Source organism: Podarcis muralis, chromosome 3, assembly GCF_964188315.1.
Source record: "Podarcis muralis chromosome 3, rPodMur119.hap1.1, whole genome shotgun sequence".
Classification (NCBI taxonomy): Eukaryota; Metazoa; Chordata; class Lepidosauria; order Squamata; family Lacertidae; genus Podarcis; species Podarcis muralis.
The window spans coordinates 119,779,700-119,923,878 of record NC_135657.1 but is presented as its reverse complement, the minus strand read 5'-3'; the positions used below and the strand labels follow the sequence as shown (position 1 = coordinate 119,923,878).

At 43.8% G+C, this 144,179-nt stretch overlaps 1 protein-coding gene across 2 annotated transcripts; it reads left to right on the top strand.

The window, feature by feature from the left end:
• Window positions 1-73,976: 73,976 nt before the first annotated feature.
• Window positions 73,977-132,863, top strand: PELI1 (pellino E3 ubiquitin protein ligase 1). Of its 2 annotated transcripts, none has more exons than XM_028721880.2 (7): window positions 73,977-74,240; window positions 116,595-116,739; window positions 118,572-118,701; window positions 126,175-126,276; window positions 129,323-129,520; window positions 129,637-129,825; window positions 131,365-132,863. In XM_028721880.2, exons 2-7 carry the CDS (start codon window positions 116,669-116,671, stop codon window positions 131,929-131,931), a joined length of 1,257 nt encoding a protein of 418 aa, XP_028577713.1. In that variant the 5' UTR covers window positions 73,977-74,240; window positions 116,595-116,668; the 3' UTR covers window positions 131,932-132,863. The 2 variants fall into 2 exon arrangements, with proteins under 2 accessions (XP_028577713.1, XP_028577712.1); XM_028721879.2 differs by lacking the exon at window positions 73,977-74,240 and adding an exon at window positions 99,376-99,590.
• Window positions 132,864-144,179: the final 11,316 nt, after the last annotated feature.

Here is a 144,179-nt window from a genome sequence, read left to right as displayed (position 1 = left end):
CCTGTCCACATCCTCGGAGGTAACAGATTGGAATTGATCCCATGTAACAGGACCAGACAGAACTCTAGCACTCTCCCGCCCTGGCCCTGCTCCCACGGTGGAGTCTACCTCCTTCTGAATCTGAGCGATTTTATCTGCAAAAAACTTTGCAAAAGCATTGCAGGAGATCTTGGGGTCCCTACCAGGCCCCGGTGGTACAGGTGGTTCCGATAGATTGCGAACCACCTGAAAAAGTCTCCTGCTGCTGTTTTCTGCAGATGCAATGGAGGCGGCGAAGAAGGCCCTCTTCGCCGTCGCCATTGCCACTTGGTAGGCTCGACGTTGAGCTCTAGCCCGTGTCCAGTCTGATTCAGAATGAGTTTTCCGCCACCGGCGCTCTAGCCGTCTCAACGATTGTTTCATCACCCTCAGCTCCGGGGAAAACCACGGGGCTGTCCGGGCTCCATGCAATCGGAGAGGGCGCTTCGGAGCCAGACAGTCGATAGCCCTGGTTAACTCCGCATTCCAGCATGCCACCAGGGAATCAGCTGAAAGGCCATCAACTTGGGATAAAGCATCCCCTACCACTCTCTGGAAGCCAATTGGATCCATTAAGTGGCGGGAGCGGACCATCCGAATCGGTCCCACCTCCCTGCAGAGGGGAAGGGTTGCGGAGAAGTCCAGTTGCATCAGGAAGTGATCTGACCATGGCACTTCTTTTGTTTCGCTTTTAGTTAGTGTCAGATCACCAACATCCATAGAGGTGAACACCAAGTCTAAGGCATGTCCATGGCTATGAGTTGGGCCAAACTTATTCAGGGACAGCCCCATGGAGGCCATGCTTTCCACGAAGTCCCGAGCGGCCCCTTGTAAGGTCGTGTCGGAAGTAATAGTGCCACTGTATTCTGCTCTGGTCAGACCTCACCTGGAGTACTGTGTTCAGTTCTGGGCACCACAGTTCAAGAAGGACACTGACAAACTGGAACGTGTCCAGAGGAGGGCAACCAAAATGGTCAAAGGCCTGGAAACGATGCCTTATGAGGAACGGCTAAGGGAGCTGGGCATGTTTAGCCTGGAGAAGAGGAGGTTAAGGGGTGATATGATAGCCATGTTCAAATATATACAGTGGTGCCCCGCAAGACAAATGCCTCGCAAGACGGAAAACCCGCTAGACGAAAGGGTTTTCCGTTTCGGAGGCGCTTCGCAAGACAAATTTCCCTATGGGCTTGCTTCGCAAGACGAAAAAGTCTTGCGAGTCTCGCCATTTCCCCCCCCCCGCTCCCCCCCCTTTTTCAAAGCCACTAAGCCACTAATAGCCTTTTAGCAGCTTAGCCACTAATCCTTTAATAGCCGCTAAGCCGCTAAATCGCTAATAGCGCTAATCCTCTTAGCCGCTAATGGGGTTGCTTCGCAAGACGAAAAAACCGCAAGACGAAGAGAATCGCGGAACGGATTCTTTTCGTCTTGCGAGGCACCACTGTAAACCTCAAACCCATGAACTGAAAACCTATGGTCCTATTAGACATTTACAAGACTGTAGAGGAAACAACCAATACCTTTTTTTTTTTACAAATATTCTTATCAAAATCAGTATTTTTTTCTGAAATAAATGAAGGGTGATATGCAATGAAGTCACACTCATGAGGACCTAATGAAACCTGGCTTGAGAGCAGTACATGTGAAAAGGATCTAGGAGTCTTGGTTGACCACAAACTTGACATGAGCCAACAGTGTGCCCAGGCCAGGAGAGGCGAGTCACCGAGGACTTCCGGGACGCCGTGGCCGCAGGAAGGAGCGCGAGGCAACCCTCCGGGGAGGTCTCGAACAATACGGAGTTTTGGAGGGGTCACGAGGGCTCCGTGAACCCCGAAACCACGGGTGGAATATCCTGTGGGACGAGGTACCCAGCGTGGCTGCGTGTGCTCGCCCGTGTTGCCGGCGTTTAACAGGGCTGGAGCCGCAGCGTGAAGGGGAAACAACACTCCATATTGTGAAGCCTCAGGCTCCGAGGGAAAGCGGCGGACCTCCAACAACAGCAGAAAAGCTGGGAAATAGCTGCTGGTCACTGCGGAGAAGCAGTGGGAAATAATTGGACAATATCGAGAAATAAAGGAGCCAAGGTTAGAAAGATATTCTATGATAAGAACCCAGCGGAGACCAGATATAAGATGAAAGGAGGAGGAATTCACCACCGGCGGTAAGGGGGTAAAGAGAGTACAACAGAAGGCTGGTAGAGAAGAAAAGATTTGGAATTTCAACGCTAAGTGAGAGTGGAGGAGAGACCTCAGACGCGAAGTACAAGGAGTCGGAGGTAAAGTAACAACGAGATTTCTTGACGGACTAAATTAAAGAGAAAAGGAAGGAACCTTCCTAACATACTGGGACGGAGAGTACTACAACAGGTTGGGGGGTTCCACAGATAACCTTTTGTTCTCAACTGCTCTTAGCTGGATACAAACTTTCTTAAGGCGGAGTGTAAGAGGGGAGCGCCTTATCGGGTGAGCGGAACCTAGGCTTTCATTCTAAATCCTATTATTAAGCACGCAGGGGCAAAGGACAGAGACTGTGTAAGGAAAATTTGTGTTTGGAACCTCTACGTGAGCGCTCTGCTGGAAGAGGCAGGGGAGGAAACAAACGGCTTGGGACTTAGTTTTAGTACTCTGTTCTACAGCGTCCCTGAAGCAAACTGAGTAATGCCTTTGTTCCTTATCTCTATGATTTAAAGAGACATACTAAACATCCGCTTATAGCGTTGGCACTGGAAATTGAATAAGGCTTCTGACCCCCACTGGTATGATTCAGTACTCTGTTTTCCAGCGTCCTTGAATCAAACTGAGTAATGCCTTTGTTCTTTATCTCTATGATTTAAAGAGACATACTAAACATCCGCTTTACAGCGTCGGCATTGGAAATTGAATAATGCCTCTGTCCTTCACTGGTATGATTTAAAGAGACATATCTAACCTCTGAATAAGGGAAAACTGGGAGGACTGAACCCAGCTTCCAACTTAAACAGAACACGTTTTTGCAGGACTCTATTGTTTTGTTTGAACGTATCATTTTGCCTTTGTGGTTTGAGGCCCTCATTACATTCCCACTCTTAAGATATTAAGGGCAAAACTACGGGTCATTATTTAGTTGTAGTTCTACTCTAACACCACTCCCTCCACTTTATTGACTAAGCAGGTAAATCGGGGGTACAGACTGTTTGTTATCTGGTCAAATAATCTTTTTGGAGTTAAAGGAGAAATAACCTCAAGTATACAAGATGCCAAACGGATCGAAAAAGGGGCTGGCAACACCAGTGGAAAGGAGGCCATCAAGACAAGAAGAAGGCAAAGATGCAAGAGAAATTAGAGACTATGATAGCTTGATGGCAGAAATAAGAAAAGAATTTAAAAATAATGAACAATACATTGAAAAAAAGTTAATAGAGGTACAAAATACCATAGATAAGAAACTGGAGGGGGTGGTGGGGGAATTGACAGGAAAGGTTAAGGACTTATCGGTAAGAACAAAAGTCCTTGAGGACTCAATGAAAAGGGTGCAAAAAGATACGAAAGATAGTAAGAAGGAAGTGGACAGGATTAGAGTAGAAGTTAAGGAATTAGAAAGGATACAGGAAGAATTGTTGGACAACATGGCTATGACACAGATGAGACAGAATAAGGCCAATCTGAAATTTAGAGGAATACCGGAAAAGGTAAATGAGAATATCAGGGTCAAAATGGTGAAAGAATTGGCAACTTGGTTAGACAGGAAGGAAGAAGAGATAAATCACCATCTGGTAAATACTTTCCGAATAAGAGCAAAATCGGCTAAAGCTAAAGAAAAAAAATTGCCAGGAGATGTAATAGCCATGTTCAATTCTTTTGAGATAAGAAATGAAATACTGAAACAGAACTACACCAAAAGGCTATATATTGAGGGAAACCTAATTATTATTTTTAAAGAGATCCCTTCGAGATTTCTTCGAAGGAGAGAGCCTTATAAAAAATTAACAAACCAATTGAAAAAAAAACGGGATATTGTATAGATGGGAGTTCCCGGAAGGTATTTCATTTTATTTTAAGGAAAAAAGGTTCAAACTGTCCACTATTTTAGAACTGCAAAAATTTGCAAGGAGATATGAGAAGGATTTGGGAAAGATGATGGGGGGGGGGAAGAGGTAGAGGAACAGCAAGGGCAGGAGGGGGAGGGTGAAAGGAGTGAAGAAGAAGAAAGAAGGGAGAGCTCAGAAGAGGAAAAGGAAGAAGCAGAAGACAGAGAACAGTAGATTTTAGCCAGATTTGAGAAGCCAAAACTAGTCAATAGATGACGTTAAAAATATTAAATTGGAACGTGAATGGGATGAACAATAAAAATAAAAGGAATCAGATTGCACACATATTATTAAAAAAGAACTGTGACCTAATTTGCCTACAAGAGACTCATGTAACAAATAAACATAAGAGGGTATTGAAGAACAAGAAATTAGGAATGGATTTTGTAGCTTCAGATAAGGTTAAAAAAAGAGGGGTGGTTATATATATAAAGGAAAAACTCAATCCACAGCTATTGTATAAAGACGAACAAGGGAGACTGATAGTAGTTCAGATGGTGTTCCATGGAGAAAAAATAATAGTAGTCGGAATATATGCACCAAACGATAAAAAGTCAGCTTTTTATTCAGAATTAGATAATAAGTTGATGGAGTGGGTGGACCAAAAAATGATATTGATGGGAGATTTTAATGGGGTGGTTTCCCCAAATTTAGATAGACTAACAAAATCCCAGGAGAAGAACCAAGGTAAGCTACCTCGATCCTTTTTTGATATGGTAAATAACCTGGGACTAAATGATGCATGGAGATATAAAAACCCCTTGACAAAACAATATACCTTTTTCTCAAACCCAAACCAGAGTTGGGGGAGAATAGATAGTATTTGGATATCGAAGGAATTGATATTGAATTTAGTTAAGTCTGAGATTCTCCCACGAACTATCTCCGATCATAATGCGGTTTTCATGGAATTAAAGGGTAAAGACTTCAAATTAGGAAGATGGAGAATGAATGAATTTTTATTTAATGATCAGAAGATTGTAAACAAGGCTATAGAAACTATAAAAGATTACTTTAGATGGAACCTAAACGGAGAAACTGAAATAGGGACGGTATGGGATGCAGGAAAGGCAGTGATGAGGGGGTTCTTGATTCAGAAAAATAGCCAATTAAGGAAAGAAAAGGAGTCAAAGAAAGAACAGGTCTTAACACAAATTATGGAAAATGAAAGAAAATTAATTAACAACCCTAGTGATGAGACCGCAAAACAGAATCTAAAGATACTACAAGCCAAATTTTCCATGATAATTAATCAAGAAATAGAATGGAAAATTAAAAGGATGAACCAGAAAAATTTTGAGTCGGCAAACAAGATAGGCAAGTATTTGGCGTGGCAAATAAGAGAAAGGAGGAAACAAAATACTATTAATAAGATAAGAGAAGGAGAAAGAATTGTGGAAGAACCAAAAGAAATAAAAAGGATATTCCAAAAATTTTATAAGGATTTATATAAAAAAGGAAAAGAAACAGAACAAGAAATAGACAGCTTCTTGCAAAAATATCATTTAAAACCAATTCTAAACGAAGAAAAAGAGATATTGGATCAGGCAATTACACAAGAGGAGATAGAGAAAGCTATAAGAAAGATGAAAAGTGGGAAAGCGCCGGGGCCGGATGGCCTTCCGGCAAAATATTATAAAATACTAAGCAACCAACTATCCCCAGTGTTAGAAGAGGTGATGAATAACATACTAAAAGAAGGAAGGATCCCCAATACCTGGAAGGAAGCATATATTACGCTAATTCCAAAAAAAGATGTTGATACTTTGGATGTCAAGAACTATAGGCCAATTTCATTATTAAATAATGATTATAAAATATTTGCAGATGTAATGGCAGAAAGATTAAAAAAGGTATTAAACAAGAGAATACATAAAGACCAAACAGGCTTCCTCCCAGGGAGGCAACTAAGGGAAAATGTGAGGAATTTGATAAATATCATTGAATACTTGGATATGAAAATAGACAGACAGGCAGCCTTAATATTTGTAGACGCCGAAAAGGCATTTGACAACATCTCGTGGGATTTCCTAAGTAAAAGCCTGGAAGGAATGGGAATGGGAGAAAAAATTAGGAGAGGCATAGAAGCAATATATAAGGAACAAAAGGCAAAATTGTTAATAAATAACACCACAACAGATTACTTTAGCATATATAAAGGAACAAGACAAGGTTGCCCCCTGTCTCCTTTACTATTTATAACAGTATTGGAAATACTTAATGAAAGATTAAGGGAGGCCACAGAAGTTAAAGGGGTCAGGGTAGGAAAGAGGGAATTCAAAATAAAAGCTTTCGCAGATGATATCATATTAACCCTAGAGGATCCACAGAATAGCACTAAAGAAGCCTTACAAATAATTGAAGAATTTGGAGCGGTGGCGGGGCTTAAGGTAAATAAAACAAAAACCAAAATGTTGGTTAAAAACTTAACAAAGGAGGAAACGATTGATTTAGAACAGAGGGTAGGAATCACGGCAGTTAAGAAAGTGAAATATTTAGGAATTTGGATTACGGCTAAAAACTTAAATCTGTACAAGGATAATTATGAGGCTACCTGGAAGAACATAAAGAAAGATATGGAAATCTGGGGAAGGTTGAACCTCTCCTTTTTGGGGAGGATAGCAGTAGTAAAGATGAATATTTTGCCCAGAATGCTGTTCCTGTTTCAAACTATCCCAATACTTAAAGGTATAAAACAGTGTAAAGAGTGGCAAAGAGCCTTAGCGAAATACATCTGGCAAGGGAAAAAACCACGGATAAAAATGAAAATATTAATAGACAAAAAAGAAAGAGGGGGCTTTTCCCTTCCAGATCTGAGCTTATATTATGAATCAGCGTGCCTACTTTGGATAAAGGATTGGATAAAATTAGAGAACAAAGATATATTGGATTTGGAAGGCTATGACAATAGGTACGGCTGGCACGCGTACCTGTGGTATGGGAAGGTGAAGGTACACAGGAACTTTTTAAACCATATTTTCAGGGGACCAATCTACCAGGTGTGGGAAAGGAATAAAAACCTCCTTGAAAGGAAAACCCCCTGGTGGATCTCACCAATAGAGGTTCTAACGGTTAAGAAACTAAATATGGAAGGGCACAGTGCTACATATGAAGATCTTCTAAGAAAAACAGATCAAGGGCCCAAACTTAAACCCTACGAAGAGATACAAAGCCTACTCACGGGTTGGTTGCAATATCACCAAGTACACGATTTGTTAAAAGAAGACAAAAAGAGTTTAGGCTTTGAAGATAAAAAATCAAAGTTTAACATAGAGGTGATAGATAGTAAGAACAAAACATTGTCTAGAATATATGAGATCTTATTGGAGTGGCAAACAAAAGATGAGGAGGTCAAGGAGGCAATGATCAAATGGGCTATCGACTTTGGGTATAATATTGATTTTGTAAGGTGGTCGGAACTGTGGAATAGTACCATAAAATTCACGGCTTGCACGGCATTGAGAGAGAATATTTGGAAGATGGTATATAGATGGTATCTTACACTGGTGAAGTTGGCCAAAATGTATAGGTTACAGAACAACAAATGCTGGAAATGTGGTGAGGTGGAGGGGGATCTTTATCACATGTGGTGGCGGTGCAACAAGGTGAAAGGCTTTTGGGAAACAATATATAATGAGCTTAAAAAAATATTTAAATATACCTTTCCCAAAAGGCCTGAAGCCTTTTTGTTGGGACTGACGGGCAAAGAAATTAAAAAAGAAGATAAGACCATATTTCTTTATGCCACCACCGCAGCAAGAGTTATGTTGGCGCAAAATTGGAAAGTGGAAAACTTGCCCAGTTTAGGTGATTGGCAGGCCAAAATGATAAATTATGCCGAGTTGGATAGGTTAACAGTTAAAATTCGAGATCAAGATGAACAGAAATTTCAGAAAAATTGGAGTAAATATTGGAACTATATAGGAACAAATCTATAAAGCACTGGCGGGGATAGGAAAAATTTACTAGCGATTAAATTTGAGCAGTGGAAAAATAAGTACGTGAGTATGGAATATTTTTGATACTTACCAAAAGGGTGGAGGGGAGTCTCAGGTTTGAGAGAGTCGAGTATAATATGATTCGTTAAGAATATTTGGTAAACCGGTGTTTTTTTTTTGTATAGTTGAGAGAAGGGAAACAACAATTTATGTAAATAAAGTATACTCTTTATACTAATGTATTATAAGATATATTCAGGTTGGATTTTGAGTGCTTACATGTAATCTTATTGTTACCTTCTCTCTCTTTTTTTTTCTTTGTCTTTTTTCTTTTCTTTTTGTATAATTTCAATAAAAATGTACGATGCAAAAAAAAAAAAAAGACATGAGCCAACAGTGTGACACGGCAGCTAAAAAAGCCAGTGCAATTCTGGGCTGCATCATTAGGAGTATAGCATCTAGATCAAGGGAAGTAATAGTGCCACTGTATTCTGCTCTGGTCAGACCTCACCTGGAGTACTGTGTCCAGTTCTGGGCACCACAGTTCAAGAAGGACACTGACAAACTGGAACGTGTCCAGAGGAGGGCAACCAAAATGGTCAAAGGCCTGGAAACGATGCCTTATGAGGAACGGCTAAGGGAGCTGGGCATGTTTAGCCTGGAGAAGAGGAGGTTAAGGGGTGATATGATAGCCATGTTCAAATATATAAAAGGATGTCACATAGAGGAGGGAGAAAGGCTGTTTTCTGCTGCTCCAGAGAAGCGGACACGGAGCAATGGATCCAAACTACAAGAAAGAAGATTCCACCTAAACATTAGGAAGAACTTCCTGACAGTAAGAGCTGTTCGACAGTGGAATTTGCTGCCAAGGAGTGTGGTGGAGTCTCCTTCTTTGGAGGTCTTTAAGCAGAGGCTTGACAACCATATGTCAGGAGTGCTCTGATGGTGTTTCCTGCTTGGCAGGGGGTTGGACTCGATGGCCCTTGTGGTCTATTCCAACTCTATGATTCTATGATTCTATTCTAACTCCAATCCTTAAAAAAGGTTAAGGACTTTGGTTGTCCCTCACAGCCCTTCACTTCATTAAACCTGTCCCTCTTTGAAAAAAGTTTGGACACCACTAGGAGTTCACTGCTCAAAAAGATATAGTGACTGCCATTAACTTAAATGGTTTTAAAAGTGGATTCGATAATTGCCAGCTATGGGGGGGAACGGACCAACAACAGGACTACCGCCCAGTCAGTCTGACATCAATACCAGGGAAGATTCTGGAGCAGATCATTAAGCAAACAGTCTGTGAGCACCTAGAAAGGAATGCTGTGATCACCAATAGTCAGCATGGATTTCTGAAAAATAAGTCATGTCAGACTAACCTGATCTCGTTTTTTGACAGAATTACAAGCCTGGTAGATGAAGGGAACGCAGTGGATGTAGTCTACCTTGATTTCAGCAAGGCATATGACAAGGTGCCCCATGATATTCTTGTAAAGAAGCTGGTAAAATGCGGTCTTGACTATGCTACCACTCAGTGGATTTGTAACTGGCTGACTGACCGAACCCAAAGGGTGCTCATCAATGGTTCCTCTTCATCCTGGAGAAGAGTGACTAGTGGGGTGCCACAGGGTTCTGTCTTGGGCCCGGTCTTATTCAACATCTTTATCAACGACTTGGATGATGGACTCAAGGGCATCCTGATCAAATTTGCAGATGACACCAAACTGGGAGGGGTGGCTAACACCCCAGAGGACAGGATCACACTTCAAAACGACCTTGACAGATTAGAGAACTGGGCCAAAACAAACAAGATGAATTTTAACAGGGAGAAATGTAAAGTATTGCACTTGGGCAAAAAAAAATGAGAGGCACAAATACAAGATGGGTGACACCTGGCTTGAGAGCAGTACATGTGAAAAGGATCTAGGAGTCTTGGTTGACCACAAACTTGAAATGAGCCAACAGTGTGACGCGGCAGCTAAAAAAGCCAATGCAATTCTGGGCCTCATCAATAGGAGTATAGCATCTAGATCAAGGGAAGTAATAGTGCCACTGTATTCTGCTCTGGTCAGACCTCACCTAGAGTACTGTGTCCAGTTCTGGGCACCACAGTTCAAGAAGTACACTGACAAACTGGAACGTGTCCAGAGGAGGGCAACCAAAATGGTCAAAGGCCTGGAGACGATGCCTTATGAGGAACGGCTAAGGGAGCTGGGCATGTTTAGCCTGGAGAAGAGGAGGTTAAGGGGTGATATGATAGCCATGTTCAAATATATAAAAGGATGTCACATAGAGGAGGGAGAAAGGTTGTTTTCTGCTGCTCCAGAGAAGCGGACACGGAGCAATGGATCCAAACTACAAGAAAGAAGATTCCACCTAAACATTAGGAAGAACTTCCTGACAGTAAGAGCTGTTCGACAGTGGAATTTGCTGCCAAGGAGTGTGGTGGAGTCTCCTTCTTTGGAGGTCTTTAAGCAGAGGCTTGACAACCATATGTCAGGAGTGCTCTGATGGTGTTTCCTGCTTGGCAGGGGGTTGGACTCGATGGCCCTTGTGGTCTCTTCCAACTCTATGATTCTATGATTCTATGATTCTAGGAAACAGCTATTGCATTCATGTTGGAACTAGATTGGTCTTTGGTCTCATCCACAGTGCTCTACTTACACGATCCCAGAAAAAGCTGGGCACCTCTGTGTTTTGTCTCATGGGCAAAACATGAATCTACAGCACCATGTCTAGTTTGGCCCTGATGCCTTCCAGAAGAGTTGGAAGTTTTTTTCCTGTAACATTTTATCTGTGTTGGCTCCAGCGGCAGCATGTCCTGTTTCGCCACCTGAAGCAAAACAAGAATTGCCACAGCCTCCCCACTGCTCCACCCACCCACTGCCACCATCGCCCGCTCACCCTGCCCTCCGCTTCTTCCGCCACTGGAATGCTCTGGCTCCCACTGAACTTGGCAGGAGCCGGGCATTCTGTGTATGCCATTGCCATTCATCTTCTCTGCCACAGGAGCAGTGAGAGGAGGGCTTTCTGGCAGCAGTGAAAGCAGTGTGGTGGGTGGAATGCCACCTCTTGCACTTCGGTCACCTGAGGTAGATGCCTCACCCTGCCTCATGGGTAGGGCAGCTCTGGTTCGCTCATTCACACATGCAATTCTCTCCTTGAGAAATGTAAACAACTGAATAGCACACATGTGTACATCAGTCCTAATGAACTGCCTTCTTGCAAAAATGTTAATGTTTCCAACATTGCCAGGGGGTCTGTTTTCTGCTGAGATAACACTCTTCAATGTGTTTTGAGACCTTGGTTTGTTACCACATTCAAGGGGTGAATCACAGGGTTGAAGTGAAAGGGAAGAATGTCAACAACCTTGACAAAATGAGAGGACTCGCTTCACATTCATCTCATGATAAGTGATCATGTGAACAGTAGTTTAGGTTGCGGGTCTAGGCATCTTTCTACCCCGTCCCCAACCTGCAGACAAATAAAGGACAAAATAGACTGGTTTGGATAAAAACAGGCCACAGATGAAAGAGGTTTGACTTGGGCATGGGGCAATCAAAATACTTTGGCCCGCCCCCCAGAAGTGACGCGTGAGTCAATCCAGGCAGGGGGTTCCTAAGACTTGCATCAAATAGGGACTGCCATTTGGGGGAGTGCCTTCGGCCCTGGCCCCCCCTGGGCATGCGGACATGACCACTCCCCCCGATCCCGATACCCCAGCGTTTGGAGGGGCAGGCAGAGACTACAACCTACCCTCCATCCAAGACAAAGGATTACCCCAATGCCCAACCACTTGTGACAATTGCTATGAGGTAGACAAAACCACCGGGTTGGAGCCAATTAGCCCAGTGGACAAATTCCTACCCAGCCCCATGAAACGGTGACCATTGTAGCCACAGCAAAGTCCTTAACCCTCAGCTTGAACCAAGGGAGGGAGGGTGGGAAACCCGACGAGGGAAAAGTAGGTAGGGCTCAGGTGAGGGCTGCTTAAAAGGCCAGGAAGTGGACCCAAGGGAAGCCTTCCTGCTCTGTCAGCTCCGCCCCATGGCCCAGCCTGTGCCCTAGCCTGCATCCCCATGCCTCTGCACAGTACATGCTGGTGCTCAAGAGTGGGAGTGGACGATTGCACCCACAACCTGGGGTCACCTGTGTGGAAGCACTTGGTTCATACCCCCCCTCAAAAATTGTGTGCCTGGGGCTCCAGCCCCCCCGGCACCCCCACGCTACACCCCTGCCCAGCCAGCATGGCTCAGAAGCATGGAAGGTTGGAGCTGTAGTCATTTGGAGTACCACAGCTTAGCCCTACATTACACTGAGTCTCCTGTGTGAAGAATCATGGTCATTGTGTGTAAAAAGGCCTTGGAGAATTAATATAGCAGGACAGTTCTAACCAGAGATTCCCCATATGGACTCCTGCCTGCTTCCTCTTCCAGGCATTGCAGCCTTGCGTGTCCTGCTGCTTCTCACTCCGACCAGTTCTGAGGCTCTCCTCATGTCACACCGAGCTTTGTACCCTCACATACTTTGGTTAGTTCCAGTTACAGATGGGTAGCCGTGTTGGTCTGCCATGGTCAAAACAAAAAAAATTCCTTCCAGTAGCACCTTAAAGACCAACTAAGTTAGTTCTAGGTATGAGCTTTCGTGTGCATGCACACTTGGTATCTGAAGAAGTGTGCATGCACACGAAAGCTCATACCTAGAACTAACTTAGTTGGTCTTTAAGGTGCTACTGGAAGGAATTTTTTTTATACTTTGGTTACTGAAGTATAGCAAAGCAGACCTCTGGCTTATCCGGATTTTGGTATGATTTTTTTAAAAACATATATATTCATTATGAAAGTTTGAATCTAGGGAGACAGAAATGAGATGTAATATGACATGCCCAATAATGAACAAAGTTATTAAGTCATAATTGACATTTATTTCACTTCTACATTTAGGCAGATTTTCAGCTGCCTGGGCAGTCAATGGACTTGCAAACTAATTTTCCTTAAGAAGAAAATGCTTGACTTGGGCTTTAATCAATGTGCTATGGTTGCTTCTCTTCACTTTCATTTTCCACATTAACTTCTATGTATGGCAGGTGCAAAATGGAATCACAGTTTATGCCGCATGGACTACAATAGCCGCCCTCCTGAACTTTACATTTGTGTTGATCTACAGTATGAATACGGGACGCGGGTGGCGCTGTGGGTAAAAGCCTCAGCGCCTAGGGCTTGCCGATCGAAAGGTCGGCGGTTCGAATCCCCGCAGCGGGGTGCGCTCCCGTTGCTCGGTCCCAGCGCCTGCCAACCTAGCAGTTCAATAGCACTCCCGGGTGCAAGTAGATAAATAGGGACCGCTTACTAGCGGGAAGGTAAACGGTGTTTCCGTGTGCGGCTCTGGCTCGCCAGAGCAGCGATGTCACGCTGGCCACGTGACCCGGAAGTGTCTCCGGACAGCGCTGGCTCCCGGCCTCTTGAGTGAGATGGGCGCACAACCCTAGAGTCTGTCAAGACTGGCCCGTACGGGCAGGGGTACCTTTACCTTTACCTTACAGTATGAATGTGCCCAATATGACGGCAACAGTGACCTCTCTATGCATCCTTTTCTTTGAGCTAATAGTATAGTGAGTAGCACTGCCAGGCTAGGCCCATGTGATCCATTATATTCCAATTCCTAATGAACTGATATCATGTAACAACCCGGAAAATTAATCCGTCCTGCATTTTGCTCCTGCCTTGCAACAAGAACAACAAAAATAGTGACTGCACTGACACAATTGTCAGATATTAACATATCTCCGGATATAACAACAGTTAGAGCACTAGGATCCTAAAGCACAAACAGCACTGAGGTTGTCAGGGACCAAAACATGAAGGCAAGGCTTAGCTTAGTGAGATACCATGAATGGTGTAGGTTTCAAGGCCTTATTCAGGTTCAGGAAACAGCCGTGTGCAACTTGCTTCCACGCAGGTGAGAGGGTGTCTCTGTTTTTGACATATTCTGTAATGGTTTCCTATTAGTGGCTCAGTGGCTCTTCATAATAAATGGGCACTGTCAAGGGATATCTTTTTCTTTAACCCATGCTAAATACAAATCTGTATTTCTGGGTAGTATTTTTATATAGAGATAGAGCCCTCAGCCTCTCCCAGTTAGTCTGTGGCCCATTCATGACAAAAGGAAGTGATCCACAGATTTGAATGGAATGAAGCCAAAACTCGGAGCCTCTTTTGATGGCACTTCTGCTCAGATACAGGGCTGAGACATTTGAGTAGCACAGAAGCTCCGGGGAACTTTGCCAGAGTCATGTCTCGGACTCACCCATTAGGAAGATGTCTGTGCCTGTAGCCAATTTTTTCTCTCTTTCCTTAAACTGGGCTTCCAGGAAGCAAAATTAGAAATGTGATTTCATAAGTTGCCATTATTCAGAGTTTATAGCTTGGTGGTCTTATAGAAGTTTTGATTGCACACTAAACTCACCCTTTTCTCTAGAATGCCATTTTTGTTCACTCCCTTTTTAACAGAGAAACTAGCTGATGGCGTTGTTAAATCACTAGATCTCCTAGGATCTTAGATACAATTGCTCACAAGTGAAAACAAAGACCATAACCCTGTTTTCCACAGTGCCCCATCAATTGCCTGTGGGAAGCCCCAAAACAGCCCCATTAGACTTGCTGCCTTGGGGGGGGGGGGGAGAGCTTGCATAGTTTTTATGACCTTCTAGTGAGTTGCTAGAAAATCAAATGAAAAAGTCCATCACTGTCCTCCCCCGCAAAATATCTCTATAGGTAACTAGGTTGTTTATTAATAAATCTTCAGGCACAACAAGGAATCCATGATGGCAGGGCAAGGGATCCTGTGATGAGGATGAGGTTCTGAGGCCCAGACCAAGCACTTTAGAACATGGTGTACCAGGTGGCCATAGCTGACTTAACCTACCTGCATATATAACATAACATACCTGTTTATTAACATACCAGCAGAAACAAGACTGCTTCAGCTTAACATGAATCAGAAGAAAAACAACACTTTGCAAATGACTGGAAACAAGCACACCCACTTTACCTAATTGATATAAGTAATGCATGTAGCAGCTTACACAAGATAGCATCTAGCTTTCATAAACAAGAATGTCTTGTTTAACAGCATACAAAGTAAGTCTCCAACAAAACTCTCAAAATGATGACGGAATGTAGTTGACAAGGCTGAGAAAATATCTGGAGAAAACAGAAGAGGAACAAATAAATGCTAGAGTTACACACTGGATGATTGCCAGCACCATAAATATCTTCAATTCAAATTGTGTTTCAGTAGTTTCTCCCCCCACAATGTGCTGTTCATTCAATGTGTAACATCTTCTTTGTGAACTGACGATAAATGTATAGGTTTTTGGGGGTTTTTACAGTGGCCACTCTGCTTCTTGGCACCAGGTGCTGAGAGAAGGAAAATCCACTTCCAAGATGCTAAGAGATCAAGTAGTCTGTTCCAGTGACCTGACCCAAACCAGAAACCTGACCAAGGTTCCCATGGCTTGCAATGGGAGAGGATGTCAGGGGGCTGTCAGGAAGGCAGGGTCATCCACGGGTCAAAAGGAAGACTCGAGACTCAAAGTACAATCAGCCTGTCCTGGGTGAAGATGTTGCTAGGACTAGCATCTGGCCCCTCCCTGTCTAGCCCTATTCCTCTGGACTCTTCCCAAGCAGACGTAAGTTACAGCGAGAAGGAGTAACACCCTCTCTGGGACTGTCTGGCCCATTGCTCAGCAATGTGCAAGGATCTTCGTGATCTTGGTGTGAGGAGGGCAGTAGAGCTCACTCTAATAATAATAATTATTATTATTATTTATTATTTATACCCCGCCCATCTGGCTGGGCTTCCCCAGCCACTCTGGGCGGCTTCCAAAAAAATATTAAAATACTGTAATACATCAAACATTAAAAGCTTCCCTAAACAGGGCTGCCTTCAGATGTCTTCTAAAAGTCTGGTAGTTGTTGTTCTCTTTGACAATTGGTGGGAGGGCGTTCCACAGGGAGGGCACCACTACCGAGAAGGCCCGCTGCTGTGAAACTGAAGCAGTGTCCAGCTCCCCCTGTCCTTTCTTTCAGATTCTGTGCTCAAACTGAGACCCTTAGCACCCAGCCCTGTCCTGGAGTGGCTGCTCACCGGGTCCAGCGGTGGGTGGCATTTGCAGCAGGGTGCGCAGCTTCCCCGTCCTCCTGAAGCCACACTGTTCCACCAGCCATTGCTCCGCCTGTCCACGGCAGCCGGGGGGGGGGGGTAGGGCAAGAGAAGCGGACTGTGTTGGAGCAGACTTCACTCCAGTCCACTCCAGAAGCATTAAAAAGAGGCCAGGGCTGATGCTGGTAGCGCAGTCAGCCCCAGAGCCAACATCAAGGGGCATCAGAAGAAGAAGACCCAGAGAAAGGTTCTTTGCTGGATCATTAGCCTTTTTCCATCCGGCTTTTCCAAGCAGAACACGCAGTCTGCCTGAGCAGTGCGCCAGAGCCAGTTCTAGAAGAGCTGAAGGCACTGAGTTGGCTTAGCCTTTCAAGCTCCTACCGCAGCTGTAGCCAAAAGCTCTGATAGATAGGGCTCCCACCTCAGGCCTTAACTTGAAAATCAGCTGTTGCTTTTTGGAGGAGTGCCCAGACAGGCAACCAAGATCGCTGGATCTTGGTTGAGGGGGTAAGTATAGCACCTTTAATGGAAACAATCTGTGTTCAGCACCATAATTTGGCAATTGGGTCTGCCTTAATTGTCAAAACGGTTCTGACAATCCATAACTTTTTATTAGTACCGGAAAAGTCATATTAATGGGCTAACTGCCCCATGTTTGAACTAGCATTCAGTCCTCAGAGAGGGCAAAGACTTTTAGGTGGGGCATTTAAGGTGGATGGTGGAAATGGTTATTCGGTTTGAGCATGTTGCTGATAATACCAAGGTTGCAGGTTTTGGTCCCCATACAGGACTGGTGCACATCCCTGCATGCCGGGGGGTTGGGCTAGATGACCCAGGCTCTTTCCCAGCTCTGATGCTGGACTCCTTTTGTACGTCAGTTCGTATTGTCATGGTTTATTATATACGCTTACGTGCGTGGTGGGCATGTGGTTTGCATATATGCATACATGTGTGCGTGCATGTGTATGCATGTGCTATGTATGTGTATGCAGTATGCACATTCATAGCTGTGTGAGAGAGTGTGTGTGTGATCATAAATACAAGAAATAATAATAATAATACCTTTTAAAAATCCTTTGCATATATATTCTGAATGAATTGAGTAATGTAAGTTAAACTTAGGGTTTGCGCACAATGAATTGATCAGAGCTTGTAGGGCAGCAGTTGAAGAAGGAGCAAAAAGGGTTTTCTTGTGTGTGTTACTTGTGGCTGATTAGCTGCTCTCCCTGTGCAAAGGTCAGAGGGGGCAGGGCTTCTGTTGAGGTAGGTGATTAGCTGTGGGAGGAGCTTATCAGAGCTTGTAGGGCAGCGGCGCGCGCCTAGTGGCGCGCACAGTTTAATCCCTCTTTCAGATTTAGGGGAGCTAGTCTCAAACGTTTGTTGGGTGAGACCTAGGGGTTTTTTTTAGGGGGGGTTATTTGTCCTGTCTTCACGCTTTTTAAGATGGAGGACCACTGTAGCCACCCCCAACAACACGTTTTCAAGATGGAGGGTGACGGAACAGCTGCAGTCGCCTGCGGTTCCTGCACAATGTTTGCCATCTTGCCAAAGGTTGCAGGCAGCTTTACCTGCAGCAATTGTATGTTGATTGCCCTCTTAAAAGACAAAGTCCATCAACTGGAGGAACGTGTAGCTACGCTCCAAAGAATTAGAGAGCTGGAGCTCTTCTTGGAAGCAACAGAGAACACCGTCTCCACCAAGGAGGAGACAGGGGACACCCCTGAGAAGGAGGCTAGTTCACCAACACAGGTGCCAGATATATGGAGAAACGTGACTCAAAGAAGTAGGAGGCACAGGGTTCGCTCTGATTGTTTAGAAATACACAATCGCTTTGAAGTCCTCTCCCCTAGCATGGAAGACGAAGAACGGACTCCATTTGAGGATCTCTTCCTCATTACAGTTGATCAGGTATATGAAGACGAGCAGCAAAGTCAGTCCTCAGGGAATGTGCAGGCGATCTTGGAACGGACAGCTCACGGAAGAACCCCAACCAAACCTAAGAGGAGGCGTGTAGTGGTGATAGGGGATTCCCTACTGAGGGGAACAGAAGCAGTGATCTGTGGGCCTGACAAGATGTCTCGGGAAGTGTGCTGTCTCCCCGGGGCTAAGATTCAAGATGTAACTGAACGACTGCAAGGAATCATAAAACCCACTGACAAATACCCCTTCCTCTTGGTTCATGTGGGAACCAATGACACTGCAAGCAATAGCCTCCAGAAGATCAAAAGAGACTACGAGGCTCTGGGCAGGAAAATGAAGCAATTAAATGCACAAATTGTCATCTCATCTGTCCTCCCAGTTGAACGACGTGGCCCAGGGAGAGAGGGAAAAATATTGGAAGTGAACAGCTGGCTTCGCAAATGGTGTAAACAGGAACGGTTTGGATTCTTAGATCACGGACTGCAGTTTCTTGAAGATGGACTTCTGGCAAGCGATGGGCTGCACCTCACAGCGGTTGGGAGGAATGTTTTTGCCAAAAATCTCAGAAACCTCATCAGGAGGGCTTTAAACTGACTAATGTGGGGGAGGGAGACAGTGCTCCTGAAGGTAGGAGTCTATCAATTGATGAAGATGATCATCCAAATGTTATAGACCAAATGGAGCAAACAGCACACAGACCTAGTGGTGGGAGGAAAAAATCCTTAAATAAGAGACACGGGGGAATGATTAATGGACTTCAATGTCTGTACACTAATGCGCAAAGCATGGGAAATAAACAAGATGAGCTTGAGCTCTTGGTACAGCAAACTAAATATGACATAATAGGCATCACTGAAACCTGGTGGGATAAGTCCCACGATTGGAATGTAATAATGGAGGGATACAATCTATTTCAGAGAAACAGACCAGACAAGAAAGGAGGAGGAGTGGCGTTATATGCCAGGGATGTGTATACCTGTGAAGAGATCCAAGATTTAGAACCTCAAAGCCAAAGTGAGAGCATTTGGGTCAAAATTAAGGGAGAGAAGAATAACAGTGACCTCATTGTGGGAGTTTACTATAGATCCCCAAGCCAAATGGAGGACATAGATGATGCCTTCCTGGAACAGATGGCCAAGCATGCAAAAGGAAGGGAGATGGTAGTAATGGGGGACTTCATTTACCCGGATATTTGTTGGATGTCAAACTCAGCCAAGAGCATAAGGTCAAACAGATTCCTCACTGCCCTTGCAGACAACTTCATTGTCCAGAAAGTGGGAGAAGCAACAAGAGGAACAGCCATTTTAGATCTGGTCCTAACCAATGTTGAGGACCTGGTTAGTGGGGTAGAAGTGGAAGGATCATTAGGCGCGAGTGATCATGCTCTTCTGAAGTTTACTATACAACGGAAAGGAGCAGCCAAGCATACTAGGACTCAATTTCTTGACTTTAAGAAAGCCGACTTCATAAAACTTAGGGAAGTGCTGGGTGAGATCCCATGGACAGTAATACTAAAAGGAAAGAGAGTTCATGATGGCTGGGAGTTTGTTAAGAGGGAGATAGTAAAAGCACAACTTCAGGCAATACCAATGAGACGGAAACATGGAAGGTGCCTAAAGAAGCCAGGGTGGCTATCTAAAGAACTTTTAACTGAGTTAAGATTAAAAAAGGATGTGTACAAAAAATGGAAAAGGGGGGAAACCACCAAAGAGGAATTCAAACAAATAGCCAGCACGTGTAGACACAAAGTCAGAAAAGCTAAAGCACAGAATGAACTCAGGCTTGCTAGAGAGGTTAAAAGCAACAAAAAAAGCTTTTATGGGTATGTTCGTAGCAAAAGGAAGAACAAAGAAACAGTGGGGTCACTCAGAGGAGAAGATGGTGAAATGCAAACAGGGGACACAGAAAGGGCTGAACTCCTCAATGCCTTCTTTGCCTCAGTCTTCTCTGATAAAGAAAACAATGCCCGACCTGAAGAATTTGGAGCAAATGATTCAGCAGAGGAAACACAGCCCAGAATAACTAAGGAGATAGTACAAGAATACTTGGCTAGTCTAGATGTATTCAAGTCTCCAGGGCCAGATGAACTGCATCCAAGAGTATTAAAAAAACTGGCAGATGTGATCTCAGAACCACTGGCAGTCATCTTTGAGAATTCCTGGAGAACAGGCGAAGTCCCGGCAGACTGGAGGAGGGCAAATGTTGTCCCTATTTTCAAAAAGGGGGAAAGAGAGGACCCAAATAATTACCGCCCAGTCAGTCTGACATCAATACCAGGGAAGATTCTGGAGCAGATCATTAAGCAAACAGTCTGTGAGCACCTAGAAAGGAATGCTGTGATCACCAATAGTCAGCATGGATTTCTGAAAAATAAGTCATGTCAGACTAACCTGATCTCGTTTTTTGACAGAATTACAAGCCTGGTAGATGAAGGGAATGCAGTGGATGTAGCCTACCTTGATTTCAGCAAGGCATTTGACAAGGTGCCCCATGATATTCTTGTAAAGAAGCTGGTAAAATGCGGTCTTGACTATGCTACCACTCAGTGGATTTGTAACTGGCTGACTGACCGAACCCAAAGGGTGCTCATCAATGGTTCCTCTTCATCCTGGAGAAGAGTGACTAGTGGGGTGCCACAGGGTTCTGTCTTGGGCCCGGTCTTATTCAACATCTTTATCAACGACTTGGATGATGGACTCAAGGGCATCCTGATCAAATTTGCAGATGACACCAAACTGGGAGGGGTGGCTAACACCCCAGAGGACAGGATCACACTTCAAAACAACCTTGACAGATTAGAGAACTGGGCCAAAACAAACAAGATGAACTTTAACAGGGAGAAATGTAAAGTATTGCACTTGGGCAAAAAAAATGAGAGGCACAAATACAAGATGGGGGACACCTGGCTTGAGAGCAGTACATGTGAAAAGGATCTAGGAGTCTTGGTTGACCACAAACTTGACATGAGCCAACAGTGTGACGCGGCAGCTAAAAAAGCCAATGCAATTCTGGGCTGCATCAATAGGAGTATAGCATCTAGATCAAGGGAAGTAATAGTGCCACTGTATTCTGCTCTGGTCAGACCTCACCTGGAGTACTGTGTCCAGTTCTGGGCACCACAGTTCAAGAAGGACACTGACAAACTGGAACATGTCCAGAGGAGGGCAACCAAAATGGTCAAAGGCCTGGAAACGAGGCCTTATGAGGAACGGCTAAGGGAGCTGGGCATGTTTAGCCTGGAGAAGAGGAGGTTAAGGGGTGATATGATAGCCATGTTCAAATATATAAAAGGATGTCACATAGAGGAGGGAGAAAGGTTGTTTTCTGCTGCTCCAGAGAAGCGGACACGGAGCAATGGATCCAAACTACAAGAAAGAAGATTCCACCTAAACATTAGGAAGAACTTCCTGACAGTAAGAGCTGTTCGACAGTGGAATTTGCTGCCAAGGAGTGTGGTGGAGTCTCCTTCTTTGGAGGTCTTTAAGCAGAGGCTTGACAACCATATGTCAGGAGTGCTCTGATGGTGTTTCCTGCTTGGCAGGGGGTTGGACTCGATGGCCCTTGTGGTCTCTTCCAACTCTATGATTCTATGATTCTGTGATTCTATGATTCTAATTCTGAGCTATTTAATTGTTCATGGGATTAATTAGCCAAAGAGGGCTCTTGGGCACGGCCTCGGTACTGTATATCCTGACAGCGTTTCTCCCCATGCGGGGCCAGGTTGGCTACCGAAGGTGCCTCAAACTCCCTTGGCAACCTGATTGTGGGATAATCCATGTGGTAACAGCATTCTGTTTTATTTTGCAGCTTTCCTTAAGTGCATGCTTATCCTTTGTGTCTCTGTGGTTTCTCCTTGTAACTCTTTGCTATATCACTCCCTAGTTCTGTACACTTCTGTCCAGTAATAGTATAATTAGCCAATAATAATAATAATAATAAAAGGAAACAAACCAAGAAAAACCCAATGTCAACCTCACACGCTCCCTAAAGTGGCAGCATGCCACCTGCCAGCACAACTGAACCCAGGAAATTGTTTTCTCCACCCCACACGAGTAAGGGCACAGCAAGGGGAGCTCCCAGCCAAGCTGTGCAGGTGGCAAAAAAGATCAAGAATGGGGCACTATCGGTGGGGAGGAAGCACATCACACACACCCCCAAGTAGCTGGAGGCAAGAACTCGGCAGTGGGGCATCTCCTCACTTCTAGGAGCCTGACGGCCGCCAAGCATTGCACAACCAAGCGACCTGCACTTTCTTCCAGGCGCTGGGTGAGTCCTCCCCCTGCCTTTCCCCTGATTACTCTTCTTCAAGTGAATATTGATCCTGCTCAGTCTCTAGGGACAGTAGGGACAGAACTGTCGCCCGCCTGCAGCAGCATCTGAAATGGGCCAAGGCTTGCATGGCGAGATCACGTTCTCCCTACCGCCATTCATGGATGGCTAGGCACAATAGTAGGTCTCCTTTCCCCTGTAACCTATCAGGCTATTCATAGGTCACAGCGCAAGAGAAAAAGATCCCGCAGAACCAGGAGAAGAGGACCTAAGTCCAGACGGGACTCTTTGGATTCACTGGATTCCTCAGGTAGGTCTGACTCCTCAGATAATGACTATGAGGACCAGATTTGTGGGATATGTTACACCAGTACAGTCAATTACAACATGCTTTACTTCCTGTAGTGGACAGAGACAGGGGTGTGTAACTTACTGTTCCTGCTGTAAGTGTCTCAGCAGGTGAGTGTGACTCTATAAAAGCAGAGTCACACAGCCATTTTGGCTCTGTTCGATTCAACTCTCAATTAAGTCTCATCCATTTTGTTGTCTGCTGGCTCTCAGGCCCATCCTCACAAAGGATGTAAGCCACGTTATATGTTTGTAACCTGAAGAGTAAAGCCTGCCTTCTAGGATGTGTACTGTGATCAACTTGTAAGCAAACTTATTGTTGTACTTTTAAAGACAGACTCATGAGTCTTTATTGTATTTTAAGAGGCAGAAAAGGGGGCACCAGAGATAATCCATCTGGGCAAGCCAGATTGGATTAGTCACTTTGTAGAGATTCATTGGGACGCGGGTGGTGCTGTGGGTAAAAGCCTCAGCGCCTAGGGCTTGCCGATCGAAAGGTTGGCGGTTCGAATCCCTGTGGCGGGGTGCACTCCCGCTGCTCGGTCCCAGTGCCTGCCAACCTAGCAGTTCGAAAGCACCCCCGGGTGCAAGAAGATAAATAGGGACCGTTTACTGGCGGGAAGGTAAACGGCGTTTCCGTGTGCTGCGCTGGCTCGCCAGATGCAGCTTTGTCACGCTGGCCACATGACCCGGAAGTGTCTCCGGACAGCGCTGGCCCCCGGCCTCTTGAGTGAGATGGGCGCACAACCCCAGAGTCTGTCAAGACTGGCCCGTACGGGCAGGGGTACCTTTACCTTACCTTAGAGATTCAAACAAATCTGTCAACTAGCTTCCATGAATATAGAGGGGATTTGCTCTGCTACATCACTCACTAGCGTGAGTGAAGGATGAATAATACTTACCAAATATTTCCTTGCCTATTATCCCGAACATCCCCACAAGATTAATGGGTCACAACAGCTAAATCTCCTGGACTCCGAAAATGGGTCTGGAGAAGGAAGAAGAAGAAGAAGAGTTTGGAGAAGAGAAGGAGAAAGAAGAGGCACAGGAGTGGCAATGGTACCCTAGCCCCTTGCATTGAGGAGGGCTTAGACTCCAGGGGACGCATTGGAAAGTCTAATTTCAAATGTACGGATCAGCCTCCTGGGATTTGCTTGCACGAAAAAATATTTGAGCGCATCCTCAATGGGCAGTTTATAGACATGTTTTCCTTGCTGTCCCTGGCCTCATCTTGTAGTATAAAATCAAAACCTGCCAAGCAGCAAAAGAAGGAAAAGAAGATAACTATGAGACGCAACTTCCACAATTGGATGACTGGGTTCTCCATCTTTGTGGGAGTCGTATCTTCTGCTTACCCAGATAGGGGATGGCACCTGTTTAACTATCAGCATCTCATCCTCAAGGCTGATGAGCATTGCAGCAGTTCTCACTCCCGTTCAAAATGTTTTCATGCCAGGACCTTTTTTTTGCAGCTCCAGGAATTCAGGACCCACATATGGAAAGAAGGGTTTTATAGGGACAGCCGGAACTTTGGGCTCCCAGACAGCAGAAGGAGCCACCCGAAAATAACCTGCTTTTCTCTCTAGCCCTCTCTCCGGTCTCTCTTGCAGCTACGATACCATTCTTGTGCACATACCCCAACAGGGAGGCAGCAAGATACCTGGAGGAGGGATTTTGTGATGGTTTTTGTATCCCTGCTGAAAGTACTCCGATTCCGACTAACCCACCCAACCAGAAGTCAGTGAGGGAAATGCCACACATTGCCCAGAAGAAGATTCAAAAGGACCACGACCTTGACGGGGTTTCGGGTCCTTTCCCATGCCTGTCCTTTAAGAAATTTATACTGTCACCTCTAGGAATAGTCCCCCAAAAGGTCCCGGGCGAATTCCACATGATTCACAACTTGTCTTACCCCAAAGGTGGCTCAGTAAACAATGCCATCTCGCAGGAGAAGTGTTCAGTTAAATATGCATCACTGGATCATGCAATTAAAATGATTAAGGAGTGTGGCCCTGGTGTCCTCCTGGAAAAGTGTGACATTGAATCTGCATTCTGCCTACTTCCAGATCACCTGGATGACTTCTGCTTGGTGGGTTTCAAGTTCCAGGATCATTGGTACTTCAATAAAGCCATGCCCATAGGATGCTCCATAGGTTGTGCCACTTTTGAGACCTTTAGCACATTCATGGAGTGGCGATATCAGGGTACCCCATTAGAAGGGTCTTGAGGGGAGTCTCTGTCCACAAGAGCACAACAAGTGGGCCATAAAACTCCCCCCAGCAACATGGGAGGGAGCCAGTTGCGTAAACACACGTTTTGCAGTGGTCCCATCTTCCTGTTCGACCCTGACTTGCCTCAGACCCCCCAGCGGGGGGCTGAGTGGGATACACACCCAATGCCTATGGCAAGGTTTTTCTACATCTGAAATTCAATAAAGTTGTGGCCATTTTAATCCCAAAGATGTTGTTGTGTCTCCCATTTGATCCCGAGGTCTGACTCCTAGAGGCGGGGGGGGGACTGCGCCTGGGCACGCAATGGCTTTCTTCTGAATCCCCATGTTCACTTCCTGCTTCAACCACCTCCCAGCTGGTTCCCTCTTTCAACCTGTCTCCAGTGTCCTGGGTCTAAATCTTCTTCTTCTGAGTGGGGTGGTTCTTGGGCGGGGAGCAGCCACCAGTCTTCCTAATCCTGCCAGTCCCTAACAAAGGATAAGCTGTGTGGTCTCTTTGGGGGTGGTTTCCCATGCTCATGGTGCACAATTGTCTGTGAGAAGGGGAAGTCTCCTGCTTTTCCCTGAGATACTCCATATAGGCCTTGACAGATTTCATAGAACAGAAACTGCCAGTGGTGAAATGGAAAACTTAATTGAATTTTTTTTGCCAAATCTGTCTCCTGTATCCCAGACCAGAAGAATGAGACTGAGTAGGGGGGAGGAGGAGCAAGTAATGTTTAAAAAGGAATCACTCTGTTTGGTCAATATTTAATTGAAAACCTCAATAAACATTTTTTTTAAAGAAGAAGCTGCTGCTGCTGCTGCTGCATTGGGCACCCTTAGATTCAGTGTGTTGGAAGTATATCTACGCTTAGCTTTTTGGGTCAAGATCTGGGCAAATGGGGAAGTGTCTTTTTTACAGTAGTGTGATGGCAATTAAAGTATGAAAGGTCTAACCTTGGTACCATATAATGCACATGAACTAAAGCAAGGCAGAATTCCAGATTAAGCCCCCAAGTGCTTGAAAGCACACTGTGTGTGTATTTAGCTGTGCTCTAAGCCAAACTAGGTGGCAAAACACCAAGTGCTCTAAGGAAGAGCAAAGGCAGTGTGCTACTTAATGTGACTGAAACGTCCCTTTATGCTACCGAGGGAGCCTCTCAGAGATGCATTGGGAAGGCTTAGGCATAGGATAGAGAATTCAGCAAGGAAACCGTCTTGTTGACCTACTTGAGCCACACTACAGAAAAAGAACAAGGGAAATCCTATTAATGCCTCATGTCAAGAAAAGGTGCGCAGGGTCCTCTTGTCAAGAAAGACAAGGTCAACGCAGAGGGAGGTGTATTAAAATGAGCAGGGGGTGCACTGCCAGAGCATGGGAAACCATTTAAAGTTATTAATAGAGGTACCTAAAAATACACACAGAGTCGCAATGCTCTCTGTGCACACATATGTAAATAATTCATATGAGCATTTTTTAAAAGGTTAAAACCACAAAGTTATTAAAAGCCATTGCAGTTAAACTCCCAGTAGACCAGCAGAAGCAAGTCTGAACTGATGCATCTTCCATCCATTCCTAAAGATCACCAACTCAAGGCTGACTAAAGCATGCAATTTTCCCAAGACAGAACTCCTAAGCGCAGAATGCTGTGCCTCAGGCTTCCCAGCAATGACATTTTAGAACAGTTGACACCAGCACTTGGGATGCTCTTAATTCCCACAAAGCTGCACAGGGGGAATGATCTCTGCTATAGTCAACTCTACCTCCACCTGGAGAAAAAGAGGAAATCAAGGAATACCAGAAAAAGGTCTAATTTGGCATTAAACAGTCTTGCTCTGCACCCATGGCTTTGCTGTTTCAGCAACTCTTTCAGTTTATCTATTTGTATTTCAGCTGCCTCACATCTTGGGTTCTCACCTTGCTAAGCCGTGCACTGATACTCGCCCCCCCTTAAACTGAGATCATTAAACTCAGTGGTACTTAATCCTGAGCAAATGTGATTCAGATTTCATTAAAACACCTTGAACCTCCAAGGTACAGAATAGCACAGAAGGAGAGAAGCTCTTTTGGCTTTGAGGAATCATAGTAAAGTTGTTAGAGATGCAGATAAGTAAAGTAAAGGGACCTCTGACCATTAGGTCCAGTCGTGACCGACTCTGGGGTTGCGGTGCTCATCTCGCTTTATTGGCTGAGGGAGCTGGCGTACAGCTTCCAGGTCATGCGGCCAGCATGACTAAGCCGCTTCTGGCGAACCAGAGCAGCGCACGGAAACACCGTTGACCTTCCCGCCGGAGCGGTACCTATTTATCTACTTGCACTTTGACATGCCTTCGAACTGCTAGGTGGGCAGGAGCAGGGACCGAGCAACGGGAGCTCACCCCATCGCGGGGATTCGAACCGCCGACCTTCTGATCGGCAAGTCCTAGGCTCTGTGGTTTAATTCACAGCGCCACCCGTGTCCCTTCTAGAGATGCAGATAGAAGAGAGTTAATTCCCAGGCAAGCAATTCCTGCTCTATTAAAGATGACCTTTTTCAAGAAACTAAATTTTACTCCTGGACTTGAAATTTGAATATCAAACATAAACTGGAAACTATGTTCAGAAATCCTAGCGTGGGCTTCCCTACTTGCCAGCATGAACATTGGGGTGGGGGGGGGAGTGGTGAAGAACTGTCTGCCTCCAGGCACTGGAAATCCCCCCCATGGTATCCAGGATTGACCATGGAGACTGACCCTCAGGTGAGACATCCATAGCAGTGACCAGAGGAGAAATCACTGCTGGGAGAAGCACAGAGAGAAGAAGTGCCATGGTGCATCTGCAGCAGTACAGCCAGACGCCTTCATCTGCCCCAGCTGCAACAAAACATCTCTCTCCCCTTTTCACCTCTGCAGCCACAGCAGGTGCTGTGATACCTCTACTTACGTGCCCCTCTGGTTACGTATCCTTTGGGATACGCATGCAGCAAACCCGGAAGTATATTTCCAGGTTTCGTTGCACGAGCATGCGCAGTAGCACTGTATCACGCCACGCGCATGCACAGGACAGGCACCTCTGGTTATGGAAACCTCGGGATCTGACCGGAGCTTCGGAACGGATTCCACCCGCAACCCGACGTACCACTGTACTGTAACTCTCCAAAACAGAGCGTTCCAAACTTTTAATGCTGTGACACACTTTTTAGACATGCATCATTTCACAACACAGTAATTCAATTTAACAAGCAAACTGGAGATTAAAAGTTACCCCTTTCCAGCCCCAGGAAGAGTGCAGGGAGTGTTCGTGTGACACACATGCACTACGCTGCTGACACACTAATGTGTCACAACACAGTTTGGAAAGCTCTGCTCCAAAGGTTTGACCTCCCATCCAAAGGCACACTCCTCCATTGCTTCTGAGAAAGACAGATGCCAATCAAACAGGAGATCTGTTCCATGTGATGCTGTGGCACCGACTGTTTGGAGAGCTCTCCTGTCACACATCAGTAGCGCGCCATCCACAAGTCTTCTGGCCCCATCTACATCTGTATTGGGTTTGAAATCATTTTCATATATGCAATTACTTCAATTGCTTTTATAGAATTTGCTAAAATAGAACAGATGAATGAAGCTCTTGTAGTTAAACCAAGATGTATCAAAGGATGTGGCCCATAAATGGATTTTTAAAAAGAAAAGAAAAGAAAAGCTGTCCATGTCGCTGCTTTTCCTGTCTTCCATCTTCCCCCTTCCCCCTCTGCTGCCTCCCTTGTAAAATACACAAAATTCCATACCTTTTAATAACAAAATTTGTACAATAACCTGTAAAAGTTGAAATCAGAGCATTTTCAAAGTCTAAGTTGATTGAAGTTTTGAGTAATAAAAATGTTTACTCAGAAAGAAGAACCACTATGAGTAAATGTGCATAAAATTGCAGACAGGCACCGCAATCTAAACTGCTTGATGCCACTGCCGCCTAGAGCATGGTGGCGTTAACACTGTGTCCCCAGTCTGGCTGCTCATGGCGGCAGCAGCAGAAGGTGGGGCACACAGCTTGAGCTTCAGGCTGGGGCAGCAGTTAGGCCTGGATCAGACCCAGTGCTGCTCAGTGCCAGCTGGGAGAGCAGGCAATTCAGAATGGTTTGTCATTAGAGGATGGGAACAGATTTAGCCTCTACCCTGATAATGTCATTCCATACTTATGTGGAATTGATCTTTCAGCATGACGGCACCTGCCCTGTGGAACTCCCTGCCCCTTGATATGAGGCAGGCACCTCCACTGTATTGTTTTCCGCTCCTGATAAAAACTTGCTACTTTAGGCAAGCTTGTCCCGGTATGTAGCATGGGCATATATTTTAATATGTAATTTTATTTCATAATATATATATTTTTAACTGCTGGTTTTATTTATATGGGAGGGAATCAGACCAACTTGTTTCTAACTTCTGGCTTTTATTGATACATTCAAATTATTTAAACCACATGGAGGTTTGTACAATTAAACAGTATACAAATTATGTTAAATAAAATATATAATATTCCTGGATCCCTTGAATTGGCAAGAGGTGTGGAGGTCTCCTTCCATGCTTATTATTGGTCCCACAAGCAGGGGCAAACTTTGGTCTTTCAAATTTCAGCAGTGCCTTGTGCGAGGCCAAATTTTGGTGCCTCCCCCCCCCCCCCACCGCCTTCCACTTTGTGCATGCACTGTGTCATAGTTGTGACGCCCTGTGATGCCCCCCCTCAACTCAGCACCCAGTGAAGTGCTGCCCTAAATCCGCTTCTGCCATACCAGCCATAATGGTGAACAGTTGATTAATAATCACATGACACATGTACAGTTAATAGTGTTTCACACTTCTTACAACAATTTGGGAAAGTGGTCTAGTTTGCCATTTTGATTAAAAGAGAATTAATATGATCATTGGTACAAAGTCTCTGTTTGAAGATGCCTTCGTCAAGTGTCCTTTGCTTGATGGCGTCATTTACTTAATGGTGTGATTTAAAGGACCATTTACTGCTTGTGAGGAGTGAAAACTGATGCTACAATTCTCAGACTTCTTTGTGACATTTCAGAGATGGGGGAGCAGGTTTTCAGGAGAAATAAAATGTGACTTTAGCACCACCTAGTGAATATTGTGATATATGAACACAAAAAATGGAACTTTTTCTTACCGTGAATTTCACTTTCCAGATTTTTTGGGGTGGGGGTGATATTACTGATAGGGATGACTCCCCCTACTGGAGACAGGCAGGGTCTTCAACTTGCAACGTCCTCTCCAGAGTCATCCTGTCTCTCCAGACTGAGTAGCAGCGTGGAATAACACCTCAGCCCTTAAACAGGTGCCTGTACACCAGCCAAATCACTAGAGTCCTAGAAAGGAAGGACACGCGTACACAAAGCATATGGTTAGACAGCAACACCAGCGGTAATTACAACAACAACAACAACAACAACAACAACAACAACAATCTATTATTTGTACCCTGCCCATCTGACTGGGTTTCCCCAGCCACTCTGGGCGGCTTCCAACAAAGATTAAAAATACATTAAAATGTCACACATAAAAAACTTCCCTAAACAGGGCTGCCTTCAGGTTCATTCCCTTATCAGTCTATAAACCCAGAGCCGCCACTAGAGGCAACAAATGCTGCAATGCATTGAACCAGAGGAAGATAGAAGAGGGTGGAATGTCACCCCCCCAATCTGTAAACTGAAATTCACAGTAAGAAGAAATTCTGTTTTTACCAGATGAATCGGGATGCCATTCCTGACAGGGAAATACCCGAGCAGAATCCCAGCCCTGGGGAGGGCTTCCTCTGCCTCCAGATCACTGTGGAACTACTCTCTGCAGCACCTGGCAACCAAAGGCTGCATCAGAAGAAGCAATGGGCTCAGTTTTGCAATTTTGGAATGGGAGAGGCCCATGTAGCAGCCCTACAAACACCTGTTGTTGGAAAACCTCCCTTACATACCACTGAGGCTGCTGCCCATGCAAGGAATGAGCAGTAATCCCTAAAGGGGGGATTTGTCAATTGCTTGATCAGCATGGGAAATGGTCTGATGGCGATGGAGAGGTGAAGACTTTACTATCCTACGATGCACCATCAAAGGAAACAAGCAGCACCTCTGCTGGGGAGGGGCTTTCATAGTTTTGGGGTTTCTATCAGTTTTAGTTCTTATATGTTAGTTTTAGTTTTTGTGTTTCTCGTGGTTTTGCTTCATTTCAGTGTGTGTGTGTGTGTGTGTGTGTGTGTGTGTGTTCTTTTTTGTGTTGCTGGTGGTTTTGCTTCCTTTATATTCGTTTTGATTGGTTTTTGCATTTCTGGTGATTTTGCTTCTTTTCAGGTGAAGGTTTTTTAGTTTCTGGTGGTTTCAAAAATAATAGAAAAGAAGCCATTTGTGGGGCTTCTTAAAATGCAGGGTTTTCACTGCAAAACTTTTGCCAAACTTTGACATCAGTTTCGATGGGATCCCAGATTTGGGTTTTGTGGTTATTGAAGCTCCAATAATGGATAAGTGATGACTTACTCCAGACCAACCTGGCATTCATCAAGGATACTTCCAGCCTGGAGGGCTGGCTAGCCTGGCAGCTCTGATCCTGAAGGCAGGGAGCTGATGCAGAAATGAAAATTATTGTTCGCTCTTAGTGGTCTCTTAACCATGTTTGTTGTTTAGTCGTTTAGTCGTGTCCGACTCTTCGTGACCCCATGGACCAGAGCACGCCAGGCACTCCTGTCTTCCACCGCCTCCCGCAGTTTGGTCAGGCTCATGTTTGTAGCTTCCAGAACACTATCCAACCATCTCATCCTCTGTCGTCCCCTTCTCCTTGTGCCCTCCATCTTTCCCAACATCAGTGTCTTCTCCAGGGAGTCTTCTCTTCTCATGAGGTGGCCAAAGTGCTGGAGCCTCAGCTTCAGGATTTGTCCTTCCAGTGAGCACTCAGGGCTGATTAACCATAGCTGACCCAAATGCTGCTTGTTCTGCCAATAGTTTCCTGTATGCAAATCTACTGTATGTTTTTGCTTCAGAGGACAGCATTTGAACTTCAGAGGGTGCTCTTCAGCAAAAGCTCTTCAGGTCCCACTTGACCCCGTCTCTGGGTGAAATGATACCCATGTAACACGGCTGGCTCACTGATTGCTCTGGAAGGTAACACAAATGATGAAGCCTTTAATCAGAGAGGAAAGGAGCCAGAGCAAGCATTTGCTGACCTTTTAATACTCAACTGTCATCTATTTTCACTGCTGCACCACATCTTTTAAAAGATAATGTAATCATGAAGTACTGCCAGCTCCTTCTATGTGCCAAATTAATTTAGGTACTCGGGGGATGAATCTAAGTTTTGTTAGAAACCCTGCTGCTTTTTTCTACCATTTCAGCAGCATCCATGGATGACTCATTCAAAACATATACCTCACATTATGCATTTATAAATGACTAAGCAATCTGGGAAATTATCACTGTGTCTCCGATTGTTAATCGAATGGTGTCCTCTCATCTCAGCATCGCCCACCTCCATGTTATGTGTGGGGGAGATTGAGAGAGGATGCTAATCTTGAAAAGCAGACAGCCACCATTTTGTTCTCACCCTTTGTCATATGTGCAATCCTGCTCTATTCATTCTTTGCATTTAAATAAAGAGAATGATAATAGAATCAGTTGCAAGAAAGTGAAGATCTTCTGGTAGTCCTAACTCATGTGCAAGGGCATAAAATATCACAGAGCAGTTAAAATATTTCTATGCAAAGGTACAACTGTAAAAACCCTGGTGCAAAGTGCAATTTAACATCTTGGCCAGGACAGGATAGGCAAAAAACAGTGCAACAAAGTGTTATCTCCACTGCAGACTCAAAGGTCCAGTTCAAACTATATAGTGGCTTATTAAGCCAAGATATTCACTAGCCTTTTGCTCTCCTCCCTTTGCTGTGAAGAGCGATCAGCCCTAGAAATATCCAACTATAGTTTCCTGTTACATTCAAATAGGAAAATTGGGGTTACCAGCTCTCTTATAATCAAGGATCTAAAACCATAGAAAGCCAATAATTTTATTTTTGTATATTTAAGTAACATGTGATGTCATTAGTATGTATAAATTAAGGATGGGAAATCTACTTCAAACTCCTCCCATCTAATCTGATTAGTTGATGGATTTATATTGACTAATGGGGCATATATTTTCACTGATAATGCCATCCTAAAGGACCAATCCTCCCACCCCTGCTCTGTGTTCAGGCCACCAATAACAGAAAGCGGGGCCTTCTGAGTGGCAGCTCCCCTCTTGTGGAGCTGATTCCAGCAGCAGACAACGAGATGGAAGAAGGGCAGGGAAACCCACAGCACATATTTCCATACCAGGGAAAATGTGTGCCACTTATGAACTATGGTGCTAGTTTCACGGCTGAAATTGGGAACTATCACTGTTAAGCTCTTGCCAAAGCCAACCAAGGCAGGGCTCACTTTGCCATGCTTTGCATTGTCTCTGCCTAGTCAATTGATCCCTCTTCTTCCTCTGACCACTCCTGGCTCTGAGCCTTCTTCTCCTGGGGGTCCCCAGCTGGTGCCGCCCATCATTCCTTTGCATCCAGCCAGTCCATGACGCAGTGTCAGGAGAACAGTGCCTCTGAATACCAGTCACTGGGAATCACAAGTGGCAGAAGCAGTGGCGTAGCGTGGGGGGTGCAGGGGGGGCCGGCCGCACCGGGCGCAACATCTGGGGTTAGGGCAAATCCATTGGTTAGGGGGCGCAAATCCACGGGTTAGGGGGCGCAAATTACTTGCCTTGCCCCGGGTGCTGACAACCCATGCTACGCCACTGGGCAGAAGTACTTATGAGCTTCCTGTAGGTGAACAGGATGCTGAGCTAAATGGACCTTTGGTAGGGCTCTCCTTTTCTTAATGATCCGCTGTCAGCATCCTCCTCTAGTCACCATTGCAGTCTGGAGGTGGGAAGGTCTGGTCTTTTTATATCAAAATATGGACTTTGTTAGGAATTCAGCCTGGGTTTTGTGGTTTGATTAATTAGAATGTGTTTTCTCTCTCAAGCATTAAGGAGACGTACCTGCCTTGTCCTTAACAGATGCAGAGAGAACTTCAGATGTCAGCATCATAAAAGGGAGTTCTTTGGAAAATGTGTGGGAGGACTTGCATCCAATATGCAAATTGGAGTGTGGCACGACAAACTGGAGGTGGCAGGGAAAGCTGAGTGGTGCGATCTCTAGCACTTAATCTGAAGTAACAATTACAGCACATTTCCATCAGTTCCGCCTGCAGCTGAGTGATACCACTCCCCCCCCCCCCATGTACCTTGTGAGAATCCAACCCACCTGCAGAATCATGCGATCCTCTGTTTTGTCTAGCAGACTATTAATAAACTGGTGTTTTCTACAACTCGGGATTACTGAACAGGAAAGGCAACTTTAGGCTGCAAGGGCTGCTACCTGGGTGTGTTCAAACTGCTGACTTGTCAGGTATTTGCCTTGATTATGGTGGGAATTTAAGGTGAATAATCCACCCGGCATCTGCAGTAGGCACAGATGTGTAGTCATGCACTTTGAACAAAAACTGGAGTGAATAGGTTTGCATCTTTTCAACATACACAACAAGGTACATATGTGCAGATGGAAGTCTCTCATCAGCTTCAGGACTAGCTCACAGGGAATAGTTTGCAGAAGATACTTTATTCATGCAAGCGTAGCCCCAGATATCCTCATGCACACATTCATGTGGACAAATATATTGTGTAGAACCACGTGTTGAGATTCCTGCATTGCAGAGGGCAAGGACCCTCAGGGACCCAAATTCTACAGTTCTGTGGTTCTCTTATTCTAAGTGTCCATGGAGATGGCTGACTGACTGCAATTCTCAGGACAGTGCAGATGGAAGACATCTCCAAGGTTTTCTGGGGCCCCAGGCAATGAATCCCTGTTAGCTTCCTCTTTCCAGAGAAAAGAATCCATTACAGCAGTGGCTCCCAATTAGCTAATTACTGAGGACCACTGTGGCGTTCGTACAGAGCCCCCGGTCATTTCACGGACTATTGACCTGTACACCACTGCTTTATTCTTCTGCTGCCACCAACCAGGTTTCTTCTGGTGAAATACTCAGTCAGGTTGTAAAGTCAACAACGAAGATTAAAGTTTATTGAAGAACAAACTAGTTTTAACTATATTCAGAACGGTTTCTCAAGTGCACGCCCTTAACTAGAAGTGGCACTATCTCACACTGTCACACTCTTCTATCTCAGTTCTATCCCTATCTCTCACTCTATCTGTCACAACCGCTCTATTCAACTTTCACTGGCTCTGTCTGACTCTGACTCCTCTCTCTCCCCATGATAAAACCCCTGGGCTGAGCTTCAACACCAGGTAGGCTCCGCCTCTGAGCTTTCTCATTGGTCAATCTACATTAACCATTTCCACCCCCTGTACAAACAAAATCACAAGGAATGGGCAAATGCCGCAATCACTTATTTTTCAAAAGCCAATCCAGAACTCTTGAAAATTTTGATAACTCCGTGGTAGCTACCAGTGCAAAGCAATATTTGAAGAAAATATTAGGTAATCCCTAATAAGCAAATGATTTTAGGTATACTAAAAAAAACCCCAGATATTTGTGATATTATCATGCAAAAATGACAAAGATTTAGTTGGAGGGAAGACAGATTTAATTTTATTAATGCATATTGTACAAGTGAACAAATTATGACATGTCTAGCAGCTCCTAAACCACAACCACCACCACAATTTATTTATATATGCCACCCTTCTGGCTCTGTTGCCTCAGGCACTCTGGGTGGCTCCCAACAAAATGTTAAAAGCACATGAAACCTAAATGTGATGGGAGGAATCATGCCTCTTTTTGTCCTTCACAATCTCTTACGCATCTGGTTCAATATTTCCTACATTTATTCTCAAAACTGGTTCATCAAGCTGATTTCTATGCTAGTTCTTCATATAACAAAATGTTGAAAATATTTGTTCACAAATATTCCACAAATGTGGAACAAAAGGGAATTAGACATTTCAAAGCTTTTACACCTAACTTCTTATAATCCGCAAAAACCCAAAATTGGTCCAGTCTACATTCTCTGAAAAAGGATTTCAGTGATTCATCACAAGTCACGTCAACAAGTGCATCTTGCTCTTCCACAGATAGAGAATCAAAAGGATTCCTTATCCTTGAGTTTTCAGGATTTGGTGCAGGGAAGTAATCTCTGAAGCTAGTTGCTAAATCACACAGGAGCTCAGTGATGTAATGTTTTACTTCTGGTGTCAATTCTATGCCAGTGTTGTGATGATAGTGAGGCAACCACCTTCTACGCAGCTTGCCCATAATTTTTTAATCACTGCCTCAATTTTATCTTCAACGTAAAAAGTACTCACATCACTACCTTGAAGGCTTGTGTTGAGAGTGATCAAGTACGTGAAAATGTCTGCTAAGTAGGTTAATATACACAGCCACGCAAAGTTGTTCAACTGATCACATGGAAATTTTGAATCTGTCAGAAAAAGTTGTACTTCATCACATAACGCAAAGAATTGCTTGACAGCCAATGCACTTCTGTCTCCAAGTTTTAGTAGTAGTAGTAGTAATGTATTTTAGAAATTGTATTTAGGAATTAATATATTATTATTATTATTATTATTATTATTATTATTATTATTATTATTATTATTATTATTTCCTTCTGTGCCAAAGTTTCATCACTGGCTTAAATATATTAATTAGTTAAATACAGTACTTATTTGGAGTGAGGTTTTTATTCTTGCTGATTACCCAATAGGAACAACCAGCTTTTTAATTTATTAGGTTTCTGTTTCCTCCCACCCCCATGTGTAGCCACATAACTTCCCATAGAAAACAATAAAACAAAATGCACCCAGGCTGCCTTTTGCACTGAATTAAATAATCAGAGGGTGAACTGCGGCTATTTGCTTAGCTATTTTCCCTGCTAGAAACGAGACATGAATCCTAAACTCATAAGGCAAGATTCACTTAAAACCCTGCCTACAAGCTGTGGGAGAGTCCTCTAAACTTGACAGTCATTGAAAGCAATTACTGTAGAGGTTATTTTCAGCTAAAATCAGAAAATAAGGGGAAGGAATCCCTTACATTTAAAAAAAAATGATGGAGCAAACAGTTTGTGCTCTGTCTCTGTCTCTCTCCCTCCCCTTCACTCCTAAGAGACCTAAGAAACTGTCTCAGAGGTTTGTGCCCAATCCCAGCTCCTTGCCATCCAGCAACCCTTGCGCAGGCACTGGTCGCAAGCAGAGACTGGATGATCTGTGGAAGGCTTTCACTGAGCAATTAACAAGATAAGTGAGTCCCCCAGCAAGAGATGGTGCTGCAGACCCTCTGTGTGTATCCTGTGGCCCCCAGGGGTCCCTGGACCCCTAACTGGGAACCACTGCACTACAGTGTTTGCAGGTGGCACTTGCTTCAGTGCATCCTTCCTGTCCTTTCTCTCTCTTTTTTTTCCATTTTAAAATTTTATTAGGTTCCAACAAATCATACAAACAAATCATAAACAAATCATAAACATTTTGGACTTCCTTCAACGTCATAGGCCTCATTCGTAGTAATATCTTTAGTTCACATTCCATTCTTTCCTATTGCCATTTGTTCTTCCATTCCTCAAGATTTCAAATAAGCAATATTTACTAGTTGTTTACAGTGCCTCTTTAAACCCCACTAGCGTTGTATTTACATCACAGTTGTTTTCCAGATACCCCACAAATTTCTTCCAATCCTCAATAAATTTTTGATCTTTAGTATATCTAATTTTCCCGGTTAATTTATCCAGTTCCGCGTATTCTATCAACTTTGTTCTCCACTCTTCTACCCTTGGGATCTCTTCCTGCTTCCATTTCTGAGCTATTACTATTCTAGCTGCCGTTGCCGCATACTGAAAAAGCTTACAATCCTTTTTCCTGATATCTTTTCCTACAATGCCCAGTAAAAAGGCTTCTGGTCTTTTCACAAAAGTGTATCTTAGCATCTTTTTCATTTCGGTATAGACCTCTTCCCAGAACCCTTTTACTTTCTTACAGACCCACCACTGATGGTACAATGTCCCTTCTTTATGTTTACATTTCCAGCATTTGTTGTCTACCTTGTACATCTTTGCCAATTTTACGGGTGTTATGTACCACCTATAGAGCATCTTCATCATATTTTCCTTCAGTAACGTGCACGCCGTAAATTTTATGTTCACTCTCCACAACCTTTCCCAATCCTCGGGCTGGATATTGTATCCAAAATCCCTTTCCCACTGTACCATCACCGATTTCACTTCCTCTCCCTTCATAGTCCCAGCCAGCAGCATTTTATACATCCTTGATAAATTTTTATAATCATTGTCAATTATTTCATTTTGGAAGGCTGGTTTTTTTTTCCTCATAGCCCCTTTCCTTCACTTCTTTTTTAAACATTTCGTTTATCCTAAAATAGTGCAGCCAATCGTATGTAAGCATTTTAACCTGGTCGTATGGTTTTATTTTCCACTTCCCACCTTCCTTGGTAACCATCTCTCCGTACTTTCCCCACTTTTCTCTCATATTAATCTTCTTTACACCCATTATCTCTAACGGGGAAAGCCAATGTGGAGTTTTTGGTTCCAATAAGTTCTTGTATCTTTCCCAAACCTCAATTAGTGGACCTTTAAAGATGTGATTGCTAAATCCCCTATGCACCCTCTTTTTATCGCACCATAGGTACGCGTGCCACCCGAATCTGTTGCTAACTCCTTCCAAATCTAACAGTTCTTTATCCTCTAATTTTATCCAATCTTTTATCCAGCATATACATGCTGCCTCATAGTATAATCTAATGTCTGGTAGGGCGAAGCCACCTTCTTCTTTTATCTCGGTTAATAACTTATACTTAATTCTGGGCTTCTTCCCTTCCCAAACATATCTTGTAATCACCTTCTTCCATTCATTAAAGTCTTTCGTACCTTTTATTATGGGTATTGTTTGGAATAAGAATAGCAACTTGGGTAGCACCATCATTTTCACCATCGATATTCTTCCCCAGAATGATAGTTTCAGTCTAGCCCAGCCCTCCATGTCTTTTTTTAATCCTTTCCACACTGGGGTGTAATTATTTTAGTATAAGTCGATGTTCTTATTGGACAGCCAGATTCCCAAGTATTTAACCTTTTTTGCTACCTCGATTTCCGTTTGCTGCTGTAGGCATTCAATCTTGTCTTGATCCATATTTTTAACAATCATTTTGGTCTTTCTCTTATTCAATTTAAATCCTGCTAGGCTTCCGAATTTCTCCATCTCATCTAGAATCTCCTTTATACTTTCCCTTGGGTCTTCTACAGTCAAAACCACATCATCTGCATAGGCCTTGACTTTATATTCATTTGATCCTACAGTTACCCCTTTAATTTGCTTGTTCTGCCTTATTGCATTTAACAGAACTTCCAAAACCACTATAAATAACAGAGGCGACAGCGGGCATCCCTGTCTTGTTCCTTTAGATATTTTTATATCTTCGGTAATGACATTATTGACTATCAATCTCGCTTTTTGTTCTGTGTATATTGCCTTTATACCATTAAGAAATTCCTGGCCCACCTCCATAAACTCTAAGTTTTTCAACATAAATTCCCAGGCTACATTATCGAAAGCTTTCTCTGCGTCTACAAAGATTAAACTTGCTGGTTTATCACACCTTTCAGACAGGTATTCGATAATGTTAACTATGTTTCTTGTGTTATTTCTTATATGTCTGCCCGGTAGGAATCCGGTTTGGTCTTTATGTATAATTTTAATTAATATTTTTTTAAGTCTTTTAGCCAGGATTCCCGCAAAGATCTTATAGTCCGTGTTTAATAAGGAGATAGGTCTGTAATTTCTCACTTGCGTTAGATCCGAGTCTTGTTTAGGAATGATTGTTATAAAAGCCTCTTGCCATGTCTTTGGGATGTCTCTTTCTTTTAGGATACCATTCATTACTTCTGTCAGTGGTGTTATCAGCTTATCTTTCATTTCTTTGTAATAACTTGATGTGAAACCATCTGGGCCCGGTGCTTTCCCTCTTTTTAATTCTCTTATCCCTTCTTCTACCTCTTCTCTCTGTATTGGGGCATTTAGTTGTTCTTTTTGGTCCGTCGGTATCTTCCTCACCATTTTTTCTTTTAAATATCTCTCTATTTTTTTCCTGTTATTCCTTTCTTTGTTCCTGTACAATTGCCTATAAAAATCCACAAATCCTCTCCTAATTTCTTTTGGACATGTTGTTTCTTTCCCGTTTAATTGAATCTTACCAATTGTGATTTCTTCTTTCCTCTTTTTTACTAGCCATGCAAGCCATTTTCCTGACTTGTTGGCAAACTCAAAGTTTTTCTGTCGTAGTCTTTTTATGTTCCATTCAACCTCTTTGTCTATTATCATCGCAAACTGCGTTTGGAGAGTCTTTATTTCTTGCCTTATCTTCTCATTGTTGGGGTTTTTAATCAGCTTTTGTTCGTTGTCCATAATCTGTCTCAATATCTCTTTAGTCTTCTTTTCTCTGTTATTTCTTTTCCACACATTTTGCTGTACAGTGGTGCCTCGCAAGACGAAATTAATTCATTCCGCAAGTTTTTTCTTCTTGCGAGTTTTTCGTCTTGCGATGCACGGTTTCCCATAGGAATGCATTGAAAATCAATTAATGCGTTCCTATGGAAACCGACTTCAGACCAGGTCCGGGGACAATCTGTCCCCCGACCTCTTCTGAAGGCTGGGGGGGCGAAAGTCTTTGCTCCCCCCCCCACGGCAGCATTTTAAAATCGCCCCGGACAGCGGAGGACTTCCGCTGTCCGGGGCGATTTAAAAGCCCCTGGGAAGGCAGGCAGGGGGGACAAAGACTTTTGCCCCCCGCCAGCCTTCAGAAGAGGTCCTGGACCTCTTCTGAAGGCTGGCGGGGGGCGAAAATCTTTGTCCCCCCCTGCCTGCCTGCCTGCCTTTAAAAGCCCTCTCCCGGGCTTTTTTCTCACTTAAAAGCCTTTAAAAGCCGCTCTCCCGGGAGGGCTTTTAAAGGCAGGCAGGCAGGCAGGGGGGACAAAGACTTTTGCCCCCCGCCAGCCTTCAGAAGAGGTCCAGGACCTCTTCTGAAGGCTGGCGGGGGGCAAAAGTCTTTGTCCCCCCTGGCTGCCTTCCCAGGGGCTTTTAAATCACCCCGGACAGCGGAGAAGTCCTCCGCTGTCCGGGGCGATTTTAAAATGCTGCCGTCCTGGGGGAGCAAAGACTTTCGCCCCCCTGGGAAGGCAGGCGGGGGGGGAGCAAAGACTTTCGCCCCCCGCCCGCCTTCAGAAGAGGTCCTGGACCTCTTCTGAAGGCGGGCGGGGGGCGAAAGTCTTTGCTCCCCCCCCCACCTGCCTTCAAAAGCCGTCGGGGAGAGCGGAGCGTTCTCCGCTCTCCCGGGAAGGCAGGCAGGCGGGAGCAAAGTCTTTCGCCCCCCCGCCCGCCTTTAGAAGAGGTCCAGGACCTCTTCTGAAGGCGGGCGGGGGGCGAAAGTCTTTGCTCCCCCCCCGCCTGCCTTCAAAAGCCGTCGGGGAGAGCTGAGCGTTCTCTGCTCTCCTGGGAAGGCAGGCAGGCGGGAGCAAAGTCTTTCGCCCCCCGCCCGCCTTCAGAAGAGGTCCAGGACCTCTTCTGAAGGCGGGCGAGGGGCGAAAGACTTTGCTCCCCCGGGATGGCAGCGTTTTAAAATCGCCCCGGACAGCGGAGAAGTCCCCCGCTGTCCCGGGGTTTTTTAAAAACCTCTCCGCCCCCCTGCCAGGCTTCGGAGCAGCCTTCCGAAGCCTGGCGGCGGGAGGAGGTCCGAGGACAGTGGGGAAGACGCGCTTCCCCGCTGTCCCGGAGATTTCCCTATGGGCTGTCGTCTTGCGAAGCAAGCCCATAGGGAAATTCGTTTTGCGAAGCGCCTCCAAAACGGAAAACCCTTTCGTCTAGCGGGTTTTCCGTCTTGCGAGGCGTTCGTCTTGCGGGGTACCACTGTATAAGTAGTCCCCTCATTACCGCCTTACTTACATCCCATACCATACTTATCTTTGTCCCTTTATCTAAGTTGTCTTGGAAGTATTCCGATAGATTATTCCGCATCTTTTCAACAAATTTTTGATCATTCCAAAGATTATCATTTAGCCTCCATCTAAAAGTTCGCTCTTCAAACCCTTTTAACTCCATTTCTATTGGATTATGGTCTGAGATGACCTTAGCCTGTATTTCAATTTTTTGGATTCTTGGTGTCAATTCATTCGATACCCATATTTGGTCTATTCTTGACATTGATTGATTCGGCTCCGAGTGGTATGTAAATTGTTTCTCCAGGGGGTGTCTCAATCTCCATATGTCCATTAGATTACAGTTTTTAATCATCATGAAAAATGTCTTTGGTAGCTTCCCTTCTTTATTCTTTGATTTCCTTAATCTGTCCATTTCTGTCGAGACTACCCCGTTCATATCACCCATTATTATAATCTTTTGGTCCATATATTCTAATAGTTTCTCTTCTAAAACTCTGAAAAATTCTGTCTTATTCCCATTTGGCGCATAGACCCCGACTATTATCAATTCTTCCCCTTGCCATTTAATTTTAACCGCTATTAGTCTTCCTTCATCATCCTTAAACAGTTGGCAGGATTCAATTCTGTCTTTAATATATAGTACAACTCCTCTTTTCTTCTCTTTATCCGACGATATAAATTCATTGCCTAACCTTTTATTAATTAGAATTTTTCTGTGCTTTCTTGCCACATGTGTTTCTTGGAGACATATGATGTCCAAGTTCTTCTTTTTTAGAATGCGTTCAATGCCATTCCTTTTTTTCTTATCGTTCATCCCATTAATGTTCCAGTTCCATAATTTTAACGCCATTCTTCTTCTCGTTGTTTAGATTTTAGTTTACCTTAAAGTCTTTCTGTCTCTCCTTCTTCTTCTTCTTCTTGTTCTCCTTCTGACTCCCTTCCCGTCTGTTCTTCTTCTTCTCCAGATTCAGATTTTTCCCTTGATCTTGGTCTTCCTTCTGCTCCTTTAACTTCTTCCTCTCCTTGTTGTAACTCTTTGTATCTTCTTGTGAATTTCCCTATTTCCTCTGGGCTTATCAATCTTCTTTTGACTCCTTTATAGAAGAACGAGACACCTTCCGGGAATTCCCATTTAAAGTCAATCCTATTTTTCTTAAGCAGTTGCACCAGTGGTTTGTAAGCCTCTCTGCGTTTCAACAGCCTTATCGGAATATCTTTGAATAAAATTATGTAATTTCCATCGATATATAGTCTCTTCTCTCTATTTCTTTGCAGAATCCGGTTCCTCATCTCTCTATCTTTAAATACTACTAGGCAGTCTCCCGGAAATTTCTTTGACCTACTTGACTTCATTTTCATTCTCTATGCATTTTGTATTGTCATTGCCACATCTTCCTCCGGCATTTCTAACCACTGTGCAATTTCCTTTATCAGCCTTTCTTTTATATTTTCATTCTGTATTTCTGGAACTTGTCTCAGTCTTAAATTAGTCTCTCTCTGTTTCAGATCGTTCATTGCAATCGAATCTTTTATTTCTTCCTGCATTTTGTTTAATTCTGTAATCTCATTTCTCATCTTCTCTTCTTCCCGCTTCATCTCTTTCATTTCCTGTTTTGTCTTCTTAAATCCCTCATCCACTCTCTTTGAAACCTCTTTAATCTGTCCTCTCAGTTCACTGACTGTCTCCTCAATCCTTTTATCCATTTTCCCAATTTTGTTATCCACCTGTTCTAATTTTATCTCTAAATTTTTCTCACTTTGTTTTATTTCTGCGAACATCTTTAATATTTCTGTTCTAAATTCCGTGTCTTGCTTTAAGGCTCTCCTTTCTGTTGGGGTACCCCCCTCTGCCCCCTTTTTTTGTGAATGCGACATTTCCCTAAAGAGCTATATCTAATGTTTGTACCTATTAAATCCCGTACACTTATCCTCACAGTTACTGTTATTGTTAAGTCTCCCACCAGGGTTAAGAGATACCGCCTGAAAGAAAAATTGTTAACAGAGCGTATAACAGATTAACAGGACGTATAACAAATTGTTAACAGAGCATATAAAACCCAATTTTTCTAACCCCTCACCCGGCAGGTCAAATCCTACAATTGTCCTTACCCCCCTTAGGTTAGGGGGGGATGATTATATGTCAGCTCTGTCTGTCGTTTTCTTATCCTTATTCGGACTATTTCCCCCACAACGATGGGAAGCAGCGTTTTAGTTTATAATTCCAAATATAGTCCAAAGTACAGTCCCAAAAGCAGTCCTTGGATTAATAACTCTAAGTATAGTCCACGATTTCCTGACAAAAGTTAGAGAAGAAGTCAGATTTTAGTTCCAAATAGTTTCAAAGATTTGGGTTCTGAATTACCTGGATTGCCTATGTTATCTTATTTTCCCCTTCTGGAAAGGCAAACGAAAATACGGGGGATTGTTCAGTGGCTGGCAATTTCTACAGGTCTTATAGGAAGTTTCATATAATCAGTCCGGTGGGTGGGAAGGTCTTTCTAATCCTCCGTTAAGTGCCACCTTAGTTATCAGTTTTCAATTTATAAAGTTCTCAAACCAAAGTAGGATCGGTGGCTATCATTCAGAAACCCCCAGAAGTCAGCCAAGAAGCCAGCCAAGAAGACTTCAAATCAGCTTTAGCTCTCTGTTTAAACGCTTTTTTTTTTTTTTAAGGGAGTGAGTATCACGTCGGGATTTTCCCTTTGCTCCGCGTTAACATGGCGTCGGAAGTTTCTCTTTGTAAATTGGCTTCTTTACCGGAATGTTATCCAATAGTCCCACTGTACTCCTATTACCACAACGACTGGAATCTTTATTTTTTTCAAAAGACCCCTCTGCTTCCCTTCAACATTTTTTCCTTTTGAAAAATATTTCTTAGAGCTTAACTCGACACAGGGAAGACGGCAACTGTATCCGCTAGCAGCAACTTACTTTCACTTTAGCTCTGCAACCATGCTGCGTCTTTTTAACGATGCCAAAGGATCGCTGAACTCGGGCTCCTTTCTTTATTCTTCGGACTTCCTTGTTGTTAATGCCAAACTGTTCAGGTTCTGAGTTATGAATCCGAATTTCTATGTGTTGAGAGCGGAGCGCTATTCCTAGCAGGTTCGGGGCTTCGCTAATTGACCGCTGTAATGGCTACCCGTCTGCCGGCTGCTCGTTCCGTCGTTCTCTTCACCTCCTTCCAGAGGCTGAAAGGGGGCTACCTGACGACCGAACGGGCTGCTCTCTGGCACCGCCGGGTACCTGGATCTCTGAACACCCTCCAGAGACTCAACAAGAGGTTTTTCTTGCCCTAAAACCTCCTTTTTCGGCCAAAAAAGCTTGGGCTTTCTCTCCCGAAAAAACCCTCGCCTGCAAACAGGTCCCGCGCTCCGCCGGAAGTCCTCCACACCAGCCTGGATCTAAGGCCAAACTGTCTTCCTTCCTGTCCTTTCTCACCCAGGCCCTAGTCCATAATGCAAACTCTGTCTCTCCACTGCTTCCTCGGATCCAGGCAAACTAGCAAGAAGCAGCATTAGGATTCATACTGACCAGCTAGGGAGCATCTGGGGTGCTGACTTGGGTCCCAGATTATGGGTGCCCAATGGCACCCATGACGTAATGTAAAGTCAAGTTACCTCTGCGGTGCTTCCAGGGCCTTGGAGGCTCGTCTGAGGCCTCGCAAGACCTCCAACACGACTTCCACTTTGTACCTGAAGTAGTTTCCCAGGCTTCGCAGGCCTTGGACTTTGACTCTGATGTTGCATCGGGCCTCCAGCATGACGTTCGGTAGAAACCAGGTGGATAGCCGTGTTGATCTGTCATAGTCATAATAAATAACAAGATGAAAGATGAAAAAATTCCAGTGGCACCTTAAAGATCAACTACATATAAGCTTTCAAGGCATGAGCTTTCGTGTGTAATATACACTTTGTCAGATAATCTGTTTTGTATCTGACTATAAGGCCACTCTATGTCAATGTATCTGCTGTGTAATTTTGACAGCACAACTCCTAGCCATTATTCTGTAGGATTAAACTTTTTGTCATAAAGTGCTTGAAACTCTCTTTTGGGACACTGGCATTTTTCTTCGTCATTCTTGAACACCATTACCTCCAGTTGGGATCCTGCTGCTCAGCTTCAACCAATCAAGCTGGAATTCTGTTATGACTCACCCTGGTAACTTTGCAGTAAGTTAACAGCACAGGAATAGCAGTCTCTGTCTCTGTCTCTCTCTGCCAATTGCATTCTTGCACACTTGAAAAATCCCATAGCAACACATGGCAATGGCAAAGCACCATCTATCACGTTTCTAAAGCAATCAGAAAGCTGTTCTTATACAATACCTCCTCCTCATTAAATGTTTTTAAAGTCACAGTAAGTGACAAAATTTCAAAAGCATAATAGGATCCTGCAATTGAGCAATATCTGTTCAGAAAACCCTAAATAGCTATTCACCATAATGGCATACACACTCCAATCTCCAAGCAGTGAGAGACTTCAGGGTGGCCAAAACATACCTCACATCTGGTTTTCTTGGAATATAGGTCACTGGAGAGTGTGGTTATCTCCATGGTAAATGGTTTATTTACGCACCCACACATATATATCCAGACTGTGCACAAGATGGAAAGGTTCATAGCATTGGCACTCCAACAGAGTCCTACCCCATTAGGTTGGGGGGGGGGGTTCCCCAAAGTAATAGCTTTGGTTTCAAGAACAGAGAGCAAGTAAAACCTCTAGCTCCTCGCCTATTCTTTTCCAATCCCTGGGATGACGTGCCCTCCTGCAAAGGGGGGGGGGGTCTGCCCCATCCTTCTGGATACATCTCTAGCTAATATGGCAACATACCTGCAGTTGGTCACCTCTTTAGTCATGTGTAAAGTTACGTTAAACATGACCTAGCTAGGGTACGCAATCCTACAATTCCTCTTCTTAGTCCTGTAATGTACAGTTTGTGATAATATACTGGTGTATGTGTGTCAGGCAAAATATGACCCCAAATTGCATCAGTTTTAAAAGCTTAAGGGCCTTTTGCTCTTATACTGTGTACCTCATAAAATAGTAACATTCTGAAATAATTATGAAATAAACATATTTAGTAATAGGGAAGGAGCTTAATGCTTATGGCTAATCAATGCTAATCACTGCCTTTTATTTAATAAAGTCACATTTAAATTAATGGAACTGATGCATATATGTGCAATCAATGCCTTTAGTAAGGTTAAGTACTACATTTGTTAGAAAGCTTCTTGATCAAGGAAGCAGACTTTGAAATGTGGATTAGAATCAAGATGAGACATCAGGCTAACATGCTTTGAATGTCTAAAACAACTCATTGCTATAGGCAATTGCCATTCCCTTGTTAATTCAGATAGCCTCCGCAAATTATGGGGGCGTACGGGGCGGACAGACAGACAGACAACAAATAAATAATGAAAGTTGGCATAATACTTGCAAGTGTTTTCATGTGATTTATTGGATTGCTTTCCCAAGGCAAGACTGAAGCTACTCCATAGCTTCAACTTACATTAAAATGCATTTTCAAGAACTACAACAACCACAATAACATGTAAGCTCAGCCTCTGAAGCTCTTCTTAGTGTCTCGGCTCCATGTGCACATCAAAGTTCCCTTAGTAAAAAAAAATTGAGCCAAGTTCATGACTTGTAGTATGTTGACCATGTGTACCCAACACTTCAGCCTAAAAGACTCCCAGGGCAATTTATATACAATCAAAACAAGACCGTTCCTATCTACAGCTTACCATCCCGAAAAAGAAAACCCCAAAAGACCATGACACATGGGGAAATGGACAGGAAGAGAAGAGGAAAATCAAAATCAAGCAGTGCCAGTTTCTAACCAGATGTTCCCGTAATGAGCAGCTGGGACAGTTCAGGGCCACGAGGTGTTGGATGGAGCTGGACCTCTATCAGAACTGATGAAATGTGACCTGGCTGCTTCCTGTCTTGCCCATTGAGGCAGCCGGGTGGAATGGCAGCTGGGCTGAGATCAGTTTGGGTCCAATCACTGTTTCAGCTGTCAGAATACTCTCTGTCTTATTTGGAAACCAGATCGGACACAGTGAATTTTGAAATTCCCAAGCTGACAAAAAGGTGTGCGTGTCAAAATAGTACAAAGTTAATATATTAATACCACACGTGCCGCCATCCTTCATGGAAGTGGCAATCGGCTCACTCACTGCAGTGTGCCTGTTTTATTGAATCATCAAGGTATGCATATTACAACTGAAGTAAGACAGGAAGGCAATGGCTTCTTTTTACCTTATAATCTTTTTACCTTATAGTCAGAGATATAAAAATAAAATAAAATAAAAGTGCCTCCAAATGTGGAGGCGCAATTCAGCTTCCATGGCCAACAGCTGCTGTGAGGCCTAGTCTAAGTGAATTTGTCTAAGTGAATTTGTCTCATTCTTTTAAAAGCCATCTAACAAAAAAGGAACATTCACTGCATCATTGTTTCACTGAATTCCATAACCATATGTTGTGTGTAACAGGATAAAGGATAACGCCTCTGCAGATAGACATTGCACAACCACTTCCATTGTAATCACACACTATGGGGTATCATGGTATATTATGCCTTCTATACCCATAAAGGATAACATTATTGCTTTTAACCTGTTTTTTACCTTAAGGTATCAGAGTGGGTTACAATGATTTAAAATATGTTCAAAACAGTTCTAAACAGATTACAATGGCAAAAATCAGATTGGTCCTAAAACTACACACCTCAAAGGCCAGGGTAAAGAGGCGCATTTTAGCAAACAGCATAGAGAAGATGCCAGACACACCTCTGTGGAGATGGACTTCCGCAACGTAGATGCTGCCACGCAGAATGCCTCTCCAAGAGCTTCTGGGGGCGCAGAAACTACCAAGAGGGGCCACCAAGCTGATCTCACCACCACATAAGTTATGCAGGAAAGAAGGTGGACTTCCAGATATTTGGGTACAAGCTCAATAACTGCTGAGTGTCTTCTAAAAGTATTTTTTAAAATAAACTACATGTTCTGATTCTCTGTCCCTTTTACACTGAAAAAGATTCTGAATCATTTTTGAACACGCGAAAGGAATTGGAAAGGGGGGAATAGGGAGAGATGGACCCCCAATATATATCTGAGGATTGTGTAAAACGCCAAATTGTTATTCTGAGTCCAAATCTTAATTTTAAGCAAGTCTGTTCCCCTTTTTTTTTTGACATGCATAGTAAAAGGAAGAAATAACTTGCTAGGGAGAACTGACCTATCTTGAGGCAAAGATATATCTACTTTTAGAAAGTGTTGCCTGAAACTCAAGTCAGGTTCAACCCTATAAAGCATATGCAAGCAAGGCACGCAGTTCTGGAATAGCAGGCTGGATGCAAGAAGCTATTGCTGAAACTGTTAGATGGTCCAGTAACTGCACCCTTATGTCTAAAGTAATGCATATGAGTCTCTGTTGACTTCATGAATTGCTAAATGGGCCTTCACGCAAATCAATGAACTCAAATAACTTGTATTTAGGGAGCTGAGCCTCTGATGTTGGGGGGGGGGGGTATTTATTTTGGACATGCCATTCAGTCAGTTACCTAATAGCAAAGTCCTCAAATCACCAAAAGTCAAAGACCATATGAAGCTCAGGAGCAAATAAACATTGTAATAATAGTTTTTCAAGCAGCATTAAAACAATGCTGCTGCTTGACTTTGCCCTTGAAAGTGTTTAAAACGATTATAAACATATCAGTGCACATGGATACAGTCTCCATGGCAGCATGGCAACAGTTAAGGGCTCTTTCTAAACATATCCAAAAGGAAACTAAAAATAGTGTGATGGTGTCAAAATATGTATATATATTTGGATACCAGTACACAAAAAGAGGAGTTTGTCTGCCTACCTCAGGATGGTGTAATTTATTTTTATGGCAGTCACTGAATTTAGCAATTAATAAACTCTGTTGTTTTGCTTCTCATAAATGGCATAGTCAATTTGTTAACACAGAGGTTTTCAACCTTTTTGAGTCTATAGCTCCCTTGACCAACTGCATTCTTCCTGAGGCTCCCCTGTGGGGCTCAGGAGCCCAGTTATGTCCCCCCTTGCCTGCAGAGCTGGCAGCCTCTCACGCCTTTTTCAAAGACCCTCCCCTGTGGAGGGTTCCCTCAGCCGCCTTTCCTCTCTCTGGGCAGCCGCTGCTGCCAGCCCTGGTCTTTGAGCTGCCCCCCCCCCTATAGAGAGTTGCCTCCTCACACTGCCCCACAGGGGCCTGGGAAGCACATCCTGGCCAGCCCCAGAGGCACCATTTCCCTGAGGAGCTTGTAGCCAAGGCTGCTGCAGCAAAATGCTGTGCAAGCCTTTGGGAGGCAGAGACACAAGAGGGCATCAGAGGAGGGAGGAGAGGAAAGAGGGACAAAGGCCAGTGTTGCCCATGGCACCCCTGCCCCAGGGTGCCATGGCACAGTGGTTGAAAACCACTGTGTTAACTCCTAGGGGCCCCAACTCCTAGGAGCTTAAATATTTTAAATATTTTAAATATTTGTGGGGGCTTAAATATTTGAGGGGGCTGGGCCCCCACAAAGTTGATGGATATTCCTATTCAAATACAGTGGTACCTCGGGTTAAGTACTTAATTCGTTCTGGAGGTCGGTTCTTAACCTGAAACTGTTCTTAACCTGAAGCACCACTTTAGCTAATGGGGCCTCCCGCTGTTGCCAGAGCACGATTTCTGTTCTCATCCTGAAGCAAAGTTCTTAACCCGAGGTACTACTTCTGAGTTAGCGGAGTCTGTAACCTTAAGCGTCTGTAACCTGAAGCCTATGTAACCCGAGGTACTACTGTAGAGTGTGTGCACTGTGTCATGTGATTGATTATGCAGGTAGGGCCTTACATGGGCCCCCACAAAATGTTTTACTCAGGTTGGCACCCCTGGAAAGGAAGGACATTCTACAGCAAGCTGTAACTTTAGTCAACATAAACTATCACCTTTTGCACATACCTCCTGTTTCTCTGAACTTCTGCTTTGAGCTTTCTGAACTTAAGAATGGAAGATCTGTGTGAAGTGAAACAAGTCTTTGCGCTCTTTCACATGTTAGTTGGTTGTTTGATTGTGTGTCTGCTTCTTGTTTAGTAATCCAGTTTGACTGCAGTAGCAGTCCAGTTGGAAGTAACCCTTATATGGAAAACATACCTAAGATTTCTAGTTCAGCTCTAAAACTCTCCCCTGCCTTCCAGATCCAGTGCTGGCCTGCGGACAACTCTCCTTCAAATGATGCACCACTTGCCTCAAGAGCAGAAAATTTGCTTTATTTATTTATTGCACTTTTATCCACCTTTTCCTCCAAGGACCTCAAAGTAGTGTACATTGGTCTTCTCCCCCAGTGACTAGCCCAAGGTTACCTAGTGAGCTACCTGGCTGAGTGGGAATTTGAACCCTGGTTTCCCAGGTCCTAGTCCAACACTCTAACCACTATGCCACGCTGGCTCTCAGCACCCCTTTCTGCATCACCCTGGCCTAAGCACATGGCTTTTCAATCACATTCAAAGTGATTCTGCTGTGGCTTCTCCTGCCCCACCAACACACAAGAGCATGCAGCTGCAGACGAGGCTGAAGGACTTTAAAATATTGCAAGCAGCTCTTGGGGGGGGGGGGAGAGACTGGAAGGGCTTGAACTTTTTAAGACTTCGGATGACCCTAATCCTGTGCTGATGCACACTCAGCCAGCGGAGTGCAGCGGGAACTGCTCAGAATCTGGTCCTGACATGACCTCTTCTGAACTTTCTGCCTTGCCTTGCCCTGCTGCTGGACCAGACTGGTAAAGGCTCTGGTATTCATTACCACTTTCCCTGAGGGCTCTAAGCCCCAGAAAGGCAGGGTTTCTGTCTCTCAGCCTAACATTCCAGAACTTGTTGCTTCTTTGAGCTCCTTGAAGATTCCACCTAAACATTAGGAAGAACTTCCTGACAGTAAGAGCTGTTCGACAGTGGAATTTGCTGCCAAGGAGTGTGGTGGAGTCTCCTTCTTTGGAGGTCTTTAAGCAGAGGCTTGACAACCATATGTCAGGAGTGCTCTGATGGTGTTTCCTGCTTGGCAGGGGGTTGGACTCGATGGCCCTTGTGGTCTCTTCCAACTCTATGATTCTATGAAACAGAGCAATATATGGGCTAGCTCAGTATATTGACAGTGCCCTATTATCAGAGGGGCAAGCATTCAAAGCAGTGGCTTGCATCATCTTCTCCAGGCCATGTAATTATTTCATTCATTTGGAGAGCTTGGGTCCAAAGGAGAGAGAGAGCGTGTATATCTCCCTCCCTCCCACCCACCCATCCAATATTAGTCAAACCAATGTCAATGGTTCTGATTCCTAGAAAATTCAGCTAGCGCAGTTTCTTGCTTCTATACTTACCGGTAGCTTAGAATACCATAATATAAGAGCCCTGCTAGATCAGACCAAAGCCTGCCTAGTCTTAACAAGCTGCTTCCCATAGTTGTCAGAGCCTTCTGGACAGCTCCCAAGCAGGACATATGAGGACAGTCTCTACCGCTGTTGCTCCCAAGTGACTGGCATTCATAGCCATGGTGCCTTTGATTTTGGAGGTAGTGTACTGTTGGCATCTGTCTGTCTTGAGAGACAAGGACATGTGTGGGAGTAAAACCACAGCATAACAGGACCAAAATGACTTCCCCGGGGTGCAACCCTGGACAGTGTGTATGGGGGTCATGGGCTGCCCAGACAACAAGACCCCTCTCTTGGCCACGCTGATGTGTACACACCATACATTTAAAACACATGTCTTTACCCTAAGAATCCTGGGAACCGTAGTTTACCCCTCACAGAGCTGCAATTCTCAGCAGCCTTATCAAACTACAGTTCCCAAAATTCTTTGGGTGAAGCACAACAATACCTGTTGGTGCAGTGGGACTTCCTCCCTCCCCTCCTCCCACATGTCCCCCCCCCCCCCCCCCGTCTGCTCTGGAGGGTCAGGAGATGATTTTGCTGAGAAAGCAATAATGCTTGGGCTGACAGAAAGACATTCTTAGTGCCTCTTTTGATGTGCATATGCAACCAAAGCTAGTGGCCATCTCTACATCTTGTGGGAGAGATTTCAATAGTTTGACTGTGCATGAAGTGAAAAAGTGTTTACCTTCCTTTGTACTGAATTTCCCATAGTTTAGCTTCATTCTTCTCTTGTAATTAATATGAAACAACTTAACATTTTGCCTGGGGTGGCTGTTATGAGAACTAATGAATTACCTCTCGACTGGTTTGACTATGCAGTAAAGCCCTATCCATAGGTACACCAGAGAAACCCACAAGCAATAGCTCACATCTCTGTCATAAGCTCCTGAATACCAGAACTACGCTGGCAGTTAAATTTTGCGGTTCTCCCCACCCAAATGCTTTGCCTTCCCTCCCAGGAGACAATCAGGGGGAAAGGACCAAATGCAACTCTGTCCCCCATTGGTCCTTAGGCTGATAACAGAGTTCTCAAGATGGAGAATGGTTCTCACAATGCCACCAATCAATGAGAATGATTGGCATATACTCCATGTCTGCTAGAGACTCAAACCTAGAACAGAATCCTACCCCCGTGGGCCCTTCCTCCCAGTGCCATGCACTTTTTACAGCCCCCTCCTTTGAAACTTCCTGTGCTCCGTTCCTGTGGCATTGGCAGGATGCAGCAGCACGCATCCAAGTGAACACACCAAATGCACAGTGTACCACTGCTAGAATGACGCCATCTGTGAGCTGGCACACCGAAGCTTGTGATATTGTAGCAACATAACAATCATGCTCAGTATTCACTGAACTGCAACAATTTGTTTTCAAAGCACTGTGGATGCATTAGCTAAATTTGAGCTAAAGGTGGAGAGTGAAAATGGACAAAGGGGGTGCAGTGGATCCCACTGCTCTTTACACCAAACTACATACACTACACATCCTATAATATAGGTGGGGGCTGCCGGAGAGGGCGAGGCTGCTGCCACGGAGGCCAAGGGCAGGGCCAGCAAGAAAGGGGGAGGGGAGCAAGGAATCTTGATTATTTTAAAAAATGCTTTGTGTGTCCATGTCTATCTTGTCCCTTAAAAAAAAATTTTTTTTTTTTTGGTGTGCCTTTTTCTTTTTGTAAATCTACCAAAGATTAAAATTAAATAATCCCAGGCTTAAAGGGTTTTCTCAGGGCGGTGGAGGGTTAAATGCTTCTGTATGTGCTTCTGATAGGAAATGCTTGGAGGGGGGCACAAAAATGGGAGGCTGAGGAGGGTCAGTTCCTCAACACTGGGCATTGACAAAAGTCTTTATTTTAATCTGAGGAATGTTGGAGGGTATGAGGCTGCTCACCAGGGTGAGACAGTTTCCGCATATAACACCAATCCTGTCCCAAACCTGCTGGTTGCCAATTAGTTTGGTTGCCACCAATCTGGGCCCAATTCAGCATCTCAGAACCACAGTACCTCCAAGGCCACCTCTCCCCCTATGAACTGACAGGACCCTGCAATCATCATCTGAGGCCCTCCTTCGTGTGCCCCTTCCGTGAGAGGCTTGGAGGTGGCAAGACAAGAATGGCGCCTTCATCTTTAGGTGCCAGGCAAAAACTTTTCTCTATACTAACCAGGCCCTTGGCCTTTAACTATCTGTGGCCTTTAGAAGTAGGTGAGATTTTTAAATGCATTTCCCCACTGTTGGTTTTAATGTATTAATGGGGGGGGTGTTTGTAAGTTGCTTTGGGTTGCCCTGAGCAAGATAAAAAAGTAACAAATTTAAGAAATATAACAAAAGGAAGGAAGGAAGGAAGGAAGGAAGGAAGGAAGGAAGGAAGGAAGCTGGGTTGTTATGGTGCCTGAGGCTCATATATTGTACATCTCCCTGTGATTTGTCTATGCAAACATTACCTGGGAATGCTCAATGTGGCCCATGGCACAGATATAAACCTAAACCTGTTTGGCAGCCTTGTGGTCAGAGAAGCTTCAGCACTGGTTCTGAATCACTTTTCTATATTACAATGAATCAGGTGTGAAGTGGTTCTGACGTATGTCAATCATCTGATGAGACAAGCATGGGAAAGAAACCTTGCCCTTAGATAAGGTCCACATACTAGAAAACCAAAAGTTCGCAAGGTTTGAAATAGTAATCTTTAGGGCCAAAGGCAGGGTTTATTGCCTCCTCAGTATCAAGAGATTATTGGCTCCATCTGTTAGGCGCCTTCCATTATCATTCAACTGTCTAGGATGGTCATAATGCATAACATGCTTTTGACTGGGGCACTCACTGCAGCCGCAAGGAGAATGCCACTGAATCGGGCTTCTCTTTAAGAACTACAGCTGCCTGGCCACAGAGTGCATGGAGACTCATAAGATTGTTTCCAAGAGCTGTGTCAGCCTTCCCCAACCTGCTGCCCCCAGATATTTTGGACTACAACTCCTATCACCTCCAGCCAGCACAGGAGGATGGGAGTTGTGATCAGGGGCAGCCCATCCCTTTTTGCCACCTGAGGCAAAATGGGAAGATGCCCCTCTCCACTGAAGACTCACTTGTTATCAGAGCTGGGTCAGATGCAGGTCAGCACACAAGATGCAGAGCTAAGCATTGTAGTTAATTCTTTCTTCAAGAAAGCAGCATACAGCTCAGCAATACCTCCCAATAGGACTTGCCCCTATACAGCAGTTGCCAGGACTGATGGTCCCTGCCTCTAAGTCTCCTCTGCTACCAGGCATTGCCCAAGCAGCCTCAAACTACGGTGACCCACCTGCAATCTCTGTCCAGCTCTAGGCATTGTCCTGTGTGCCCTTGGAGACAAGGGGGGAGAGGAACTTGTCACAGCAGCAGAGTAAGACTCCTGGGATTGCGCTTCACCCTCTGATTCTGAGCTGCTCCCTGTCACAGGTTCTCCTTACTCACTAAAGCCTGTTGCTTCTTCAGCATCCAACTATTCCTCCCCCCATTCTCCCTCTGGCCTTTCCTCAGTGTCCCACCCCCAATCCTCGGGCTCAGAGCCTTCCTCCCCTGGGGCTTCCCTCGGGGGTTCCCTAGCTCCTTGTCATTTTAAGAGCCCAGCAGAGATCATGGTGAGGGCAACCCTGGCTTTGATTCTTCGTTGCTATTTCTAGGAGTTATTTTATAATGTGACCACAATCCAGATATTTTAACATGAATCCAATAGGTTGTCTTCCAAGGGAGAGAGTTATATAGCCTGGTTGTCATAACAGAAATGGCCTTGCCCAACATACCCATGAGCTGTCTACTATTGATGGAACAGGGGGCTCGGTTGAAGTGGGCAGATTAATGTGGGAAAAGAGGGACCCAATAAAATCCATGGCCCCAAACTATGTAGGACTTTAACAATCATCATTTTGAATTGTGCTTCAAATTAGTCCAGAGGCCAGTGAAAATGGTAGAATATTGGAGTCACGTGATCTGACATACAATACAGACACACACCCATTCAAAATGCTGGCTGTTACATTTTGCAAAAGCTGTCACAAGCCCTTTGGTTCCTTCAGAATCTGGCATTGTTTGGTTGCTCCAGACAGAGCAGGAGGGGGAGGCGGGGGGAGCTGGAACCCAGGGTTGGAAAAGAGAGGCTGTCTCAATGTCTCTCAATGTCAGGGAAGAAAGATCTGTTGTCTCTCTCCTCTGTGCCTCCTGTCTAGAGCCTCTTTAAGGAGGGAGAGAGCCAACTAAATATGAGGATGTGGTGGCAAAGCTGGAGGCAGAAAGCCAGGTGCCACCTTCACAGGTGGGTTCAGATGCATCCATCCCTACTGAGAGCATGTGTATGCATACAACAGATTCATGGGCGAGCTCACCCCCACCTCATCTTTAAAACCTTAGCAGGAGAGGCATGACAATTGTTGGGGCATTTTTGTAGCTTCCGTTCAGGTTCACCTTTTACCATGGAATCTTGTCTTATGGACTTTATGCTGGCTACTGAGCCCATATTGCTATTTGCCTGAATAAATATCTCTTCCTTACTTACAAGTAAAAGCTGCTGTTGTAGTGTTTGAGGACAGGAGCTTGACCAAAGCTGAAGTTCCCTAACTCTTTTCCAAGACAGTCCCATGTACGTACCTTTATCCAGCCTGGACCCAACCAATGTAGATGTGTAGTGGGAAGATCTGCCTTCTCTGGGAGAGGGTGCAGTTGGTGCACCATGGCCAAGCTGACATAGGCACTACCTGGCTATCTGGAAGCAAAGACAGTACCAGAAGCACTTTCCTACTGAGTAAAAACATTTAGGACTTTCCTGTGTTCATCCACCCCATTGTTAATCTCTGGAACTGGTCCAGGACTTCCAGCGCCTCTCTGGAAAGAGAAAGATGGGCAGTGACAAATAACCTCCCCCAGTGGTTTCATGTTAAAGAACATAGGGATAAGAGGAATCTGTGTGGCATTCGTAACTCAAGAGTAGCCACTCAGAACCAGCTACCTTCCAGCAAGGACCGATATCGCTTGAACATCTACCCCACCCAGGGTAAGTGACCCAGAAGGATTTAACAGTTTGTGGAATCAAAAGCCAGTGGACTGAAAGGGTCCACTGAACCAATATGAATGTGCTCTCCCTTTTCTAGCTGCTGGTGTACTGCCCACCAGAATGATAAAGAATGGCTCAGTCCTCAATCTGGGTTAGAAACCAGAGTGAAAAGGGTATTGAATACCTGGAGTTCAGTCACTACCTTATGCTTAAGTGCCTTGCCACCCGCACACCCAATTACCTTAGGATCTTTTGATGCACCTGCCTCATACTGCCAAATGGACTGGCTTTCACTGCGCCCAATATAAGCCAAATAGCAGAGAATGTTGCTAAACAGGTAACAGCAGAATATTCTGTACCACTTTCTAAAATCATTGTTCCCTTTCTGCCACCATAATGGTCTTTTTTTACTTCAGGCATCTACAAATATGGTTCAGAAGGTTAGATCATTATAGATCTTTAAAGTTTGTTAATTAGCATGTGATAAATTGCATCTCTAACAGGTTCCAAAGAAAATAATTAAATCTACATTCAGATGGAGTGCAATAATTTACACATCCACCTACTTGTCTTTAGTATATGAATGCAGTGTTTCTTAGAGGCAGTACAAAGTAAAGGGGCTGGGGCAAGCAGATGGTAACAGTAGATATTATTTCCTCAAATTTGGCATAATTTGTAGTGGGATTTTCAGTTGAATTGTTAATGGAACCAGTGAACCTTCTATGGGGTTTGGAATACATTGGCAGAGGTAGGAAGTCTACCCAGTAATTACTATAATTAAAGGGCTTCATCTTTGCTAATTGAAGCTAGTTATAACTTACATCAGCCACCACTTACATTTTAATTATCGGCTCGTATGACAACAATGATTACCCTTCCCTTAAAGTGTTTGCCTTTAACTTCTGGATTCATATTTTAATGTGGCTGGTCAGCCCCCAATGATATCACTGCATATCTTCAGTGCCATCATCCAGGCAGTCATGTACTATAAGTCTGTGATAAAACATAGCAGCAGTGGCAGCTGTTTGTAGATTATTCTTATTTTAGTACTAGGTGTCAAATGCTTCATGGAAAATTTACAGAAAAGGCAGTGGTCACGAATTGGATTGATTAAAACAACTCTGAAACAAGCAGAAGTATAGATTGGGAAAGTCTATCAGAATCTTTGACAGGTTCCTGTCCAGGTATACACTGGGGAGAGACTGAGCAAACAAAAAAACTGTTCCAGATTCTGGCACACCTAAAACTACTACAAAGTTATGGCATATGGAGTCAACTTCTAAACATGACAACAGGCAGGGGCACATTCTAATACTTCATGAATATGATTCAGTATTCTATAGATGTCCTGTTTCTAAGAAGACTTCCTGCTTCTGCTAGTAACTCTTCACACCTTCTACCTTCAAATCTGGCTGTGGAGGACAGAAGAACCATGCAGAGCAGATCTGTGACCATGAACTGAAAAGGTATTGCCAAAATGCAGTTCAATTTAAGGTATGAATCCTTGGTGAACAGGTAAGCATGCGGTACATACATACCTAAACACATATCTGCATATTGTTCAAGGACTCGGGATTAGCATGTGACCATATAATGACGTCTGAAGCATCTCATTAAAAAAGAAAAACATTTGTAACTCATGGCTGTTTTAATGACTTCAACGGTTTCAAATATATGCTGGGAAATAATACATGTTTTCTGTAGAAAACAACACAGGCCACCACTTGTCATTTTATTCTGCATATATGACTCAGAAAATCTAGTTAGACACTGATGCCAGAACAGAATGTGCCTGTCATGAAACAGAAATTGACTCTTGTTTAAATATCAAAGATGATTGTGGAACAGTGTTTCTCCCATGTATCAGTTCTCTAAGCTCCCTTTAATGTGTATGTTTGTTGGCGGGGTGTGTGTGTGTGTGTGTGTGTGTGACTTCTTAAACAAAATGCCATTGCAATCTTCCTGCTTTCTATCACATTTCTTATTTAGCTGTTTGCTTCTTAAGATTTAGGGCAGATTTCAACATAAAAATGGCTCTGAACACATATGTGTTGGGGTGTGCACAGAACACAGGATATTCTGTTCAGAAGTCAGTTTGCCATCTCTAAGTACTTTGGAGACTCTCTGATTCAAATCAGGGTCCACATCTGAGCACACTTCATTTGCCCCATCATTCACTATTGCAAAATTTAAAAACTGCTTTAATTTGTTTTCTTTTTGGCAGAAGAACATGAAAATTGTTGCCTATCCAAGGCTGTGTACACACGTAGCCTTTGAAATACACAGGGACTGTTTTCTCACAATTATTTTAGTACATAGCGATTTGCAATTGTACACACCTTCAAGCATTAACATAACCCAAAGAGATAGATACTCTCAGTGTTGTCCATACAGTGGTACCTCGGGATGCGAACAGGATCCGTTCTGGAGCCCCGTTCACATCCTGAATTGAACGCAAGACATGATGGTGCATCTGCGTGTGCGTGGGTCGCGTTTCGCTGCTACCGCGCATGCGCGTGATGTGATTTTGAGCATCTGTGCATCCGTTACTTCCGGGTTTTGCCACAGAGCGCAACTCAAATGCGCTCAACCCTAAGCGCATTCAATTTGAGGTATGACTGTACACACAGAGTCTTTTCAAACAATGGTCTTCTCCAGTGCCAGAACTCACCATAAACGCCTCCCTGGTTCTCTTATAATGGGAACGTTGCCCACCTGAGAGGTGCTGGAACTGAGTCTACTCTACTCCATTCCATTTGATGAGTATTTCCACTTCCTTTTAAAAAATAAAAATCCTTCTGCAGTCTTTTTGAAAGAAAGCAGCTGGTGTATTGATTTGCAGAACCACTTGCAGTGTGCTCTACCCCCGTGGGCAAAGACATGAGGTATAACAGATGGAATAAACAGAAATGACAATTTTGTGGGATTAAGATTTGGCCTCCGCTTTATTGATTACAGATGTAGGTAAGCTTTGGCTTAGGCATTGGGCATGTATCACATATCACCTTCCCAGGGGAAGGTTGAGGTTAGGACAGGTGTCATGGCTGGGTTATGGGTGCAGATCAACTAGGAGGGATACGTTAAGTAATAGGTTTTAATGTTGAATGTGTAAGTGTATGTCTAGGGACAATGTTTAAAACAAACACCATTAACTTTACTGCTGGATAAGTGTGTAATGGTTACTGGATATGTATTTGTTTAAAAACCAACAAAAAAGTGTGTCTTTTAGTAAAAAGACACAGATCAACTAAGCTGACCCTCCCCATGCCGCGCGCGACTGGGAGTTCCATGGCCCTTCTGTTCCCTCTTTGGCTTCAACACAGAATCCCTTTATTGGGGTACCCTGGGAAACCAGCTACATGAGGTTGAGGTCATGCCCCACATCACCCCAGACCCAGAATTGGACTCAGGATTGCACTCAATGCCTTATCTGCCTCGAGTTGTGGTGATTGCTATGCGGAAGGCAAAAAACCCCAATGGGCCCAACGACGTTTTAAATAATGTTTTATTTGTACCCTGCCCATCTGACTGGGTTGACCCAGCCACTATGGGCGGGTTCCAGCAAAAACTTAATAAAACATTTAACATGTTAAACATTCCTATACAGGGCTCCCTTCAGATGTTGTATAATGATTTAATAATAATCATTTTATTATTATTTGTTTGCAGACAAATTACTTCTCAGCCCTAAATACAGTAACTATTGTAAACCACAGCAAAATCACTATAAAAGTCATTATAAAAGTCAATGACTTTTGGCAGGGGGTTGGACTCGATGGCCCTTGTGGTCTCTTCCAACTCTATGATTCTAAACAGCAACATGTGGGCTGGGCGGGCTGATTGCTCTGCTGCCGATTGGGCTGACAGTCCCCAGCACAGCCAGCTTTTATTCTCCAGTGGCCAATTGGAGTGAAAAGCCGTTCCTCCTCCGGTCCACCACCAAAGCTCTGCTCCCCTCCAAGGCCTTGGTGGGGCCAAAATTCAAAATTTGGCAGGCAATCCCAGGAGCCATCACGGCCAGCCGCAGAGAAGCCCAATGGCCGACTCCAAGGAGATTAATTCGCCCCCCGCCCCCCAGGGAACAGGAGGGCGAGAGGCCTCAACCAGCACCCACCCCAAACTGGGTAAGTGCCACATATATATGTATCTCAATACATGTCCTCTTTTGCTTGTTTTATTCATAAGCAAGGCAAATACGTTGAAGGGGAGCGGCACAACCCTGCAGCCTCAGCAAGTGTCTCCCAATAGGAAATGCCCTGAGAAAGTGCTCTCTGTGCAGCAAGTGCTGGAGAAGGGCATTCTTGGCACAAAATGAGCTATAATTGTTCCCAGGGGCAGATCCCAGGGGCGAAACTCCAGGACCCCTAATCCTGGAAGCGCCCCAGAAGTGACTTTGTCCACATTTGCTTTAAAAAGTGCATCAGGCGCGTATGTAACATTTCCCTAATTTCCCCTAATTTTCATCCCTCCATAGCTCAAAAACTGTAAGGCATAGGAAATTTTCATTCACAACAGTGTCTTTGACATGTGAGCTAATTTCATGTACAGCATGTACAGCAATTTCAATCAAAATCTGAAGTGTAGTAGCTATTAAAAAAATAAAATAATGTGGTGGTTTTTTGTGGAACAACCTCATTGAAGAAGATAACAGCGGTTACTCAGACCTAATTGCTAGTTGTGAAGAGGCCCCCCATATCAGTTCAAGCCTCAGGGCTCCAAAAATGTAGGTCCACCACTGATTGTTTCGGCAGAATGTGCTGTGGATTGACAAACAGTGTGGGACAAGGGATGACACGGGGATGAAGCTGTATGTACAGCATCCCCAAAATGGCACCTGCTTCCTGCACTGAATGCCAGTGTGGACTCACTTGAAGCTGCTTCTGCGTCTTGAGAGAGTAGAAGCTTGGCAGCAAAAGGAACTTCATAGACTGTGTGCTGTGCCCACTCCCATTCATCATGCATCCAGTGCGCTCCCACCACTGGTTTGGGAAGTGGTATACACACAACTTTAGTCACAATCCATATCAATCATTTATTTATCCCATTCTTCCTTATGAAACTCTACATTTTGATGCATTCCCCCTCCCGAAAAAACCCAGTTTTGATCCAAATTGAGAAAAAGAACCTCTTTGCTGCGTTTGGCAAGCAAGAGGGACTGGTGCTGCCTGCAGAGGTGCAAGGTGGGCTGCTGGTGGCGTCGTGCCCCTTCCCCCTGTTCAGCTGCTTCCTGGAATGAAGGCAGATGGTAAAGCCAAGGCAAAGTGATCCCAGGCGACACTCTGCTGCCTCCTTCCACTACTGGCACAGCCAGTTTCCTCGGCGGGAGGGGGAGCAGTGAAGGTGTTGTGAGTTTGGTGACAAAAGGGCTAAAATGGCCAGTGCTACTGCTACCTATACCATTGCTTCCAACTGTACCCCACGGGGTCCCATACAATACAGAATCCAAAAACTCCTAACCTAGCTGAGATTTTACCATTGCCTTCACTTTCAATCAAACTTCACTTGGATACCAGTAACTATCTGATTCCTCATTGTCTTTTCAGCAGTTATGAAATGAAATTATAAATCAATTTAACAAATGCTTTGAGTGCAATGAATTAGGTAATGATGTACAATGGTATAAACATCCACTACATTATATAAATATATTAGCAATTTTCACTGGCCTTATAACAACGAGCACATGACAAATGCTAATGCACAACTTGTCCGAAACTTCTGACCCTTTAATCATCCTGTCTGGAGAAATGTGATCTCCCCTGCAAATTTAAAAAACACACATTTTGACTAAGTCTGTGGTAACAGTCTTAATTTCTCCTTCCCAAATCACAGCTTGCACTGGGTGGATTTTGCAGACTTTTGTGTAGATCCTCTTACTTGATTGCGCTCCATATGCACAAAAGTGTGCTGAATGCGACAACGAGGAGGCTCTCTGTATGTCCCCCTAAAAATAGTCTGAGGTCAGTTTTAACTGTTCTGATTACCTGTTGTTTTTTAGGCCCGGTTTCCTGAACAGGTGAACCAGTGTTAGCGTTAACTGCATGTGACTACAGTGGTACCTCTGGATGTGAACGGGATCCGTTCCAGAGCCCCATTCGCATCCAGAGCAGAACGCAACCTGCGTCTGCGTGTGCCATGATTTGCCGCTTCCATGCATGCACACAACGTGCATGAGTGTCTGCACATGTGCAAGCGGCGAAACCTGGAAACAACGCTGTCAGAGCTGCCTCAGGTCCCAGCTCACAGAGGACCAACGCCAGTCCGTTGTTATATAAAATAGTCTTTATTGAAGTTCAGTTTCTCTTTTACAGCCACGGCGCGCAGCTCTACGTCTTAAACCCTAGACCGCCGAAGCTCTGTCTGAGTCTCCTCCCCCCAGACACCAGTTTAAGACTCTAGCCTTGCTCCACCTCTTCCTCTGCTCCCTCCTCCTCTGGGTCTGCTTGTCCGCCGAGGTCCTGCCCTTCCTAGACTCTTCTGACGCTGAGTCCCCTGAGTCTTCCCCCTCCCTCCGGCGAGCTTTAGGACCTGGTTCCCAATCCGGGTTTTCTGCTGTCCCGCGCGCCTGTACATTTGAACTTGGCGCGCGCGCCCAGCCTGCCACCTTCCTTCTGACCGTTATACTGCTCCTTTCGCTGCTTCCCTCTTCGGGGATGCTAGCTGGGTCTGACTCCTCCTCCCTGCTTGCCGGAGGAGAGGCTGACTCTGACCTATGGGGCTCTTCCCCCCCACTACGCTCTGGTGGGGAAGCTGGTCCTGATTTCCAGCTACTGCTTTGGGAGTCTCCGCTGGCCCCCTGCATCTGGTGTGTCCCCCCTGGGACCCCCCTTGCCCTGGCCATCGGCGCCCCCTTCTGGGAATCTTCTGATTCACTGGAGAGGCTTATGGAATCTCTCGGGTCACTGTCATTCTGCCCTCCGCTGCCCTCAGATTCTTCCCCTTCGCTCTCCATTTCCTCTCTCCCCTGCGCCTCTGCTCCTGAGCCCCTGACAAACGCGTTCCATTACTTCCGTGTCGCTCAACCCGAAGCTACCGTATTTTTCGCTCCATAAGGCGCACCTGACCATAAGGCGCACCTACTTTTTTGTGGGGGAATTCAAGGGGGGGGATTATTTAAAGGGAGCGCTGAGCAGAGCCTGTATGCATACAGGCTCTGCTCAGCGCTCCCTTTCATGAGCCGTGGTGGGCTGCCCTTCTCCCTCCTCGGGGAAACCCCCCAAGAACCGCACACACACACTGCGCAGCTCGTGAAAGGGAGTGCGGCTCTTGGGGGCTTTTGCGGGAGGTGGGGGAAGTGAGAGAGCCTCGCTTTGTCCCTTCCCCCACCTCCTGCAAGAGCTGTGCGCTCTTTAAAGGGAGTGCGGCTATCCCTGGCTTTTGTGGGAGGTGGGGGAAGGGGAAGGGACAGAGCCGCGCTCCAGCAAGAGCCAGGGATAGCCACGCGAAGCCTCCACAGGGCAGCAGGATGAAGGCTCCCCGCCGCCCTGCGGAGGCTTTGTGCCGCTAAGGCAGAAGCTAAAACAGCTAGAAGGAGTGCTGTGCAGCGCTCTCTCTAGCTGTTCTGGCTTCTGGGGTAGCCCGCAAAGCCTCTGAAGGGCAGCGGGAAGCCTTCATCCCGCTGCCCTGTGGAGGCTTCGCTGGCTACCCCAGAGCTGCTCAGGAGCTTGTCAGGGCTGGCGGGGGAAGCCCGGGTCCTGTCCCCCCCCAGCCCCAGGGACCACACATTCGCTCCATAAGACGCACAGACATTTCCCCTTAGATTTTAAGAGGGGAAAAGTGTGTCTTATGGAGCGAAAAATACGGTACTTCAACCCGAGGTATGACTGTATTTTTGAATGATGCCTTCGTCTTACAACCTGATCCTAAGCATCAGAAATAAGTCCTATTACAGGGGTCTGCAAACTTTTTCAGCAGGGGCTGGTCCACTGTCCCTCAGACTTTGTGGGGAGCCGGACTATATTTTGGAGGAAAAAAATTAACAAATTCCTATGCCCCACAAATAACCCAGAGATGCATTTTAAATAAAAGGACACATTCTACTCATGTAAAAACATGCTGATTCCCGGACCACCCGTGGGCCAGATTTAGAAGGCAATTGGGCCAGATCCGGCCCCCAGGCCTTAGGTTGCCTACCCATGTCCTATTAGCTTCCTGATCACATACTTCCTGGCTCCAATCTGCATTATACATTTCAGGCTTTCCCCAAAGAATCCTGGGAACTGTAGCTTATTGAGGGGTGCTGGGAGACCCCTTTTCCCTTCACAGAGCTACATTTTTCAGAGTGGGAAGGGGATTGACAGTTAAACCACTCTGAGAAAAGTTACAGAATGCTGCAGCACCTTAGAATCACAGCATTGTAGTGCTGGAAGGGAACCCTAGAGTTATCTAGTCCAACCCCTTGGAATGCAGGAATCTCAGCTAAAGCATCCACAAGAGATGGTCATCCAACCTCTGCTTAAAAACCTCCAAGAAGGAGAGTCCACCACCTCCTAAGGGAGTCCGTTCCACTGCCAAACAGCTCTTGCCATCAGAAAGTCCTTCCTCAGAGGCATAGCAAGTCCTGAGAGTGCTGGGGGGGGCGCGGTCTGCAGGGGCATGCCATGGGGGTTGGGGGGCCACCAGAGTGACTGCTTTCTTCCCGGGCACCCTCCACCTTGAGGGTGGCAGGGGTGTTTGCAGCAGTTCAGGCGCGCTGCAAGCCCAGGTCCATGCTGCTTTTGCGAGTGGCGCGCTGGGCTCTCAGGGTACAGGCATGCTTCCCCCAAAGGGAAGTGCAGCTCCTGTTCTTCCTGGTGTTCAGTCGTAATGTCCTTTCTCGTAACTTGAATCCATTGCTTGGGTCCTACACTCCGGAGCAGGAGAAAACAAGCTTGCTTGAAACAAAGGCTGGATCTCGACACATCAAAGAAGTGTTTCTGTTAAACGCTTTGCAAACTTTGTATGAGAAATCGGGTCAGCAAAAACGCAACTCCACACACCATCTGGTGTCACACTGTTAGAATGCATAAACAACACATATAAAGCGCTTTTTCTTTGTCAATGAAGCTGAGTCCTAAGAAGTTTCTTTGTGTCACCTCTGTTTGGCCAGCAGCCTATGCATTTGCTCACCTTCATCCCTCTTCTCCTTCGGTTGGCTATCTATCTCACAGTCAAAACAGAGACTGTAAGCTCCTTGGAGGGCAAGACCTTTTCATTCTTGTTTCTATTATTCCATAAAGCACCCATATGCATTAACGGTGCTGCCTAAACAGTAAATAACAACAACAAACTACAACATGGCTACGCTCTTGGATTTCATCTATGTGCAAACCCCCCACTCCTTCAATAACTCACAAACATCTTATTCACGTTTTGTTCACATGCCCTGACATGAGCCATGACAAAGAAGCATGCTCAGTGAGTATTAACAGGAACTTTGTCATGCAACAACCTTAAGACAGAATTTGTGACTCACAGGAAATGAAGAAACAAGCTGTTAAAAAGGCTTCTCACCATGTTTGAAAAAAGCTGAGACCAAACAAAATACAGGATCACAAAAATACAGGGCTATGCCAGCTGCATTCATCTATCATTCCCACACCCATATTTCCTAGTAGATTCAACTGTGCTAAAACTGGAAGCTAAGAGTAGTCAAAGTGATTAAGACGCATCATGGATAATTCTTGGCCTTTCTCAAAGGCCATTCAAACATGCCTCTCTTCCATACAACCTTCGGGCAAAACAGCGTCTAAATACATTTTTAAGGCCAAATGCATTATTAAGACGACAAAATAAAGGAAAAAACATCTGAAGCAGCAGAATAAGTGGATGGACTTCCTTTTGCACTCATCCAGAAAGTGTCCCCCTAATTAGAAATGCAAAATAACAATTTAAGTTCAGGGTGAAGGGCATAATGGGAGGGACGTGGCAGCTCAGGTGCCCTGCAGGTCCAACCAAGTCATACTCAGAAGAGGCCACTGGCATCAATGGGCAGGATGAAGGGTTCATCCATACTTACCATTTGCCCTGCTCTTTCAAGGCATGGTCCGCACTTTAAAGCTCCATGTCCGAGTGTGCCCCCCCCCCCCCCGCTCCCTTTTTGCTCCAGAACAAATGGCAATTCAGGTTTTCCATGGGTTGCAATTGCTCTGATTCAGCTTTAAAGAGCAGGTTTTCATGGAGAAGACTCTGGAGCAGGAAAAATAGTGCTTGGATATGGAGCTTTAAAGGATGGACTGTGCCTGGAAAGTGCAGAGGAAAGGGAAGTGTGGATAAGCCCTAAGTTAAGAACATTGATTTCAATGGGTCTGCTGACTTAAGTTGGATCTAACTCAGCGTCTGTTACTCAGGTCTCTGTTTTGGAGGGTACAAAAATGAACAGCAACTTTGAACTGACCATTTTTCTAATTGCAGCCCAGGCAAAAGTCCTTGGCGAGAAGTAATTTATTTCTTATAGCAACTACCGTATTTTTCGCCCTATAGGACGCACTTTTTCCCCTCCAAAAATGAAGGGGAAATGTGCGTGCGTCCTATGGGGCGAATGCAGGCTTTCCCGGGCTTCCTGCAGCTCTGCGCCACCCTCCGGATCCCGGTGCGAAGCCACGCGGGGCTCCGGAGGGTGGCACAGACCTGTCTGCACTCCAGGGCTTCCTGCAGCTCTGCGCCACCCTCCCGATCCCGGCGCGAAGCCGCTCGGGGCTCCGGAGGGTAGCGCAGAGCTGCCTGCATCCCAAAGCCTGGTGCGCGCTGAAGAGCGCGCCCGGGCTTCGCGCACCTCTCCGCAAGCCTGGGGAGACCAGCGCGGCTCCCTAGGCTTGCAGATAGCAGGCTGTTCTGGGGGCTGGGGTCGGGGGAAGCTCGGGCTTCCCCTGCGCCTGCCCCGTGCCTGGGGAGGGAAATTTTTTTCCCCTTTATTTCCCCCCCCCAAAAAAAATTAGGTGCGTCCTATGGGGCGGTGCGTCCTATGGGGCGAAAAATACGGTACTTCAGCAGAAGTTCTGTGTTTCCCGTATATTACAGAAGGCTGACTAGAAACCCCTGGGTAAATGTGCTGGCAGACCTGCTTGGGAAAGTTCCTCCTGCAAGTCTAAGGTTGGAGACATATTTTTCAGAAAATTGAAAGTATTTAGGAGAGTTGGATCACTGATTGTGGTATGAGCTCTCTTTTGTATGATTGCAAACAACTGAAAAACCTGTTAGTCCAGAAGTGACGGTGGAAGAACAAAAACAAAAAGCAGACACTAGGGGAAGTGACGCCTCTTTCACAACATTTTCAACTCTGTTAAAAAGTGTTATTGACAGATTATGTCCCTTGGTGCTACTAAACCCCTTGGCTTGACTAGAAACATGCCCTTTAATTTCTCAGGAAAAGCTATGGCTTAACATATTTTGACTGCTTCTGTAATTCCAGAATATAGCTGCAACCTGACAGCTGCTGCAAAGGAAAACACAGATCTCATTTGAACATGTAGCTCTGTCAGCTCTGCCTGCATTGGTGATCAGATATTTTTCATAGCGGCTAATGTATTTGATATTTTATTTTTAATTTAAAATAATTTTATATTTTGCTGGTATTGCCGTTTGGAGGCCCAGGGCAAAAAAGAATTTGCTTTGTTTCTCACAACATAAAGGAGCTAAATAAAGTTACCAAATTTCATCTCTATTGCCCACGTCTTCAAAACCAGTTGTGGGCTTGATCTGATTGCAGAATTCACTCCTCATCATTCACAATTTGTGAGAGCTCACATCCAGCGCTATTGATTTTACAGAAATCACCACCACTTCGCCTTTTCATCTTCAAATCATTTGTCACCTCCTCAACTTTCTCTTGAAGAAAACTTCTACACTCAAGAGACATTGCTTGCTCTTGTAGCTTCTTCTTACCTCTAAGCATGCAGAAGTTTTGGTTGTTTTTTAATGTTTCTGCTACGTTGTGAGTTGTCCTGTACTGAATGGACTGTTTGCAAGATTGTTGGGTTTGTACTTGAAGTGCATTCAAAATAACAAGTCTTTATGCCAGGAAGCATGTGCCTTAGGCTCATTATTTCAAAAGAATTTGTCCTTTACATCCAGAACAGCAGCATTGTATATGTTATTTGTAAATGTTGTCTAAGCCTTTCTGTATTGGGAGAACCCTCCAGTCGTCCTGCTCTTACATGGTGATGGTGGAGTTAGATTTCAGAAAGTAATGCTGGAGGCGGCGATAGTTCTACTCCTTGGTGATTTTGTGCTATTTAATGTCTGCATTGCAGGTGGGCTGCAGGTAATCTCAGGTTCCAGGACATGATCTGAAGGCATGTGACGTTATAGTCACATTGCTGCAGTTAAGCAGATCTGGGTACTGATCTCGACGTCTCAGTTGGAAAAAACTTGGGACGCAGATGGCGCTGTGGGTAAAACCTCAGCGCCTAGGACTTGTCGATCGTATGGTCGGCGGTTCGAATCCCCGCGGCGGGGTGAGCTCCCATCGTTTGGTCCCAGCTCCTGCCCACCTAGCAGTTCGAAAGCACCCCTAAGTGCAAGTAGATAAATAGGTACCGCTTTATAGCGGGAAGGTAAACGGCGTTTCCGTGTGCTGCGCTGGTGCAGGCTCGCCAGCTGCAGCTTCGTCACGCTGGCCACGTGACCCGGAAGTGTCTTCGGACGGCGCCGGCTCACGGCCTCTTAAGCGAGATGAGCACGCAACCCCAGAGTCGGACATGACTGGCCCGTACGGGCAGGGGTACCTTTACCTTTAAATAAATGCACCTCTGGCCTCATTTTATGTGCTCCTGAAGTTACCCAATTCTTCCATTCCATCAGAGTTCCTTCTTTGCTTAACATGTCTTCTTTATATTTATTGGCTTTAAAAAGTGTTCTCCCTCATTCTATTTAATTTCAGAACAAAATTAATTGATGTATGTGGTTAATTTCTTTAAAAAAAACTGGCCAGGCTGTCTGTCTGTCTGTCTGTTGCAATCACTTTATTCCAAAGTGTCACAGGAACCACCTTTTTGAAAGGCACCTGGCTGACCAAGATGGCAGAGAAGTAGCCAAACTAGATCACACACTCTAGCAGGCATCATGTGTGTGTACATGTACTCTGCACACATGACATATGTTGTCTGCACACATGACACATGGCATTTCCATTCCTGCATTGCGACATTTGTTTGTTCAAGCAGCAGACAGGTGCAAGGTAGTGCAGTGAACAAGTCAGGCCAAAGTTTTGGAAGACAGAGCTGTGCCTGCCATACAGATTACCTTCATCTGGCCTGCTGTTTTTAAGTGCAGTAGAGGATGTTGTTTCATCACAAGAGTAGAAGCAAGGTTAAACCGCAGGTCCAGTTAACTTCCACATGTGAAGTAAGGGACATACCATCTTGTCCTTTCTTCCCAGACAGCAAACTGTCCTAGATCAGCCCTGGGCTCAAAGACACATGTACATGGCTGTGGTCCTTCTGTTACTTGTTTGATATATGGGATACCATATAATCATCTGGAGCTCCTATAGAAGTAGAGTTTATATAATTGTATAATTCTGCCACAGAAGCCTGCTGTCCTTGAGTCACCTAGCAGCAGACATCAGGATGTGAGAGGGAGAAGGGAAGCAGGGCTATTCCATGGGCTTTGCTGAAAGACCAGGGTTGCCCACCCATGAGACAAGGGGAGGAAACTACCTTAGGCAGAAAGATTCCCTGGGGCAGCAGCTCCCAATGTCAATCTTTCTTTCCCCCTTGTTCCTGATGTGTAGATATTCCCTCCCCCCTTCCTCCCTGGCAGGGAGGGGCATCAGTATCTTGGGGTCTGTTCTTAGGTGCCAAAATATCTTGGGCCAGCCCTGTGAAAGGCCAACTGTTTTTGGCCCTTCTCCTGCCCTTTTTCCCTGTTGTTGTTTATCCTGACATTGGAAATATTGTTACAGAATATAAGGGAAAATAGGGAAATAAAAGGTATAGAGGTGGGGCGCCAATCATATAAATTAAAGGCATTTGCTGACAATGTGGTATGAACATTGGAACAAGCAACAGAGAGTGCCCCCAAGACATTAGAAGAAGTGGAAGGCCTTAAAAGAAACACAGAAAAGACTAAAACGTTGGTTAAAAACATGGACGACCAGTCGAAATAGGTTTTGGAAATGGCAAGTGGCTTAAAAATATGTAAGAAATACCTAGGGATTTGTCTGACAGTGAGAAATCTCAATTTATTTCAATATAATTATATTAAACTGTAGAAAGATAATAAAAAGATGGAGATTTGGGGAAGAATTAAACTCTCCCTATTAGGTAGAATCTCAGCCATTAAAATGAATTTACTGCCTTAAAATGTTGTCCATCCCGATTGTTCAGTCAATCCCGATTGTTAATAACTTAAGTTGTTTCAAGGAAAGGAAAAAATATATTTCTAAATTCATCTGGCAGGTGAAATAGCCTCGAATTAAACATAGAATTTTGATAGATACAAAAGAAAGAGGGGGCTTTGCCCAGCCATACCTAGAATTGTATTATGAGGTGGCTTGTTTGTGTTGGCTAAGGGAATGGATTGTATTGGGAAATGCACACATTTTAGATTTGGAAGGCCACAATACGAAATTCAGCTGGCATACATGCCTTTGGTATGAGAAAGCTAAAATTTATAAGCGTTTCATGAACCATTAGGAGAAATTTTTTGGAGTCTGGGAGAAATACAAAAACTTGATGGAAAGGAAAACACCCCACTGGGCAATGGATATATTGTATAATATAGAACTAAACCTCTGGGAGAAACTTTGGAAAAAAGATTTGAAATTTACGGCATGCCACACATTGAAAGAGAATTACATTAAAATGATTCATAGATGGTTTTTAACTCCAAGTAGATTGGCTAGGATGTATAAAGCGGAATCCGGTTTGGGTTGAAAATGTAAAGAAATGGAAGGACCTCTTTCCATATGTGGTGGGCATGCAAAAAAGTTAAAGAATATTGGGAAATTATATATAATGAGATGGGAAAATGTTTAAAACAACTCTCCCCCCCCCCAAACCAGAGGCATTTCTGTTAGGAATTGTCCAGACAAAGGTTCCTAGGTGTCAGAAAAACCTAATTATGTATGCTACAATGGTAGCTTGGATTTTGTTAGCCCCAAAATAGGTGAGGGAGGTCCCTAGCAAGGAGGATTGGCAACTCAGGATGATAGAATATGCAGAGTTAGCTGGTCTTACAAGTAGAATAAGAGAACAAGAAAAACAGGTATTTAAAGAGGAGTGGAAAAATTTCATTGAGTATGTAGAAAATAATTGTGCACAGTTGAAAACACTGGCAATATTAAGGTAAATTCAGTAGCATAACATATTTAAAAGTGATGCAAGATAGGAGAACTGAAGTAGATGGATATATTAAAATATGCAGGAATGGTAGATAATCTAATAGAACCTTGAAAGGGGAGGGAGGGAAGTCATTGAATGTATGGTATGAAATACGTTTAATTTGAAATGAAAAATATGAAAATTATATCCATATATGATTATATATAGATATTATATATAGATACAGTATAGATATATAGATGTGTGTGTGTGTGTATGAATGAGAGATTCTTTGGGGGACTGTTAAAGTGGTGTAAGAGTGCTTTAAATAATGCTTTAGTTAAAATTCCTGCATTGCAGGGGGTTGGACTAAATGACCCTCTACAATTCTAAGATTCTATGAATGCCTATGGACAACAGATGAATTATTTTAAAATGTCTCAAATATATGACAAGAAGAGATGTAACCCTAGTGGTTGGATGAACATGTCTGACTGTGATGCACATGTGTGTGTGTGTGTGTGTGTGTGTGTGTGTGAGAGAGAGAGAGAGAGAGAGAGAGAGAGAGAATGAATTGGCATTAGCAGGTATGTGGAAAGAGATGTTAGAAGCAAAGTTTTGTTTGGAAAAGAAACAGAATTTGTTGCTATCTCCACCTCTTTCTTTCTTTCTTTGGCTGGTTTTCTACATTTACCATTCTTTTGACAGGTAGAAATTCAGCAGGTGGGGGAGGATGTGAGTCACTGAAATGAATGTGCGTTGCTAACTTAGAGCCGTACGTTTCCTTGGGTCTGCTCTCTGAGTCTGGCCATTATAATGGATTGCTTGGAAGAAATTTCTTTCTGCACCGGGTCAAGTCATTTTTAGCCGCCCAATCCCTCCCCCCCCCCCCGCCGCCCATGTTCCTTATTTTGCCGGACCGAAGGCGGCAATGCTCATTCCAGGGATCGCGCCTAAAGCAGAATTTGCGCATAATCCAAACAGATTGGAAGCGGGGGGGGGGGCTTGCCAAAGTCTTTTCCCTAGACGCCCCCCGCCCCCTTCTTAACTTTTTTAAAAGCCAAGGGCGTAAAGCTGAATGCACGCAAGTTAAAGGCGCGCAAGTTGCGGGTTCACTGTGCTATTAATCTGAGTTGTTGGAATGATTTAAAACCTTGTTTGTAATAAATAAGCAAACAAGTGAAGGCGGTGCTTCAAAAAACAAAGACCCGTCCAAGGACTCTGGGCGGCGCCATCTTGGCGGACGGGGCCTTGTTTCAGGAGCGCCTCCCTCTCCGGAGGACTACAGTTCCCGTCATCCTCCGCGGGGCGGCGCGTTCTTATGAGGTCACCGCCTCCCCACCCGCTTCCTGGGCTATATGTGTCTGTGCGCCGGAGCGGCTGCTGCTGCTGCTGCTGCTTCTGCTTCTTGTGCCGCTGACCCGGAGGCTCCGCTCGGCTTCTGGCCCCGCCGCCCTCGCCGTCTTCCTCGCAGGCCGCGGAGGCGCTGGCGCGCGGCTTCCGTCCCCTCTCGCCGCCCCCTTCGGACTCCGCTCCCGCCTGGGCGCGCGGGGCCTCGCTTCCCGCCCGGCCGGGGTCTTTTTGAGGGGCTTCCCGCAGGGAGGAAGGAGAAGTGTCCGCGGGTCCTGTCCTGGGTGAGCAGCCGGCCTCGCGCTCCCTTCCGGGTTTTGTTCCTAATCACCATTTGTCGGGTTTGGCCGGGACGCGAGGAAGGGGGGAAAGGCAGTTTTTAATGAAGAATTAAACTGTAAAAGCAAGAAAACGGTAAAAGGAAGAAAAGAATCAGTTCGTGTGTGTAGGCGCGTGTTCCCGGATTGCTTTCCGCCTCTCGCGTCGCTGTCTTGAGGTTTGCGGGCTCCGTTCTTTGTCCTCCTGGAAAGGGAAATCGCACAGCAGCCCCGCGTCCTCTGCCTCTTCCTCTGGCACAAACCTGGCTATGGTTGTAGTCCTTTTATTTTGGGGTGGCGGGGGGGGGAGGGAGGGATGCCTTTGTCATGGAGCTTTTCTAGGGGGAATCTCTCCTTTTTGGGGGGAGCCCGAAGCGTTTCCTAAAGCTGGGTTTGCCCAGGACTAAAGTACAGTAGTCCTGGACGTTAGCTGAATAACAAAAAAGGCAGAACAAAGTAAGTCGTATTCCTTTGTGCTAATGTGTAAAAGCTCCCCCCCCCCCCCTGTGTTATGTCCCCACCAAAGGGTTTCCCACCTCTAAAAGGAAACGTAATTTTTTGGTGTGGTGTTTATCCTTTTAAAGTTTGCTTTTAAAAATTGGCCTTGTGTCCTCCGTCTCAATTAACCCTAGTATGATGTATTTGTAGCAAAGTTATTTTCCTTCTCCGGTTTCCTTTAAAGGGCTAAAATGGAGGAGGAGGTGTTGTTTAATTTCTTATTTGTTTTTATCAAAAGAGGAGTACAGTGATTTGAGATGGTGAGGGTTTTGATGTTGTCATCTTTGTGACTTAGTTATGATTTGGTTCGATCTGTCAGTGTGTCATCTCTTAAAGAGAAATTTTTTACACCTGCTCCTACTAATTTGAAGTTCTGTGTTATACTGTTTGGTTTAAAAACCTGCATAACATAGTTCCATGAGTCTTGGCTTATGACATTGTACTTTTCTGTGAAGTGTTTTATCACATTACCTTTTAAAAGGCTACATGTTTTATATTGGCTGGGAGTCAACTGACTTTGTCAGTACAATCATTGTGATTCCTCTTCTTGGCTTTCTATCAGCTGAATTCCAATTTTATCTGTTCTGAATCTGAGCTGTCCAGCAATGGAATAATTTATTCTATGCTTAACTTGTAAGGGAGAAGGAAAGTGGAGTGGCCAGAAGTGAGAGTGAAGCTAAGTTTCTTGTTTTCTATTTTGTATCTCACAAAGCATATTATAATGAAAGGTATAGTAGCATGCTGGATGTTTATATTAGATGTGCTAGGGTGTTTTTGCCTGTATGCTATACTTTGGGTTTAAGATCTTTCATATAAATTGATACTTCCTGTAAACTGTCAGTATTACCTAAACATCTAGTCCACTGACAAGATATATTTTCATGTTTGTGTTCCCAGTTTGATATTCAGAGAACATATTTTAAGAGAACTAATATTGATACTAATACTAAAAAGGGCTCCTGGGGTTTTGGTCCTATTAAATAAATGCAGCATTGCTGTTGATCTTTGGAATTATTGACTGATGAATATGGAAAAACTATGAATACACCAAGGCCAGCTACTACATACATCGACTCGGAAGTAGTTTCAAATGAATCCAAGTGGCTTGTTTCAAAATGTATTATATTTGAGGCACAAGATCAAATGCACCACTTTTGAAGTCTGAGCTGTCCGCAGGTTTTATTGCCACCTGTGCACTTCAGTGGTGTTTTTTAAAAGTTTTGTTATTTGTGAGCCTACGTGGGAGATTCTTGGAAAACTTGTTTAAATGGTTTAGAGACCTCAGTGTGGTCAGGGTTTTTTCTTCTTAATAGAGTTTTTAAAAAAATCTAAACTGGCAAATAAAGGTAAAAAGAGGATCTACTCCTAATTTCAGCATGTGTAGCCTTGACTTGTCTTTTCCCCCTCCCCCCACTCCCAGGGTGGAGAATATATTGATTTTGCTTTATAGGTGGTCCTACTTGCTCCTTGTACATGCTTCAGCTTCAGATATAATCAATTATGACTTGTTTTAAGCCTAATGTGGATATGCCTGGTCTGAATGGTGATCACTCTTTGTCTGTCTGACTGACCGGACAGGAAAGGGATTTGGAGGCTGTGGTGGATTAGTCAGTGAAAAAATCAGAAAAATAAAAATAAAAAACAAACTAAAACAGGTATCTATCTTCAAAATTTATCTGAAAAATAATGTGGTTTAAACTCTGTCACAGCATTAAATAATTTTCAGTAGCAGTTTCAAGTATGATGTAAAATTTAAGTTAGACTAAAGATTACTAAATTTTAATATAATTATGTTATGTCAGTGAATAACTGATGAGAAATTGAAGTAAGGAGTAGATGGGAAGTTGGGTCTATAGAAAAAGACCACCGCTAATTTAAAGTTTTGAGATTATTAGTTAATGTATTAATGTTCTTTTTGTTTTGTGTTGATGGATATTTGTTTTTTCTTTTTGGTGTGTTAAAGTACACAATTAAAAGAAAAGAAAAAGAAATGTTGATTCAGTGTGGCCCTGCTGTGAAAAAGGCAATATATTAGAGATCATTAGGAGAAGAATGAGCAAATCTATGAGTCGACACTTGGAATACTCTGAACAGTCTTTGTTGCTACCCCTTGAAAGGGATGTAGTAGAACTGCTGGAAAAGGTTATGAATAGGGCAAGTAAAATGATCAGGAACTGGAACAACTCGCCTAAAGGGACAGCTGACACTGTTTGGCGTTATTTAGTTTAGAAGTAAGGCAAGTGAAGTGGGGTTATGATAAAAGTGTATAAAACCCTGTGTGGCATGCAGAAAGTCCCTAGGGAGAAGTCGTGTCCCTCCCCCCCCCAAAAAAAACCCTAATACTAAAACCTTAGGTTTCCCAGTGAATCTGAGTTTTGTGGAGTGCAAGACAGACAAAAAGAAGTTTTCACAAAGCACATAGTTAAACTTCTTGCTACCACAGAATGTTGTGATGGCTACATACTAGGATAGCTTTAGAAAATGTTTAGACAAATTTATGGAGGATAAGGCTATCAATGGGTACTTGTCTACAGGATCAGAGGCAGTACCCTAGTCACTGAGAAACAGCAGCAGCAGAGGGCTATTATTGCCCTCATGTCCTAGTTGTGGGCTTCTCAGAGGCATCTGATTCGCCATTGCAGAAACAGGATGTTGGAGCAGATGGGCCATTGGTCTGATCTAGCAGGGCTCTCAGGACCCTCCTCCTTGCTCCAATTTTGAAGAATTGCAGTTGCATGTATTGGACCGGATGTGGGTGTGTGGTGCAACCTGACCTGCATGAAGAAAAGTCATAGGCCTAAGCAAATGTTTGTTGCGGACAATACATGGATTCAACACAAGAGTTTTTGTTGTGATGCACAAATGCCAAGGCTTAGTAGGTGAAGCTGCTTCAATTCAAATGCTGTTGGGTTCCCACTTCACTCCCCATCCCCCCCCCCCAGCAATAATTCTGGTTTCCCTGTACTAAATTCCAACAGCATAAGTCGGGAAAAGTGTGAGTTTGCATGTCCAGAGCTGGTAAATATAAAGAGATTTTATGTCAGCCTTTAGATACAGTGACAGAACTGTATAGCTTGTGAAGGGAAAGTAGTATCTTCAAAATGACATAATTTATTTTCATAAGCTTGACGATACAGACCTAAATTCCTAAAGCTATTGGAAGTCTAATACAGCTTCATTCTCAGAAATAAGGTAGAGGCTATGTTTAATTCATATATTATGCCACCAATTAATGTTGATGAAATTGAGCACAACCAGAGTTAAAGCACTTAAAAACCCCCATTGCTATATAAAAAGGAATGTGATAGTCATACTACAGTAGTTTACTATACAGATGTTCTCCTATTTAGATTGGTAAGATTTTAAATGGATATTATGCTAGCTAGGGTGTAGAATTGGAGGTTTTCTCTGTTTGCAGGAAGTCAGATGAATCCACCTTCATATCTGTACTGTAATCAGGCAAATACTGAATCACCCAATTGTAGAGTTGATCCTGTGGATCATGCAGTCCAACCCCCTGTAATGCAGGAATCTTAACTGAAGCGTCCATGACAGATGGCCATCTGCTTAAAAACCGCGCATGATCAAGAAGTGGGAGTCTCTTAAGAAAGGAGTCAGAAAGTTCTTCCAGATGTTTAGTTGGAATCTCCTTTCTTGTAACTTGAAGCCATTGGTTCAGGTTCTGGCCTTCAGCGCAGGAGAAAACAAGATTTCTCCATCTTCCATGTGATGGCCCTTGAAGATATTTGAAGATGTATTCTCTTCTGCTGAACTGCTTTCTTTAAAATGGTAGATTAAAAGGTGACCAAAAAAGGAACTGTGTACCTCTGCTTGATTCTCTGTTTGTTCATCATAGTTTTGAGGATGAAAATATGTATCCTCGCTACAGCTTTTGAGGCATTTCCTATTTTTGGAAGACATCAAAGGACAGACTCAGTAGATTCCCATTGAGAGGCAGATCTCCAGCTACACAATTCTGGATTCTGTGTAATTAGGAAAGGAGGAAGGGAAATTTAAAAATCTGATTCCTTTTGTGCTTCTCTCAACCTGTGTTTAGGTCTGTACACCAAAACATGAAAGAGATCCAACACTGGCATTATTTCATCTGTGTTGTATTTCTTTCAGTGTTAGAAACTGGCATAGGAATGGTAGGAGCCATGCTGCTCCTGGGACCTAGGTTATGGGTGGCAAAACAAAATGTCTAGGCACATTTTTTTCCTGCCCTTCCACCAGACCAGGCAGCCTCACAGCAAAAATAAAAAAGCTGCCTGGTGAATCAGGTGGTCTGTAGAGTAGCGGTAGGAAAAAGAGGCTTTTGCAACTGCACAAAAGACATGTCTTTTGCTGCTGCAGTGATGGGGAAATCAGGTGTTTGGTGGGGGTAGTGCAGCAACAAAAGAGGCATGTCATTTGCTTCTGTTGTGCCTGGCAGTCCAGCTGACTGCAGCTAGGCAGGTGGAGATGCTTAGGCACCAATAGTGTCGCCTGGACATTTCCATCCAGTCACAAATGGCCAGTTGCAAAATGCGACTGGCGCCTGGCTAATTTCGAACGCTGGTTCTTACCCTGGAACAAAGCTCAAGAGTGATGTCCTAGATCAGAGGTCATCAAACTAAGGCCTGTGGGCCTGATACGGCCCACCCACCGGGCTTGTTAATCTGGCCCACAAACCTTACAGACCCTGCCACCCGCTCGGTCAGTCCCCGCACTGAACAGGCACGGCGCAGAGGCCTCGCCACGCGGAGACTGACTTCTGCACAGCTTGGCTTCTGATTGGCTGCAGGAAGCTCCAGCAGCCAATTAAAAGTCGCGGGTGCCTGTGGGCGGGCAGCGACATTGGCATGGCTTCTTATTGGCTTCCTTCCTGCTGAGGCGGCCGAGCGGGAAGGAAGCAGCAGTGGCGTGAGGGCTGCTTCCGCCACCCAGGCCAGCAGCATGGGCTCTGTGCCCCGCCAAGACAGAGGAAGCCGACGCTCCCAAAGACGAGGCAACGTCGGCGGCTGCAGCATGAGTGGCATAGGTGGGGAGGTGCTTTCAGGAGGCGGTGGGTCCGGCCCCCCACAAGGTCTGAGGGACAGTCGACCCTCCTGAAAAAGTTTGCAGACCCCCGTCCTAGATCTCCCTAATGTGCTTTTAGGCATCATAAATACAGCAGCATAGATGTTTCTAGATTGTAAGGCATAGGCATGGGCTTGCCATATTAGTGTGTGTGTGTGTGTGTGTGTGTGTGTGTGTGTGTGTGTAGGCTAGTAAAATATCAGGCACATTATTAACAATTTTTGAGTTAACAATTTGGTGATTTGGCATTTTTCAATTTATCATTTCATGGTAAAGTAGAACTTGGTCATAGTTGACCATCGCCCAAATTGATAATAAATCTAAGGCCCTTGGACTATACCATAGTGGACTTTCCTGCCATGTGCCTCTCTTAAAATAATCAGAACAGAACTAGCCTTTCTACAGCTTCATTGAAGATGGTTATCTCTTATGCCACCTAGGAGCAAAGGAAGGTTGGCGTGATAGCAAGAAAAGAAATTGGCATGTGCACTCCAGGATTCTTGCAGAAGGAAATAACACATGAAAGGAAAAAAAGTCCTTTCTTTGAAAGAAAGATATAGCATTTTCCCATTGACCTGCTCAGTCAGTCAGCTCAAAATGTATGTGCAGTGCTCACAGATGCCCGCTTGCCATTGCCTTGAGATAGTGTTGTTGGGGAATCTTCTCCTTGCTCATTTGATTACATCAGTAAGAACTAGCTAGAACAGGGGTCAGCAAACTTTTTCGGCAGGGGGCCAGTCCACTGTCCCTCAGACATTGGGGGTGGACGGACTATATGTTGTGGGGGGAAATGAATGAATTCCTATGCCCCACAAATAACCCAGAGATGCATTTTAAATAAAAGCACACATTCTACTCATACAAAAACATGCTTCTTTTCTCATCCCTCCATGGTCACAAGAGCCTCCTTCCTGGTGTGGACAGGAAGAAAACTATAGTGTGAGCTGAAAATGTGGTGCTTTTGTTGGACTGTGTTAGTCCTTGTGTGCATCTGACTCTAACACCTATGATCTGAATATGCATCAGATTCAAATGAAAATATGGGAACATTAGACTTAAGTCACCAGTATTATGTAATGATGGGTAGGAGGAGGAAAGGGCCGTGGGCTGGGCCTGGTCAAGTATGCTGTTGTAATTGTGGGAAGAGCAAGGAGAAAGGTCTTCCATTGCCTCTTGCACTGCCTTTCCTTGCCACCTACAACTTTGCCATCCACAGGCAGGTGAGGCTTCTCTCCCACATCCCAGGCGGCAACAGTAAACTCAGATCAGTGTTCGCAGAGGTAAAGTGTGTGATGGGTGATTCTGCATGCAGCTTGCAGGTGCAGTTGTTCCTTATATGCAGTCTCAAGCAATGGCTCACATTTGTAAATGAGCTGTTACAGGCTAAACACCGGCAATCAAGCTTTCATATTGCCTGATGTCACCTAACTTTACAACAGTCTGTTCTAAAGTTCAGTTGTGAGTCAAATAATATGTCCCAGCCCCTTGGTTTCTCTTAGATCCAGGAAGACACAGGCTACCTTCAATGCCAAACCATTGCATTTAGGTGTGACTGATTGAACTGCTGTATAAGTGAATGATAACAATTTGGTAGGTAAGGACAACATACAGTTGAAATAGCATGGAGCTAAGCTACATGGCTTGTATGTGATTAGCAAAAAAATCTGAAATTCATTACATATGTAGCCTTTCTATAATGCAAATATATTCCTTTCAGAGAAAGTCATAGCTCATTCCACTTCTGTAATGTACCACTAGGGATATGTTGCTAATTCTAAAAATATGTCAGTTCCTCAGTTTCTCACCATCTGCTGTGAACTTTGCTCCACCCTCTTTTTTGGCTGTTGTGTACATGCAGGTTTTCCTCTGCAGAATGAGAAAAAAACAAATGTAGTTAGTAGTTAGAGTTTCCGTGGTTACTTGTTTGTGACTTCTTCATAGACCAGATCCCCTTGAATCTGTATAGGGAGAAATAAATGCATTCTTTTGCTATCGTATCAGATTGCCTAACCAGAGGCGAACTGCACTGTGCCTGTATATCAGAAATTAAGATTGTAGCTACTTTATAGGGTGGCAGCATGGTTTGGTCATGTGCATTACAGTGTTCACAAGGTGCTGTGTATAAACAAATGTAGATCACGAGAAGCATGTAAATAATAGTTCATTCAATTATGAGTCAGTTTGATGAGTTGTACTTATTAAATCATTTTAAATCTTTTGGCTCTTGCGGTGTTTCAGCTCACTGATCTCTGTAGCACAGTTCACGTGGCAGCTGCCTGAGTAAGCCAGCTGAATGGCTTTGTATATTGTTTCTATGAGGCAACTTACATGATGGGGTTTAGTAGCTTTTCATAACCTGTGCTACTATTTAAAATGGCAGATATTGGTCCTCTGCCAAGCCATGTGCAGCATTTAGTCATGCTTTGCCAGTTAACTCTAATATTTCCTTCAGAGATCACCTTGATGGGTATTTTAAAAGGGCGGTGGGGGGCGGGGGGAGCTTCAAGTGGAAATGATTAGCAAGTTCTGCTTTTGTTCTTCAAAGCCATAGCTGCTATATTCCTGGCTCTTGGCAGACTCTGCCTGCAAGTACTTCGTGTTCTGCAGGACTTGTGCCTGATTTAGAGTATTGCATGTACTGAAAGCTCCCAAACCAGATTTTGTTCAGTTTTGTACTCTGCATCTAGTTTTATTAAATTCCCTTTGATTCTTGCTTTTCATGGAGGATTTTAGGCTTCACCAGTCAATACTGGTGCATGGAAATAATAATAAATAGCCTTCTTCATTCAGAGGAGTGTCTTTGGATTGAGCTACTTTATGGTGTAAATCACAATTAAGAGGCTCTGATTAAACTTGTCAGGTTTGTTTGTTATTAATATCTTAACATCATGATGCAATTATTCCCCAGGCGGTTTAAAAAGCTGAGACAATTAGTTCTGTGAAACTTTTGGCTAGCCTATAGTTTTATTTGTTTCAGGTAGCCAGTAAGGCTACGTTTCCATGTAATGCTCAACTTAGGTTTAGTAAGTTCTATGGTGCACACAGCTCAAGCCACAAGTGGGTAAACTGGGAAGGGAATAACTTAATATGTCTAGGGCTGTGCTATAAATCGATATACTGTATTGTCTGATAGCAAATTTTAAATCAAATCATAACTTTTTTTAAAAAATGACCCTGCAATATATTGCAAATTGTGTGTGTGGTATTCAAAAAGTTAGCCCTTGCTAACTCCGCCTCAGTCAGCTCTTCCCTGCCATCGCTACACAAAGAACTGCAGCCTCTTTCAGTTATCACAACCTCTTTTGGTTATGCTGCTGCAAAAATCGCCTTTGAGAACTAGTTAGAAGCTGAGCAAAAATCATGCCTTCTGTGGGATTGTGCTGCTTCTCTCTCTCTCTCTCTCTCTCTCTTTCTCTCTCTCTCTGTGTGTGTGTGTGTGTGTTTTTTTTTTTTAACTGTTTCTCTTCTGAGCTTCCAAGGAACTTCTGTGGGGTGCTGCTGCGCTCTTCCTCTCTTGCCAAGTAAGAGGGAACTCCCCCCCCCCCCATGCTTGACTTGCAAGTTGCTTCAGAATAGAAGAGGGGGACTCCCTGTGTTTGTTGTGTGCACTTTTCTTGGGGGCCAGAAGCAGCCCACAGGTTTCTTAATGAACCTAGCATATGAAGCTCTTCAGTCCAAGCAGGAGGTAAATACTCCTGAGATGCTTGTTGGCTTGCAAGTTGCATCAGAGTAAAAGAAGAAAAGCACCCTGCTCTGCTGTTTGAACCTCTTCTACCCCCCCCCATTGGCATCTGTGTCCCCCCCCCCCTCGTTATGCCCCCCATTTTCTCCTCCAGTCCCACTCCCTACCCTAGAACTCCTCTCAATTCTCCTCTTGCCCCTTTGATATCTCATATTTGTAGCCTCTGTGTGACCCAACGTTCCAAACGCCTGCATTTCTTGGAGGCTCCTGAGGCTGTTGGACAGGATGCCATAAAGATGATGACAGGCTGCATGGAAGTCTGTGTGCTGCTTCTGCAGAGCCAAATACTCACCATGCTCCACCACACACAAAAAAATTGGCTATTTTTTTTTTAAAAAGTGGAGGACCTGGCACTGGCAGATGATGGATTAAAAGCAGAAAAAAGCTAAAAGATTATGTGTCTATATGCCAACAGTGAACACTGAAAAATGCCCTTTGATATGGTGGAAGAGACATGAGGCATCCTTCCCAATGTTGAAGGTGCTTGCAGCTAAGTTTTGGGCTATCTGAGGAACAAGTGTGCCATCTGAAAGTGTGTTCAGAATGGCTGGCAATGTTCTTCAAAGACAAATGGCGTCTGTATTGCCAGAGAATGCTGAAATGCAAATTTTCCTTGCAAAACATATAAATTTCATTTAATTTTTTTTTGTTCTGTAAAATTTTACCCATTCCTTCTGGTTTGGCCTGGATTATAAAAGAAATGAATTTTTTTCTGGCAATATGAATATATTGTTTAATAATCTTTTGTTCTGTTCAAATTTATCCATTCCATTCTTACTATTTTGGTCTGGTTCAGAAAAGAAAATAACTGAGGTTGTAGGATGTGTAAGACTCAGTAGTGAATTACGTTTGAATATCTAAAATTGTGGCAATGAATTGACTTTTTTCTTATTTAGTAATGTAATTAAATTTTTAGGGAACATTCTCTCACCTTACTTTTGATATCTATTCTACTGATTACATCTACTTTTATCATCGGTATGGTAGTACTATAACATAGCAGTTGTAACAATATGTTAAAGTAAAAATTTATCCATTTTATAATAAGACCCATAAGTAGTAGCTCTCTAGAGCATTACCACTTTCATTTCTACATAGATCCAGCACTCTACTCCTATTGTTAAACTCCTTAACATACTGTCTCTCCTTAACATATACTTTGAGGCTTCAAAGCACACACACTTCAGTAATCCTGTAGGCAGACCAGTAACACACTGATTGTTAATACCAATGTTATTGTTTTTGTATTGTGTTTTCCTGCTGTGTAATTAACCATGAACAAGCTATGCCTCAAAAGGTGACCTATGCAAATTTTTCTTGACAACCGTATACCCAAGGCCATATGTATATTTCTATGGCATAGTGATCCATGCTCTTTGCCAAGAAAAACTGAATTTGAAACTGCTTTGGTAGTCACAGGCAGGAGCAAGGAGTTACAGACAATATAACCCTGGCTCACTGCAATTCCTACTAAGCGCCCTCCCACTTTCTTAGGGGTTTCACAATCCATTACCAATATATATTCACAATCCATTTTTTAAACACACACACACATAAAAGAAGATGAAAAACTAGATTAGAAACTTGATTTTAAAAGCTACGTACATTATTTGCTATGCAATGAAATATATATATATATATTTCTATACTTGTGCAGCGTACACAGTGCTGGCAAAAATAGCATATAGGTAACTAATTACATGTTTTAACTGTGAAATTAACAGTAGCTGCATTATTTCTAATTATGGTTATTCAACATTCTCCATTCAGTTCTGCAAAATGAAATAATTTCTCTGTTGAATGGCATTGAGAGTGGACTAATATGACCAAATCAAATTTTCTACAACAGTCATCAGAAATAAAACTTGCCAAGAGGTGCCAAGACACAGACCAGGCGTGCAGGGTTAACTAGCTGGTGGGACCTGTCACTTCCCCTTCTGCCTGTTTGAGAGGATGCGTCAACAGCAGCAGCAGCAGCAGTAATGGCTTAACCTCTCCTCCGGTGCAAACGCCCCGGGCTTTGCAGCAGTAGCAGCACTTCCTGCAGGATCCGTTAGCTGCCCCACCAGTGTGTCAGGCTGGCATGGTGCCCGCCTCTTGGTTCCCAGGCTGGGCTGCAGCTGGCTGCTTCCTGGAAGGTGGTGCTCGTGCTTCCACCAGGGCAGAGCACGTGCAAAGTGCACAGCTGGCCTAGCTAAGGCATGGGGGCAGAGGGGTTGTGCTTGCTTTCCATGCAAGGCTTTCTCTGACTCGTGTCGCAGCTGGAGAAACAGCACTTCATGGGGCCAGCAGCTGCTTACTCAGGGTTCGGGCAGGGACGCAGAGGCGGCAGATTTATTCAGTTGCCACACAGTGGCACCAAGACTTTTTGAAGTGCTTGCAAGATTGCTAAGTATAAAACTACTAATACACGTTTTAAAATGCATCTGAAGCAGGAACCTAGCCATATTAAAGGTAAAGGTACCCCTGCCTGTACGGGCCAGTCTTGCCAGACTCTAGGGTTGTGCGCCCATCTCACTTAAGAGGCCGGGGGCCAGCGCTGTCCGGAGACACTTCCGGGTCACATGGCCAGCGTGACAAAGCTGCATCTGGCGAGCCAGCGCAGCACACGGAAACGCCGTTTACCTTCCCGCTAGTAAGCGGTCCCTATTTATCTACTTGCACCCGGGGGTGCTTTCGAACTGCTAGGTTGGCAGGCGCTGGGACCGAGCAACGGGAGCGCACCATGCCGCGGGGATTCGAACCGCCGACCTTTCGATCGGCAAGCCCTAGGCACTGAGGCTTTTACCCACAGCGCCACCCGCGTCCCTGCTATAGCCATATTACTAGATCGTAAAGAGGTGGAGGAGATAGGTGAATGGAAAATATGTATTGTTAAACTTGGATGTGGGTGGACTTCAGGCTTCCGTGATCTCTCAAGCTCCATAATCTAGCTGTCCAAGCTGGTCACCAACTGACATCCTCAAGTGGTGATGGCAGAGCCAGCCTGTACCCTATAAGCCACTGGGATGACCTAGTTATAAAGAACAAATCCTCATTTGAGTACCTGCAAGTTAGGGATTCTGATTTCAAACCCTAAACTTGCATCTGGGAGCTGGGCAAAGACCTTGTCACAGAGAATAGTACCATTTTGTAGATGAGCTCTGAAGCTGAAAGAGGAGTAGTTAGCCATTAAATCTGTGGTACGCCCCTACCCACCACATTTTATGGCTGGGAAACATTGAGGCGCAATCTTTGTTTTGGAGGTCTATAAGATAGTTACAAAGAATTAGCTCATGTCACATTTTATTCTTCAGAATAATTGCAGGTGGTCTGAAATACCAGGGGTGGCATTTTGAGATGGAGAGCTTGGAGGCAAGTTTCACAGCAAGGCTCAAAGGCAGTGTTTGAAAGTAGCCAGGCGCATGTTGCACCAGGATGGCACCTGAGCAGGAGCAGTGAACAATGTTATAGTTAATTATTGTAGCTTGTCTTCACTTACCCAGTCCCAGTGCCCTGCTCACAGTTGTGAAGAACATTGTATGAATGATCCATGTCACCATTAAGAAAAAGAGGTAGGAATAGGCCAATATATATATATTGACTGTCGCTGGATCAAGTGACTTTTTTTCTTTCAGTTCTCAAATTCTTAATATAGCTCAAGGTTGTCAAATGTACTAGCCAGATGATTAACTGATAATCAATTACAGTCAGTCCATCATTTGAAAAATAACCCCCATCCCCCAAAACAATACTTCTTGTCAGGATTCGACCTCAATCCATTAGCTGCCATCCATCCTCCAACCACCTCCAGACACTCACATGGGACATTCACTGCCTTCACTAGTTCTGATTTAAAAGAGAGGTAGAGCTGGGTATCATCTGCATATTGATGAACACCCAACTCAACCTCTCCCAGCAGGTTCATAAAGATGTTGAAAAGCATGGGGGAGAGGACAGTTCTGGGGTACCCCACAAGTGAGCGCCCAGGGGTCTGAACACTCACCTCCCAACACCAGTTTCTGGACACGGCTCAGGAAGGAGCAGAATCAGACAGTCCAGAAGGATACCATGGTCAATGGTATCAAAAGCCACTGAGGGATCCAGCAGAACTAGGAAACAGCTTTGTTGTGGATAGCAGCAACCAGGGTCTGCATCAGGTGAGGGGAGTGTTGGGATGATAGTAAAATGGCTATTGTAATGGCTGTGGTAGTTGTAAAATGGAGTGGGGAAGATCAGGCTCTGGGGCAAAGTGCAGCCACTGAAAACCTCCCAGCAGTTGAACTGTGGACTGCAGTCAAGATTGTACCTGCCTCTTGTTTTAAGATGTGGTATTTTAACTGCTTCTTTATTCAAGTGATCTTGTGATGAGATAACCAAGTTTGCAGAGAGTTGTTTATTTGTAAGGTTTCAAACCAAGGAAGCTCTCCAAACTAGGAAAGAGAATAGCAGGTCAGATGTAATATAAGTGAAGGCCCAGTTCTAACTTCAGGTATGTATTAATGACAAGTTGGTAGTGGAGAAAAGCAACTTGAGTGTAAACTTAACTCTGCCGCCCCAAAAGTTGTTCTAAAAAGAAAGGTCTTAATGTTTTGAAAAGATGTTAAAAGGTTCTGTAGAACCTGCTCTACGTTTGGAGCCAAGGCAGCTGCTCATCATTATTCTGTCAAAATGCACTTATTATGAGGAATGGTTGCATTTCCAAAAATTTTTCATAATCATGGTTTTAGAAGATTTTTGTGGAGAGGGTTCTTTTTTTAAAAAAAGTATCCTTCCACTAGCACAAGCTTCCAGCATGATCCAATAAAATAGTCCTTGAACCTCACAACACACATTATCTCTTTTAATTCATCAAAAGTAAAAAATATTAGCCTCCTATAACCAGCATGCTTAGCTCTAGTAAATGCATGAACGGGTTAAGACTATAGAGTAAACAGTCCTGCCAGACTCAACTAAGTCACACACCTTCACCTAGAGAGGGTTACCAAAAAGCCATTACTCTTTCACCATGTGAATCATACCAGAAAGGACATCTGGGCTAATTCCTCCAAGTCCAGACTATGTGGCTTAAGCAAGTCATCTTTGTGCTACTATACAAATAATTTAGAAACATGTACCAATTTTGAAACTAAGCTGTTCTAGTGCCAGAGTTTTCTTGCTGCTGTATGGAAAAGCTCATGAATCTGAGCATGGAAGAGTAGTTTGTAAGTAATCCATTTTTAACTTCTTTCTAGCTTAAAGGGGAAGGAGAACTTTGGAAGCAACTCAGAAGGGGATATTTAAAAGGTCTAACAACCTGTTTTGCCACACTTTTCTTTACTACATGTTTTGTGATTTTAAATCTCTGCTGGGGCTCGCTTACCAGGAGATGATTTGCCTCAAACCTGGATCTAGGGAATTCTCCTTTTATTCTTTTAACCAAATTTCAAACATTAAATGCCAACAAAAAGACAGTAGGGAAAGTCCCGGCTTTTTGATCTTAGGAAACCAGTTTCTGGACACAGTGAGTTAAAACTGATGTATATCTGCTGAGAGTACAGTGGTACCTCAGGTTAAGAACTTAATTTGTTCTGGAGGTCCGTTCTTTCGTTTCTGGGTTAGCGGAGTCTGTAACATGAAGTGTCTTCAGGTTAGTGCTTCAGGTTAAGAACTTTGCTTCAGGATGAGAACAGAAATCACGCGGCGGCAGCAGGAGGCCCCATTAGCTAAAATGGTACCTCGGGTTAAGAACAGTTTCAGGTTAAGAACAGACCTCCAGAACGAATTAAGTTCTTAACCCGAGGTACCACTGTATTGCATTAAGTTACCAATTAACTTGTCTTTTTTTATTTGCTTAAAAGCTTTAGGACAGCTTTCCCCATCCTGGTGCATTCAAGATGTTTTGGACTTTAACTCCCCTCAGCCCTGACCATTGGCTATGCTGGCTGGGAATAATGTGGATTGCAGTCCAAAATTCCTGAAGAGCACCAGGCTGTTTTAGATTTTAGCCTTAATTTTTTTCATTACAGACTAATTGGTAGTATAACATTGCTGCTAAAAGCTTTCGGGACTACGGTAAGTAGGCTGAAAATGAGTAAGGCCGCACCTGCCTTGCCTTGCCTTCTCTGTGGTGAAACATCATTCAGAGTATCTAGTTGTCCTGAGTCATAGCAACATGACAAAATTAAACAGGTAGTTTTGCTTATTGCATTGTTTTATTGGAGACTATTGAAACCTTCAAAAGTCTGGAGATCAATGACTATACCTCCCACAACTTTGGAGGACAGTTTTTGTTTCAAGACTCAGTATATTTTGTGCGTGTTTCTTTCAGGTATGACGATTTATGCATTGGGTTTCTTTGCCCATTAAACATCTGAGGGCTTTTTTCAGATCCTGGAGGGGTACATCTGTAAATATAGAAAAAAAATATAATGTTGGTTACAACTGTAACCTGCTTAGTATCTGGTTATTTGCCTCCTGGAAGCACAAGGAGTCAGTTCAGATGTAAACATGCAACATGCTTACTCTCCTGATCCATGGTTTGGAGAATCAGGAACATGCTACTTCTGTTTGTTTGCTTTTATTACCTTTTAGGACAAAATTTCCCCTTCAAGGTGGTGGTTAAGGTGTCCAAAAATTACAACTAACCCATGGTCTGGAAGATCTGAAATGAGTTGTACTTGTGCAGCTGCCTCCCACCCCGTTCTCCTTGTGCACTTGGCTTAATAGAACACTTCCTGGTTTGTCCAGCCACAGTTCACAGTGACTTCCAGTCTGGCTTGCGTGCTCTCCCTCAACTGCGACCGCATGCCAATTACTTTTCTCTAGGTTTTTGTTTTATCTGCATAAGTGATTGGGAGACATTGGCTATGCTCCTGCCTCTTCCAACAATTAGCAAAGAAATCACTTGAAACATGTTGACTGATGGATGTAGTAGGACTAAGCTTGTTGCCGGTTGAGGTGGTAAAATGGGTTTGTGTCACTTCAGAATGCAGATGGAAGATTAGTCTTTTAATGCATTCAAATGGAAAGTGGAAAAAACTGGGAACCATAGAAGATGACTCATCCTCCCAGCTGAGGGGAGTGGGGTGACTAAGCTGGCTGTGCGTGTCAAGGAAGCACCTTGAGATCTTTTGGTGAAGGGCGGTATAGAAATTTAATAAATAAAATAAAATTTCCTTGCACCTAAGAAATAGCAGGGCAGGGGAAGAGCAGACTCACCTCTTGATATGCCAGTTTTCTGCTTGCATGCTTTTTTGTGGTATTCAAAATTGGGAGGCCTCATCTGTGGTGGTACGGTCTATTTTGCCACATCATTCCCATCTCATTCTGTGTAAATAAAGTCAGTCTTATGCCGCTGTGTTAATTACATGTGTCATCTCAGGACTTCCTTGTAATATTCTAATTAATCTACTTCCAAAATCTGAAACTTTCAGGATTTTCATGGCTTTCATGAAAGTGTGAGCTCTGACTGACAGAAAGCTGGATGTGGTTTTAGAGAATAAACTGTTTTGGAAGTATTTTGTCGCTTGTTTGTTTTAAGCAAGATTTCCAATAAATGGTTCTCAGTATTTCAGGCCTTGGTAGCTAAAATGTATGGCATTCTATGACGACTTTCCCCCCTGAAATGTGTGTTTAACAAATCTTGGCATAGACAGTAGTGCTAACATGGAACACATATTGGAATAAGTTTCTGTGCCCATTTCAGAACACTGTGTATACTGTACTTTGTTCATCTTTCAGTATAATTTCAATAAAAGCTAGAAAAGGGGTTTGTATTAATAAAAGCTAATATTATTATTTTTCAAAATTTGGGCTTGTGATGTAGAAAGCATTTGGGCAAACGTGCTGCATATCCCAGCCTAATTCAATGAAATCTGCTGTGTGCTGGTTATTGGCTGCTGGTTCTTTGGCTACTAGAACCTGGAAATCCTTAATTGCACAATATGGTTTGCAATTAGGTGTATTGGACCTATGCTTTTATTTTCATTTTGTGGTGGAGTTTATGTTGTTGGTTCCCCCTAAATAGTTTTCCTCCTTATCAAAAAGGATGGTTTTAAAAAAACATTTAAAGGAGACTATCTTCTTGCTTGCCCTCTCTTTGATAAAAATGGAGAGATTGGTGGCATGAGGGCTTTGGGGGGCGGCCCTTCGGGGGGGGGGGTGAATGGGAGAAGATTTAGCTGGCTGCCTCATGCTGAAATGGGAGGTTGAGTACCATGTGAGAATGATGGGAAGTGGTTTTTTTGTAAGCAGCTCAAGCAAATGCACGTCTGCAGTGGTACTTCGGGTTACATACCCTTCAGGTTTATTTAATATATATTTTAAATCTACTACTCCTTAAGGCCCTCCACTGCTGCAGGGAGCCTCAAGGCCCTTGGCTGCTGTGGGGAAGCATGGCGCACCCTCGCCTGCCACGGGGAGGTACAGCGGGACCTCTGCTGCCGCAGGAAGGCCTGGCAAGACTGTCTGCCGTCATAGATATACATATTGTGATATTTAGCTGGTGATATATTGTGATGTTTTTGTCACTTCAGAATGCAGACTAGAAATCCATTATTATGGCTGTTTTTAGGCTACCAGTACCTGCATGCAGCAAACTCACTCTCTATTTTGTAACTGTAATGAGGCATGGAAGTCATATCTTGCTCTCAATTTCTCCTCTCTTCCAGAAATACCGTAGTCTTCAGTTATACAGAGGTTCAAATACCTTAACCTTATGCCTCCAATAAGAAATGCAGGCAAATGTACCTCAAAAATATACAGACATTTTTACCCTGTTCAGACCATTTTAGTTCCAGTCATTGTCCTAAATAGTGTGGAGAACCTCCATGGAGTAGAGGACGATCCCTGTGTCACATGTTAACTCATGAAGTACAAGAGATCTGTTGAAAGTTGAATGCCCGGGTGGGGAGCCTGGCTAGTACTTGCCTCTGCTCTCCCTCATATGTTTGCATACTTCTGAATAACATGAACATCAGAATAGGGGTATAGTACAGTGGTGCCCCGCAAGACGAATGCCTCGCAAGACGAAAAACCCGCTAGACGAAAGGGTTTTCCGTTTTTGAGTTGCTTCGCAAGACGATTTTCCCTATGGGCTTGCTTCGCAAGATGAAAACGTCTTGCGAGTCTTGCGATTTTTTTCCGCTCCCCCCCTTTTTCTAAGCCGCTAAGCCACTAATAGCCTTTTAGCCGCTAAGCCTTTAATAGCCGCTAAACCGCTAATAGCGCTAATCCGCTAAGATGATTCCGCTAAGGCAAGACAAAAAAACCGCTAGACGAAGAGACTCGCGGAACAGATTATTTTCGTCTTGCGATGCACCACTGTATTGTAACATATTTAAGAAACCTAGAAATTTAATGATACTGGGTTTGTACCAAGGAGCTCAGTATATTGCCTCTGTAATTCAATATCAAGAGAATCTAAACTACTTCTTTGAAAGTAAATTTCTAATGTTCATGGTTGCTGGGAGAACTCTCAAGAGCATGCTGGTGGACCTTGTGGAATGTTGACAGTACAGTGAATTGGTATCTATGACTTTGCTACTTAGCATGCGTTTCAGCAGGAATGCCCTCTGCATATTCATAGCCATTGATATTTGCTGGTTGTTATTATTATTATTTCTTGAATTTATATACCGCCCTATACCTGCAGGTCTCAGGGCGGTTCACAGAATAACATCAGAATATAAAACTATAAAATAGTCAAAATAAAAACAGCAACCCAATAACCCCCCCCAACACATTTTAAAAGGGCATAGGATGTCAATCAAATCAACCAAAGGCCTGATTAAAAAGGAATGTTTTTGCCTGGTGCCTAAAGGTGTATAATGAAGGTGCCAGGTGAACTTCCCTGGCAGAGCATTCCTCAGATGGGGAGCCACTGCAGAAAAGGCTCGTTCTCATGTTGCCACCCTCTGGACCTCTCGAGGAGGAGGCACACAAAGAAGGGCCTCTGAAGATGATCTCAGGGTCCCGGTAGGTCTAAATGGAAAGTCCTTGAGGTATTGCCGTCCTGAGCTGTTTAAGGCTATATACCGTATTTTGCGCCCCATAGGACGCTCCGGCCCATAGGACGCACCTAGTTTTTTTGGGGGGGGGGAATAAAGAAAAAAAATTATTTCCCCCCCCCCCAGGTGCGGGGCTGGAAGAACCAGGTCGGGGAACAGCGGGAAGGCGCGCTTTGCCTCCCCGCTGTCCCCCGAGCTTGTGGGGCTGGCGATGGGGAGAAGTGCGCTGATCCTGGGACTGCAAGCAGCTCTGCGCAGCCACCGGGAGCAGGGCGGGACTTCGTGCCCCGCTCCTGATGGCCGCGCAGAGCTGTGCTGAGCCCGGGACTGCAGGCAGCTCTGCGCGGCCATCGGGAGCGGGGCGGGACTTCACGCCTGGCTCCCGGTGGCCGTGCAGAGCTGCGCTGAGCCCGGGACTGCAGGCAGCTCTGCGCAACCCTCAGAGCCGGTCTCCCGAGGGTTGCGCAGAGCTTCCTGAAGCCTGGAGAGCGAGAGGGGTCGGTGCGCACCCATCTTGCTCTCCAGGCTTCAGCGAAAGCCTGCATTCGCCCCATAGGACGCACACACATTTCCCCTTCATTTTTGGAGGTGAAAAAGTGCGTCCTATAGGGCGAAAAATACGGTAGGTCAAAACCAACACTTTGAATGGGGCCTGGAAACTAATTGGTAGCCAATGCAGTCAGACCACACCGGAGCCAGACGGTGTAATATGCTCAAACCGCCTGGCTCCAGTGAGCAACCTGGCCGCTGAATTCTGCACTAGCTGAAGTTTCTGAACCATCTTCAGAGGCAGTAATCTAACCCTCTCTTACCAATCTGTTCCAAAGATTCTAAATTTGCAAAAGAGGAGAAAATCACAAGTACAATTAAAACTGAGAAGCTCTTGGTAAGACTTCTGTCAGACTGAATTACTATTGTGGAAAATGAGACAATATCAACTCACTTGTAACAGTTCTACTTAAATATTTAAGACTCCTTGTTGTGCCTTGGTGTAATCTTGCCCAATGGCTGTGTTTGGATGTAACACTAGTTTAGCGGTGTGTGAACGAGCCTCTGGCTCCTACATTCCCCCCTTCCCTTTTTTCCAGTGATGTGGTCAGGTAGGAGGAGATTAGAAGAGTCTCCATTTTCAGCTAACCAGACTTTGTCATTTCTATGGCCAGTCGCTAGATTACGTGTTGGCATAAGAGTTCTAGAGAGTATGTTTAGTTTTTGAAGTTGTCACCTTTCTCCATCCCATTTCATATGTTGTGCAAGTAGCAGAGATAGGAAGCGAGGCCCAGACCTTTCACCAGGCATCAGGAATGAGTGAGAGTTGGGTGCTTCTGCACAGTCTTGAAGCAGGTGGTGTGTAGGCCTTTCCTCCTGGGCAGTTGCTGAAGAAGGAGTAGGTGGTGAAAGCATGGTGGAGTGAGAATTGTGGGGGCTGATGGTCCACATACTGCATTGGATCATTTACACTGCAAGTGATTGCAGGTTGTTGGAATCTCTCATAAGATAAAATGTGAAAATAGTCTGGCGCTGGCCATTGTAGGAAGCTTAGACAGAACTAGGCATACTTATGATTATTTGATTGATTTTATATACCAGTCTATACCCGGAGGTCTCAGGAAGAGTTTGGATTTGATATCCCGCCTTTCACTCCCTTTAAGGAGTCTCAAAGCAGCTAACATTCTCCTTTCCCTTCCTCCCCCACAACAAACACTCTGTGAGGTGAGTGGGGCTGAGAGACTTCAAAGAAGTGTGACTGGCCCAAGGTCACCCAGCAGCTGCATGTGGAGGAGCGGAGACGCGAACCCGGTTCCCCAGATTAGGAGACTACCGCTCTTAACCACTACACCACACTGGCTCTCTTTAGCATCCTTATTCTCTTTGCTTTTAGTCCCAACTCAAGTGCTCTTGAAAATATGAACTTGTGGTTTGGTCACTTGGAGGTGCAAAATTTGTGTACTATCATTTAAGAATAAATTTGCTTCTTTTGTACTTACCCTTTTACAGCCAAATAGTGTTAACATCTCATATTTGTTTGGTTACAACTATAAAAGAAACAAGTAGATTTTTCCTGTCTTTGCCTATAAACCATGAGATCACTAGCTTAGAGTGTTTTTAACCATTTCTAGAATACTTTCTAGAAAATTTTGTATTATTGATACATTTGTAGCCCTGGAATCCTTCAGGAGAAAGGGTGGGATATACAGTGGTACCTTGGTTTAAGAACAGCTTAGTTTATGAACAAGTTGGATTAAGAACGCTACAAACCCTGAAGTAGGTGTTTTGGTTTGTGATCTTTGCCTTGGAATAAGAACATGTTTCGCTTCTTGTTGAGTGTGTTCCATTTGTAAATTGAGTCCCCCGCTGCTTTGGGAAAGCACACCTTGGTTTAAGAACACTTTGGTTTAAGAGCGGACTTCCGGAATGGATTAAGTTCATAAACCAAGGTACCACTGTAAACTGAATTATTAGTAATGAAATGAAATTGTTAATTGTAGATTTACATTCATAACCTGGACTACATGCTTAGTTCGACCCTGATGTTTTAAAATGGTGGTCCTACTGGATCAAATTCCCAGCAGGTAAAATCCTAGGGAGCCAAACTAGCGCCATATCAGGGACTAATAGGAGCTCAGGAGGCAGGTGCCTAGTTGCCTGTGGCCTCCATTGGAATGTAAGAACTGGGATCAAAGTTGACATTCCATATTAGACGAATAGCACTATATTTTATTGCACAGTGAAGCTTGCTGAACTGGTACCTGACTATGTATTGCAAATCATATAATTTGTTTTCAAGTAATGCTGGTTGGGCTTGTTGAGCAGTGGGTCAGCATTGCAGAGGATGTTAGCAGAGAAGGCAAAATAGCAGCCTGTTTTTGTAGTTAGCTAGGTCATAGATGATAGGTTTAAGGAGGTTTTTAAGCTTCTCTGCTGAGAAGGTGAATGCTGCTGGACACCATGTAACATAACTTCCTAGCAAATGAAACAGATTTGCACTGAGGGTTTTAGAGGAGAATAAGAAAGAAGATAGCTAGTGCATGTATTCAAGACTGCCTACCTTTCTGCTGTAGATGATGATGATGAATAATTTTATTATTTAACTAGGTTGCTTCAGCCACTCTGGGCTCCTTAGTCTCAATGTTGCTCTTCTCAGGGCTGGGCGATAACTGCTTTCCAACATCGTAATGTACCACCAACTAAACACCACAATATGGTGGTATATCACAATGTCGGAAAGGAGCCCAAGTCAAAGCAGCAGCAGATGAGGCAGGTATGCGAACACTCTGTTCATAAGCTTGCCTCATCTGCTGCCTTGGCACCGGCGGGGTGGGGGAGCGAGCAGGCTGCCTTTCCCTCCCCGGGAGGAAGAAGCAGCCCATTCACACCTCCCCCCACCCGTCCCAAGGCAAGTGGGACTGGCGAGGCTCAGCTGGGGGTAGGAGGGCTTCTTTGAGTCTTCTTGCCCCCTGGCTGAGCCAGCCCCATGTCCCACTGGTGTGTGTGAGCTGGAGGGACTGGGGGCAGGGAGGTCCTAAATTGTATTTTATTAGTCTTCATATATCCTTGCTGCTAATCCATAAAGCCCCATTCCTCTATTTGCTCTAATATTGCACCATCTTGCAAGTAAGATAGCAAGCAGCCGCCAAAATGAAGTTTACTTGCAAGATGGTGCAATATTAGAGCAAATAAAGGAATGGGGCTTTATGGATTAGCAGCAAGGATATATGAAGACTAATAAAATACAATTTAGGCTTACCTAAAACTTGCTGCCCTTAACTTTTAAGACTTAATTCTGCAAGCTGCCCCCTCCCCCCAAAAACAAGTCTCATATGGAGACAGTCACTCACGGACACCCAAGTCTAGCACTCAGGATATAATGAATGTGGTACTTGCAAGGGAACTAGAAACTTACTACAGTCAATGTCCATTTCGTGTGGGGGTTCTGTTCCTGGCCCCTGCACACATCAGTGGAGCCCCACCCCAGTTAGGGCTCCTCTTTTAGTGATGCCCTTTTAGTGATTCTTTCAGGTGACTTGGGTTCAGCGCTGCATGCATGTACAATCGTACGTCATTCAGATGCACGTTAATCGGTCATTGCCTGTAGTCTTTTGGAATGTATTTGATTTGGAAGTTCAAGCAAAAATAACTGATGTGATTTTACTTACAGGAACACCTTTTAAAGTTTACTCTGCTCCAAGCATGTCTAGTTCATTGGTGCAAGACCATTCAAGGTGGTGTCAGATTTGGCTGCATTTCTTTGTTCTATCAAACACATGAAAATTAAATGCTGATAAGATGGAACAAGCCAAGAATGATGTGGTAAAGTCCTACGGAGAGTAGGGTTGTATGCCTATTTGAAGTTGCAGATAACTTTCCTTTTGTGAACATGAGTCATGGTTGTAAAACTCCTATTTATTTTATAAATATAGGGGTTTGTGGTGGTGACGGCAGTTGAGAGCAGATGTATGGAAGTTCTTATCAGTTTTTTGTCATCTTCCTACCTGGTGATAGCAGAGTTTTCATCAGAAGTCTCTGAAAGGTTCCTGGTCAGTATTGGTTTATCATATGTTGAGATTCCTGCATTGCAAGGGTTGGACTAGATGACCCTTGGGATCCCTTCCAACTCTACAATTCTGTGATTCTAGTAGCTTTTTTCTCCACTTTTTGTGGGGGGGGGGCCTTGACAAATCAGATTATAGCAAGTCCACATTTTGCTGTTACCTTGGTTACAGTGTGCCTAACTCACCAGTGCTTTTTCCCTAGTGTCTTGTGAATCTTGTGTGAAACAGAAGCTGCTTAGGTCAAAATAGAGCACTTGCTTCAAGGTCAGCACTGATTCCTAACTTGGTTCCAAGTGATGATTTTGTCTTAAATACTTAAGCCTTAAAATGAGAACTGGGCATCTGGATATAGGGCAAGTTGTAGCCCAAACGTCATACTACCAATCTCTGAAAGCAGTTTCAACTTCAAGTATCCTTGGAGACGGCTTCCTAATTCTGAAAGTGATTGGCTCAATGTGTTCCTAGTTTGGGGCACAACTGAGAAACACAGAAGGGCCCTGGAAAAAGGCACACTTCCTCCCCCCCCTCCCCCCATCTGGGCTCACCTTCACACTGGAGAGTGGCATGTCTGCATATACAGTTCTGACCATCCCTGCCCTAAGAACATAAAGCATAAGGAGAGGCAGCTGGATCCGCCAATGGCCCGTCTAGTTCAGTGCCTTGTTCTCACATTGGCCACCCAGATGCCTATGGGAAAACCTGCACAGCACTTGCAACTGGTATTCAGAAACATTGCCTTTAGGGGTGGCACCCTCAAGTCAGGTGTTTCTCTCTAAAAGTGGGTGGCCACAGCGTGTGCCTGTTTGCTGGAAGTCGTGTTGTAGCTCTGTTTCAAACCTGCCTGTGCTCAAGGCGTTTCTAACTGCTGCTGTTCTAATGCCTCCTGCATGAGAAAGTCACCGATGATGTGGGAGGTGAAGAAAGCTAGTCGGTCTAGTAAATGCTAATTTTAAAAAAGCCCCATAGTGTACCATATATTGGTACAGTTATGTAACACAGGCTGACGAGGAAATAGAACAGTCTCTCTGTCTCCCTCCCTCCAAACCTGACAAGCTGTTGGGAATTCAGTATGTCTTTTCGGGGTGGAGAAGAGTGTATTCCACACCCTCCCTCCACTTCCTTTTCTTCCTTTTGGAGTCTCTAGATTCATTTTGGGAAGGTAAGCAAGATGCTAGCTCTGCCTCCAGCCAATAGGATTGGGCTTCTGCCAAGTGCTTACCTCTTTTGCGTAACTTGGGCCCAGCCTCCTTTGCAAGTGGCGTGTATAACTCCAGTGACCACAAAGTAAAAGAACAGGGAGAGCCAGGCAGGCGCATTCTAGCTTGGGAGCCAGCCGCCCGGGTACCTGTGGATTGTGTGGAAGTCACACTTCTCTTCCTTTCTCCTCTTTAATTTGAAGAGGTTGGCTTTCTCTCTCTTGTTTCTGCTGGCATATTGTGAATGTCTCTCTGTGTGGAGGAGGCTGGGCAAACAGCACAAAGAACAGCGAGGCTCGCTGGTAAGTGTTTTAGTCCAAGTCTCTTTGTTGTAATACCTTGTTTCTGTCTCCGGAAGATTTTTTTTTTTGAATGCACAAAGGATAGCTTAAACATATATTGTAAGATTAGCTAAAAGGTGATCTGACAACAGATACCTGTTTAATGTGTGTGTCTCTTTCCCTCTCTTCCCCTCCTCTTTCTGTCTTTACCAGAACAAAATGTTTTGTATGTGGTAGGCTACACAATCCTGGCAGGTGCTGAAAAGTAAATCCCATCAAAATCAATAAAATTGGGCCATGGATTCTAAGTGGATTTAGGTTTCGTGATTTCTATCTCATTTGTCATGTATGAGTGAGATTTCTAGCAGGGGAAAGCAATTTTCTAATGAAATGATTGCATACTGTAAGCTTGTTAGTATTCAGTAGCTTTTGGGGGGAAAGCATGTTTTAAAAATTGATTACTTTAGAAAAGGGTGCTCTTAATATGTTTGTAAGAGAATCTGCTGTTGCTAGTGAATTGGGAAGTATATTGCAGTTCTTTGTCTAGGCTGGTTATTTCAAAGGAATTTAAAAATGAATAAACATTGATCACAGGGAAACAAAGCAAACTGAGAACCATCATGTTACAGAACCCGTGAGATGTAATTCAGATATTACACCAGGTTCTTTTCTCTCTTTGAAGTTTACATTCCAGATCAAGCCTTGTACTCAGCATTTGAAGCACCCGCCTCTTTTTTATCCCAGAATGAATGTCTGTCTAAATAGAATCATAGAATTGTAGAGTTGGAAGGGACCACAAGGGTCATCTAGTCCAACCCCCTGCAATGCAATGCAGGAATCTTTTGCCCAACGTGGGGCTCAAACTCACAAACCTGAGATTAAGAGTCTCATATTCTATCCCAGTTTCTGGTAACTTCCCTTTCTCGACAGAATTGATGACTTTGCCACTGAATCCCTATAGCATTTCAAAAATCTAGGATAGTGAATGCCTAGCTTTGAAATAGGCAGTATTTTGTGGGGGTGGAGTTTGAGGGAGGGGAGGTGCCAAGATAAGTGGATAGGAAAAACTGAGGAAGAATGGCAGAGGAGTATAAAATTGCTTGCTTTGTTTTAAGAGCAGAGGCAGGATAACATTGTGTGTGTGTGTCTAAGATGTTAACCAAGGATGGTTACACTCTTTGGAACTGGAGCTTTGAGTGATTTTACTTAGAGAGGGTTGCAATAACAATTGAGTCATTTTCAGTCATCAACCCTGCTAACAATCATCTCAGAAACCCTTGTGTCACTGCCATAAATGTTATACCTCATTTGTAAGGCACCCATTTCAGGTACAGTGGTACCTCAGGTTAAGTACTTAATTTGTACCGGAGGTCTGTTTTTAACCTGAAACTGTTCTTAACCTGAAGCACCACTTTAGCTAATGGGGCCTCCTGCTGCTGCCGCGCCGCTAGAGCACGATTTCTGTTCTCATCCTGAAGCAAAGTTCTTAACCTGAAGCACTATTTCTGGGTTAGCAGAGTCTGTAACCTGAAGCGTCTGTAACCCAAGGTACCACTGTAATTAGGTGACAGGAGCACAAGAACCACAATCATATTTGCACATGTATAAAGAGAAGGCAAAATAAAAATCTGGCAGATTTAAAAATCTAGCTACCTTTTGTCTTTTAGCATAACAAAAATGATGCACAAGTAGTCTCATTCTAGTCTTTAAGCCAACTGTGGGTTGTTGTTAAATTGCTCCTTAAATTGGACAGACCTTGGACTTGGGATTATACTGGGGTTTGGATTTTAATGTGTGCCATGGTTGATTTATACTATGCAAATCACCTTGCCTTGCGAGGGTGATTAGGCTATGTGTGAAAGCATACATACATTTTAACTGTGGTGGAAGTTTTTTGAACATACCTTCCCTGCCCTGAAAACAAAACTTGTGGAATGCAGTAAAATGTATTGAGACACTTCCACTACAGTTTAGGAATGTATTGCTCTTAGTCTAGAAGTTTGGAGTTAAACTGAAGCTATAATATTAGAGGACAGGAAGTCCATACATTTGTGCTAGTTTGAGTTGTATCTAGCTAGTCCTTTTCATGATTGCTATACTTTACTGTAAATGCAACCCGTGGTACAGTATTATTTCAGGAGGCAGGCAAAAATGTGCCTCTTTTTTGAAAGGCTTTTGGCTGACCACCTTTAGGGTTTAATTTTTATTTTTTATAGTTGGGGTGGCTGTTTTAGAAATTATTATTGTGTCTTAGGTTTTTTTACATTAGTATTCTGCTTTTGACTAAGGATAAAAATGGGGGTTGTAATATATGTTAATAGTGTTTGGGTTTGTTAGCTGCCATGACTTTCTTTTGAAAATTAGGCAGGATGTAAGTTTTTTTTTAATTGTTTTAGCACTATGTAGTCATATATTCTGTTGAAATATGACTTGTTCCTGTGGTACAGTTAGGGAAGTGATCTGATTGATTGGGTTTATTATATTTCTATGCCACTTTTCATTCAAATGAATTTCAAATGAATTTCATCCAAATGGCTTAAAAAGGTAAAGGGACCCCTGACCGTTAGGTTCAGTTGCGGATGACTCTGGGGTTGTGGCGCTCATCTCGCTTTATTGGCCGAGGGAGCCGGCGTACAGCTTCCGGGTCATGTGGCCAGCATAACTAAGCTGCTTCTGGCAAACCAGAGCAGTGCACGGAAACACCGTTTACCTTCCCGCCGGAGCGGTACCTATTTATCTACTTGCACTTTGACGTGCTTTCGAACTGCTAGGTCGGCAGGAGCAGGGACTGAGCAACGGGAGCTCACCCTGTCGCAGGGATTTGAACTGCCGACCTTCTGATTGGCAAGCCCAAGGGGCTCAGTGGGTTAGACCACAGCGCCACCCGCGTCCCTGGCTTACAAACAGTAAATAACAATAACAGAACAGACCATCACAAATACATCACAAATCATATAGAACAATTTAAAAATCGCCAGTAAAGCAATTACAATCCATAAAGCACCATCAGCAAAACAACTAAAAAAAAGCTAAACAGCACAATTACAAATGATAAATTATAGGATTCACAAAGGTACTGTAACATTTATATTCTACAGAACACCAACAACATGAACAAAATAGCAACCAAAAAATAAACCAAGCACTGCTGAGTTCATACACACACTCTCCCCATCCCAAGACTCATAACCTTTCACTCTGTTCAGTGATTTGAGCGCAAATTCAGAGGAAGTCTGCTTCTGAATACCAGCTGCTGGGTATCACAAGTGAGAAGGATGCTGTTGCCCTCCGGTCCTGCTTGTGTGGCCCTCCTGTTTTGACCTGATCCAACCGGGCTCTCGTTATATTCTTAATTCCCCCTTGTGTGCTGTGCGAATATTTGCCAAGTTAGTGTAAGGGGCAAATGTGCTACTTTGGTTCTTCATGTAGATGTATGGATACTGTTGTGTGGTGATGCCACTTTACTTTGTGAATAGGCCAAATATGGTCTTGAAGCAAATTCCTGTTGCTCAAGATCTGTGGAAAGCATTATTCTGAAACTCTTTATGCACAAACATTATACCCACCAACTTGGGGAGCTCTTTAGCATGCTTCCCCTGCATGTGTCATGGAATGTCATGGGTGTTCAAACACGGGTAGGATTCAGGAGCAAAAACACTGCCTCTTCTATCCCTCCGCCCCCATTGCTGCCAAGTTTTGTGTGGTCGAGTGTCTTGTTTTTAAGATAGTATCTTTTGGTAAAATATAAGGGGGGAATTAAAGTAGAAGTGACAAGGGCAACATCAATATGATTGCAACAACAAAAACTGTGCTGAAGTTAAGAAAATTGAGGAGGGAGGATTGAGTCAGGGATCTCCATTCCGTTTCAGTACTCAAATTCCTGGGTTCAGACTTCTTAGAATTTTACACATGTGCTTTTTGCAACTGGCTCCAGTTAGTGGATCTGTGGATTCTCATAACCAAAGTATTGTTATAATGGACGCCTTTTTAAAAGTGTTTATTATCACACTCATTGATCAGGTCACAGTGGGGAGACATTTCTCATGTAATAATTGACTGAGCTTTAAACTACTTGGTCTTAGAGCCAGCAAAGGAAAGGTGATACTTGATTTAATACTGAGTGGTATCTAGGCCCATGTTATAGTGATGTAATTGTTGTTTACCCACTTTGAAATAACAAAAAAAATGAATGTACATAGTGGGAAGCTGCCTGGAAAACACAACATCAACATATTTAGTTTTGGGAGGGAATATATGAGAGTTTTAATTTAAAGCAAGTTGAAGGAGAAAGTTAGGAAGATAATATATATTTAAGATGTTCAGAAATTATTGTTACAAAACCCTGGTGCCTGCCCCTCTCTTTGCCAAGTGGTGGCAAGAGCGCATGGAGTCACAGGCACACACAGGATCTGTGTCCCTTTAGAGAATAGAAGACATGGCGGAGACTGTTGTGCCTTAATAAATATGGTTTATTCTCCTATTTACACCTTCAGTCTGCATGGAGGTAGTCCAGAGCTCACAGCATGACCCATGGCATTGCAGGCAACCTTTCATCTCCTCCTCCAAGATGGATCTCAGCCTTACTTCCTCCTCCTTCTGCCCAGAAGCCACTGTTTCAACACTCCCCTTCTCCTGTCCCTCTCAAACCCACAGTTACCCTGGGCAACCTTTGTGACATCTCACTCCCCAGGCCAAATGACCCTTCTGCGGCCCATCAGCACCGTTTTGTAATGCTAGCAGGTCTGCTCTTCCCTCAGCCAGCCAAGCTGGATTGCATAACTCAGCCCAGGAATTCATTTGCAGCTTGCATTCTCCCTTCATACCACAAATAACCAAAATCCCAGCATTTATTAATTTCTAGGTTTGTCCTGTCTATAACACTATTTAAAACCACTATAACAGAGGCTCAGATTAGGAAAGTTTCACACAAGTCCAAATGGATGCCAGTGTGGCTAAATAGCCGTGTGAAGGAAGCAATAAAAGATGTCAATCTTGTGAAACGGGGAAATTGAAAAGGGATCATAAACTTGGGGGGGGGGGTGTAAGTTGGATAATATGACCAAGTCAGGAATTTTAGGAGCATATCATTGAAGGTGCAGAATCAGTGAGTATTTCTTTAAATATATGAAAAGCAGGAAATCAGTGAAGGAGGCAGCAGGATTTTTAGAAAGTGAAAGTCTGAATGAAGTATTGAAGGAGAACAGGGAGATGGCAGAGAAGCTAAATGAATCCTTTCCCTCAGCCTTCACTGTGGAAGTGTTTGGAATAGTTTGTGAACTATTTTTGGAAGCCGAATGTCTGGCAGAGCTTCCGCGGCTTTGGATTGGCTGCAGAAACTTCCTGCAGCCAATCAGAAGCTGTGCTTTAGTTTCTGAACGTTTTGGAAGTTGAACAGACTTCCAGAACGGTTTCTGTTCGACTTCCAAGGTACAACTGTACACGCATAGGCTATACTAAACATCAGTAGGGATGACACTTGTTACACTGAAACTCCTGAGTCCCCAGTTTGAAGTTGGCACATGCTGGTCACTAGCCACATGCACCGCTACCATACTTCAATGAACTTCCATTTAGAAAATGTCAGAATAAGCTCTGTGTGTGCAGATATGGCATGGAAAGCAAAAGGAACCCTCACTGGCATGTATATCTCTATATGTACAATGAGTTTTTAACAGTGTTGTGTAGCGGTTAGAGTGCTGGACTAGGACCAGAGATACCACAGTTCAAATCCCCCTTCAGCCATTAAACTCATTGGGTGACCAGCCACAATCTCTCAGCCTAACCTACCTCGCAGGGCTGTTGGGAGGATAAATTGAGGAGTGCAAGAACCATGTCTGCTACCTTGAGCTCGTTGGAGAAAAAAGTAGGATATAAATGCAAAACATTTTTTTTCAGGGATCGTGGTGCTAGTGTGTATGTTTGGGGGTGTATGCATACCCTTTAAAGAAGGGTTAAAACATTCGTGGAGGATGGGTTTATCAGTAGCTATGGACTCAGGTGGCGCTGTGGTCTAAACCACTGAGCCTAGGGCTTGCCAATCGGAAGGTTGGTGGTTTGAACCCCCACAATGGGGTGAGCTCCCATTGCCCGGTCCCTGCTCCTGCCAACCTAGCAGTTCGAAAGCACCTCAAAGTGCAAGTAGATAAATAGGTACCGCTCTGGTGGGAAGGTAAACGGTGTTTCCGTGCACTGCTCTGGTTTGCCAGAAGTGACTTAGTCCTGCTGGCCACATGACCCGGAAAAACTGTCTGCGGACAAATGTCGGCTCCCTGGGCCAGTAAAGCGAGATGAGCGCTGCATCCCCAGAGTTGTTCGCGACTAGACTCAACTGTCAGGGCTCCTTTACCTTTATGGAGCTAAAAGCAAACTGCTGCTTGAAAAGTACTTTATTGGGATTTTAATAACAGTAACAATAAACAGTAGTGGAAATAAGAGAGGTTAGAGCAAGAATTAAAATGAAAGTACAACAGTTCTGAAAAGTAGACATATCATGTATAAAACTAATTGGAACAAAACATACTTCTAATAACATGTCTATCTCAGTTGCACTTTTGGTCTCTAGATTACAGACAATTCTGTATGTATTTTCAGTGAGTAAGTTGGAAAGTAATGTCAAAATGTTGAGGGAAAGGATAGAAAGGAATGTTTTTCCATGTCAGTTTGCCAGGGATTTGCTAAATCAGATGTTCAGACTCTGGGCCCATGAAACAGAGGAAGGCTGCTGCCTTCGTGCCCTGATGGCAGGCTGGCCTCCAAGGAGCCAGGGTGTTTTGAAATCAGGTTTACCAACTGCAAAATTCCCTGTGAGACACGCCCCCCCCCCCAAGTCAAATGAACACAACGCATGTTTTGCTCCCTGCTTACACTCTGTGTCAGTGGTGGTTTCTCCATAGGAACCAGTAGTTCTTATCTACAATACTGTAACTAACAGGACAATCCAACGGCTTTGCAATGGTGTAAATCTTAACTCAGTGACACAATGGTGGAAGGTCTATTGGATCATCCCATCCTGATATCTATTCCTGCTGCCTGATGAAAATTATGTGGCCAGAATTGGTACCTCTCAAGCACTGGACTTCTCCAGTTTTCACCAAGTTTACCTGTTGAGCTCAACTTGGCTGGTTGCTTAACATGCTTCGTTTTACACTGCAGTCAGTAGCGCTTGTAGTACAGACTTTTAGTACTGACTACTGTTAGCTACTGTTAGATGGGACGCGGGTGGCGCTGTGGGTAAAAGCCTCAGCGCCTAGGGCTTGCCGATCGAAAGGCCGGCGGTTCGAATCCCCGTGGCGGGGTGCGCTCCCGTTGCTCGGTCCCAGCGCCTGCCAACCTAGCAGTTCGAAAGCACCCCCGGGTGCAAGTAGATAAATAGGGACCGCTTACTAGCAGGAAGGTAAACGGCGTTTCCGTGTGCTGCGCTGGCTCACCAGATGCAGCTTTGTCACGCTGGCCACGTGACCCGGAAGTGTCTCCGGACAGCGCTGGCCCCCGGCCTCTTGAGTGAGATGGGCGCACAACCCTAGAGTCTGTCAAGACTGGCCCATACGGGCAGGGGTACCTTTACCTTACTGTTAGCTCACAGAGGAAGGAGAACATCTCCTGGTGCCATGTGGCATTATTATTGTTTGGTTGTTTGTGGTTTCAGGGCATACACATGGCTTTAAAAAAAGCAATAGAAAGCAGGGTACCTACCCCCCTCCTGATTGAAAGCATCCCTGTGCTGTGCCAAACGCAGACTCTGGTTTGTGCTTGTCCTAGCCAGCAAGGAATCTCCAAAAGCTACAGTTCTCTGTCCTTAAGTGGCCTCTTGCTCAATCTTCATCCCTGGTGTTGCTAAATTCTTGCACTGAGATTCAGTGTTAGTTCTCTCTATTTAGGAAAATACCACAAGACAGGCCCAATCTTCATTGCCTGCAAGGTCTTCCCTTCTCTCAATTTATAGCAGCTGCAGCACAATCTGCAAGGGTTGTGCTCAAAAGTAAAAGCAGGGCCCAATTGCCTGTGGAAACAGAAATTTTGCATCCATTGTAATGTCTTAGCATGGGTGACAAAGCATTACCTGCCTGAAGGTGAAGTAGAGGTGGCCCTAGCCCCAGATAAGGTGTGTTGATATAGTTTGGGCAGTTTAAGTGTGTAAACAGAGCACATTCAGCCTTTGTGTAATTTGTGTCCATACTGTCCCTGGCATTGCTTGTCATTTAAGTGCTTTTTAACACATACACCTAATGTGTCTCATTCTCCCCCACCCCAGTTGATCCATCTGCACTTCCTTCCCACCCAACTGCAAATTTGTGCCCAACTGCACCTGCCCCCCCCCCCGGCAAGGAACTATGTAGGTAGAAGTAGTGCCACAGAGGCACACTCTCAGTTCAAGGTATATGGTAATAGCACACTGCTGACTTTAAAATAGCCACCTTGTGCAAAAAGATACATGTAATTCTGTGACATTGTGTGTGGGAAGCTGAGAACATCACAGATAATACGTAGGATGGTGTTGTGATTTCCTCAGAGTAGGATCATCTGTTGCTTTTGCATAACAGCAAAATGTTCCCGGGTTAATAGACTTTATATAGGTTTCGTGTTTGGCCTCAACCTCTAAAGCAGGGGTGAATAATAGGATCTGGCCAACCCTCCATAGGCCACTTTGACAGGAGAGTGGGACTGCCCACCTGTCAGTCATGGGGCATCTTTTAATGTCGGGAGATTCAAGCTGCAAAGGAGGAATCAGTAGCACTCGCTCACACATGTGCTCCCTTTCTTCCTTTCCTCCTTTGCAATGGCAAAAGACAAATCAATGTCAAACCAGGATGGGCAAGATAAGATAGGATTCCAACTTGCTTCTGGGTCCCTTTATCTTGTTTAGGTGCCTCTTTTGTATCAGTGGGATAAACTAATGCAAGTTGATCTATATAAACCAGGCTAAAGTTGCACGCTGGTCTTTGAATCCCTGATGAGTGGTTTGACATGCACACACATTGTCTGGCAAACTTTGTTCAGTGTGTGGACCTAATGTAGGCTCCATCGAGAGAGAGATTCCCTCAATGTCAAGCAGAGGCTTGACAACCATATGTCAGGAGTGCTCTGATGGTGTTTCCTGCTTGGCAGGGGGTTGGACTCGATGGCCCTTGTGGTCTCTTCCAACTCTATGATTCTATGATTCTATGAATTTGTCAGGCCATTCCCTACTTTTGAAACTGTTTTATGAGAGGGCACTTTGCAGACACTATGAGAGAGAAAGGAAACCCGCTTCACCAGAGTCAATTCTGTAGTACTGATTTTTAAATACAAGTGCAGCAGTTCTATTTGAGTTAACCTCTTGCTCCAGCTACCTCAGCATTCCTGTATGCTCTGCAGTGGTGGCCATGTGCTAATAAACAGATCAAGTAGGCCATTGTGATGGAGTAACCACTTGGATCAGTTAGCCTGGATGTTACAGATTTCTCTCAGGTCCATGAATTTCCCAAAACAGGTTGAACAGATTTAGCAGGAACAAACCTTAATGTAACGAACTGGCTATGGCAGCCCCTTGCGTAGGATTTGGGGGAGGGTTGTTTGCCAGCAAGAGGAGCACCTGTTTCCATTGCAGTGCGAAACCTCAGTCCCAGGGCACTGCTTGTTGCTTCGGGAGCTTGGCCAAGTGGTGTAGGCTCACAATTGTAATGAAGAACAAACACACTTGCAAAGGAGCTGCCAAGTCTTAGAGGCTGTCTTGTTGCTATGCTAGGGCTTTGCATTCTTTTCTTGCCCCCTCATATGTGTGTGCTCAGAGTCTGCCAGATTCTGAATTAAGCAGCAGAATTGTACTGAATTATCATCTTTTTAAAAACAACAGCGTGGAAACTCAGTGTTGTCCGTTAGGAATTAGTAATTCCTTTAAATAGATATGTGATTGAATTTCCCCTTGGCATATTGTTTTTGGCTGACAAAAGTGGGCCATGGGAGACTTTTTAGGTTCTAAGGATTTCAAATTAGTATGCTTCCAAAGGGAAGAGAGGGTGAATTTGTGCTACTGGTGTCAAAGTCATACTTTCACTTCCACCTACTGCTGCTGTCTTTTTGAACCTTGCCTGCACTGGGTGAATTGAGGATGTTTCAACCTGAACTGTACAAGAGGAATGTGACTTTAAAGCTATGCCATACAAAGGCTTCTGAGGTGAGAACATGCAGGATGCTTCTAAACAAAAGGGTGTGTGTGTTAGAGGAGAGGAGGGACAAGAGGAGAGAGAGTTTAAAAGAGAAGGACTTTCCAGGGCAGTATTATGTGAACCAGATAATCAAAGAAGTAGAAATACTTGGCACAACTTTTTGAAAGTTAAAACTTTCAAGAAATGGAATTAATAGTGTCCAGTATTGTGTAGTTCCATAAGCCAACCTCTCTTATCAAAGTGAAACCCTTGCATGTTGCATGCTTAGTTCTTATGCAGTCAAATAGAATTATGTGAGTGAAGCCCAGTAGCAAAGCATGTTCTTAAACCATTTAATAGCGTTTTAAGGAGGCAAAGCACCAGTAAACAAGATAACCAATTCACTAAATAATATCCTATACATTTGTCATGCACAATAAGTGCATGCTCAGGATTAGTGCAAGAAAGTTGCATGCATATACTTCTAACTATTTTACAAATGTGTACCTCCTTACATTCCATTTTGAAGAGCTATAGCTTTGTATCAGCAAGGGGGGGAATTGCAGCTTCCTAGAAACTGGGTTTTTCCACGCTGTATCTTCCTCCTACCCCCTCCTTTTGTTGCATCTAGTAAAAATGACTGACTTTAATAGTTTTAAAACAACATAAAGCAATGGTTAAGAGTGTTAGAGTTTTGGATTTGGGAAGCCGAGATTCAAATCCTTGCTTAGTTGTGAAGCTCCCTGGGCTTACCTTGGGCAAGTCTCTTAGCCCAAACGACCTGTTAGGAAAGTTGTAAAATTGAAAATGTGACTTTGAACTCTCCTAGGACAACTATGGTTGTGATAACTAAGGTGGCCATTGAAGTGCTTCTGTAAATCATGCTTCAAGAATAACCACTATCAGGATAACTCAATATGGAAAGACTTACCCACAAATTTTGGTGCATGGGAGGCACCCAGTTGAAGGGTGTGGTGGGGAGACTGTGTGTTGGCAGGGTATAGCTTTTTCCTCAGAAAAGAAGTTGCTTGGCCAGTGGCTTGACAGTTCTTTATTCCATCTTCCTGATACTTCCTTACGTGTTAATTTTGGAAAAACTGGAGACCAAATTCCCCACCATTGATCTGCCAATTACCACGCAAGGGTGGTTAAAGACAATTTTGAGCTTGCGAGAGAGCTGGGCTTTGACACCCAGGATCCCCTGCCTGAGCTTCTCTCTGGCCTGCAACATTCCAAATGATGCTGAAGTTTGCCTTGCCAAGTTGTGTGTGTGTTTTGACAGGGTGATCCTGAATGGTTCATTACCAGGTGACCTGCCAGGGGAGTTCAAGTTTGTTTCCTGGTGAGGAAATAGTGTGTTCGACTACATATTAGGGTCCTCAGCACTGATAAGTCAGTTTGAAACAGTTCAGGTGGTAGACCACATCGAGAGCGGTCGCCTCTCTATGATCTTAACTATCAACTCCCCCTTTCCCATGTGCCCCCTTCAGGAACCCCCTGTCAATGGAAGTGACTCAGCTTGAGCCATGAACTTTGCCGTGAGTGACCACACCACTAGCAATTATTCATCTTTGACCTTGGCCACCAAATTTGACAGTCCCATGCTTGCGCCTCTGCCTCTGCCTCTGATCCCTGATGCAAGCAAAGATGTGCTTAGGATCCCTTGGACCACAGACTCACCTTACAAACTTCTCCAACAGTTCCAAAGTGAGACCATGTAGGAATACAGAGCTTCTATAATTAACTCAGTAAACCCCCAAGAAGCTATTGAAACATTTGAAATCCTAATAAGATCTCTAAATGACTTTTCAAAACAACAATTCAAGATGCAGAAACAATCCAGGGAGCCCTTTGCTGCTGTCTGGTTTGATAAAGAATGCAGAGCACTCAGAGCACACATCCGGAGTATCTGTTGACACCATCATAAGGAAGAGGCAACCGCCCTATCCCCATAATATTTCAGGTCTTAAAATTTGTTGCAGCATCTTATTTAAAAAAGAGATCTGAACATACCAACAAACAATAGGAACAGCTCCTTTATACCATAACCTCAAACAAGGAAAGGAGATTCTGGTCCTTAGTTTCTGGGGCATTCAGTACTACTTACCTCTCCTCTCCACCCATTTTGCCTAGTGGTTTGTACCACTACTTTTCAGGTGTCCTGCACGATGAACATTCCAGTGGAGTGACTTGTCATCATTCTATGCAAATGGATGCCCCCGAGTGGCCCCAAGTTTCATCAGATGAAATAAAAATGTTAATAGGCCAGTTAAAGCAAGGGAAAGCCACTGGCCCAGATGGGATAGGCCCCAATGTTCTTAAACTACACCCCGACTGGTGGGGCCTCTTGCTGGCCAACCTGTTCACATGGGTAGATATGACTGGACTTATGCCAGAGGCATGCACAAGCACAATTATCATTTCAATATGCAGTAAGGGAGAGTTCGCATTACCATCTAACTATAGACCATTAAGCCTCCTCTCTACAGTGGGGAAGCTATATGCTAAACATCTCTTGGGAAAGCTTACCCAGTGGATGTCCCAATTTGCCTTACCAGGCTCTGAGCAGTTGGGTTTATGTCAAGGAAAAACTACCTTAGATCATTGTCATACTTTCTCACCTAGTGGACAAATACTCTAGGGTTCCTAATCAAAAACTTTATACCATCTTTTTGAATCTAAAAGAAGCCTTTGACTCAATCCCAAGGGAGTTGCTCTGGAATAAACCGTCCAAAATGAACATCCACTTAAAGGTTACTTTTTCTCATTAGAAAACTAAACACTTCCAAGAAGTGCCGGGTGAAATGCTCTCAATTAGGCAGCCTAACCCCAAAAATTGTCGTCTACAAAGGGATAAAACAGGGTTGCATCTTAGCCCCATATTAATTCATTCTTTTCCTAAAAGACCTCACTCCCTGTTTACGCGGGGTGGGTGGCCACTGCCCAAAGCTCAGCTCCATCCACATTCCCATCTTACTATATGTCAACAATGCAGTCATTCTGTCTTGCACAAGGGTTGACTTAAAGCAGCTTCTGTGCTGCTGCCAGGAATAATGTATAGCTAACAGCCTGGAACTGAACTTCACAAAATCTAAAGTGCTTGTTTTTTCAAGATCTGGAAGCCTCACAGGTGGGAGATCAGTGGTAACCTGTTGGAACAGGTTAAAAATTTGAAATACCTAGGCACCCTACCTACAATATAACGCCTCCTGAAAATACCATTGTAAGCTCGCACTTAACGGGGTGGATACTTTTGCTCTGGTTATTACCCATTTCTTCTTCAACAGAGGGATTCAATACATCCCAGCTACACTAAAGGTCTTTAATGCAAAAGTAGGCCCAAAACTTATGCATGGCATCCCATTATGGATTGGTGCAGTTAACCAGTTGTTGAAACACATCCAATCAAAATTTCTGTGCAAAATCCTGGGGCTGCCAAAGTGTGCTGTATGCAGCCATGTGTCTGGAAACGGGCTTCTGGAAACCAAAGCGTGGCTCACCACTATAAAATTCTGGCCCCGCCTACATTTCATGTCTGGCTTTTCTTTAACTTTCCATATGCTAGCAGAATTCCACCACTCAATGGTTAGCTTGCATTGAGAACAAAATCAAAACCTGTAGCCTGTCACTCGAGTCGCTGCTTATGCTCCCACAATTGGAAGCATTCTAAACAATCAGGCGTAGAATTCTAGAGATTGAATTCCAGACTCTTAGCCACACAGCCAATAAAACCCGTTCCCCATTGGGGTTAGGAATTCCATCCTCGTATGGTCAGGGCACTCCATATTTACATCATCTTTACAATCCCCACCTACACAGAGCTCTTTTCCTCGCAAGATTTAATGTTTTGCCATCTACAAGGTAGATTCTCTAAAATCCCATATCCTGAAAAGCACTCCCTTTGTGACAGAAAACAGGTCGAATCCATCACACATGTTTTATTTCATTGCCCATTTTATGCAAAAATAAAAAATAAAAAATAAATAAATTGGTCCCCTTGTTGAAGGAGGAGATCTATCACACTGACTCTTCCAGGGTGTCCTATCTGCTGAATAATTGTAGGATTGATGCTGGGGGGAATGTGGCAAGATTTTTGAGTGATGCCATGAAATTACATCACCATAGGTCCTAAGAGCCACTTTTGTATTTCACGACGTCTGGACGGTTTTATCCTAACGTACCTCTTACTATCTTTTATTACCCGTGTTGTGTTCTGATCCATATATACAACACACTCTTTCTATGCCAGTAAAGGAGATTGATTGATTAATACTTGTTATTTTTCATGCTTTATGTGACCTATCAAATAACCTACAAGCCACTTGTAGAATCTAGCAGAAGTTTAGCACTTATTTCTCTGTCAATTGCTTCCAGAAAAAAATCCAGTTCAACCCTGTCAAATCACTGGATTTCAAATCATTGTAATTTCACATGATAAAGTTTGGGGTAGTATCCCAGCATGCAGTTCTTTCCTTCTGTTCAAAATTTAGTGTGAGATGGTGGTATATGGACCAAAAAGCCACCATCCCATAACACAACATGCACCACAGTGTAAAAGGAGCATTAGAAATCAGAACAGAAGCACTAGCATTATATCCAGTAATACTAATGCAATAAATCCCACATCTGAATGCAGCCTTTGAAAGAAGCCTTGTTCTCTCTCCAGCGCAGCAGAAATAACACTCCCCAAGTGTTATGCAGTGCAGGCATAAAACTCAACATTACCATGCCACAGAAGTGGCTGGGTGATCTTATCTTTCTTGTTCCTTCCCTCTTCCTCACACGACCTGTGCTAACTATGATAAAGATATTCCTAAATCCTGGCTGTAAAATAATTTGTTTGTTCCCACCCCACTACAAAAAAGCATAGTTAAGAGGAAGAATGCAACGCCTTGTTCCTATTTACTGATTGATTATTAGTGATCAGGGAGCATTAGATCTGTACCAGTTCTATATGTTAAGTGCAGTTCTTGTATCACTTTATGTAAGCTGGAGATTATTCTGACAAGTGGCACTTAAATAGGTTTCTGTATTTTTCCACCTCTGTACTTCAAATGTAACATGTACACTCAATTCAAAACTGAATCTTCTACTTTCTATTCCTTTAGCACCATTCAGAAGCAGGATGCTATAGCTAAAAATGCATCACTAAACATTGATTGTGAAAGTGGTCCTCAAGTAGTTATTTTCCTTAAACCCCTTGGACTACATAATAATGTAAATATCATTTCATCTTCCAAGCTAGTTTCCTTTATCATACCCAACTTGCATTTCAGATGTGGCTGCCTATAGAAGTCAGCAGAATATTGTGGCTTCCACTTAAAACTTGTTTTCACCATGATATTTGCAGTCTGTAGGCATTGTCACAAGGGGCTAAGGGGGCGCAGGTGTCCACATACTGTCTTGCCCACATTCCACACACCAAAGCTGCCAGAGCGTTTTGGCAAGTGTATTCTCAGCCATTGCTACTTGTCCTGACTTGGGGTGGGGTGAAGAAAAAGAAGCACGAATCAATGGTCACAGGGAGGGGAAAGCCTCAACAGCTGCCAATACAATAGGCCTAAAGTGAGTCTCCAGGATCTCTCCACTCCCCTTCCTCTGACTGCAGCTGCTGTTTCAAGATCCATTCTCTCATTTTGGCACACTGTCTTTTCTGTCTTTTGGCATTTCTGCCTTTTGGACTGGAAAGTTCTAGAGCCCCCAACTCTCCAAGGCAATTCAGATTCCACCCAGGTTTGAATAGGGAGGAACTGAAAGATTAATGTGGCTCATAGGCCCATTATTCCAGGCTGAATATAGAATAGCAGAGTGTGATTGTGTATGCAATATCCATATTTGGTTATAAATCTGTTACCTACTTCTGAATAAATATGCTTATGATTAAAACATTGTGGGTGTGGGTGTAGGTTTTACTTTGTGGACTACCTAGCCATACTGGCTGGGGCTGATGAGATCTGTAGCCGTAAAAGACTGAGGGGGAATGCCCCTTTATCCATTTATCATATATCTATATCTATCTATCATCTATCTAGCTACCTATCTATCATGTTACTGACACTGTTGTTAAGATTACTCCAGCATGTATCTTAACAGCATTTATTTATAATTATATTTCTGTCCCACTTTTCATGGTTTTCCACCTCCCCATTTGATCCTCACAACAACCCCATGTGGTTAGGGTATGATAGGCTAAGAGATGGTGGCAGGACTAAGGTCACCCAGTAAATTTAATATCTGAATCGGAATTTGAACCCCAGTCTCTCAATTCTTAGCAAAGCACAGTAACCACTACAGCACACTGTCTCTCTGTAAGTGTGGCAAATGTCATCATTATTAATGATATCCAAGACAACCTGTGAATGGGAGGCTTGGGCAATATACAGGATCCTTTTTGCACAAGTGGGCTCAACAGCAGATGAAAGAAAGCTAGTTCTTGTCATTTCTTTTTGTAATACAGTCATACCTCATGTTACGTTTCTTCAGGTTGCGTCCTGCAGCGATCCAGAAGTACCGGAAAGTTACTTCCGGCTTTCGGTGCTCGCACATGTGCAGTAGTGCTAAATCGCGCTTCGCACATGTGCACAAGCACCAAATTGTGCCGCGTACCTTCGCAGATACAGCGCTTCAGGTTGTGGGCTTTTCACGTTGCGAACGGGCCCTGGAACGGATCCTGTTTGCAACTAGAGGTACCACCGTACATGACTCGAGTTAGTTTTCAACCCACAGAGAAAAGCTGAGCAAAGAAAAAATAGCACCCTATAGCTCCTATAATGAATGAAGTAGGCTTGGAAGGTGAACTATATACTGTTGGTCAGTCTGCAGTGCTTGGCAAAACTGATAGGTGAAACTAATTTCTCCTAAGCCACTCCAATTTATGTCTTAACTTCTCCACTCTCCTCAGGAAATAATGAAAAAGGTTTGCCAAGGTTCTTGATCAGAGAAGTGGACTTTGAGATAAAGGAACTAACTAGGCTCATGTTTTCGCCTGATCAAGAAAACCATCCGTCAAAAGCACCAGTGAAATATGGTGAACTGATTGTATTGGGGTAAGTATTTCTTATTAAAATGAGACCCAGTGAAAATGCATTTAACTCTGTGAAGAAAAGCTGTTTTGCTTGTCACTATATGCAATGCCATCTGGACCTGTGAAGATTATTTCCACTGCCATTTTCTTCTTGCACCCTGACTTCAATCTAAAGCCATCATAATAATGTTGGAAGACATGGTTAGTTAGGATATGCCCTCATGGTCTTACTGTTGTTCATGACTTTGGACATGATCCAGCCACCACTAAACATTTCTAAGCTCCATCAGTTCCCACAGGAGAGATTTAACATATATGTAAGCTTCTCACTGAAATCAATAGGGCTTAATGATGGCTGTATTGTGTCATTTATTTTGAAGGTATTTGGTTATGGTACATTAGGCTATAAGTAACAGACCTGTTAGCAAGAGAGAGCATCTGTTCTTATAGGCTACCCTTCAGTATATCTGAGTGGACAGTTTCACATAAATTTTACATTTCTGCAGTGATTTTTAGAAGGACCTCAGTGAACTTGTAATACTATCTCTAGGGGTGTTTTATATATATATATTTAAATCATTTGCACCCCTATCATTGAAATGCACAAGTAGTCGTAACAAAAAAAATCATACTATAAATTAACAATTTAAAAAACAGTTACAAAATAATTAAAACACTAAAACAACAGTAGGTAAATAGCACTAAACAGCCAAATATCAGTAATACAGCAGCAGTAAAAATTATTCCAAATATACAAAGACTTTTATTTTGGGTTGAGCATGAGACTCTTAATCTCAGGTTGTGGGCTCGAGCCCCATGCTGAGCAAAGGATTCCTACATTGCAGGGGGTTGGACTAGATGACCCTTGTGGTTCCTTCCAATTCTACAATTCTATGATTCTAAGTAGCCAGGATATCTCCACCTGCCCTGCTTCCACTGCCCATTCATTTGGCAAACAATTAGTTACAAACTGAATGCCTTCTTAAAAAGGAAGGTTTTTACTAGCTTTCAGAATACCATTGAAGAGACGATAAGGTGTTCCTTTCTTGGGAGGGAATTTCAGCCACAGGGAGGGGGGAGCCCCTCTTTTTAGTCCTAACCAAGTATACTGCAAGGGATTCTGGGTCACACAGAAGGGCCTTTGATGGTGATCATGTTATACAGGAGAGAAGGAGGTCCTTCAGATATCCCAGTCTTAAACCATTAAGGATTTTAAAGGGAATCACCGGCACTTTGGATTGTTCCTGGAAACAAATTGGAAGCTACTGCAGCTGTTTAGGTTTGAAAAGCACATGCTCAATTTTAACAACTTGGCCATGGACTCTTCAAAGGCAGCTCCATGTATTTACATACAGCTCCATTGCAGTAATCCAGATGTAATGCAGCTAGTGCCATGGCCAGCTCTGCGTCTCCAGGAATGCGCACAGTTGGTGCCCAAGTCTCAGCTGGGCAAAGGCACTTCTGGCCTCGGCAAGACACCTGGGCAACCAGGGTCAAGGCCACATACAGAAAAATCCCCATACTACACACCTGCATTTTCAAGGGGAATGTAGCCACATCCCACACAGGTTAAACCCCAAGAACTGAGTCAGTTCTACTGACTGTGACCACCGTGTCAGGATTAAACTTCAGTTTGTTTGCCCACATCAGTTCATTTCAGCCATGAAGGCATAGATCACCACCACATTCAGTGTATCTACTTGAGTGATGCACAACTTTTTTATAATAAAAAACTACACTTTTTAAAAAAAGATCTTTAATTCCACAGGTTTGTGGTAATATGTCCAAATTAATTCAGAGGCAACCCATCCACAAATACCCTCTGTAATGTCTTCATTCACCCTTTTCCCACAGGTACAATGGCTCTCTGCCAAATGGAGATCGAGGAAGAAGAAAAAGCAGATTTGCTTTATTTAAAAGAGCCAAAGCAAATGGGGTGAAACCTAGCACTGTGCACATTGCCTGTACGCCTCAGGCAGCAAAGGTAAGCTTGACTAATGAGCTATCGTCACCAAAGGCCAGCATTTGTTTCGTTATATGGCAGCGGCACTTGCAGCAAATTCTGGTAATGAAGTTCACTGAAGTATTCCAATGCAAAGCTAGTTCTTCTGAAAAAGCTAATCTTGGTCATGGAAATGAAGACATTTTCAATAATATTATTTACACTTGCATCCTGCCCTTCTCCACTGAAGTCATGGAAGTGTCCATGTATGTGAATGCTGGACTTGGTCCTTGCAGCCACCCTGCCAGAGTAGGCTGGGCTGAGAACAGGAGTGTCCTAAGATCCACCTTGTGAGCTTCAGTGGTGGAGCATCTGCTTTGCATGTAGAGGTCCCGGGTTCAGTGCTTGGCATCTCCAGGCAGTGCTGGGAAAACACTCCTGTCTGGAACTCCTGGAGAGATTGGAATCTGAAGCTGGCCAAAATCCAAAACTTTAACCACTGCAACCCACTGCCTCTTGAAAACGTTCACTCTTAAGAGTAAACATTTTCTCAAGCAGCACTGCTCACTATTTCCCACATTCATGTAACACTTGTGGTGGGTACTGTATGGGAAATGCAACAATGCATCTCCTATTTTGAAGGGGTTCTGTCAGTGCTGGAGGGTCAGAGCTCGTTTAAACTGGTACTGAGGTTAGGATAAGGCAATATTAGCAGGTAGTTTATTTCCTTGGTCAATCTCTGGCCTTTGGCACTTGAGATGTGTTTTTTTCCAGGACCTACCCTGTTTCTGTGACTGTGGTTTAGAATCATAGAAGAGTTGGAATAGACCACAAGGGCCATTGAGTCCAACCCCCTGCCAAGCAGGAAACACCATCAGAGCACTCCTGACATATGGTTGTCAAGCCTCTGCTTCAAGACCTCCAAAGAAGGAGACTCCACCACACTCCTTGGCAGCAAATTCCACTGTCGAACAGCTCTTACTGTCAGGAAGTTCTTCCTAATGTTTAGGTGGAATCTTCTTTCTTGTAGTTTGGATCCATTGCTCCGTGTCCGCTTCTCTGGAGCAGCAGAAAACAACCTTTCTCCCTCCTCTATGTGGCATCCTTTTATATATTTGAACATGGCTATCATATCACCCCTTAACCTCCTCTTCTCCAGGCTAAACATGCCCAGCTCCCTTAGCCGTTCCTCATAAGGCATCGTTTCCAGGCCTTTGACCATTTTGGTTGCCCTCCCCTGGACATGTTCCAGTTTGTCAGTGTCCTTCTTTTAACGGTTTGTTTTAACCGTTTTTAATTTCTGAATTTTGAATTCTTGTAACCACCCCTGGAACTCTTCCCCTCCCTCTTCTGGGCCACTTGTAGTTCCCCTTCCCTGGCTGCTCATGTTTTCCTAGGCCCTCCTATCTGGGCAGCCCCCCACCCCACCCCGTGGGTCTGTGGTGCAAAAGCAGCTCAGCTAACCACCACAAGATAAAGGTTGTAATGCATATGACTTTTTATAATCAGCCAGTGGAAAATATTATTTATTTATTTAATCAGACTATAGCTCATACAGCAGCACCTGTGGAAAAAGCAAATTCTGTGTTAGGGATAATGAGAAAAGGGCTGGGAAATAAAAATACCAGTACCAAAATGTCATTATATCAATATTTGTTGCGACTGCACTTGGACTGCTGTGTTCATTTCTGGTCAGCAAGCCTGAAAAAAGATCTCACAAGTGCAGAAGAGGACAACCAAAATGATCAAGAGATTGGAGCAATTTGCATGTGAAGAAAGCTTTTTAGTTTAGAAAAAAAGGTGAATAAGATGGGAAAATATGATAGAGGTGTATAAAATTATGCATGGTTTGGAGAGAATGGATAGGGAGAATCTTTCCCTCTTTAGATGCTGCAACTTGGGGCCATCCAGTGAAGCTGGAAGAGTCAGAGAAAGGAATGTCCTTCACAGCACATTAATTAACCTCTGGAATTCACTTCCACAAAGGGTAGTGATGGCCACCAACAGATTGAGGTTGAATACCGACAAGACAGAAATAGTGTTTCTGGGAGTCATTTTGCACTCATAGCTGTCCGTGGAGCCTTGCAAGTCTCCACTGCTTGTTCCTCCGCTGCGAGGCCTTCTAGGATGCCACTGCTACTGCTACCCCCTCCTGTCACCTCCACGAGGACATGCGGGCCACCACTGATTGTGCCACCACCGCGAGGCCTTGCAGGTTGTCGCTGCTACTGCTGACACGTACCGCAGTCATGGCAGACTGTTTCTGCCACTGCTGCTTCTGCCTCCTAGCAGGCTTGCTGGCAATCTGGCAGTCCCAGATTATTTGTATTCACTATGATTCATTGCCGTACTTTGGATTATCCTGAATACCACCATTTGGTAGCCAAGCCCAAAACCAAAAGTCCTGTTGGGATGCATTTTTGCTTGCCTGCTGATGAAACTGTGTGATGATCGATAATATTGTTGCTTATCCATTTTGGACCCTTAAGTAGTAGCAGTTGCCAGGACATTGTCCTTTTCGCCCCTGTATGGTTCCATCCTTAATTCAGACATTGTGTTGGATTGCAATATTTAGTAGGTGATATTGTGAGGTTTAGCTGCTGATAACATTGCGGTGTTTAGCTGGTTAGTTATCACAATGTTGAAAACCAGATATCACCTAGCTGTTACACACATTGTGATTCGCGATATATTGCCAGCTCAAATATTATGAAACAATTATCACAATGTGAACTTCAAACTGGTTTGGGATGATATATCACCCAGCCCTACTGCTCAGTCACTCCTACTAACCTCCATGAGTGAGAGACCTTTGATGGTCCTTTTAGCAAGTGTGGCTCCTTTGCATATAGACCAGGAGTGAGGAAACTGTGGGACTCCCCACTCCCATCCTCCCCAATCTTGGTTAAGTCTGATGGGAGTCAGAGTTTTGCAATATCTAAAGGGCCACCCACCCCTGATACAGACACTGCTGGTATTCTCCTTAGAAAGCTGACTGTGATCTGACTGCTGAAATGGCAGGAGCAGGTTCGTTTCCAACCACTCACTAAGATACAGAGTGAAAGATGAACTGGAAAGAGTCAGAATTGCTTTGTACATGTAGTCCTTGAAGGAGGAAGGGTCTTTCATGCTCCCTAGTTTGAAGCTCTCACAGTGGTCTGTGTCTGATCAGTTATAGACAACCAGGCATTATCTTGCAAAACAAGCTACCATCACATTCACCAATTCCGGGCTGTCAAATAGCACACTTAATGTGCTTTGCTAATTTATTCCAACCTGCACTGAATAAATTTATATTTCTTTTTGTCTTCTAGCGTCTCCCATTTTGTCCAAATGACTTACTAATCACCACAGAGTATTTAAGTAACAAGGCCTGTTTTGATAAACCCCACTTTTCTTCCCCATGTCCCCAGTGGTAATAGCTGGAAGGATGGGGGAGGAAGCTCTGTCAGCCATCGCCATTTGTGTCTCATCCTTTGTGACACTTAATCATCCTTAGGATCTTAATCACTCAGGGTGTCTAGGCCAGCATATGGCTAACAGTAGGCATGACTAATATGCTTGTTCCATAGCAACATGTGATCTGTTGTGAAGCAGTAAGTGGGACCAGTTGGGTTTGTTTTGTTGGATAGATCAGTCATGCAGTTAAAAAAAAAGGTTTGTAATTCACAGTTGTGAAGTGACACACCTGCACCTAATTAGCATCTCTTGAGTTCAGGCTTTCAGTGAACTCAACAGGAGGCTGCTAATGCTGGCTTCTGAATGTATGCTTTCTATCTCTGTGCTGGTAGTGATGGAAGTAGCTCCACAGCATCTCCAGAAAGAGCTGGAGCGTCTAGCAATAAAATAAAGGCAATATGTGTAGAGCACTCTTATGAATCTGTTTTCTCTGTTCTTCATGTTCCAAAGCTGTGCTAGGGAAGGTGGGTGGGTTTTGTGCAGGGAGGATAGCAGCATTTCATTCCACAGTTGCTCAAAATGAACTTACCTTGCAGCACTTCACCAGCACTCATTAAAACAGGGAATGCAGAACCTGCTGATCTCCTTTTTTGGGTGGAGGGGCTAGGCTACAACTCCCATCATCCCTAACTATTGACCATGTTGCCTGTGACTGCTGGAAGGGGGACTCCAACAACATCAGGGGGTAGCAGGTTATGAAACTATCAAGAACAAGGCCTTAAGGATGGTTAGATTTTCTCTCTCTCTCTCTCTCTCTCTCTCTCTCTCTCTCTCTCTCTCTCTCTTTCTTCTTCTTCTTCTTCTTCTTCTTCTTCTTCTTCTTCTTCTTCTTCTTCTTCTATCACTGGTAGCTGAGTGAGATTGTCTGCCATGAACATGGTCTTAACAGTGAGTCCGTAAGTGACTGTAGAGGCCAATTCTGGATCCACACGCCCTTCCACAGTGGGGACATAGATTTCCGGGTGGGAGTTGATCACAGTGAGGGTTTGCCAAATATGCCTTCCTCTTAGCATGTTTCTCCCTTTTGTCCTGAGTTTGAGCATCTTCAAAGTCCATGACACCTTTGGTCAAGGCTGTTCTCCAACTGGAGCACTCGCAGGCCAGTGTTTCCCAGTTGTCTGTGTTTATACTATATTTTTTAAAGATTTGCCTTGAGGGAGTCTTTAAACCACTTTTGTTGTCCGCAGGTATTTCGCTTTCCGTTTTTAAGTTTGGAATAGAGTAGTTGCTTTGGAAGACAATAATCAGGCATCCGAACAATATGACCAGTCCAATGAAGTTGATGTTGAAGGATCATTGCTTCAACACTGGTGATCTTTCCTTTTTTCAGTACACTGGCATCAGTTGCCTTTCTTCCCAAGTGAAATTTGAAGACTTTGGCAGGTATCCCATCAGGTCCGCTGGCGTTGTTGTTTCTCATTTGCTTAATAGCTGTACACAACTCTCCCAGATTTGGAGATATTGCAAGCTCATCTCTAATATGTTTTTGCGGAATTTATGGGAGGACCCCAGCAGCTACGGGGGAGTTGTGGTTAAGGAGATGCTGGTAAAGTTCTTTCCAGAGTAGTGCAATAGCTTCTTTATCTTTTAGAAGTGTGGTACCATCTGCTGAGCATAGGGGGCATGTGCCACGATTTATTGGCCCATAGATGGTCTTTGTGGTTTTAAAGAAACTCTGTGCACCATGGGTGTCGGCTAAGTGCTGGATCTCTTGAGCTTTTTTTATTCACCAGGTTTTCTTTAGTTCTCTGGTTCTTCTTTGAACCTCAGTCTCAGCATTGGCATAGGTTTTTTTTTTCTTAGTGGCGCAGTTTCTATCTCTTTGCCAGATCTGAAAGCTCTTCCTTTTCTTGTGAATAATGTGTTCAATCTCCCTGGCCTTCTCATCAAACCAGTCCTGGTGTTTCTTGGTTTGGTATCCAGTGGTTTGTTCACAGGCTGAAGTAAAGGATGTTTTTAGCTTGGTCCAGTGTTCCTCGATGTTATAGGGAACTCTGAAAGCAGATGGTCCTTAAGAATCGTTGGGAAGCAATCCTGCTTAATGGGATCTTGAAGGGCTCGAGTGTTCAATTTGCGCCTTAGTTTCCTTCCTTGAAGCCTGCGTTGAGGTATAATATGTGATGTTGAGTACGTCTGAACTCTCATCTGTGTGTCATCTTCAGTTAATTTAGGGTTGTGCTCATTGCTGTTTTAAGAAAGTAACCAAGATATGTGCTTAACATACTCAGAGTGGTGGAGCTAAGGTGACTTTAAAGCACTGCATTGTTTGAACTGTCTATTTGTACCCTTTCTTTGAACGGTTGGTTTTCAAAGATTACAAGAAAACCAAAGTAAAGGTTAAGCATGGTGCAGAGCAGAGGACATGCGGACTTTCTCCACCAATAGCCCTTGCCTTCATTCATTTATTTAAACTATTTATTAACATGTTGGCTTTTTCACTAAAAAGAGAAATTGCAAAGCAGTTCACAAAAACACACGCAATGATATTAACAGGTAAATTGCATCAAAGTATTTTTAAAAATACAGTGCCAAAAAATAATCAGGAGACTGAAGGCTGCTGCCACAGTGATCAGTATAACAGCAATTGGTAACAATAATGATTTAACTGTCATTGAAGCAGATGAATTCTCTGAGGTTAGCAGAGTGTTTCCACCCCTTATACCGTAAAAGCAAACCTCCTGCTTGTTTTGCTTGGCTGTGCTGGAGCAGGATGCTGCCATGCGCAGCAATTTCACGTAGCATGAGCCCAGCCCACTTCTCTGATACAGAGTGTAAGGAGAGGGGTGTGTCATAGTCTTCCTGGATGGCAGCAGCAATGACAAAAGGTTTGGGTAGCGATGAAAGTAAGGCTTGCATTAGAGGTGGGAAAACTCCTATAGTCCCTGACCTTTGGCTGTGCTGGCTGGAGCTGATAGGAATTGGAATCCCACAACATCGGTGGGGCCTCTGCTTCTCCAGCCCTGGTTCAAATGAATACAGTATGGGCCATCTTCCCAGGGTTGCTCCAAAATATCAGCTGCCTCCATTACAGACAAAAGGAAGAAGAGTCATGGTCATGCTGAGACATATCATTGGTCGGGTGATATTGCAGAATCACTGCCATGGCAGGCTGCGCATGTGTGTGAGTAAGTGAGATAAAATGCTGGTAATAAGCATGAAATTAAAAGAGGAGTATGCAGTTAGCATGTATTAAGAAAGTCATGACATTACTATTTATTATTTGATGTCAGAGCTCTTGGCCAAATATTGAGAACTTGAGACATCAGAAGGTTTTAGCAGTAATAAAAAGGTAAAGGTACCGCTGACCGTTAGGTCCAGTTGCAGACGACTCTGGGGTTGCGCGCTCATCTTGCTCTGTAGGCCGAGGGAGCTGGCATTTGTCGCAGACAGCTTCCGAGTCATGTGGCCAGCATGACTAAGCCGCTTCTGGAGAGCCAGTGCAGCACACGGAAATGCCGTTTACCTTCCCGCCGGAGCAGTACAGTACCTATTATCTACTTGCACTTTGACGTGCTTTTGAACTGCTAGGTTGGCAGGAGCTGGAACAAAGCAATGGGAGCTCACCCCGTCACGGGGATTTGAACCACCGACTTTCTGATCAGCAAGCCCAAGAGGCTCAGTGGTTTAGACCACAGCGCCACCTACATACCTTTTAGCAGTAATAGTGGAAGTTAAATGGTCATATTGGTTATGCTGAAATCATACTGAAGTATTTCTCTCCTAACCTAGGTCATTAGGAAATTGAGATGGAGTACTGCAGTTTCATTACGTGACCTGTAAAACACTTATCTGAAATAGTGAGACTTGGAAAATCATAACTGTGTGTGTGTTTGAACCTCTTTTTGATTGCCCTATCAACAAAGTCCTCTATGTAGTTCACACAGTATTAAAACAATAGACATTTAAAATGTTAACTGTTAACCATTCAAAATTCTGCCTTAAAACCAGCCTTATTCTAGCAGGAGTGTGCTTTGTTAGGATGAAGAATTGCTCTTGCTAATCTATTTTATCTGTCCGGTTTATCATAATCAAAAATACACTTTTTCTTTTCCACAGGCAATAAGCAACAAGGACCAGCATAGTATATCCTACACCTTATCTCGAGTTCAAACAGTGGTGGTTGAATATACACATGACAGCAACACAGACATGTTTCAGGTATATAAAGTATGCTTGAGTTACAGATCACTCCAGAATTAAGACTGCTGTTGCCATCAGAACTTGTTCTCGTGTTGAAAGAAGCAACTACAGTTGCAGTAACATGAAAAAATAAGGTTTTTTATTTTGCTTGCCCAGGCCCTTAACACTAATAACATCAGCGACTCAACAACCCTGAGAAAAGTAAAACTAGAAAAGACCTTTGGGGGTTTATTGGCTAATGGAGACGGGAAGGAAGTCCCTGTAAAGAGCCAGGGGATCAGGGCTTTGTTCTCTTCTTGTCCACAGACAGCCAGAGTAAACATTTTTAGGGTCATGTAATTTGATCTTTCTCTTCCTTTCTTGTGTATCACCCTCCACCCCCCTTCTATAAAGGAACTTCCTTCACAAGCCAATTTTGAACTTTGTCTCAGCTGAAAACAATCACTACACGTTAATGAAAAGCTGTCTTGCTGGGTGCAGTGAACTATTTCTAGAGAGAGAATGCTCTTCAGATTTGAGTTTTGTTCTGATTTCTGATCTGGATTAAACTTAATGATTTTTGCTCAAAGTTCTATTAATATTTTATTACTATAATGGCACCCAAAATATACTACTTTTCTGTCTTACCTTCCTAGGACTTTTACATTGCAGATTTTGTAAGTCATAATGTGGACTACAGGCACTTTTAAATTCAGATCCAAGAAAAATAGCTGCTGCAGGGAAAGGGCAAAAAGTACTGTGTCGGTTCAAACTGTCCTATTGTGGCATGAATCTTCATAGGTAATAGCCTCTATCCAGTGTGCCAGATTTCCCCAAGACGGTGCCCTCCAGATGTTGTGTTGCCCCACTGGCCCCAGCCAATAATCCGGGATGATGGACGCCGTAGTCCAAAACATCTGAAAGACACCATGTTGAGGAAAGCTGAGCTGTGAGGTGTCAGGAGAAGGCCCTGGCCTGTCACAGGACCACAAAATTAAGTAGCTGCTGTCAATGCATTCTCATGAAATACACTGGCAAGCCACATACAGTGGTGCCCCGCAAGACGAATGCCTCGCAAGACGTAAAACCCGCTAGATGAAAGGGTTTTCCGTTTTTGAGTTGCTTCGCAAGACGATTTTCCCTATGGGCTTGCTTCGCAAGACGGAAACGTCTTGCAAGTCTTGCGATTTTTCCCCGCTCCCCCCCCCTTTTCTAAGCCGCTAATCCGCTAATAGCCGCTAAGCCTTTAATAGCCGCTAATAGCGCTAATCCGCTAAGCTGCTAATAGGGTTGCTTCGCAAGACGAAAAAACCGCTAGACGAAGAGACTCACGGAACGGATTATTTTCGTCTTGCGAGGCACCACTGTACCTGATCCTGATGAGAATTGTTTTTGTCAAGCAAGCAACACAAAAGAAACACACCATAAGCAATCTGAAGAATCAAAGTAGTAAAGCTTCCCCCCTGAAATTTACCAGTTCAGCCTGCAAGTGGCAGCTGCATGCCTCAAATGATCCCCTACAAGAAAATCAGATAGAAAATGAGCACACCAAGGAGTTCTAGTCCAGCCTTCACCCCATCATAATCCATTTTTATCTGTAGGAACTTTAATCTTTTGGAAATCCTTCCAACATATCATAGCCTGAAACAAAGCAGCCTTGTAAAAAGCATTGCTGCTTGAAGCGCTTCATCTCAGTGGCTTGCAGAAGGTCTCAAGTTTGTCTGAAACTGGAGAGTCGCTGCCACCCAGTGTAGAGAGTACTGAGCTAAGTGGACCAATGCTTTTACTCAGCCTACAGGAGCTTCTTTTGTCCCTATGTTGATACTTTTGATAGCATAAATTGGCCCAGGAACACATTCTAGGTGAGTGGCCAAAGGTTATCACAGTAGCAGGAGAGGTCTGCAGTTGCTGTTTGACATGATGGGCTGAGGGTGTCAAAACACTTCTCCTGTGATCCTTCGGGTGTAGACCAACGTGTAGAACCTGTTGGCTCTTGATCACTTCAAAACAGGGCAAATAAAAGTGCCGTCTTTGGTGCTTTCGAAATGAGGCTGTCACTTTGACTGAGGGTGCTTAAAAAACACAACATTTAAGATGTGCTGGTTCCAATAGCTGCTCAAACAATTTATTTTTATTTATTTATTAAACCTGTTCATTGCCCAAGGCAACCCAAAGTGACTTACAAACAAGCAAACCAACAAACAAAACAAAGCAATAAAGCCCACATAAACCCATTTGGACCCATTTCAGTAACTACTCAACAGCTATGCTGGGGGAGAATCTTCTGTGCTACTTCCTTGCAATACCCCCCCCCCCCATTAAGGGGCATTAATGTTTTGGTTTTGGAGAAGCTTTTGATAAAACTTGAAAAGTGTTGCTTGCTTTACCTAATAGGGGATTCTTGGATTGCAGCCAAGAGCAGCTGGCAACCCATTGTTTTCAGCCATTAAAAAAGGTGCGAGGCTATCTGTGTTCATGTTGAACTGAGTAGCTTATCTGTGTCCTGACCATATGCGTGTTGAGAGAACATTCCTAATTTCAGGCTACCATTTCCCCAACCATGTGGCGGGGATGTGTCCAGGGTCTCAGACTGAACAATACATGTGCTCTTTGATTCACCACAGCAAGGGCATTAATTGAAGAACTGCTGCTGGAATGTAGCTTTGGATTCACAACCCAGTACAAAAAAAATCTTGAACTTGAGAATGCATACTACTGTTCTATAACTTTGATGGAAGATATCAGTCTTAGGTCGGTTCTTCTGCTAAAGTGGAACTCTTTTCAGGGGGCACCTCCCCTCCCCTACAGTTTTTGGCAGTAGTTCTCAGCCATATTAGAATGCCTGCATTGGGAATTTCTGCATGCTTTCTTCAATGAATAGATGGATAGTATTATTTCCCATTGCTCCAAAGATCCCAAGGGGCTGTTCTTTGAGTCTGCATTACAGTACTAAAGCATTAGAAGTCAAATGATTGAGATAGGGTAGCATGCTTGAGACTTAGCTAGGGCAGGGATGAAATATTAATTGTTGACTTTCGCTAGAGTGCTTTGTATCTAATTCTATTATCCATTTTGTTTTTGTCAGATTGGACGATCAACAGAGAGCCCTATAGACTTCGTAGTGACAGATACTGTTCCCGGAAGCCAGAGCAATTCAGAGACTCAGTCTGTTCAGAGCACTATCTCAAGGTTTGCTTGCAGAATCATATGTGAACGAAATCCTCCTTTCACAGCAAGAATATATGCCGCTGGCTTTGACTCCTCCAAAAACATCTTTCTAGGGGTAAGGGGTTGCTTCCTTCTGCTTCTCAATGCACGTTTTAACATATTAGCGTGCTTTTCAACTGATCTGCAAAGAACCAATGAATGAAAGCTGTCTTGTTGATGTTTTCCCCATAGGAGAAAGCTGCCAAGTGGAAGACTTTGGATGGGCAAATGGATGGGTTAACCACAAATGGGGTTCTTGTTATGCATCCGCGCAATGGATTCACTGAAGACTCCAAGCCCGGAGTATGGAGGGAGATATCTGTATGTGGGAATGTGTTCAGTCTTCGTGAAACAAGATCTGCTCAGCAGAGGGGGAAAATGGTAAGTCTGAGAAAATAGCAAGTTTGCCAGACAGCTGTAAAGAGTGTCCGTGAAGATGTCATGCTACATTTGGAGTAGAATGCCCTATTTCCAAGAGCATCTAATCCACTACTAGATAGTTGCAGGATGAGGATCTATGTTATTATGAGCACCTTGTATTTATTGCTTTTCTGTGTGAAACGAAAGGTGAGGTACAAAAGATATTCTTTGCAAACACTCTTGCAATTACTGTCTTGTTTTCCAAGTGTCGGGCCCCTCCCATTTTCCCTCCCATCTTTCAAATTTGGAATATAGTTCCTTTTTCAGTACCTGCTACTTGGAACTTTATACAATCCTATATAATGCAAGCAGAAACCTAGATTGGTACCTATTATCTTTCGTAAGAAATATATTGCCAGTGGTCATGCATTTTAAATTTCCAGTAACACCACAGAAAAATGCTTCATGCTATGCTGGAAGCACTGTGGGAAATTATAAATTGTGACTAGACTCGGTTGCCTGAAACATCGTAGAATTCCAGGCCGGGTGTGTGTGTGTGTGTGTGTGTGTGTGTGTGTGTGTGTGTGTGTAAAGGGTGGGGCATTTTTGGTGAGGCCAGAGATGCCCCAGTGGAAATGTTGACAGAACGGAACAGGCCCACCAGTTTTAGCCATCAAGATGCAGTTCTAAAATCCATAAAATCAAGATACAGTTTTAAAGCAGTTTTAAAACAAAACAGTTGTGGGCTGTTCTGCAATGGGTTTTTAAAGAACTGTTGAAACCAAGACTGTTTCTTCCATTATGAAGTTGCTTCACGTAGCCAGTTATAGAACAAACTCCATTTTCCTAACTCCAGTCTTTTATTTCTGTGCTTAGTTAAAGCCAGTGTTTATACTGTGTGTTTCAAGAGTTCAAAGCCCTTCTTGTGCATCATCTTGGCAAAAAGAACTTTAATCTAGAATAGGGGCCAGCCATGTGACTTTTTATTTCAGGCTCAGATACTAAACAATTGTTAATAGTTGGTAATTTGAGTTGGCCATCATTGGCAAAATGATGGTTATAAAGCCATTCAAAGGAACAGTGTTTTTAGTTATCTGATGTGGCTACAGTGTTCTGGTCTCCTTACCTTTTTTATTTTTTAAATGAGGCATAGGCAAACTTGGCCCTCCAGATGTTTTGGGACTACAACTCCCATTATCTCTGACCACAGGTCCTGTTAGCTAGAGTTGATGGGAGCTGTACAGTGGTACCTTGGGTTAAGAACTTAGTTCATTCTGGAGATCCGTTCTTAACCTGAAACTCTTCTTAACCTGAAGCACCACTTTAGCTAATGGCGCCTCCCGCCACCGCGCAATTTCTGTTCTCACCCTGAAGCAAAGTTCTTAACCCGAGGTACTATTTCTGGGTTAGCGGAGTCTGTAACCTGAAGCGTCTGTAACTGGAAGCGTCTGTAACCCGAGGTACCACTGTAGTCCCAAAACATCTGGAGGGCCGAGTTTGCCTATGCCTGTTTTAAATTAAGTCATTGTTTGTGAAATTTGTATTTGTGTTCTCTTCTAGGTTGAAAATGAAACAAACCAACTTCAGGATGGTTCGTTGATTGACCTCTGTGGAGCAACATTACTGTGGCGCACTGCAGAAGGCCTTTCGCGCACTCCCACCGTGAAGCACTTGGAAGCTCTAAGACAGGAAATAAATGCCGCTCGACCTCAGTGCCCTGTGGGCTTTAACACACTAGCCTTTCCTAGTATGAAGAGGAAAGACGTTGTAGATGAAAAGCAACCCTGGGTTTACCTGAACTGTGGCCACGTCCATGGCTACCACAACTGGGGGAACAAAGAAGAGAGAGATGGAAAGGACCGGGAATGCCCCATGTGTCGATCTGTTGGCCCTTATGTGCCGCTCTGGCTTGGATGTGAAGCTGGATTTTATGTGGATGCTGGCCCTCCAACTCACGCATTCAGCCCATGTGGACATGTGTGCTCAGAAAAGACAACTGCCTATTGGTCCCAAATACCTCTTCCTCATGGTACCCACACTTTTCATGCAGCCTGTCCGTTCTGCGCACATCAGCTTTCTGGTGAACAAGGCTACATCAGACTTATTTTCCAAGGACCGCTTGACTAACTCGTGTTATCTGAGAACTGCATTTAAATACATAAGCTAAAAGATTCTAATTTCAAATGAACTGCCGTCTTAAATTCAACTATATTTCATTCTCTGGGCTTTGACAGTTTACTTTGAGATGAAGAATACTAATTATTTAAGTGGTGAATTCCTCTGTAGATAATGGATGAAGCTGGTTATGTAGGAAAGATTGGTGGTGGATAGCGGGAGCAGACTGAAGGTAGTTCCTAGCCCATCATTTTTGAGATGGAAAAGATAACATTCTTTGCCTTCAATGTAAATGATTTGAATAACATGCCTTTAATATCTAAAATTTGTCTTTTTAAAAAGTATATAATTGAGGGGTGAAAGTGATCAGTTCAAAAGGATATGAGTTTACAGCTTGGATACAAACATGTAAGATAGAGCAACATGTATAGTAACTCCTTTTTCTATTTATCTTTGCTATGAAAAATTATCCTAGGTGACTTGGATAGAGTAGCATGGTAGTTGTGTGTTGCATCCATTGACTGGATGTGTAGATTAGTTCTGGATCAGGAAAGGGTAGGAGATGGGAATATGATAGATGAGCTTTCTTTATTTTGTAAGAGACTAAATCAATATTGAGTTGGTAGAAAAGCAGCAGGTTTTAAAACATAACTAAAGCAAATTAAATTGATGTGCTTTTTGAAGTGCTTAACTACATGTTGGATTACTTGATAAAATCCTTGTTTTTTCTTTCTCTTTCTCTGTCTGGTAGAACTGTAACAAAATGAACTGGTCACATAACATTTACCTGATACTTGGAATATGCAATTTGCCCTCAATGAAGTTCTTTTCTCCCTCCATGTTATATATTATGTATTTGGTTTGTTTTTTGTTGCCTTGTTTTTTTGCATTTGCAGCACTGAAGGGTTTATGCTTATTTAAATAAAAAAGAAAACACCAAGGTATGTAAGGTGTTCAGTTTTCTTCCTCTGCTGGGAGAAACAAGAGAGAGCCAGGAAGTGAGTTAGGCAGGTTCTGGACATCAGAGTAGGAATGGATACTGGAGCACAGTAGGATACCATGGAGATGTATTTTTGTACATGTTCATACATACTGTACCATTGCAAAAGGCCATAGTCAATTCATTTTCCCTCCCTAAAATGGAAATTACTTGAGGTGTTTGTATTACAGCATTTTATGGGAAGAAAAATATAACCCGGGATGATTATTCCCATGTTGCAATACAAATTCATCTCAGTGCATTTGTATGTATGTATGTATGCATGCATGTAAGGGACGCGGGTTGCGCTGTGGGTTAAAGCCTCAGCGCCTAGGGCTTGCCGATCGCATGGTCGGCGGTTCGAATCCCCGCAGCGGGGTGCGCTCCCGTCGTTCGGTCCCAGCGCCTGCCAACCTAGCAGTTCGAAAGCACCCCCGGGTGCAAGTAGATAAATAGGGACCACTTACCAGCGGGAAGGTAAACGGCGTTTCCGTGTGCTGCGCTGGCTCACCAGATGCAGCTTCGTCACGCTGGCCACGTGACCCGGAAGTGTCTCCGGACAGCGCTGGCCCCTGGCCTCTTGAGTGAGATGGGCGCACAACCCTAGAGTCTGTCAAGACTGGCCCGTACGGGCAGGGGTACCTTTACCTTTACCTTTATGCATGCATGTATTTAAATATTTATAAAACATACATTCACAAAAACATAGCAAGGTAGTATACATCAAACACAATTACAGTATCAATAAATACAGTGGTACCTCGGGTTACAGATGCTTCAGGTTACAGGTGCTTCATGTTATAGACTCCGCTAACCCAGAAGTAGTACCTCTGGTTAAGAACTTTGCTTCAGGATGAGAACAGAAATCGTGTGGCCCCATTAGCTAAAGTGGTGCTTTAGGTTAAGAACAGGTTCAGGTTAGGAACGGACCTCCAGAACGAATTAAGTTCTTAACCCGAAGTACCACTGTACTGGTTGTTAAAACGAATTCAAATAGCAAAGGCCTATCTGAATAACACATAAGATTTCTGCATTGCAATATATTTGCATTCAAAGTATTTAAGATGTGGCTAGAAACCATGTGAGTAGCCTTGTCAGAAGGTTCACAAGAGTCCCCAGCCTTCCCAAAAACAAACCAATAGGAGCTGGCCTACATAAGCTTTTAGGCTTGTATCCAATGCAGCACCAAGCAAGCAAGCTTCCCTTCAGGAAGTCCCACTGAGCAAGAGTCAACCCTTTCACTAACAGGGCACTTACTTAGAGTTGCAGTGAATACAAGTCAAAACCCACTTCTGTTTTTTTCAAACATTTCTGTGACTTCAGAAAATGAGTTAAAAACAGCTGCACTGAAATTACATTCAGACCAAAGCAAAATAATAATAATAATAAATGTGGGAACTTATTTTCCCACCATGGTTTAACTTTCAAGGAACACAAAGGGACACACAGAAAAATCATGGCTACAGTTGCATAGAATCCTTTTTACCCTTGACTCCCCTTTGTAGATCCTACATATAAGCAGCCTTGCAAACTCGTCTAATAAATCTAATGCAAAAGCAGTTTCCCAGTTGTTTTCTCCTAAGGGCTCTGCAGCAAATGCACCTTCCAAGAATGCAGAGGACAGTACCACTAAATTGTCTTAAACTGGCTGAGTAATCAAGGCAAAAATGATGCCCCCAGAGAGCTCTTTGAAAAATAAAACCGGAATAATAATAATAATAATTATTATTATTATTTATTATTTAAACCCACTCATCTGGCTGGGTTTCCCAGCCACTCTATTCTTCTCTATTCTTCTAAGTCCAATTAGTACTAGATTTTTTACCAACTAAAGGGCTAGGGAGTGTGCTGTGAATGATGAGCTCTGACTTACCATATTTTTTGCTCTATAAGACACACTTTTCCCCCTCCAAAAATTCAGGGGAAATGTGTGTGTGCGTTTTATGGAGCAAATGCAGGCTCCATGGCTTCAGCGAAAGCAACGCAAAGCGTCCTAAGCGCATCGGGAGCACTCCCGCCGTGCTCCGGAGGCTTCATGTTTCTTTCGCTGAAGCCTGGAGAGCGAGAGGGGTTGGTGCGCACCGATCCCTCTTGCTCTCCTGGCTTCGCTTCGCTGGAGAGGCGCTGCGCAGCTTTCCCTCTCTGCACAGCGCCTCTTCAGCGAAGTGGGAAGAGAAATGGAAGGGGCTGCAGAGAGCGAGTGAGTTTTTTTTTCTTGTTCTCCCCCTCTAAAACTAGGTGCATCCTATAGAGCGAAAAATACGGTACCCACCAGCTGGGCACACATTCTAGTTACCAATGGCAACCAGATAACTTAATGACAATCCTGGCTGAATGTAGCTCAAATACATGATATTTGCCACAGGTGGATCTGGATGATATAGCAATTCAGGGGTTGAGCTATTAATGAAATGAATATATCTTGCACCACAAAGTGTGAAATCATACACCCTGCTTCTCCTTTTATAGTTAATGCGATTTGCCATCAAAACAATGAAACATGCATATTGAAATGTTTTTAGAAGAAAAACAGCCTTTAAAAAGCAGGCAGAATCTTCTTCAAAGAAGTCTACACAGCCAAGCAGAGTCATGTTCCACACTGGTACGTCTTCATTTGTGATTAAATACTATCCAAATCAGTGTTTCCTAAACTTGGATCTCCAGCTGTTTTTGGACCACAACTCCAATTATCCCTAGTTAGTAGGACCAGTGGTCAGAGATTATGAGAATTGTAGTCCAAAAACAGCTGGAAACCCAAGTTTAGGAAATACTGATTTAGAGACTGGGGTCAGTTGAAAGTCTAAGCGTTTGGAAAGGACTCATATGGAAAGGGCTAATAAAAAATGAGCAGAAGGCACATAATCCATTTATGCTATTCAAAGGTAAGGGGACCCCTGACCATTAGGTCCAGTCGTGACCGACTCTGGGTTTGCGGCGCTCATCTCGCTTTATTGGCCGAGGGAGCCGGCGTACAGCTTCTGGGTCATGTGGCCAGCAGGACTAAGCCGCTTCTGGCAAACCAGAGCAGCGCATGGAAATGCCGTTTACCTTCCCGCCGGAGTGGTACCTATTTATCTACTTGCGCTTTGATGTGCTTTCGAACTGCTAGGTTGGCAGGAGCTGGGACCGAGCAATGGGAGCTCACCCCGTCGAGGGGATTTGAACCGCTGACCTTCTGATCGGCAAGTCCTAGGCTCTGTGGTTTAACCCACAGCGCCACCCGCGTCCCATTTATGCTATTAAAGCTAAGCAAAAACATGCATGAAAAGGCCAGTTTGAAAATTCAATTAGTAGTGTATTCAGCATCAAGTGCTAATGAGCAAAAACCAGACTAAATAGGTTTCCAAATGCACCCTTCATCAGTGTATTTGCTGTATACACAAAACACACAAGCACACAAAACAATAATTAATATCAGTTCACTATACCATCTATAAATATTTTTAAACCATAAGACTATGCTGATATAAATAATTCCATGAGTACAATAAAAGTTATATCAAAATACTCCAAAAGCTACTATAGTCATAATTTAATCACTTGAAATAATAAAGCACATAAATAATTGTTGCTTATCAATCTTATGATCATACAAACCTCACTGAAAAAAATAGTTCCTGGTGCCCTGATTTTAATGCCAAATCCTACTGTATCTCAGTTATGCTAGCACACAAAGTTAATTGGTTGCACCTGAGACATATCTTAAAGGTATAATACTGCCATTCATACTAAGAATGTTGTCAAATACTGCATCGCCAAGATGTTACTATGCAAATACCCATGGCTGGAGTTTCTCTTAAACAGGATATTAGCAATGTAAATTACAATGAAGGACAAATATGTATAAATACAGGAGAATTCCCTTGTTGCCAAGATCCAAGTTTGGGGCAGATGCTATTTGGTGAGAGAAACCCAGCAGAGATTTAAATTCACAAAATATGCAGCAAAGTAAAGCATGAAAATATAGGCTGTTTGTTGTTGTTTAGTTGTGTCCAACTCTTCATGACCCCATGGACCAGAGCATGCCAGGCACTCTTGTCTTCCACTGCCTCCCGCAGCTTGGTCAAACTCATGCTGGTAGCTTCGAGAACACTGTCCAACCATCTCATCCTCTGTTGTCCTCTTCTCCTTGTGCCCTCCATCTTTCCCAACATCAGGGTCTTTTCCAGAGAGTCTTCTCTTCTCATGAGGTGGCCAAAGTATTGGAGCCTCAGCTTCAGGATCTGTCCTTCCAGTGAGCACTCAGGGCTGATTTCCTTCAGAATGGAGAGGTTTGATCTTCTTGCAGTCCATGGGACTCTCAAGAGTCGCCTCCAGCACCATAATTCAAAAGCATCAATTCTTCAGCGATCAGCCTTCTTTATGGTCCAGCTCTCACTTCCATATATCACTACTGGGAAAACCATAGCTTTAACTATACGGACCTTTGTTGGCAAGGTGATGTCTCTGCTTTTTAAGATGCTGTTTACGTTTGTCATTGCTTTTCTCCCAAGAAGCAGGTGTCTTAATTTTGTGACTGCTGTTACCATCTGCAGTGATCATGGCTGTTAGATCTTTACAATATGCCCTTCCAAATTTTCCTACTTCCCCTAGCATAGAAAAAGATCACACATTTGTTAAGTTTACTATGGTTTACTTACAAACTCTCCAAAGGTCAGGTTCACATGCTTTTCCATATAGCATTTAGAAAATGCTGCATAGGCAATAAACTTGGCTAGGTTACAGTGATGAAAGTTCCTAAATTCTTTGTATGGGAACACGAGAATGGCTTGTAAGAGCCATGCAGTCTGAGCTGCAGCAACCAGCTCAAAACCCCTCGGTACACAGACTGAGGTGTACCAAGGTGAGGGGGAGAGACCTAGGCTAAGTATGGCAGGACAGCTTACTCTATGGTTTTAACCCCTTCAGCTTAAGCTTGTGGGTTATCCTAGACTAGTTATCCCACACTTTTAACATCTGGGGGGGGGGTGTTCTCACAGTACTGAAACTCTTGTTCATAAATGAAATTGATTGGCAGCTTGATTTAGGACAAGCAAAGAACTAACTGTCTGTCGCAGACAAAAGCACAAAAGCTCTGTCCTCTTGTATCTGGCCACCCTAACTGAACGATTATATTAAACCTCAGTCACAGAAACCTAGACTGGGGTGACAAGTAATCAATAGTTCCACACCAGCATGGGCTACAGTCGAACCTAATTTGTAGGCTACCTATGAACAAAAAAGTGTGGAATATTCTAACAATGTTTCAAATTTAATTTTCCACTCACAGGAGCTTGGTGCACAGGCTTAACAGTCTGCTTAGCTGTTTGCAACAGACGTTGAGGGGAAAACTAGCCAGAGAATAAAAATTAGGCACATGTAATGAGTTAAGCTAAGAATAAGGAGGCCGGGGCTTTTTACAAATCCCAACTTTCTAGCTGAAGAAGCCAACAAACACAAAAATAGGTAGAATACTGTACCACCAGGGATTTGTGGGTGAGGGAGTATACAGAGAGGTCCCATCTAGGGGTAATTTTTCATGATTATTTGCTTCTTTAGATAATTGGTTTGTACAAGAAAATATTATTATGCTTGTATGCTGAATCACAGATTTTTAAAGACTCTTTTGTTGCTGTACCGTTAATCAAGTATTGCTCTACCCACCCATTTCAATTCTCACTCATCACTGAATGTTGCTGAGCTTGGGTAAGTTTGGGGTAAAAAGCTGCTTGTCACAATTTATAAGCATTTCTGCACCTTTTGACGATATGGCCTTATTGATTACATGGACCGTAGTCCTGATTGCAAAGCAGACCCTTCTGTAGCCAGTGCTGCTGTAGAAAACAAGCAACAATGTTGCAGAAAAGAGGCATTCTGCGTTCATTTTCAAATATGGTGTTGGGCTGCCATCTGCTGCAATAATGGAAAGTTACTGCAGACAATTGCTTTTGTCCTACGACTGTTTCTTAATAGTGCACTATAAACAAGGAGCACTTAAGGGATGAATATGCTTTATTAGCTAGTGAAATGGGGGGAAACCTGAAGGAATATATACAATCCCCACACAAACATGTTTTACAGCACTGTAAAGAGGCAGATAGTGAAAATGCAATTAAACCAGTGCTCAAATCTGTTCTCAGTTTCAGGTTTTATTAGAGAACTTGAAGAAGGAATAATCTTTGAGCACGTCCAGTATGCATTGTTTTCAGAGCACTGCCCCATTAAAAACAGTCCAGATTGCCCCCTCCACCTCTTGCACTAGGAGAAATCCACCTGTGGATCAGCTAGACATGTAAATAAATCAGTAAAGTTATCTGCACCTATGCTGAGTCTAAATTCAGCTGTCAGATTTCAGACAACATACCATGATTAAAAATAAATCAATCATGCTTTTATTGTTACACAACAACAACAAGAAAGCAGCTAACAGTGGATAAGGTACTATTAAAATAACGCAAAAAGTCAAAAAAGCACAGAGTTAAAAAAGAAAGGAATAAATAAATAAAACCAAATACTGTATTAGAAAAGGCTGTTTGCTGAAGAAACTCAGGAGAAGGAAATCTCATCCGGTAAACTGATTAAAATGCCCTGAAGTGAGAATGATTCATGGATGGGGCCTTCCATAAAACTGGTGGCATAAAAAAGCCCTGCACCTTGTGGTCACCTGTAATAAGTGGGAATGTGGGTGCGTTACAACAATTAATCACATGTTTCAATGGCCAGAAGCTTTTCTTCTTTTTGTAGATATAAAATAATTCACAGTTAAAACATTGTAAAGGAAACAACATTAGTTTTAATTTATTAGCAGGGCTGGCCTTGCAATGGCAGAGGAAGCCAGTGGGGCACCCATGGGGGCCTCTGGAGTCTGCCTTCCTCCTCCCACTCAGCCACCCCACAGGTGGGGGGAGGCAGTGGGCGGAGTGTTTGGGCAGAGTGGAGCCTGCACACGCTCAAGCCACTGCGTCTCAGGCCCCGTGGTGAGTGCCATCTGAATGTGGGGGCACTTGGCGCCCCTGTTCTGGAGAAAAGACTTGTGTGTCTCTTACGGCTTGCTCTGCAACTCCCTAAGCCAGCCTGATGCCCTTGTGTTTGCACAAGGAAAGGTCCAGTCAACAGTCTTGGAGCATGATTCAGCTGCCAATCTGGTTTTTCCGGCCTAAGTACAGAACCTGACATTTGTGCCTTCTGAAATTCATTTTGTTAAGCTTGCGCCCAGGTCTTCAATCTGCTAAGGTCATTTTGATTCCTGATTCTGCCTTCTACAGCATTAGCCAGCCCTCCCAGTTTGGTGTCATCTGCAAATTTGATTAGCATCCCCTCAATTCCTTCATTTAAATACCGTATTTTTTGCTCTATAACACGCACCCAACCATAACACACACGTAGTTTTTAGAGGAGGAAAATCCATAGGCATGCCACCCGTAGGCATTCCCTCCATAACACGCACAGACATTTCCCCTTACTTTTTAGGAGGAAAAAAGTGAGTGTTATGGTGCAAAAAATACGGTACTTTATAAAGATGTTGAACAACAGCAGGCCCAGCATGGGCACAGCCAAGGGGGAGCAGGGAGGGGCAGCTGCCCCCCATCAATAAAAATCAGTAAAATACATAAACTGAGGTTGCGCTCCCCCCCCCCCAACAAATGGCTTGCCCCCTGTAACAAAAATTCTGGCTATGCCCCTGGGGCCCAGGACAGAGCCCTGTGTCACCCCACTTATCACTTTTCCCCAGAATGATGGAAGAACCCTTTATGAGTACTCTTTGGGTTCTGTCATTCAACCAGCTACAAATCCACCCAAGAGTTACTTCATTCAACCAACATTTTACCAGCTTCCTCACAAAATATCATGGGGGACTTTGTCAAAAGCCTTAGTGAAATCAAGCCTTACAAGACTAGGTCCACGGCATTTCCCTGATCCACCAAGCTTGTAACTCCATCCGAGAGAGAGAGAGAGAGAGAGAGAGAGAGAGAGAGAGAGAGTGTGTCTCCTCTGGCATGACTTGTTTTTGAGAAACCCAGGCTGGGTCTTGGTAATCGCATCCTTTACTAAGTGCTCACAGATGACTGTTGAATTCTCCTTTCTGGGACCTTTCCTGGAATCAATTTCAAGCTCACCGGTTGGTAGTTACCTGGGTTTTATTTTCCCCCTCCCCCCTTTTGAAGATGGGGACAACGTATGTCCACCTCCAGTCTGCAGGGACCTCACCAGTTCTCCAAGAATTATCAAGGATTATAGACAAAGGCTCTTTTTATAGACAAAAGCTCTTTTTGGACCCTTGTGTCCAAATTTCTGCTGCTGCTGCAACTCTTATTAACTCATGTTAAGCTTGTGGTCCACCAAGACCCCAAGATCCTTTTCAGATGTTCTGCTCGTAAGCCAATGTCCCCCATCCTATAGTTGTGATTCAACTGCCAATCTGGTTCTTCCTGCCTAAGTACAGAACCTTACATTTGTCCTTTTTGAAATTAATTTTGTTAGCTTGGACCTAATTCTCCAATCTGTTAAGGTCATTTTGAATTCTGAATCTGTTCTCTGTGACATTAGCTATAACTCCTAGTTTGGTGTCACCTGCAAATTTGATTAGCACCCCCTCAATTTCTTAATGCAAGTCATTTATAAAGACATTGAACAACAATGGGTCCAGGACAGAATTTTGAGGCACCCCACCTATCACTCATTTTCAAGGAACCATTTTTTAGTACTCTTTGGGTTTGGTCATCTGCTCATCTGGCTGGGCTTCCCCAGCCACTCTGGGCAGCTCCCAACAAAATATTAAAAACACAATAAAACATTTGCATGCCACAACAGCAGGAAGACTAGTCCTCACACAGAGATAGAAACAACAGGATATTCTGACAATTGAAGAATGGCAACAGAAAGTATTGGAGTACAGTGGTACCTCGGGTTAAGTACTTAATTTGTTCCGGAGGTCCGTTCTTAACCTGAAACTCTTCTTAACCTGAAGCACCACTTTAGCTAATGGGGCCACACGATTTCTGTTCTCATCCTGAAGCAAAGTTCTTAACCCGAGGTACTATTTCTGGGTTAGTGGAGTCTGTAACCTGAAGCATCTGTAACCTGAAGCGTATGTAACCTGAGGTACCACTGTATGCGTCAATAGCAAGCCTAACTGGAAGAATCCAACATCAGGACGATGAGAAATTCCAAAAAGAATGGTCCAAATTTATAGTATACTTAGAGAAAACTGTACATAAATAAAGACACTCACAGGACTTAAATAAAACTCATAACGTTTATTGTAAACATTTGGTTAGACCATAAGATGTAATGCTGTAATATAATAAGGAATGTATGTTTAAAGTATAATACAAAAACTTATTAAGGAGTTATAGACATTTATAGAATGTGTATATAGTAAAGACGCTTAAGTAAGAGCAATATAGAGAAGCCAGAAGAGGGGTGGAGGAAAGTTAACTCGGATAAGATATAGATTTTAAGGAGAATAATATTGTCAAGCTGTATTGTGTTTAAGAAATTTGAAAAAAATCAACATCCCCCCCCCTCCTTACGTGCACTGAGGGTGGGTGGGCTTACCTGGCCTCAAGCTGGGGGTAGGGAAGGGTCAGTAAAGAGCTGGTTCACTTCGGCCGGGGTCACTTTTTTTTCTTGCCAGGTCAGGTTCTTCTCTGGACTTCCTCGGGTTGGTTCCTTGGTGGGGTTTGGGGCTGCAGTGCGCCCTGCTGTGCCTCTTGCAGGCGGCACCTCTTCCACAGCTTCGGGGGTGGGATGGGGGCCCTCTCCCCAGCAGCAGAGGCCTCAGCGCTGCCCCGCAGCCGGCCAGGCGAGCTCCGGGCTGCTGGCAAGGCCTCTGTTCATATCTAGAGGAAAGTTCGTAAGTTGAAGCACCTACTGAAGGTCGGAACTGGAATCGTACGTATGCCGAGGTTCCACTACAATGAAATGCCATGGGTCCACCAATTTGTCCTCAAGACAAAATATCTATGCCACTACTTAGGTAAATAATACATGCATTGTCATTTAGAACAAAATGACTGCTATAACTCAAAGGTGAGGGACGTACAAATATCATGCTCCTGCTTTCCTTTCTTGATGAATGCATGAAATGGGAGGGAGGTTTTGTTGGATAACATCCTTTCCCAAGTGTATTTTGACTCCAAGACTGGAAAGTGCTAGCACTTTCATTCTTACAAAAATCAGTAAAATACAGCCTGCATATTTTATCTTTCTGTAAGTATAAAAGCTAAAGATTTAAGTTCTAAAAAATTAAACTTGAAAATTAAAGCAAGGTCTACGGACAGTAAACTACTATTCCTAGAACTTTTTGAATAACATGTAGAAAGAACTGAATACAGGACCTTGGATTCAAATTATAAAGAGAACGACAGCATCGCTTGGGGAAATGATTGACAATAAAAACTACTTTAAAAGGCCACTGTTACACTAGGGCCATTAATCCTGACTTCTGTAGTCATCTATTTACTTGGAAATAAGCTTATTTTATTATATTTCACTGCAGCTTACTTCCTCACATATGTGCACATAGGGCAGTAGCCTTTATTAACTGATAATTCAGTGCATGTTATTTATGTCACTGACATATCTTTGAAATAAGGAATTTTGATTCAGCGTTCACCTGGGTGAGAGATATGTAGATACCAAGAGCCCAGTTTTGCAAGGTAATAATCTGACCACTATTTCACACTTGAGTCACGTTCTTACTGATTGGCCTTTGATGGATTTATTTGCTGCCATCTGTTTCATCAAGAAAATTGTTTGTGGCATGCCAGATGGTAAGTGAGAACAGAACAGCAATGTAGGCAGCCTAAGCACATTCAGAAGCAATTCATAACATTAGCCACTATTTCACAATTAGCGGGAGGTGGAGCCAAGTTTACAAGACCGCTCAGCATATACAATGGCCTGGACCTGAATTTAGAAGAGTGTTTATTTGCATATCTAAATATACTCTTTAATATACAGCCATTTATTTATTTATTTATTGTTAACAAACCAACACTCTATAGCTTTTCCTTAAATAGCCCTTAATAAGGGAACATTCTCAAAATAATTTAGTATCTTAGGCTGTATTCCTAATCTCACTCAGGATCACCTTGTGTAAGATCCTTGAATTTAATGGGACTTTTAAGCACAGTGGTACCTTGGTTTACAACCATAATCCGTTCTGGAGGTCCAGTTGTAAACCAAAACAGATTTTAACCAAGGCATGCTTTCACCAATGGGGCCTCCCCCCCCAAAAAAAAGGGATTATAATCCAAAAAAAGGGGGTTGTAATACAAAAAAAGGGGACACACACTTC

Coding starts and splice junctions, on each gene's coding strand:
- PELI1 (XM_028721879.2), top strand. CDS start 99,533: ATGTCTCTCTGTGTGGAGGAGGCTGGGCAAACAGCACAAAGAACAGCG. Junction 99,591..116,594: donor AAGAACAGCGAGGCTCGCTG/GTAAGTGTTTTA, acceptor CACTCTCCTCAG/GAAATAATGAAAAAGGTTTG. Junction 129,521..129,636: donor CCAAAAACATCTTTCTAGGG/GTAAGGGGTTGC, acceptor TTTTCCCCATAG/GAGAAAGCTGCCAAGTGGAA.